This window comes from Leuciscus leuciscus (genome assembly GCF_965113295.1).
Source record: "Leuciscus leuciscus genome assembly, chromosome: 2".
Lineage (NCBI taxonomy): Eukaryota > Metazoa > Chordata > Actinopteri > Cypriniformes > Leuciscidae > Leuciscus > Leuciscus leuciscus.
In genome coordinates this window covers 27,082,413-27,194,825 of record NC_138726.1, presented here as the reverse complement: position 1 = coordinate 27,194,825, position 112,413 = coordinate 27,082,413, and the positions used below count along the sequence as shown (strand labels likewise).

At 38.5% G+C, this 112,413-nt stretch overlaps 5 protein-coding genes and 2 long non-coding RNA genes across 8 annotated transcripts; 3 read left to right on the top strand and 4 right to left on the bottom strand.

Annotated features, from left to right (window-relative positions):
• Positions 1-12,223: 12,223 nt before the first annotated feature.
• Positions 12,224-14,044, bottom strand: LOC309492682. Its single transcript, XR_014203653.1, has 3 exons — positions 13,972-14,044; positions 12,872-13,081; positions 12,224-12,738 (listed from the first exon to the last, which is right to left on the bottom strand). It is a non-coding gene; the product is annotated as an uncharacterized lncRNA (long non-coding RNA).
• A 1,141-nt stretch (positions 14,045-15,185) lies between these two features.
• LOC309493532 lies at positions 15,186-18,041 on the bottom strand. The gene is made up of 3 exons (XR_014203970.1): positions 17,082-18,041; positions 16,733-16,927; positions 15,186-16,611 (listed from the first exon to the last, which is right to left on the bottom strand). It is a non-coding gene; the product is annotated as an uncharacterized lncRNA (long non-coding RNA).
• A 15,777-nt stretch (positions 18,042-33,818) lies between these two features.
• kcnq1.1 (potassium voltage-gated channel, KQT-like subfamily, member 1.1) lies at positions 33,819-73,926 on the top strand. The gene is made up of 17 exons (XM_082158082.1): positions 33,819-34,334; positions 39,901-39,991; positions 48,473-48,599; positions 48,727-48,805; positions 48,919-49,015; positions 49,409-49,549; positions 49,674-49,784; positions 49,871-49,966; positions 50,074-50,175; positions 50,368-50,503; positions 50,897-50,950; positions 51,054-51,180; positions 60,946-61,021; positions 68,251-68,345; positions 68,594-68,640; positions 68,830-68,891; positions 72,881-73,926. The coding sequence occupies exons 1-17, from the start codon at positions 34,060-34,062 to the stop codon at positions 73,094-73,096; spliced, it is 1,932 nt and encodes a 643-aa protein (XP_082014208.1). The 5' UTR covers positions 33,819-34,059; the 3' UTR covers positions 73,097-73,926.
• Positions 73,927-79,403: 5,477 nt separating this feature from the next.
• Positions 79,404-80,558, bottom strand: cdkn1ca (cyclin dependent kinase inhibitor 1Ca). Its single transcript, XM_082161674.1, has 3 exons — positions 79,952-80,558; positions 79,743-79,830; positions 79,404-79,535 (listed from the first exon to the last, which is right to left on the bottom strand). Coding segments are annotated over exons 1-3 (624 nt in total). The 5' UTR covers positions 80,487-80,558; the 3' UTR covers positions 79,404-79,534.
• A 2,426-nt stretch (positions 80,559-82,984) lies between these two features.
• Positions 82,985-96,267, top strand: trpm5 (transient receptor potential cation channel, subfamily M, member 5). Of its 2 annotated transcripts, XM_082160329.1 has the most exons (26): positions 82,985-83,080; positions 84,539-84,606; positions 84,688-84,838; positions 84,951-85,131; positions 85,211-85,377; positions 86,121-86,298; positions 86,388-86,452; positions 86,576-86,761; positions 86,850-86,946; positions 87,057-87,175; positions 87,264-87,602; positions 87,680-87,823; positions 88,209-88,332; positions 89,192-89,337; positions 89,418-89,530; positions 89,622-89,720; positions 89,814-90,075; positions 91,816-91,934; positions 92,015-92,147; positions 92,238-92,412; positions 93,372-93,540; positions 94,055-94,233; positions 94,428-94,560; positions 95,369-95,441; positions 95,778-95,868; positions 96,032-96,267. In XM_082160329.1, exons 1-26 carry the CDS (start codon positions 83,054-83,056, stop codon positions 96,142-96,144), a joined length of 3,651 nt encoding a protein of 1,216 aa, XP_082016455.1. In that variant the 5' UTR covers positions 82,985-83,053; the 3' UTR covers positions 96,145-96,267. The 2 variants fall into 2 exon arrangements, with proteins under 2 accessions (XP_082016455.1, XP_082016456.1); XM_082160330.1 differs by lacking the exons at positions 82,985-83,080; positions 84,539-84,606 and having other exon boundaries at positions 84,704-84,838; positions 84,946-85,131.
• A 512-nt stretch (positions 96,268-96,779) lies between these two features.
• On the top strand, positions 96,780-102,150 carry LOC309490995 (proline-rich protein 5-like). The gene is made up of 8 exons (XM_082160362.1): positions 96,780-97,541; positions 98,899-98,979; positions 99,057-99,105; positions 99,220-99,277; positions 99,360-99,451; positions 100,455-100,595; positions 100,679-100,778; positions 101,662-102,150. Exons 1-8 carry the CDS (start codon positions 97,504-97,506, stop codon positions 101,907-101,909), a joined length of 807 nt encoding a protein of 268 aa, XP_082016488.1. The 5' UTR covers positions 96,780-97,503; the 3' UTR covers positions 101,910-102,150.
• traf6 (TNF receptor-associated factor 6) lies at positions 101,987-112,178 on the bottom strand. Its single transcript, XM_082160354.1, has 7 exons — positions 112,026-112,178; positions 111,048-111,349; positions 109,943-110,093; positions 106,758-106,916; positions 106,294-106,365; positions 106,094-106,171; positions 101,987-104,522 (listed from the first exon to the last, which is right to left on the bottom strand). The coding sequence occupies exons 2-7, from the start codon at positions 111,347-111,349 to the stop codon at positions 103,653-103,655; spliced, it is 1,632 nt and encodes a 543-aa protein (XP_082016480.1). The 5' UTR covers positions 112,026-112,178; the 3' UTR covers positions 101,987-103,652.
• Positions 112,179-112,413: the final 235 nt, after the last annotated feature.

Here is a 112,413-nt window from a genome sequence, read left to right as displayed (position 1 = left end):
ACTGTTAATACTTCAAGATGTTTAAAGTAAAAGCTATAAAGCTATATACAGTATATATATATATATATATATATATATATATATATATATATTTATTTTTTTTACGTTAAAAGTTCACCAGCAATAACAACGGTGCATATCACAATATTGGTTTAAATTGTACTATTTCTGAACACATGATATTGCAACATATAGTGCAATCTGCAAGTTATGATTGGCTGTCTGACAATTAAGTCTAGCTTATTTTCCATGTACCCAGTGCAACCAATTATGTTGTATTGTAACACTATTACACCAGCCAGGAGAAAATAAATTAAAAGGAAAAGCGTCAGAGCCAAAGAGAACACTAATCACCATAGTGGTGATTTCACATGAATAACTTTTACACAATCATTTTACAAATTCATGATATGTTGTTGTTGATTGTGTTGTTGCAGATGCTGGATTGGTTTATTGAGTCAGCCAGAATTGTTGGAGATGCTCTAAAGATTTACGGCTGAAGCATTAAGATTTCTGCTGACATAAAACAAAGAACATTCCATCAGATTTCTTGAGGAACTGCCATGGAATTACTGGTGTGAGGATTTAAACCACAAATAAGATCCTCTCAATTGACGTTATTGCTTTTGAATAGCTGAAGCAGGTATTCTTTTAACTCTTTTTTGGATATCCATATCCTCAACACTATGGCATCTTTAAAGCAGTTGTTTAAATATAGATTTACTGTCATCTATCCTCATGATTAAAACATTCTTCTGTAGAAGAAATCAGAACAGATCAAATACACTGAAAATCTTGTACTGACAGCTGAATGAAACACAGACAGTCCACTGAGATTGTTCAACACAATGGTATTGTATGTCCAGGACTGTCTGGATTCCGATAATTTGTTGTGGACCCAATTTCATTTGTATAATAATGAAACTGTTTAACAGTCAATTGTGTTTTAATGCAAATGCGGCGTAGAGGTGAGTGCAAGAGATGAGTATACTCCCGCACATACACTCCCCTTAAAATGGACAATGTAAGAAAATTGAATACATTAACCTTTCCTGCCTTTGTTTTTATTCTGCTGCTTGATACTTTAACAGTGACAGTGGTCAGCAATACTAGCAGCCCTGGAACCAAGGCAAACCACCTGATTACCTGACTGCAATCAGTCTTTAAGCAAGAAAATATACTGGTACAAAAGAATGCATTAGGAAAATGGGATTCTTTTTCAGCAAAGGTAAATCCCCTCTTTAAAAAAAGAAAGAAGTAGTCAGTCATCATGCTGTATGAATAAAAGGTCACCAGTGCTTTTCAAGTGGTAGGAGGCAACAGAAAGTTCCATCAGCCATTTCAGATAGCCTCACAAAATCACACAAAGAAGTGTTAGAAGCGACTTATCCAGAGGGAAAACGTTTTTGTTGAGCAGCCCTTTTTTGAGCAGCTACGCTTGTGACAGTTCCTGTCTTTTGACTGCATCCCTCATTATGAAGCATCTTGCATCAAAAGTCCTGTCTGTCACATGATAACCTCCTGAAAAAGCTAGATATCCATAAAACAAATGAAGCTGCAGACAACGCTTAAACGCTTAAATTCTCATATTAAAAAAGGAGAATCAGAAGTGACTGCATTTTCAGTGTCCATTCGCCAACACAGAATCATTAAAGGGGACATATTATGCTAAATTAATTTTTATAAGGGATTTGAACACCAATGCGTGTCCGCAGTGTGTGAGAACAACCAGCCTATAATGGTAAAAATCCACTCGCTTTTGCTTTTATAATTCCCATAAATCAAAAGCAGAGCTGATTCAGAATTGAAAAGGCCATGTTTTTATATCCGGTTTTTTTTTTTTTTTTTAAATGTTCTGTGGGCTGTAATTAAGTAGAGTTAACATTTGTTGTCTAGCTGTCTAGTCAGTTGACAAATGCAATGAGTAACACATTATAGAATGTATAAAGCAAAGTGTCAGTAAGCAACCATGATTAGGGCCATTTGACTGCTTTAATTGGGATAAAATTCTCCAAAACGACAATCATACAAAAGAATAAATGCATGAGATTACAATTCATAAAAAGAAAACAATGTATTTCCTTGCAGCGAGAGTGACAGACAACGCAATATACTCACAGTTCAGCCGTGGCTGGCTGGATTGAGCGTCCAGCAAAGTGTCAGCAAGCAACCAGTCGTGATCACGGCTATTTGACTGCTTTAATTGGGATAACTGGCCCCAAAAGATCAATCATACAAAAGAACATAATCATATCAACAGATGCATAGTAAATGAGCTAGAGATGGAGGAACACAAAACACAAAAACTGCCAAAAATAAATGGTTTCTGAAACTTGCCAAGGCAGACTGCCAGCCAGCCACTGACAGGTCAAGTGACATGCCAGTGGCGGCTCCTGCCAGCCAGTTGAAGATTGAACCCCTACTGGAGTTTTTACTGATTATGCCCTCACATGCTTTCACAATTAGCGTAAATACAAGTTTCCTGGTTAAAAAGGACAGCTAGCCAAGTTTGTTTACTATTAACTATTAAGACTGTGTGTGTGTTTTTTTTAAGCTTCACATGCACATTCTGGGGACATCAGAGACTTATTTTACATCTTGTAAAAAGGGGTATGATAGGTCCCCTTTATATACGTTTACAGTACATATACTAAACATAGGCTTTATTCCTGAATTTTCAGCATAACTACTCCAGTCTTCAGTGTCACATGATTCTTGGGAAATCATTCTAATATGTTGATTGTTGCTCCAGAAATTTTGTTGTTGTTGTTGTTGCTATTACCAAAGATGAAAAAATGCTGATTATTGAACTTTATATTTATCAGAGTTTCCACAAAATAGTTTTAACACTGATAATAATAAGAACCATTATTAATAATGAGCACCTATAATAAATAAGAATAAGTAATGACTGCTGAAAATTTAACTTTGCCATCACAGGAATAAATTACCATTTAAAATATTTTCAAAACAGTTCTTTTAAATGGTAATATATCAAATTATTTCTGTTTTACTCTATTGTTGATCAAATACATGCAGCATTGGTAAGATAAGATACTTTTTTCAACAAAAAAAAAAATGTATACCAAACTTTTGAATATATATACATTCTTGATACCATTTTTGATGATAGATATGCTAAGATAAGCTATATGGGCCATTCTACAGAATTGGTTCAAAGACAGAGTTGGAAACATCTTGAAAAAAAGGTGTCTTTTTCCACAAATTTTGTATGTATGCAAATTGTATAATATCCAAGGTACACATTTCTATTAATTGTGAAGTTAATTATCATATTGTATTTTCAGAAAGTTTTAGAATATTTTTCCTCTCCCCAAATTGTCACTACCTAAACACAATAATAATTAATTTGATAAGAAGGCTTATATTGACCTATTAATATTTAGTTTACATCTACCTTGCAAATATATGTTTTGCTATTTTAAAAAAGAAAAGTTTTCACAGGTAAATCAATAACAATTACAAATTTAACAATATTTCAAGTGTAATTTATAAGATTTGTTCTATTTTGAACCCAATCTTTCTTTGTAAAAGGCATTAATTAATCATACTGATTTCAAAGTTAAGAATTCGTTAGTTTGAATATACATTGAACCATACACTATAATAGCATCTTAGTTGATTATTCAATATACTTTATTTTAGACCAAACATCCATGTTTCGGCCGTGACGGCACATTTTCTGTAGTGACAGTAATGTATTGGTTGTCCTGCATCCTCAATAAACAAGCTACAGTTAGTCCAAAATGCCGCCGCTAGAGTTCTTACGAGATCAAGAAAATATGATCATATAACACCGATTTTATCATCACTGCATTGGTTACCTATAAAGTTCCGTATTAATTACAAGGTATTGCTACTGACTTATAAAGCCCTAAACGGCTTAGCTCCAGTCTATTTAACGGATCTTCTATCGCCCTATAATCCATCGCGCTCTTTAAGATCACTAAATTCAAGGCTTTTGGTCATACCTAGGATATTCAGAACCACCAAAGGAGGGAGAGCATTTTCACATTTGGCTCCAAAACTCTGGAATAGTCTTCCTGATACTGTTCGTTGCTCAGACTCGCTCTCCCAGTTTAAAACTAGATTAAAGTCGCATCTCTTCAGCCAGGCATTCATATAATCCCACAGTTCAAACTACAATCCGGCCTCTAGCTCATAAATGCCAGAGGAGAACTGGCCCCCGACTGAGCCTGGGTTCTCCCAAGGTTTTTTTTCTCCATTAGGTCACCTGATGGAGTTTTAGGACACCATTAGGTCACTTGATGGAGTTTTTCGGTTCCTTGCCACTGTTGCCTTTGGCTTGCTCAGTTGGGGATATTTTGGGGATATTTAATTTAATTTTATCAATCAATAAATTCCTCTTGAAACAAACTTTGTTGTATTATTTAAATGTAATACTGTGAAGCTGCTTTGATACAATCTGTATTGTGAAAAGCGCTATACAAATAAACTTGACTTGACTTGACTACTAAAACATACTAAGATACTAATGATTTGCATAACTGTACTAAAGTTGTGTTTATTTCCCTCAAATAAATGATTATGTGTTCCCTTTTGTCCGGTCATGACTGTTTCAGTAGTGACAATTTGAGATACTTTTGAGCCAAGTTCAACGATGCTTATCAGCACATGGTTAACTAGCACAGTTCTGAACAGTTGTACACACATAAAAAATAAATTTTATCGAATAACACACAAAAAAAACATGATGTCACAACCGAAACATCACTACATGTTTCGGTCATGGTTGTTTCGGTAGTGACAATTTGAGATACTTTTGAGCCTAGTTCAAAGATGATAACCCGCACATGGTTAGCACAGCTCTGAACAGTTGTACACAATTTTATGGAATAACAGCCAAAAAAGTTTGCTTAATTGCAGAGAAAAAGGTGTTTGGTAGTGACGTTCCTTAAAATTACACACAGATTTTCAGACTTTTGAACACATTTCCCTCGAAATTATGGTACCTATCAATAATGAAAGAGAGGTTGAGAGAAAGGCACACAGGAATATTTCCTGATCAGAAATGTAGGGGTGTTGTTAAAATCTGTCTCAGCCAATGGACTAAAACACACACTGTTTCAGTAGTGACATGAAAATGCGCGACACATTTTTTTATATAAAATTTCATGATTTAAAAATAAAATATAATTATTTTTTTTTTATTTTTTTTTTTTTACTTTATAAAAGAAATCAAAAAGATATTTTTAAAAACAAAAATGGAATTTTTTTTTTTTTTTTTTTACATTTCAATATCATTTTCACAAGTTGAAATTTAGGGGTTAGGGTTCGGGACAGCCACCTCCCAATGGAAAGTACCCAATAAATGATGATTTTACATATATTATGCTTACTTATATTTTAAATATTATTGTGGGATTCAAAAGATAATAGAAGGATCTTAGCAAACATCTAACATTTTTATACTTAAATGCTTTTTAAATGTGTTTTTTGTTTTTTGTAAATGTGTCACCAATTCTGTAGAATGGCCCATATAATATAATTACTCATTTCATGATATAAAATTTGGGTCATACTGCCTACCCCTAAAATGTGTGTTGGCTTTCAAACGCAGTAATACTTATGGACTAATATTAGTTTCAATATTAAAATGGAATGTATCTCAACAATATGGTGGTCGAAGTTGCACTCCTTCAGCCACTGTGTTAGAAAGATCTCAAGGATAGTGGAGGACTCTAAAGGTCCTTTCAGAACATGCTGGAGGCATGGGCTGGAGACATGGTTGCCGAGAGCAAATATTGATTTTCCTCTCTTCCCACTGTGGGTTGCTCCTGCAGTGACAAGTTCAGTCCTCACCCACGCTGTGTAAAAACCAGTGTGTGGGATTTAAGTGAATCAGCCATATGTCCCCTTCAAAAAATGTCCTCCCAGGCTTTCTTTTTCACACACTCATCCACACAACTCTATCAACACATCCTTCAGGGATGTCAATCTCCTCTAATTTAGATTTCAATCCAGCCTCCCTCGCCCCCCTGTGATTCGCACATGCTGTGAGCACTGGGTTGTTTCCATGCATGTTGTCCTATTTTCATTAGACCTGTCATTCCCATTGCCATTTACATGGGCACATTTTTGTGAAAGCTCCCAGATGTAGACATCGCAAGCACCACGAAGCAATGACAGCCACATCAGCCCACTTCTCCTAATACCTAGCTCCCTTCTGCTTTCCTCAAACAAAGCTTTCTCCTGCTAATAATATGCTGGCAAGAAGGAACCCTCTCCTCTTCGAGAGAGATTACATGCTTCAGAGTGGGGTGCATGGCTTGGTAAGTGGTGTCTTCCAGGGATTATGCTATTACATCTTTGTGTGTCAGTTGATAAATGAAGTAGCTCAACTGTGCATGTCGTATAAAATATCCAATTAAAATGAACCACGGGGCAAAAACTGAACTCACTGGTGCTACAATACAGTGGCATAAGGGCATGTAGGAGCAACCTGTGGCAAGTTGCTCAGAATTCTATTGTGCCTTTAAGCAAGGCACTTTAAAACAGATTGCAATGAGCTTAAATGGTTTCGTATGAAAAAAAGTATCTGTGAAACTATCATACTTAACTGAAGATTCTTATATGGTTTAGATGTTTTGTTGTGTTGTTGAAAAGATACTTTCTAAAATGGCACCTTTATTTGCTTTGAGTGTGCATATGCTGCAGATTTGTGAACTGTTGCCAATGATTCCCAATAATGTTAAGTGTAATGGATTATAGAGTTATTAGTTAATGTAATTAAATTCCTTTTTTTTTATTAAAAAGCAGTATAACTGACTTAAATTAATAATGCAATTACTTTTTCCATTAAATAATGAGCAACATTATCTGATTACAATTTTAGGGAAGCAATTAATAATCTGTGTTTGTTTTATTTATTTATTTATTTATCTTTTTTTGTGTGAAATTTCCTAACACTTCTCTCCTAACACACACAATAATTTTCCTGGAAAGATAACTTATTACTGACATGTTTTCAGATTGATCCATTCACTTCTGCATAGTAAACAGAATTAATTTTATCTGGAGCATCAGGTTCCTTGCAATTGGGCTATTGATTTAAATTCTGTTCTTGGTAGTAAGTTTTACAGGTCCTTTATTCTATTTTTTTTTCTTTTTTTCTTGCACTTGCGGGATAAGGATTTCTTTTTTTATATCTAAGAGGTACAGACATTAATCATAATGCCTACTTAAATACCAAAGAAAAAGAGAAGATGTTCATGTCATCTTGTCCTTGGTGAATAATCTATAAACCCGCGTTGGCCAAACCACAAGTGTTTTACACAAGATTATTTGTGTCTGACAGTATGTCAAATTCGAGTTGCCTGCCATTTTAAAGACATGTTGTGCTGCATATTCAGGGCAAATTGTTCATTATCAAGTAGTTAGTGTTTTAATACTGATGCTTTCCTCCAACAATTTAGCAATGTTTTTGAACACCCCGCTGAGAAAGGAAGTGCTGGCGAACAACTGCTACATCTCTCACAGGGAAGAAAGACAGCGGCCGAATATGCACTAAGCTTTCGAACACTTGCCGCTCAAACCAACTGGGTGGAAGATACATTAAAAACCCTCTTCAGAAAGGGATTGACTGTTGAACTTCAATCTGAGTTAGCCTGCCGAGATGAAGGTAAAAGCCTGAACGAATACATTGATCTTGCCATTCAAGTTGACAATCTCATCCGCTCTCGACGATTCTCTCGAACACAACCTCACAGTTTCCAAGAACCAACCACTACACATGAACCGATGCAAATAGGATTTACTCACCTCACGCCTGAAGAACGCAACCGCAGAATACAAAACCATCTATGTCTATATTGCGGTCAACCTGGACACATGAAGTCTTCCTGCCCAATTCAACCTTCATCCAATGCTCAATCGGTGAATTCAGACACCAGAACTCACACAACAGTATCCAGTTTTACTTTGCCTGTTCATTTACATGTTCAGGGTAATGATATCTCTACCACTGCTTTAATAGATTCTGGAGGGGCTGGAAATTTAATATCTCACAAATTTGCCGTGCAACATAAACTGAAACTGAATCCGTGTAATTCTCCACATCCCCAGCAGCTGCTGGTTTCTTCTTCGTGAAAAAGAAAGCCAGGGGATTACGACCCTGCATTGACTACCGGGGATTAAATGAAAACACCATCAAGTTCAGATATCCACTACCTCTTGTCCCAGCCGCACTAGAACAACTCCGTCAAGCCAAGTATTACACCAAACTGGGTCTACGCAACGCTTACAATTTGATTCGTATCCGCGAGGATGACGAGTGGAAAACTGCATTTTCAACCACTAGTGGGCACTATGAATACTTGTTTATGCCCTTCTGCCTTGCTAACAGTCCTTCAGTCTTCCAGTCATTCGTGAACGACATCTTCCGAGACATGCTGGATAAATGGGTAATTGTGTACATTGAAAACATTCTGATCTACTCAAACTCTATGGAGGAGCACATCCGTCAGGTCAGGTTGGTCTTACAACGCCTTATGCAGTATCAACTGTATGCCAAAGTGGAAAAATGTGAGTTCCATCGAACAAGCATGTCCTTCCTGGGATACATCATTAGTCAAGAGGGGGTAGCCATGGACGAAAAGAAGGTAAAGGGAGTTTTGGAGTGGCCACTACCCCAAACCATCAAAGAACTCCAACGGTTCCTAGGGTTCGCGAACTTCTACAGGCGATTCATAAGAAACTTCAGCCTCATAGCCTCACAGCCTCACCCTTTAACTGCCATGACCAAACGTCACACTGCTCGTTTGAACTGGTCCACAGAAGCACATCAAGCATTCCATGAACTAAAAACCCGATTCACAACAGCTCCCATTCTACGATATCCAGATCCTGATCATCAATTCATTGTTGAGGTGGATGCTTCCAACACATGAGTTGGAGCCATATTATCACAACGACAAGGTAATCCAGCCAAGATGTACCCCTGTGCATACTTTTCCCGCAAACTCTTTCCAGCTGAACGCAACTACGACGTGGGCAATAGAGAACTTTTAGCCATGAAGTTAGCACTAGACAAGTGGCGCCACTGGTCGGAGGGAGCGAGTCAACCATTTGTCATTCTCACTGACCACAAGAATCTCGAGTACCTACGATCAGCCAAACGGCTGAATCCCCGTCAAGCCAGATGGGCACTGTTCTTTACAAGATTTAACTTCACAGTAACATATCGACCAGCTACCAAGAACATCAAAGCCGACGCTCTCTCGCGTCAAACCGAAGAAACCGTCCAAGTTTCACCTCAAGAGAACATCTTTCATGAGAACCTGCTAGTAGCTCCAGTACAATGGGATATCATCACTGAGATTCAACAAGCCAAGCAACAAGTTCCAACCCCTGCCGAATGCCCAGCAAACCTCCTCTTTGTCCCAGATCACTTATGCCCTCGACTCCTTGATCAAGTACACTCCACTCCTAGTTCCGGTCACCATGGGATCACTGCCACCACTCATCTGCTCCAAAATCGTTTCTGGTGGCCATCTCTACTCTCCGACACCATCAAGTATGTTCAGAACTACTCTAACTGCAACACCTCCAAATCTCTCAGACAACTTCCAGCTGGTTTCCTAAATCCACTTCCAACACCTAAACCCCCTGGTCTCATATTGCTATCGACTTCATCACAGATCTACCCAACTCCCAAGGACATACCACCATACTTACCATCGTTGATCGTTTCTCCAAGGCCTGCCGTTTAGTACCACTAATCAAATTACCTACAGCACTCGAAACAGCAGAACTTCTCTGTAATCAAGTATTCCGATTTTATGGTTTACCGGAAGATATAGTTTCCGACCGGGGACCTCAATTTACCTCCAGGGTCTGGGCTGCATTCTTCAAACATCTCAATGTGAATATTAGTCTTACCGCCGGTTATCACCCTCAGTCCAATGGCCAAACCGAACGCTTAAACTAAGATGTCATCCGCTTCCTCCGGTCATACTGTCAACAGCAACAATCAGAGTGGAGCAGATACCTATTTTGGGCCGAATACGCCCAAAACTCGCTGATCAAACCTGCTACGGGTATTACTCCCTTTAAATGCATTCTGGGCTTCCAACCTCCTCTGTTCCCCTGGTCCGGCGAACCCACTGAACTTCCTTCTGTCACTGAATGGTTACAGAAGAGCGAAGAGGTTTGGGATCAAGCTCACACCCACTTACTACATGCAGTCTGACGACAAGCTCAACAGGCCAACCGCCGTCGCCGTCCAGCTCCAGAATACCACACTGGCCAATGGGTTTGGCTCTCCACCAGAGACCTGAGACTCCGACTTCCATGCCGCAAACTCAGTCCCAGGTATGTTGGTCCGTTTCAAATTATTAGACAAATATCTCCTTTATCATTTCGATTAGATCTACCCGCTAATTATCGCATCTCTCCCACTTTTCATGTTTCTCTACTGAAACCTGCCGGTGGTCCGAGAGGAGAGCCGGAGGAGGGAGCCGCCTCTCAGACTCCCCCACCTATCTTGGTCGACGGCTAGGAGGCGTATCGTGTGCACAAGTTGCTTGACTCCAGACGTCTGGGTAATATTCTCCAGTATCTGGTTGACTGGGAGGGGTTCGGTCCAGAGGAGCGATCCTGGGTCAATTCAGGGGATATCCTGGATCCCACACTCTCTGAGGAGTTTCACCGGATGCACCCGGAGAAACCGGCCCCTCGACTTCGTGGAAGACCCCGGCGTCGTTTGCCTCCTCGCGTCAGGAGCCGCTCGCAGGGGGAGGGCTCTGTTACAGAGGCGGTTCCCGTACCGCCTCCTCCGCACCACCGGAGGGATCCGTCTCCAGAATATTAACCACTCTCTCACGAACTCAAATTCCCATCATGCATCTTACCTGGGACTGATTGCACCTCATTTACACACACACATATAAACCACTTCCACACACAGCTCTCTGCGAAGTCTTGATTTGCCTCGGCCATCACTACTGAGCGTTATTCCCAGTGTATTGCTTTCTGGATTCTTACCTTGGACTGTTTACCCGTTTCCTGATTGTATCTCTGCCTGGCCTGACTCGGATTGTGTATTGGACTCTGATTATTGCTGCCTGCCCTGACCTCTGCCTGTTTCCTGGTTATTCTCTGTTTTCTCTCATTTGCCCTGTTTGCTGTTATTGACCCTGCCTGTACGACTATTCTTAATAAAAGCTGCAAATGGATCCCACTGAGTCCGGTGCTTCGTTACAGCTACGTCAACAGAGGCAACAAGCGTTTACATAAACAAACGAAGATGCCGTCGTCTCAGGTTGTGATATCGATTGCCTGGGCTCTCTTTATCTTTGCACGCTTGTGTGCCATCAGTCGAAGACATCGTAGAAGAAGATTGTTTCTCAGATGCATACGACTGCTTACGGATCAAGTCATGGTACGTATGTTTCATTGTATTTAACGGCGGCGACACCATAGCTAAGCAAAACATTAGCAACCGGCTAACGTTAGCCTACTATTCGTATGTTGTTGTTGTAGCTACGATCTGAGGAAAACACATGCATTTTTATCCATGTATGCGTTCATTTTGTGATGTAGTTTCAATATCATAGTCAATATCATGTACCCAATTGTTATGATATTGACTTTGCTTCATAGTTGAGGGTCACTGTAAAAACTGTTACTTAGATTCAACTCAAAAAAATTAAGGCAACATTTTCCAACTACTTTTTGCAAGTTTAGTGAACTAACTGATATTTTGAGTAAGGACAACTTAATAATGTGCATTTCAATGTATGCAAAAATATTAAGTAGCATTTTCAGAAAAAGCCAATAAATTGAGTACAATCAATGTAAAACATATCAGCATATTATACACATTAGACTTAATTAAAATAGGTAACATTTAAATGAAAAAATACTAGTTAATGTCTTCTGATTTATTAATTTTGACCAATTTGCCCTTTGTTTTGGAACGGCTTCAAATAATTAGGTGCTACTATGTCAATTTCCAACATTTATTAAATCATTGCAGCTTATAAACTGCTGGTTAGTAAAACACATTTACAGTACAGTGTGTACATAATATTGAAACATTTTAACACTTACATTACAGTTTACAAGCATGATCATCTCCTCAACTTAAAAAGTACAGCTTAGTATAATACCTTTACAGCGTGTGTAAATATTTTTAAACATCTTTAGTTAAACATCTCACTGATCCCACTAACTGACCAGTTTTTAAAGTGCAGCTTCACAGCTGGGCTATTTTGTGTGTATAAAATATAAACTTTTTTCACACCAGAAAGTATGACCTGCAGCATAGTATAAAACATGACAAGGACAAACCATTATAACATCCTGAAAAATTCAATGTTATGTCCAATGTATAATGATGTTGAACAGACAAAGAAAACAGATGTTCACAAGTGCAGAGTGACAGTCTGTCATGTCTGAGTGCCTAGGCAAGGAGCTTGTTTTTCAGAGTCATGAACTTGGGGCTTGGTTTTGGGCACAGTGTGTCAAGTCCCATGAAAAGTCTTTGAAACACCTCAAATGTTTTTGAAACCTTGGATGGATACTCGAGATTAAGTGCATATGTCAACCCAAGCAGCATGCTTTGGCCAGATTTCCAAGATTGGTAAGGACTGGTATTCCCTCAATGATGATTCCTACTGCATCTGGCTCACGGCAGACATAGATGCTCATATCCTTCTTTTTCAGGTCCTCATGAACAGTGGTCTCTGCAGCCCCCTTTGAGATAAAAATGAAGTATTTAAGACAAACAATCTCATTTGTTGATGGAAAACAAATATGTGTTCAAAAAAATCTCTTCATTGTAAAATCCAGGGTTTTGACACAAAATGCAGGTAAATGAAAGACTTACTTGTGGTGAATTAAGGGATTTAGCTTCTGGGTGGTATCTTGAGAGGCGAGAGTGGAAGGTACTCCAGGATTTAAAAGAACATGGGCAATCTATATGAATACAAGGCAAGGCATGGCCGTGTCCAAAGGTCCCCTGATGCAGTATACAATGCTTTAAAATGTCACTCTTTCCTTGTACCACAGTGCTGCACAATTTACAGGGCCATCCCATCTGGGGAGAGAAAAAAAAAGTTAGTTAGCCTTTTGAATACAAGTGTGATGAAAGCCCTTTAAAAAATACACTTAAAATACAAGTGAAGATTATCCTGCTGAACAAAACAAGAATGATTAACTTTAGTTCATTGCAGAACTTATCTTAGAAAATAATCTGAAACCTCATGTAAAAACCCCACTGAATTTTTGTAATGATATCATCATACAGCGCCTACAGGCATAACTAATTACAATATTGGGAGGAGGGATGTTAATACAAATAAATTAGTCAAAAAAAATATTTTCACTTAAACAAATTGTTTTTAAATGCATTAACAAAATATAAATATATCAAGAGGCAGGAGTTAGACATCTGCCAATAATTACAGAGCAATAGAAATATGAAATTTGGGTTATGAGTTAGGCCTATGCATAGAGTACATTGTGAGCGTACACATTTGTGAAAGATGAACTGCCGTATATTTGCCTTAACTATGCTTTACCATAATTAAACAGCTTTGGACTAATTGATAATCACTCAGCTAACGTTAAGTTAGCTGTGGCTTCGTGTGTGTCTGTAACTTACGTCCACTCCTAAACTATGTCGAAGCAACGACAATGTTTTTGAAGTTAGAAACACCTCTGAAACATTAAACTATCACACAAAGACAACATAACTTATACATTGCACACACATGTAGATTTATACAGTATGTGGCTCAAGTTAACGAGCTGTTTGAGATAGAGCCTATTTTTTACAGTCTATGGATAGAGCACATTCAAATTTGGCGGGTCGCAAAAGTTTGTAGGAAACAGAGCTAACGTAACATTATGCTTTTGCAGATTGCACAACACAAACACGTTAATTAGGGTAAAATCAAACTTTTAACAATACAAAGAGTTACTTACATGGGGTACGTGAAGTATAAATTATCCGGCTCCGTGGAAAACCCTGGTCGAATAAACTCCTGGAACAGACGAGTGAACAATTGTTCTTCCGTTGCTGCGGGTGGGCGGGTCGTGTCTTTTTACGTCTGGTATAAACTTTTAAAATGAGTTTTGTAAAATCAATTTATGGTGAAGTCCAATGAAATTAATTTTATTATAGAAAATATTAAGTTACGAAAATATTCACACTTTTTACTTATTGATAACTCAAAAAAACAAAGAAAGAAAAATAAATTAATTTATTGGAATAAATATAGTTTTTAAAATGAAGTCATATGGACGATAGCACTGAACGACTTTTTACAGTTATGTGCGGTTTACTGGGGAGGGTAGATGTAACCTTTTTGACTCGGCCTATTAAAGGGATAGTTCACCCAAAAATTAAAATGCTGTCGACATTGTTCAAAATATCTTCTTTTGTGTTCAGCAGAAAAAAGAAATTCATACAGGTTTGAAACAACTTGAGGGTGAGTAAATGATGACAGAATTTTCATTTTTGGGTGAACTATCCCTTTAAAGGTTTGAACATGTTTTTTTTTTTGTTCCTCCAGGCCGATCGTCCACCTATGTACTGCAGAGTGGATGCGACTGTGCCCATCTTGCGCTTATGGTTTGACGAAGAGGCTGAAATAAAGCAGGACCTACGCCTGACCAGGAGAGCCATGATCAGCCTGCAGAGGCTTCTAGACAGGAATCAAGATCATGGCTGGGGAAATCAACTAGAGGTCCTCATATATACCTATTGGTTGGCACACGGACTCTCCTACCGGGTGGTGGCAAAAGTTTTCAATGTCCCCAAGGCAACAGTATATCGAGTAATACACAAGGTGGCACAGAATATTTGGAACAATTTAACAACATGAGCTGAGAGCTGTGGGTCACGGATTTGTGGCTCTATCAGGGACCCCTGCATTCCACAACGTTGTAGGGGCGATAGATGGCACACACATTCGGATTAAACCACCAGAACTACATCGTCTAGACTACCTTAACTACAAAGGCTTTTACTCCATCAATATGCAGGCCGTATGTGATGCAGATGGAAGGTTCCTGGACATCTTCGTGGGTTACCCAGGGTCAGTCCATGACACCTGCGTGATGAAAAACAGCTCCTTTTACACATCTGGACGTTACCCCCCGCCAGGATACATTATTCTGGGTGATGGTGGGTACCCCTGCCTCCAGACCCCTATATGCCTGCTCACACCATACAAAGAGCCAGTACGTGGACGATTGCAGCAACGCTTCAATCACCGACATTCAAAGGCATGCAGCATAATTGAGCGGGCCTTTGGAGTAATGAAAACAAGGTGGAGGTCAACTCTCTTCCGGGCACTGGAAGTCAAACCTACCTTTGCACCTCAGGTAATTGTTACATGTGCATTCTTACACAATGTGTGCTTGGACAATGGGGACACACTGGATCCTGACGAGGATATTGCCAAGGACGATCTTGACCCCCATCCTCCCCATGAACCAATGGCACTTAACGAAGCCTCAGGGAATGTTGCACGAGACGCACTGGCTGCCCAAGTTTCCAGGGATGTGCTGGCCACATGAAGAGACATGTTGCACTGTTGATTTTCCTTCATGAGAATTATATATATGTAATATATTTAATAATTTCATAGTATTTTAATATTGTTCTTCTACTGTCTTGCCCCAATTTCTAAACCATTGGCATTCATGTGTTTGTATTGTTATATAAATGTTATTGTTTAACATATTTTCTCATTGCATTTTTTTTAAAACAATAGTCTGAGAACTAAGTTTTTAATGATGAGTAGGCATGTTCTTACCTTGGTGTTATTTTTTGTTTCAGGAGTGGAATGGGGTGGGGTGTAGTGGGATTTCTACAATTGTTTGCAATAAATATTTTAAAACACACTACATATGGTGACTATGCTTCGTATTACTGTAGAATTTATCCACATCTAGAAAAGCCTTTTTATAAGAACAACATTTATTGATCAACAGCAGTAAATATTACAACACATGTAAATATAACAATAATACATATTCAAATATAAATGAAACTCTTAAAACATTAATATATTAAATTAATATGTAAACAGTTGTGCAATTGAACAGGTAATTTTTAGAACAATAATATATATTCAAATGTAAATGATATAAACTCTTAAAACATAAATATATTTCATTAATATGTAAACAGTTGTGCAATTGAACAGGTAATTTTTGTAAATTATATAAATTCTTAAAATAAATATTTTCATTAATATGTAAACAGTTGTGCAATTGAACAGGTAATTTTTGTAAATTATATAAATTCTTAAAATAAATATTTTCATTAATATGTAAACAGTTGTGCAATTGAACAGGTAATTATTTTCACATCTTTTCAATCATTCTTTCAAAGAGGTCTAAAAACCTCTGTGACTTCGCCTCACTCTCTTCATGGCGCCTTTGCTCCTGAAGGGCCTCCTCGATCAGGTACTCCATAATAGGATTGGACCTCCTCCTAGATGTCATGGCACTTGTTGCTGCTGGGGTACTGGTTGGCATTCTACTGGGTCCTGTGTCAGGGGTCCAGGATGCTGCTGTGGTGGAGAGCTCTGAGGTGGAGGGCTCCACAATATCCTAAAGAAACAAGGCAAATCGTGTTACTTTTTAGAAGTTTTCAGCAAATATCTCCTCATGAAATTTAAAGAGAATGTTTGTGAATCTGATGTTAGTGGAATTCATGAAAGTACTGAATTACACGGTAAATGATTAGCGTCACCATGAGGATTGTCATGGGATCCTCTGCTCCTGGTTGGAATGATGCCACCACCACAGGGGGGTCCATCGCAGGCCGGGCACCCAAAACCTTGTGCATGTCTCCATAGTACTGCCATGTAGCAACAGTGACTTCACCCTGGTCTGTCCCTGAGCCGGTTTTTGGAGTCCTCAATTCCTGACACACACACACACACACACACACACACACACACACACACACACACACACACACACACACACACACACACACACACACACACAATAAACAAGCAGCTAGTTGATACATTCATTAGGCAATTGGAAATTATTTTAAACTGGACATCATATACCTTGTATTTTTGTTTTAAATTCTCCCATTTTTTGGAAGCCTGCTGTCCAGTCACCTTGCCCTCTAAGCCAATCTCTTTCACAAATTTCCTGCATCACATCCGACAGGTCAAACATTCAGTATTTTAAGCACAACACAGAAATAAAAATTCAGAAAACAGACGCAAGAATATGATTGAACAATTAATTACTTACTCCCATTGTTGTTTGGCCGTTGTTTTGGACTAGGGTAAGGGGTAAGACAAAGAAATGAGATGCAGCCTCAGAGTCAAGCATGCTTCAGTGTGTGTGTGTGGTAAAGGAAACTGCACATCTACGCAATTCATTCACAATTCAAGCTGTTCAAGCTGAACATGCTTACTCTCGTGCCCAGATGTGTTCTCAGATACCGAAATTTGGCACAGATTGACTTAATGTGAATCGGTACTCTGTAGTACCGAAGTAATTCGGTCGATGCCCTTAAAAGTACAGAGTTCGTTACCCAACCCTAATATTCAGCATTTTATCTTCGAGGAGGGCGCCCATGCTCACGTTCCTTGTGGTTCTGGCCTTGCTTTCACCTCATTATACGGTGCCCTTTTCTCCTCGGTGCCCTCACAGGATCGTTCTGCCAACCCCACCACCCTTTCCAGCGGGTTCAGGTCTGAATCTCCACCCGAGGACATTGCGACACTGGTTTGCATCCTCTGAGGAGGTTAGGAGCCAACTCAGTTGTTCCCTTCCGGTCATCCGTGTCAGGGCGCCGAGTTGACTACTCGCAATACACCAGAGGCCAGTCTCGAGAGACTGGTTCCCTTAGTAGACCATCTGGCAGCGTGGGAACTTCTGCCGAATGTACTCAATGAGTCCTGCAGACTGTATTGAGAGGCTAAAGAATTCAGTTCAGTTCTCATCCGCCTCAATTCAATGGGGTCCTTCCCACAGTGTTTGGCCCCACTTTCAATAATTCAATGCAACTTTGACAATCACTTACTGAATCAAAGCACTTTCGCTATGTTCATTATTCTTTCTAATGTAATGTCAGGGTGCTGTACAGAGAGTCCACTGATACCAAAGTCTCCTCAGCTGGCATAAAGGTGAGGACAGGTAGGAAGTGGAGGGCTCAGGAGGCAGTTGACCAGGCTGAAGTTGTCTAAGTTATGGAAAGCGGAGCCACACCGGATCCAGTTCCTTATCCAATCAGTCTATGAGGTTCTCCCCAGTTCAAACAACCTCTTCTCCTGGGGCCTGATAGACACCCTTGCATGCCCCCTATATGACAAAAAAAAGAGGATCCCTGGATATTAAGCTGCTGCCCTAAAGCCCTGGGAGAGGGACTTGTCGGTGGTGCCACATCCAGGTGCTAAGGGTCATCACAGAAGCCATCAGCACAGGGATCTCTCTCAGCAGGCACCAGCAGCCAGCACAGCACTCAATCACATTTGTCAAGGCTGGAGAGAAACCACCACGGTGCAGGAACCCAGCAGTGGGACTTCTGGCAACAGCTTGGTGCTGGCAGCTAAAGATAGACCTGGGATAGCAGCTCAAATTCCCAGAAACCATCACCATGACCATGCTTAGGCCTGACATAGTCCTCATCTCAGAATCATCAAGGCAGGTGGTCCTACTGGAATTGACTGTGCCCTGGGAAGACCGAATGGAAGAGGCGTGGAACGGAAGAAAGCCAAGTACGAGGAGTTGGCAGGTGAATGCCATCGTAGGAGATGGAATACCCGCTGCCTCCGCTTTGAGATTGGCTGCCGAGGGTTTACCGGCCAGTCGCTCTGCAGGGCCATCAAGGTCCTGGGTATCAGTGGACTGCACAAGAAGAAAGCCATCAGGAACATTACGGATGCTGCCTAGAAGGCATCTAGATGGCTCTGGATCAAAAGGGGTGATCCTGGCGCATTGTTGGCGCGATGCTATTTTGAGGCAACAGAAATAGACTCCACCATTGACCGACTGGCGCAATATATATATTTTGCTTGGAGCGCGTTAGTAATGTGCACCTATGGGGGGGTCCACAATGTGCATACACTCTGCTTATTAAACACACAGGGATGCACAGCAGCACCCAAACTTGCCAAATATTTAAAATAAAAGGATTACAATGTAAAATATTATTATTGTGTACATAAAGATATGGTGGAATCCGGCTTGTCCCGTAGATGGTCTGCTTGCGCACTTTTACCTTGCGCACGAGCAGTTCCGTTTGCGCTCTGGAGACGGCTTCGGTCTTTCCACTATCAAATTCCGTCATGTAAATAGCGAATCTGCCATGGCGTGAGCGCAACTGGCATTTAAAGGGAATGGGAGATGAGACTCTGATTGGTTTAATGCACGTAAATCCCAAAACACATTACTCATTAAGAGAATAGGGACAACCCTTTTAGACCATGCGCCTGGCGCGCCTACCATTTTTCCCATTGTTAAACTAGCAAAAGTGGTTTCGGACACGTCCTAAGTGAACCTGCGCTTTAGACCATGCGCTTAGATCGTTAAAATAGGGGCCAATGTGTCTAGATTGCAGCTGTAAGGTGTGTGTTAAAATCAGCGGAATGTCCTTAAACACTTAAACACTGGAACCGTTCTCTTGGACATTTTAAACAGTGCGAAAAATGATGAAATCTTGTTGGAACAGTGGATTACGGAGGGGGTTCTTTTTGTAATTTTTTTTTACAAAAAATACCATCCCCCTCAAATCGAGCTGATATTCATGTCAACAGCATGAATGTGAGTGTGATATTGTTTTATTGCTTTTACACAACAGTTGGCGACAGTCCATAAATAAGAATTAAACAGTGAGTAACTCTCACTGTTTTTGGCAACATAATATTGCCAATTGCTTTGTCTTTTTTCAGCTCAGCTAACAAAAATAGTTTCAAACGAAGGCACAGCAGAATAGACAGTTCTGAGTGGGGTTTTGTACCTGAATGAACCAGTGGTTTTCCCTCAACAAATCAGTTGAGTGAATGATTCACTGACTTAAAAGACCACCACATTTGTTGCTCCTGAATGAATCCATTTTTGAACAAATTCCCTTTTAAATAATAGAACTTTCTAGAATGAGTTTTATTTTATAGCAGACTAAGGGTTCTGAGAAGAGTTTTTTACCTGAATAAACCAGTGTTTTGAACCGGTTTAATAATTTAATTCACTCAAACGATTAAACCGGTTCAAAACACTGACTTCAATGACTTAAAATATCATCATGTTTGTCATTCCTGAATAAATCAGTTGTTGAATGAATTGGTTGAATATTTCAACTCACTCATAACATATAGTATTTTTTTTTACCACCTGCATGCATAATGATGTGATCTACAGAAATAGGACTGATACAAATGGTGAAAAGTCCCAGTGCTGTTGGACTGTTATAACAGCACTCCTGAAAAAAGTACATTAAAATTACATAGCAGTGCAGCTTGCGCCAAAATTCTGTTAATGGATGTTTTAAATAATATGACTTTGAAGAATGAGTTTTATTTGGGCTGAAGTCCAATGTAGCAGTGTCCTAGATGTGTTTCATAAGTCATGTAATAGATAATGATTGACCTACAGTGTGGGAGTTCCAACAGTTCAAGGAAACAGCCAAGAACTGACTAGAGTTGTTTGTCATGGTAGATCAGTTTCTTCCCATGTTTTCACAAGGGGTTTGGCAGAACCGGGCTGATTTGCATGAGTCTCATCACTCACATTCTCAGGTATACGGATATAAAGAACTCTGACTCTGCAGGTATCATTAATAAAAACTAGAAGGAATGATAAAGATGGCCATAACCTAGAACTAAACCTAGATCTGGACTGCCAGTTGTAAACAGATCTCCCCTGCTGGGTAATGGGAGTGAGCCAGCAACTGGAGGGTTACTGACATCACAATCCATCTCTGCCGTCAATATGTCCTTGAGAAAAGCACTTATAGCCAAGTTGCTTCATGGTGACTGTCCATGCAATTAATCTAGTGTAAGTTCAATTGAAAACGTGGCTTCTAAGTCAAAATGTTCAATTTTAAAGGTGACATCCTGCATTAGAGATGGCTTGGCAAGAGAGAAAGCTCAGATTTGACAAGGTGAAACATCTGGTACTTAGTGGGTGGTAAGAATACAAGTAGCCACTGGCAGGTCTGCAAATATACTGTACATGTGCTTTCAGAAGCAGGGAAAAAGGAGAAAAGAGACGTGACTCTAATCAAAGAGTGAAAAAGTCTAAAGTCATACAGGGCCAAATAATACAATGTGTGGCTAGCATAATAATGGATCAACTACTGTCCTCTTGGGCACACCATTTAATACTTTTAATAATTCAAGTATGGCCAGTTGGGCAAGTGCATTACATTAGAAAAGCAATGTGTAAAAATATATGTTTTAATATTGTTGTTGTTGTTGTTGTTGCTCTTGTTTATTTACACATAATAGTTCTTAAAATCCATCATAATAAGGAATAGATATTTAGTATAGATATTTCACATTGTCAAAATAAACTAAATATATCATGCATGTCTTTGGAGGGTTGATATTATTATATTAATCAATACAGAATTTAATTTAATATAAATACACTACCGTTCAAATGTTTGCGGTCAGTACGATAAAAAAAAAAAAGAAATTAATACTTTTATTCAGCAAAGATGCATTAAATTGATAAAAAGTGACAACAAAGACTTTTACATTGATACAGATTTCTATTTCAAATAAATGCTGTTCTTAAGAAAAAAATATTCATCAAGGAATAAAAAAGAAAAAGAAAAAAACATGGTTTCCACAAAAATATTGAGAAATAGTTTTTTTAACATTGATAATAATAAGAAATGTTTTTCGAGTGAGTTTTTTGGCTGGTCAAACTTACGCTTTGCCATCAAATAAATGTCAAATATTGTATTTTTACTGTTTTTTTATTTATTTTTTTATAATTGACCCCCAATTTTTTTTTTTACTAGTGTAAATGTCATTAATTCATATTAATACTCAAATTAATTGTGGATCTAAGTAGATGAAAATCTACACAGCTAATTTTGACAAACAATTAAAAGAGTTAATAATCAAAAGAATTGTGGCATCACTCCAGATGCCCTGCCAAAGCAATACAGTGGCAAAATAATTTCTGGCCCAGTTGAAGTCAATTAATATTAAATGGCTTATCTATAATTCAGCCATTTATCTGAGATACATGTTTGTTTATCTGGGTTCTGCATCTGCAACCGCACTAAATAGTTTAAATTCAACTTCAAGCTAATTCACTTCATGTATTGTGAGTACCCTGTCGGTGGGCATCACTCTGCAGGAAAAGCATAAACCCTGGAATGGAGGAAACACCTGTCTGGGAGCATTACTCTCTACTGGTGCCAAACTATATTTGTCAGAGGTCAGCCTGGGGGAGCAGCTCACTGGTTAAGGTTTTAAACAGTGCACAGGAAGATGACACATAATTACCGCAGCTAAGTTTTGAGGGTCCCTTGTTTACTCTCGCAAACCAACAGCAATAGCGGGGTCTTTGGCTTGATTGTCAGGCTTTGCCATTGTTTTCCGGCTCTGCCCTGAAGCAACGGAGCTTAATGGTGCATCACAGATGACACAGCCTTCTCTGAGTGGAAGGGGGTGCAAGGGGGGAGAAGAACAGAGGGGAAAGAGAGTGCAGGGGCCTCCATAGCTCGCACAGCCTCCAGGCATAGTGGCAGTATGGTGTTAGTAATGAGAGTCCTCCAGCAGAGCGGGGACCAGACACTCTGCCTTTTCCACTGCAGCAGATGTCACCGCAGGGACAGCTGAATAGTAAAGAGGCACGGGCCAACCTTCTTCTCCTGCGCTATGATACAGATGCTGAAAGAAGAGCTTGGTTCTCAGCTGTGCTTAATTACAGTGCGACTGCATGAGTGTTGTTTGCAGGCCTGTGAAAAGTAACAGGCTAAAAACGAGGACAATAATTCTACCCCGTGGTGCTGGAAAGAGACTATTCATCACTCACACTGCTGTATGGATGGCAAAAACAAATGGATCACCGTCCAGAGTCCAGACTGAAAGTCACAAGAGTAGAAAAAGTGGTGTTGTAAATGGTCTTTATTAAATCCCCTTTCACTGATTTGTTTGTCATTCAAATGGATTATCAGAATAACTTGAGTTGCACTTTTTAAGTAAAATGCAGATATTAAAAATCACATATTCGTCATGAACTGTACACATCATAGCCTGTCTTAATGGCTGTAAATGTTGTGTAGTGGGAAAATCTCAAGGTTTGTAATCGGAAGGTTGTTGGTTTGATTCATGCCATGCATGAAGAGCACAACCTTATAGCTAAACTTGGATTCAACAAACACAATATGGCTGAAGCTGCTTTGTCTGGAACCACTTGATGTGGTATCCAACTTTTTTTTATTCAACCAAATTATTATATGCAAATTTAAATAATAAAGTATAATACAATAGTGTTCAATTTGGTTGTGAAGCACCATGGTAGAATGAATGATTATCCACACACATACACAAAGAAAATCCAAACAAAGATGTTTGAAAGAAAAACATAGTAGGTGTTCAAGGGCTGATCCATGTACGGATCACCGCGCCGTACTAGATCTATTTTAAATAAATGACTTCCAGTCTGACATTTTTGAGAAATAAAGAAAGGGTGTCTTTAGAATCACTAAACAGATATGAAAGCTTTAGCGTAAGTTCTGTTAGGAAGACTCAATCGTTGCGTCACTTATTACCTCCACATCTAACCAATCACGTGCTAATACTTGCAGTATAAAAGATTGGTACTTACACATGTCTGAGTTCGCAGATGCTGACGCTGCCAATTACCTCCATCCTTCCCACCTCCACCAAGATGGTCCCTTCCCATACCTCCCGGGGGTCGGCTGCGCCCCTGCTTTCTTCTTCAGGCAGGAAATGCAGTTTCCGCTACCCTCGGATTGCACGCTATGGACAATGCGAGGGTCAAAGAACTTTATAAATATTTGCTTGCTGGGCTGTTAATAAATATATGCTTTGTTATATCATTCTTACGGACTCCCGAGTCTTTCTGGTAGAACTGCAAATATCATCAGCTTCCTCCAACACTTCACTGTCTGCCATTGGTCAGTCAAACAGATTGATCCGCCCCAAACTCAAGGTATACAGCATGTTTTATGATAGAGTTCAGGGCATTTTTCAGGGCAACTCAACCTACAAATGGATTATTTATAGTCGTCTTTGCATTTTAAGCTGGACATTTATTTTAACATCGGAAAAATTCCACATTAAAACTTGCCCCCTTAAGTGGCGTACATAAAACAGGCATATTTTCATTCTTGTATGTGCTTATTACTTTCTTTTCCAGTTTGGAACAATCTTTTGGTCTAGTTTCACAGGCATACAGGTGAAGGTTTTCTGTTTCCTTCTAAAAGTAGACTTTAAATTTCAAGCCACATTAATCCTCTTTTGTGCCTCTTAGCAAAGATACTTGTCTTTTGTAAATCTTTGTCTCCCTCAGACTCTCTAAACAGAGAGACCCTATATCATTTCATGCCTCTCAATAGTTAAGCCTTCTAAGCAATGATTGTGGTCCTAAGCAGAGTGCCATGAATATCTTCTTCTCATTATCTGTGACATGACATAGCTTTGTCAGTGGGAAGTTGCTATACTGGCTGACAGAACTCAGGGTCTGTCCACCGAAATTTGCACCATTCTGCTTTGGTTTTCTCCGGGTTGTTGACAGGTTCCTCTGCTCCTCTTTGGCATATTTCACAATGAATCTTTCAGATTGAGCCCCACAACTCACTAGAAACTGTTCACTGCCACATATCAGGGTTTCAACAAACAGTGCAGCCCTTGTTGTGTATACTCTGGGGTTTCCTTTCCCCATTGATCTGTCATTTCCTCCATTTAGGGCTTTAGCAACATAAATTATGCTCTCTAATAAACAGAACAATATGAAAACACAGAGTTTATGATGCAACTATTTTGCCAAAAATAATTGCATTTACCACTAGAGAGCATTTTATGCATTAATTAAAGCGGTGTGTATGCTGAAAGATGCCAAAGCTCATCTGGTATTCATCAGAACATGCTCACTTTGATTTAGAATGCAAAAGGGCATCACAGAGCACACTGTGTCTATTCACTCATTACCATCATTGGGCCACTCTGGGGTTTTTTATAATAAAAAATTTAAACCAGACTTTACAGGACAGCAGGATAACACAGAAACCTATTGTGTATATGGTGACAAAGATGTTTCACAGATCTTCTCTTATGATAAACTATGCAGCTTAATACTGTATAGGCTTAGGCTGAGGAAGAACAAAGGTATGCTTTCAATCTAAATGTGTCTAGTTACTTTCAGAGGCACGTTCAGATGAGGTCTCCAGAAGGGCAACGAGCATGACAAACTCTGTCATGTGCTAAATGTCACTTCTTGGCCTTATCACAAGATTACTTTGATGGCAAGTTATCTAGACATCAAACTCATGGGCTTAGCTCTCACACTTTAAACAGGATCACATCTTTTACCCCTCTCAGAAGTTGCAAAATGGTTTTAATAAAAAATAAATACAGTTAGAAATCACTGCAAATGGTTGATCAAGTGTCTTATTCAATTTAAATGTCTATTTAAAGTTAATCAGGTTTTTTTTAATTTTTTTTTATTACATAATTGTAATTATGACTGCGAAAACACAGAGGGACTGGGATTTTCTTTAGTGACTCTTCCTACATCATTAGGTGGTGTCAAGTGGCTGATTTGAGTAATTCTGTTTTAATAAGTGATTCATTCAAAACACTGATTCTTTCAGGTCTTTAAAGTTATTGAACCATTCACTTAGCCAATTTGTTTAGAAAAACTGGTTCATTCAGGATTCAGGCATAAAGAAATTGATTTATGCATGAGTCATTGAATCATCCACTCTTCTGGTTCGTTGACAATACTGATTCATTCAGACGGTTAATTCTGCCATGGCTTTATTTGGACCTGTTTTTATTGGAAGACCAAAAATTCACTAAGTAACTGCCAATATTGTGGATATAATGTAAGTTTCTCAGTATTAATCTCATGTTTTTTGAACTGTCATTGAATCCTCCATTCTTTGAACCATTTATTCAATCGCTTAACTCAAAACACAGATGTATTCAGGAATGAAAAACATGATGGTATTTAATTTAAATCATTTAATTATTTAAAAAACTGGTTCATTCAGGTAATAAACAAGTTACTTATTAGTGGGTCATTGAATCATCAACTCTTCTCATTCATTCACAACACCAAATAATTTAGATGGTCAATTCTGCCTGTATTTGGAACTGTTTTCGTTGGTGGAGCAAAAACAGACAAAGCCGCTGGTAATATTGTATTTAGAATGTAAGTTCACACGCATTCGTTAAAATTTAAGGCTTACAACATATGGGTAAACGTGTTTTATTGATCCCTGCGGGAAACTTAGGTGCAGGGTAAAGCGCACAAGATATATATCCTCTAATGGTAATTAAACAAGGCGGACCATGCAGTGCTGTAGAATTACATACATTACAGTCAGAGATATGAATGTGTTATCCATTAATGGGTTCTTGCATGGGAAAGAGTGACCTTGTTCAATGTCATTACTTCTGACAAGGGAAACTGCAGGAGTAATGTGTGGGGCAGCACGTGAGAAGGAAACAGCGTTGTACAGCCTAATGGAAGCAGGCAGGAAGGATTCCCAGTAGTGTTTCTTAGAGTAGAGTGCTGGAACAAGCCGACGGCTAAAGGTGCTTCAAGATAGCGGACTGTGGAGAGGGTATGAAGAATTCTTTATTATGAGCTCCAATTTTGTCATCATCCTCTTCTTTACCACTTCTCTACCACAGTCTGGGGTAAAGTATCTAAACTTCCTCACAGTTTGTTTTGTGCAAATCCATGTTTCTTCCTGTGCAGATTAGTTTACATGTTGTAATATCAGACAGGATACAAAGAAGCTCTTAATTGTTATGCATTACATGTTGTTTATTTTTGAATTTCCCGAGGCATAAACAAAACAAAGGCTACATTTGCATGGATCTGGTGATTGATCACCACTCTGCAAGAATTCCGTCCCCATCCACATGAGACGTGATGTTTCATTCGCGACCCATAAGTCACTTCGTGGCATTGCACGACGGCGCCTGTGACAGTAGCGTGAGTTGAGAGCCGTACCCCTGATCTGTCTGAGACTGGCATGTTCAGCAGAGTCGCTGTTGTTCTGTGCTGATCCCATTAGTTTAACAGCATGGAATAAAAAGTGTCTTGGTGGGAAAGACTGACTCACCACCCTATCCTTGTCTCTCGTCAAAGGTTACTGTGTGATGTCACAAAATGGTGAACTCTTCCATTTCTTGGCTCTTGGGAGGTGTAGAGTCCCAGTCATTCTGTCAACACAAATGTGTTCTGGTACATATGCTTGTGTGAAACACCAGCAAAGGAGCAATTACTCAACAGAAGATACCTTTTCAGTGGGTCTAAACATAGTATCTATGAGATAGAAAAATCAATGGAACCAAATACTGGAAACCATTTAGGCGAAGCCTAAAAATGGACCGAAGCATTATAGCAACACAAATAATATGCTGTAATATCTCACACCAAAAGTGTAGCAGGTTTAGAGCAATATAAATGCAATTAGATATTATTCATTTATAATAACATTTAAATGTAACACTTTAAAAAATAAATAAATTTGTTGCTATTATGGGTTTCATAAAACTAACAATAAACAACCTAATTTATGAATATACTATTGTTCATTGTTCATATTAGTTAGTTAGTAGTACTTTACTTTATTGTTCAGCCTTAGCTGAAAATTGGTCTTTGGTCTCACCATCCAATCACAAAAACTATTTACACAACATCCACCCGATACATCTAACGATACACAACATCCACAATATCAAAGATTAAAATATTCACATTTCCTACCTCTTATTCAAAAGACTTATTGCATTTGGTACAAAAGTTTGTTTATATATTGCTTTAATCGCTTTTGGTGTTCTGTAACGACGTGATGGTAATAATTCAAAAACATGATTCAAGTGGTGTGTTGTGTCTCTTGTTATAGTCAACGTTTTTTTTCTGAACAGCAATTTGATATAACTGAGTGACTGACTTTTGCTTAGATCCTATCATTTTAACTGTTACTCTTGTAATTCTGTCTAATTTTACTTCATTCACATGTAACTCGTCCGAACAACACAGTTATATTATCCCCTAAAACACTCTCAAATAAACGTATTCATATAAATTATATTTATATAATTATTCATATCAATTCATAATACACACACTTAATTTATACAACGTGAAATATTAATTATGCATTATTATAGAAATGAGTATTAACAAAGACTGTATATAGAGGAATTTGTATACATATTAATATACAGTAAAATGTTATGTAAAACTATTGTTCATCATTTCATATTAGCTATTGCATTAATTAATGTTAATGAAATGTTACTCAGTTTTGTTTTGTTTGTTTGTAAATGTTAAAATGTTCATAATTCCTGCATGTGTTCTGAAAAGATATTGAGCTTTTACTACTAGTACTTTAGGTACTAATCACTGTCTGTAATGGATTCACAGGAAAAGTAATCATTTGCATTATATTTGATTATTTATGTATTTTATTTATTCGCAATGGTCTGAGAAACCGTGCAACTTCTTTCCATGCACTAACTTGTCACCATCTTTTGTGCCTTTTTTTCCGGAGTGCACTTCGAACACGGTGACTTGTCGATAAAAGAGCGTTTATAAGCCATTAGTCTGGATGTATATTGCTTCGACAACATTTGAGAGGTGAGTGGAGGTGGAAGCACTTACAGTCCATGAGAAGACAGACAAGCAAGGGCGCATTGAAGATCTATTGTGTTTCAATTCATTGCAGGTGTAAAAAAACTTTAAAAAAACTAAACTAAAACTACATTAGTATTCCTGATGTCAGCAGTGAATCCTCTCTTTTCGATCAGTACCTATTCAAGGTTTTGTACAGCTTCACGGACCGCCCCAGGGACTTTATCCCGGCCAATCATTGACATAGCTGACATAAAATGCATTGAAGATCAATGATTCCAGGCATAAAAGTTGAATTCCCAAGCAAATATACTTGTTCTTCCCAGGATAGAAGATCTGTTAGTAACCCACCAACTTGATCAAAGATACTCTTGGGCATTCATCAGTTATAACAGAATCTCTTTATCTCATGAAGATGTGTTCAACATTCACTTCCAGCCCATTCCAGTTGTTTCAATCCAGCACTGTGGATAAAAATATCCAGTGATTTTTTTCCTCTGACTTCACTGAGCAGGAGCTCAACATGGCTTGCTTTACCTTAGACTCCCTCAGAACTCAGCCATCCACACACACCCACGCTTACAAATTCGTGCAAAGTGAGGGGTTTAATCCCTCAGGGTGTGATGGAGTGAAGAGAGGTAATGCGCTTGAGGGTTGACAATGGTTAATTTCATAAAGTTGCAGAGAATCGACAGAGTCTACGCAGTAAGAGAGAAGCACTTTTCTAGGCAATACATAAAAACAAGTTATCAAAAGCCACTTCAGCTGTAATGAATTTGAGCTCTGCAGGGCTCAATCAATAGGCACCCCAATAGGTGCTTTATGATACAGTTCATTGTATGGTCGGTGCTCAAAAACATTGCATTAAATCCACCATATAAAGAAAGTGTTCATGACATTTCACCAGCCAGCTCTTTTCTTCAGCAGGGAGTCATAGGTAGCACTAGCATCTGCTCCAAACATCAAAACAAACCACATAAAAGACAAAAATAGTCATTCTTCCCTGTCTCTCAAGCAAAATGGATCATTACAGATCCATATTCTGCCATTTAGATCCAATACCTCCGTTTACCTCCATTAGAGGGCTCTGTGGAGGATCCAAGAAGCAGATGGGCCCAATTAAAGCTTACAGCCTGTGTTGAAGTCATGCTTGCAGGCAAAGAGAATCGCATCGCCATTCTAGCTAAGAGTACTGATGTTCGGTCTTTGGGGACAAAAAGTAGGTCAGGAAAAGTACCATTAAAAAGTTCAGTATTAAAAAAATTGGTGAAAAATCTAGCAATGTAGAAATTAATATTAACAAAGACAAGCTTTATATATAGAGAAATGAATATCAATATTCATATAAAAAGGTATGTAAAACTATTGTTCATCATTTCATGATATTAGCTATTGCATTAAATAATGCACATTTTTAATTTATTTTTTATTTCATTTTTTAAATGTTAACAGATTACACTAGAAGTCCTGTTATTCCAACACATTCTGGGAAGGCATGAGGTGAATTAATTTTTTCCTTACAGAAATAAAATAATCTGGAGCCTGTATGTATAGAGAGCAGTATGTGAGTAGGCCTATTATGTATGTTAATTTCTTACTATTCCATACGAGAAATTTCCAGGATGTATCTAGGCTGTGGAAAAAGGGCTGCATTTCACTTGAAGGAGATAGCATTTAGGATCTACTTTGTTGCTAGATTTTTAGTAACCTATGAAGGTATATTCTGTTTTCAGTGATGCCACTCTAATAATTTATTCACTTTATGTAAAGGTGTCAAAGCCAGTGGGTGATCAGAATTGTAAAATTTGATAATGTTCTGCTGTTTTGACAAGGGAGAGAGGAAAGGTCAGTGAAAATGCTGCTCCCTACTGTACATTGCAAAATACTGCAGCCGAGTTTAAAAACAGTTTATGCCACATTCAGAAATATCTTTATTTAATAACACTAGGGGGATTGCAAACTTGAATGTGCTTAAATCAAATGGCATTTCCTGCATCACTTTATAAAGCATGCAGGTAAACCTTAAAAACAATGTCTCTAAAGAAAATCCTACACAACTTTTTTTCCTAAAATCAGAGCCTATATGATGCAAGACTTAAGCTTTGGTGACTATGCGTTGTGGCCGTTTATTTACACAACAACGGAGTTTTGGGGGCCTGAAAACGCAAACTTTTGAAGAAGTGTAAGTTTTTTGAAAACGATACCTTTATCGTCTCCGTGTAAACCACAAAAATGTGAATTTGTGAAAACAGTGACGCCATGTGCATGCATATTACGTGTTCAGTCTATAGGCGTGTATAGTCTTTCTTTACATAGTGGCTCAACCTTAAGTTTATCAAGCGACGAGAATACTTTTTGTGTGCAAAAAAAGAAAAGAAAAAAAGAACAACTTTATTCAACTATTCATTTTCTTCTGTGTGGGCTTCATGAGAGCGCAACAACGCATGCGCGAGAACTGAGAAGATGACACTCACGATAATTTGATGGGAAAGTGTGACAGGTAAGCCAATAATTTTGCGGCATTGGTAAGACACTTTTACGTTTTCTTGTTGGTTTCTCATTATTCGGATATCCAGGAAATGCACACTTTAGAACCATTTTAAACAATACATCAAGACTCATCTGCGTCATCTTCTCAGTTCTCGCGCATGCGTCGTGGCGCTCTCGTGAACTCACGTCAGAAGAAAATGAAAGAAAGTCTGGGTTTTTTTCGTTTTTTTTCGCACACAAAGAGTATTCTCGTCGCTTGATAAACTTAAGGTTGAGCCACTATGTAAAGAAAGACTATAGATTTAAAGACTCCTAGCTCCATACATATCCTTTTTTTAGGAGTTTGTCCTTATGGGTGATCTAAACAGAAAGCGATGCATTAGGACGTAGTGTATATTTTGTTGGTAGTACCAGTTTGCAACAATTATTAGTTAACACTAAGTTGTTGTTTGGCTCTGGGTCATGGTGCAAAGGACCCTAGGTTGATTTTACTCCGAACCATCCCTTTAACACCAGTAAGACAAAATGTATCCTTTTTAGCCAAAAACCTGTTACCAAGACTCCACGTACAATCACCTGCATGAACGGTATGGCTCTGGAGTATGTCAAAACATATAAATACTTATAATACATCTGGTTGGATTCATCCCTATCATTCATTACACACATCAATAACCTTCAAACAAAAGTCAAAGCTAGACTAGCTTTTCTTTTCCGCAATAAAGCTTCCTTTACTCATGCTACCAAATGCACCCTCGTTAAGATGACAGTACTGCCAATTTTGGACTATGGCGATATTATCTACAGAATGGCACGAAACACAGCCCTGAAAAAAACTTGACACACTCTATAATTCAGCCATCCGTTTTGCCACAAATGCACCCTTTCACACTCATCACTGTGGCCTGTATAAACAGGTGGGCTGGCCCTCCCTTCATACCCGGCGGCTCCATATTGGTTTATCTTCATATACAAGACAGTCCTGGCCAAGACACCTCTCTATCTGTCATCTCTTCTTCATGCCACTCATAACACCTATCACACAAGTAAACCTTTTTTTAAAATTATTTAATTGCTTGTTCTATGTGTCATGTGAATGACTACGTATAGTTGTACAGTATGTTTCTATTTATTCCTAGCCTCTTGGCCAGGTCATGTTTGTAAATGAGAAGTGGTTCTCAAACAGTTTACCTGGATAAATAAAGGTAAAATAAAATAAAGAAATAAAAATTACGGGGTTGGAACAACATGGGTGAGTAATTGGGTGACATAATTTTCATGTTTGGGTGAACTAACGCTAAGTGCGAAAGTACAGATACCTTACAGCAAAAATGACTCCACTACGAGTTACAAGTAACCAATTCCTATTCAACTTGAGTAAAAGTCTTAGATTATCTGATTTTAACAGTTTTACTCGTATTGAATGTAGGCTCAAAGATCTACTAGTCCTCAACACTTAAGAGACATGCCAGTAAAAAAATTAAAAAATAATAATAATAAAAAGTTGATTTGTGAGGTTGACACAACAGCCTTTTAAACAAAAACCTTATAGCAAGTCTGGTCATTTTCTGCACTACTGCAGTACTGAAAGTATTTGAGGATAAGCTATATTCAGATGATCTCTGCCTTCATCTCTCTCTGGCCTATCTTAATATCTACTTGACAACAGTATCTGTCATCACTTCACTTGCATGTGACAGTATTTGAAACCTGCGTCTCAGTAAATCAATACCTTCCTGACATCTCAAGGGTGAGGTAGCAATTCAAGGTCATGCTGAATGAAACTGCACCTTCACCTTTGTCTAAACATACATGCCTCCTAACTTTTTTTTTTTTTTTTACTCACTAAAGTTTTTTAAATGTTCATCTGGCTCTCAATCATTCCAATAATTCCAAGAGTTTTGACTTTACTGACATCTGTATGAATGTATAATATTTGCGACTATCTGCTGTCATTTCACACCAAAGCGGTCTATCTTTTTTCTACTTTTTGTCCATGTCTTTCTCCATCTCGTAGTACACATCCACAAAACAAATTGTTAGATTCATGTAAAAAATGTTGATGTGTTGTGCTTTTATTAGTTAAAGATGGTATGTGGGTTTATCTGTAGAGTGTGAGAGATGAGAGGGAAAAAGTTTTATAAGTGAACACATTTTTATTATTAACTTATTATTTAATTGCATGACACAGCTGATCATGTGATGTCAACATGGCGCTGCCCATGAGGGGGCAACCCACACCATCTATAATCTAGATTACAACCCTTCATTATAGACGACTTATTAATATTCGTATTGTAATATTATATTTTCATATTATAGCCTAATATTAATATTTAAGATTAATATTAGAATAATATTTTTATTGCACTGAATTCAGTCTACAGAAACGTACTAGAATACTTCACACGATATTGATATTGAGCGTAATCCCTAATTTACCTTTGTTGGCGATGGCATGGACTTCCTGGCACGTCACTCACTGTTGAGTTATGAGTATTTATGTGGTAGACACAGTCAAGTGCTGCTGCTGATGGGCTGCTTCAGTCGTTATGCTGCTGTTCACCATGAAACACGAATGAAGCGATGCAAAAAGTGCTTTCTACATTTTTTGAGCGCAAGAGAAGCAAGGAATAAAGACAACCTGGACCAAGTCTTCTGTCACTGTTGCCGTCACACCAAAAGTTGATATAGTTTTAAATTGGGTGCAGAGATCAGGCGTGAAAGTCTCTACTCAGTAGCAGCATGACCTCTCCACCTCACAGTACAGCGTCAGAGCGTTCATGGACTATTGGACCTGCAGAACTGGAGATGAACGAAAGTCCGCACATGCGAAATGACAGTGTGCGGTTCGGCAAGACCTCAGTGATCACTCAGCGCCAGGCATCTCACCTCCATCCCCGCATGTCCGTGTACAGCGCGACCCGTCCCACACTCTCTAGGTCCTTCTTTCAAGGACGTGTATATAATTTCTTGGAGAGACCATCGGGTTGGAAATGCTTTGTGTATCATTTTACAGTGTGAGTATTTTATTGTTTTGAGTATTTTATTGTATTTTATTGTGAGTATCTGATTGTTACAGAGAATGAGAAATAGTCTACAACGTCATGCCATATTTTTAGATGAAGAAATACGCCTATTTATGTTTAAAATTATTTTACTGTTGCAAGAGGCACTTCTTCAAGTAAATGTTACAGTTTTTCCCCCCACTTTTTGCATGAAACAATCCCTTTAGTGCAGCACTTCAGTATACGAATACTACATTTTATTAATATATTCCAAAATGAATTCATTGCACTGCAGTTTATTGCATTTATTTTCAACATAAAACTCAATGATATATGTTTTTTTTCTATTAAAGGGGTGGTAGGCTATAATGCCCTTTTCACAAGATGTAAAAAATAAGTCTCTGATGTCCCTAGAGTGAAGTTTTAGCTCAAAATAACCCACAGATATTTTTATGTTAAAATTGACACTTTTTGAGGGTGAGCAGGGTTAGGGTTAGTTAGGGTTTTAGGGTTAGTGATGCCACTAACCCGGGAGAAACAATTTCTTTAAAAGAAAATATCTCCCTTTGCTTTGAACTTTGAGCATCATAACTTTGCAGATGTTGTTTATGCTCAAACAGCAACATTACACACTAACTAAAGTTAGAAAAGTGAAATCATAATCAACCACCCCTTTAAGGTTTTAAATATTAATCTCCTGGTGTATTAAGTCAAAACTAAAGAAAGAGAATGATACCCTGTATTTAAAAAAAGGTGTTCGTAATACCAAAAAAACTGCCAACGCTTTTTTGACTTTGGGATGAATCTACTTAATTGTCTACATTATTGTTAGTAAATGTAAAATTGCTTGAATTAATATCAAATTCATAAATATTAAAGTAGATGATAAGTTATTGATGGGTCTATGTAAATATTTCCCTTTATTTACATGGTTTTACATTTGTTTCAGGATTATGTGCTACATCTATGAGGAATGTCCATAAATGAGTGCATGCCTTAAGCCGGGTACACACTGTACGATTTATTATAGTGCTTTAAGACTGTTGCTTGTCAGACTGTACAAACGTTATCCCCGCTGTAAGCCATGTCACACAATAGGATCTCAGTTGTCATTCATGTCAGACTGTACAGCAGTCAAGACACATACAAAATGGAAGAAGACATAAGAAGACTCGTCCGGAGTTTTACAACATCAATCCGTGACGCGTTCGTTGACTGTGAGCTGCTTTTACATGCGGGATAGAAATGGTGGCTAGCAAACAAAAACAATCACTAGCTTTAATTTGGATCATGGCTTGTATTGAGAAAACAACAAAAAAACAAAGACGAAGTGTGTGGAGCAAGTGGTGGTTTGTTGTTGTCTCAGTTATTGCGCCATCAGGTTCTGCACTCATTTTGGTTTTTGATTTGACGGTGTCGTAGGAGAAGCCACTCTGCAGGACTGTGCGTCAAATCTTCTTACACTGCCATCATTTTACAGAAGAATATTTTAGGATTTTCAACATTTGTCTCAGAGAGCAATGTGCTTGTTCTGAACTAAAGAGATGACATCACATGAGTAGCCTACTCATTATACATGAATACTGGTGAGGTGATAAACACTCACACGATGACCTCCACCACTTGGTACATGAAACACAGCAAGTTCCTGTACTTCAAACAGTAGAGCGTGATCCTTGGAACGCACACATTATTGACACAAAAGGTGTGCTTTAAATTCAATGTAAGTTGCTTTGAATAAGAAGACAACAAATGGCAAGTGGTCAAACAATGCAACCATATTAATTAATCATGCCCTATAGTGCATGTTATTGTCACAGTTATGCTTAGTTTTGGTTTTGTTTTCTATCAGTCGGTTTAATCACCTATGAGTATTCCAATGGATATTCATTTAACCATCACAGCTGTTCATTATTTAGTTCATCACCATGAGTATTAAAGTTCCTCACCTTCACTCATTCTTGGTCCGGTATTGTTTGTGCATGGCACACTGTTTCTATAGTTGTTGGCTTATGTTTAATAAAGTCAGTCGTTATTTGTAACTTCCTCTTCATTATTGGACTTAAACTGTGACAGAGTGAAGAGGGCAAATGGAACTAAACCATTTTATTTAAACTTTAAAAAAAATGCATTAATCTACCTAACTTACAATTCTTGTTGGTTTGGTTTATTCGAGACAAGTCTGAGATTCGAGACAATTCTCTCTCCAAGCTTTGCTTTATGTACTACACTTAAAAAATAAAATAAAATAAAAAGTACAAGCTAAAAGTCCATAAAATAAAAAACAATCAAATTATGTTGTATTATAAAAGCAGCTTTGAGATGCATTAGTTGAGCTTCTGTAAACTGCTATAATTGTGTTATAGTAGCCTAGTTAATCATATAAAAAACTCAAAATCAAGTAAATAAATCTTTGGCTGTAAGGCTTTGTCTAGTATTAACTGATCTAAGAATCCTTATTACAGTGTAATGAAGAAAAAGGATGCTTTGCAGCAGAATGTGGCTGTTTTGTAATTGTCAAAATGACTCAACTCATTGGGACCTTTCATGGACTATATCTCTAGCAGGAGAGGAGGTGATAGCGGGCAGCTAAACTTGGCTGTAGAGGTGACTGTGTTCAGCAGGGGCCCTGTGGGTTTGGTAACCCTGTGACTCAGTGGTGTTGGGCAGAGATGCCAAGAGAACATGGGAATCTGAGTGAGAGGGTGTCAGATGCTGCATCACTGTACAAAAACTGTAAAAGATCAGGGAGCATTTAAATTATACTTTGGTTTAATGTGTTTGTAAGAATGATGAGCATGAGGCTGAGGGTTGGAGGTTAGTATGTAATTAACTGGTGGCTTGTCATGTAGCATATGCGCTTTATTCAAAGTGATTTACGGTGTACTAATATTGTGATGGTCCCTATGGAGCAAATTGAGGTTAATTGCCTCGCTTAAGGGCACAACTGGACTCTCTGGGCTCCTCAGTGCATAATTCATCCTCACCTGTTGCCTTGCTAGCGTATGGTCTTGAGCACTAGTCGACCACTTGACCACACTGTCATCTGCAGCAGGAAATTGAGGAGTCTCGCCTGAATACAGAAGCGTTATGGAAGCGTGTGTGTAGGAGGCAGGGTATGTTAGCCAAGAATGTGCACATGCTTATCACTGCTTCAAAGACTGCAAAGCCATGGGGGAATGAAAGGCACTTATCGTCAAAGTGTGAACCTTGTTTGTGAACGTGTGCACATGCTGTTGGAAAAACTAGTATTTGTTCTCCATACATTTTTATTGTTTTCTGCCCAGCATTGTATGTGAATGAAATGTCTATCTATCTATCTATCTATCTATCTATCTATCTATCTATCTATCTATCTATCTATCTATCTATCTATCTATCTATCTATCTATCTATCTATCTATCTATCTATCTATCTATCTATCTATTTGTTTCAAACTGGCAAACTTCAAGGCTTGAACAATTCAAAACTTTAAAACAAGGCTTTATCAAGCCAAAAATGACTTGACAAACGTACATTTTCTGGTTCAAAATGACGGTTATTTCTTTGAATTTCACTTCAAGAATTCCTGTAGCTGAAACAGCAGAGCACGGTCACGGGTTTAAAAGATGGGTTTGATATCCCTTGAATGCATTATAAGTCACTTATCTATCTGCCCAATATATACGTGTTCAATTTAACTCAACTTCCTTACACTCTAATTTGGATTGCAATTCTGCATCCTGTTTGCTACTTCAAATGATATTGGAACTGAATTGGAATTTAAAAGGCATTCTGAATTTGATTCTGAATGCTGCACAATGCTGATAAATACTAGTTTGCAAAACACTACTACAGCTACATACCAGAGACACCAGTGAACAGGCAAATATTTATAGGGATTCCAAATATAATTTATCAAAACTACTTAAATATGATTAATTTCAGTGGTATCTGCAGGTATGAATATTAAAATTGCCTCATGCAAATTTGATTCTGTTTAGCTCCAGTTCTCAAAATACGATTTCTCATTGCCCTGATTATTTTCTGTTTATTTTATCTCTAATTGCTGTGAGCTGTGCTGTGTTTATTATCCGCTGCGGATTGGCAGATCAATTTCTTGTTGCATTGTACGGTAGCCTGTGGCATGTTTATTGACATGTAACTTCTCTCACAGACTGCTTGTGGCAGGTTCAAGGTCATTCAGCAGTAATAATTACATAATAAGATAGATATTTGTCAGGCAGCCATCGGTTATGTGTGTATGTTTACTCACATCTCTGGTCCCTCCCTCTGAATTTGTGATGACAGGCAACAGCTGGGCACTGTTTGTCTGGCAGCTGGGTTTCATACCTCTTGGTGTTTCATTTTTATTGTTAATGCAGTCAGACTGATGAATTATTGAGCTGATAGAGCAGTTGTAATGGGTTAAGCATCACTGCCAAAAACAAACATGGAGAAATAGCTGTTGCTGAATATTAGCGATGTGCATTTCAGAGAAGATTAAAACACATTTTTAATTACAAGATTAAATGTATTCCTAATTAAATCAATAGATGACTTTCACACCTGATGTTCCAAAAAACTGTTTTTGTCTTCTCCTTCATATGCTGTTGGAAATTATGATTACTTTATGTTGGCAATTATGATTATTACTAAATTAATAACTAAAGCACATGAGAATATATTTGCATAGTTGTCTGTGAACAAACTCTTTTCTCTCCAAAATAACTTTTCTTTTTGTCTCAGAAGTTACAACTTTGTTTGTTTAGACTGAGAGTACACATGATGACCGTGCTGTGATGTGTTTAATCTACAGTATTACTGTATAACTGTAGATTCGGCAAGGGGTTAGAAACTGAACCCTTTATAGAAAATATTTTTGGCATGTTCTGATTTCTTTGAACAAACTATTATAGGCTGTGAATACGGGTAAAGATACATTTCCTAAACTGAGTTGCTTATTAAAAAGCAAATTACTAGGATATTGGCTGTTTATTACTTATAGAGCACATATTTATGCCTTATTCTGCATGACCATATTCTACAACCCTTAATCTACACCCCATTCATGAACTTAACAACTTACTAACTACCAAAGCAGTAATTAGAAGTTTATTTAGGCAAAAGTTGTTAATTAGTTAAGAATTTAGTTGCGCTTTGCACCCTAAACTAAAGATGGATGAAGAAAGTATCTATTTAAACACACACACACACTCTCTCTCTCTCTCTCACACACACACACACACACACACACACACGTTTCCAGGTTTCAATGTTTTATTGGGACTTAGATACAATTATGTCTATACTGTACATACTGTATATTCAATCCCCTAACCATAAACCTACCCATCACAGATTTTTTTTTTTACATTTAAAAAAAAAAATCTCACTATCATCAGTATGATTTATAAGCTGATTTCCTCATGGGGACCAAAAATATCCCCATGAAGACAAAGATTTTGGATATTGACATCTTTGTGGGGGCATTTTGTCCCCATAACATAGGGTTTACCAGGACCACACACACACACACACATTTTAGTATTTAAATGTTACAATGCCATATTGACATTTTTTCCTTTCCCCCTACAGATTCCTCATTGTGCTTTCTTGCCTGATCCTCAGTGTGCTGTCCACCATTGATGAGTATCAAACACTGGCTAACAAAACACTATTCTGGGTGGTGAGTCTCACTGCTTTAGACTTACAGTGTGTTAAATATTTTATTTATATGAAACTAAATTATTGTGCTGCTTTTTAAGGTTTATAATACATGGCCTTGGACAATTGATTCAAATGTCTGTTTTCTGACCTGTAAACACGCAGCATAAGTAGCAAACAGGCATATTGCATGGGGACATATTGCCAACTTTGACCGGACATATGTCATTGAGGCTCTGGACCTTTGACACAAACGATAGCTATTGTTTTTGAAGATGATATAGATTTTATTTTCAAATTTAACACAGCCTCTTGGTGTAGCTCATTGTTTAGCTTGTTCTCCATAGTTCTCTGCCCTTGGTTTTATCCAGCAGAGGGCAGCAGTTCATCATTTTGCATGTTCCATTTGATGCTGTGGCTTTACATTTTTTGCCCCCATCTAATGTAGAAAAAAAGAAACACTCACATTATTGATGTTTATTTATTTAGCTGGTTCTTTTTTCAACGTGACTCAGAGACAAAAAAAAAAAAAAAATGTATGCAATGGAGCCAATAATTTTAGCTGTGGTTAATGCCTTTATTGCTATATATATATATATATATATATATATATATATATATATATATATATATATAAGAACTCTCTTTAAGAAATTTTAACTGTCATAATTTACTCACCTTTTTCATCTGTGGAACACAAGAATGAGGGATGAAAAGATTGTCAAGCTCCAAAAAGCACAGTAAACTATCCGTGTGCCCTATTCCAGGTCTTCTGAAGTCATATGTTTTACGGATGAGTTGCTATTCACTGATAATCTTGCTCTTTGCCATTCAAAACTGGCCAATCCAACAAGAAAAGGGAGGTGAAATGCGTAGCAGATTTAAATGTGCAAAAGTGAGTGAGATTTTCTTGGGCAGCCCTCCTCCTTGCTTTAAGAACTAACACTGCCTTAAGGCTTAATGAATTCAAGGCCTGATAACCCTCTCAGAAAACAGACACTGCAAAGTCTATATCACACAGGCAGCTCAATTCACAGAAAATGAAGGTGTTCTGTTGTCTAGAATGGCAGCTTGAGCTGGCATTCATAAATCATTCTGTTTACTTTGTTCAATAATCCATAGCAGTGTTTCTGCTAAGCATTAATTGCTTCAGGCCTTGTTAGCGCATCTGAGACTTTGTTTTGATCAATATTCAGATCACAGTCTGTCGAGTAATTAATGTGCTTACCGAAGCATTTTCTCCTGACAGAGGCTATGCTAAATATAGTAGTTACTAGAACAGACCATCAATACCATCAATACCATCCTCAAAAACAATAGCTAGCATTTGTGTCCAGAGCCTCAATGCCATATGTGCATATTAGCCAATGTTCCATGCAATATGCCTGTTTGCAAGCTTAGGCTGCCTATTTACAGGTCGAGGAACAGAGACAAAAGAGAATCAATTGTCTGAGGACGGCAGAAAAAGGAGAAAGGGAGGGACAGAGATTATAACCCAGTGACTGCATGTCAGAGGTCAATCCGACCACCGGCTAATGGGATTAAATCTATGCTTCATGTTCATTAGCTGATGCCTCGCATCACAAGTTAATTCTGCAGAGTCTAGGGTTTGATGCAGAAAAGGCCCTTTCGGATTAGCTATCCGGCTACTGCAGCCCTGAGTTTAACTAAGCTTACAACAGGTGTTGTCTGTTGTGTGTTAAAAAGCAATCATCCAAAATCAAATAGCATACTTTTAGCATGGGTAGATACAGTCACTTGAGGGAGCAGGATGTTCTCACAGGAAGTAGAACACTTGTTTTAAGGGCTGAAACCTTCATTTAGACTCAATCACCATGTCATCCCTACCCCCCTCGTTCACACTCTATTTTAATGAGGCACGGCCCTCTACATTGCGTCTCACAGCTGTTGAGGCAAACAAAAGCAGACTTGCCCCTTTCTACGGCTTTTCAAGACAGTCAAACTGCTCGCTAAGCCATGATCAAAATGTATGATTCTTTACAGCACATAAGATGTTCACAAACATATAAGAGAGTGTCCATGATAAAAAAAAAAAATTAAAAAAAATTGTTTAAAACTTATGTGCCAAGTCTTTGTGATATGTGACCCTGGATCACAAAACCAGTCTTATGTAGCACGGATACACTGAATTAGTTAATTTGTGGCAATTCATGGGTTTCATCCGGTCCCTTTCCACAGGTGTATAAAATCAAGCACCTAAATTATGAATGCAGACTGCATTGTGCTTGATTAATACACCTGTGGAAAGGGACCTGATGAAATCCATGAATAGCCAACAAAACATTGTATGGGTCAAAATTATAGATTTTTCTTTTATGCCAAAAATCATTAGGATATTAAGTAAAGATCATGTTCCATGAAGATATTTTGTAAATTTCCCACCTTAAATATACAAAACATTTATTTTTGTGAATGGATGCAGCACTATCGCCAATAGAAATGGACAACTTTAAAGGCGATTTTCTCAATATTTAGATTTTTCTGTACCCTCAGATTCCAGATTTTCAAATAGTTGTATCTCGGTCAAATATTGTCCTATCCTAACAAACCATACATCAATGGAAATATTATGTATTCAGCATTCAGATGATGTATAAATCTCAATAAAAAAAAAATTACCCATAAGACTGGTTTTGTGATCCAGGGTCACATATAGTCTTTGTATTCATGTGGTGAATTTCATATGGTGTTACCATATAATTATTGGTCATCATTAATTAATAACTACACAGGGACAAATGAATAATGCAATATTAACATTCTAGTAACTACTATACAAGAAACACTGATAAATAGTTAGTAAGTAGCGCTCAGTTGAATGAGGTAGTTCACTATTAGCTAATCAATAACTACTTTTTTTTCATACCTCCCAGAGGACTAAGAATACAGATTCATAATTAATGTGAATTATGCATAATGTATAATTAATTCTGAAGTAAAAACTTTAGAAGCAGTTACTATCCAAAACGTTACAAAAACCTCAAATGCTTACAATGACTTCCGTCAGTATATTAGTATTAGTATTAGTAATTTGTAATTCCTTCTGAAGGATTTGGTAATACTTGAGTCATAACTAGTGGGTTACCATGATCTTCACTTTAGAATTAATTATACATTATGCATTATTCACATTAATTATGAACCTGTATAGTTATCTTTGAGATATGAAATAATAGTAGTTATTATTGATTAGTTAATAGTGAACTACTGCATTCAACTGAGCAATATTATTATTATTAATCATAGTTTATTGTTACTATTAGAATGTTAATATTGCGTTCCTCATTTGTTCCTGTGTAGTTATTCATTAAAGACGGAACAGTGTTCTAACGTGTTATCTAATTATTATTTATTCTTTTAAATATATTTTTTCATTGTAAATTTCATCTGATATTTTAACCGATTTATTGATTAGGTCCTCTCTTTGATATAATTTTCTGTTGGTTGAACCATGACTTTGATTTAGCAGACAAAGAGGTTTTGTATATTAATTAGCAGTGGAGCATTTTGTTGGGAAAAAAATCTATAAAATAATAATTAAAGAATATACCAAAATATGGTTTTCTTTTCAATTATTATTTTTTTTTCCTTTATTATGACATCAGAACAGTCCATGCCCCAAAATAAACATTAAAATCAATTTGAATTCAGAAATAAATAAATAAATACACATTTCATTTTTAATGTATTTTTGAACAAATCAATAGATAAAACCCATAATTTACCTCCTTTCTACTGTTATAGCAGAGGTAGGATATCATGGTTAAGATCCCCAAATTATCTTCTTCTTTTTTTTTTTTACTTTGAGTAAGTGCTTATGTAAATGAAACAAAAGCTTATCAGGCAAATCTTACTAAGTGTAAATTAATCATTAACTTAGATCATTGTTCAACACTTTTTCCAGTGTCAGCCACTAAAAGTCTTGATAGGCCCTGTTAATCTATATTAGCATGACATTGTTTGACTGTGAGCAAGGAGAGCTACTGCACATTAGCACCACTTACAGCCACACACATGCTGCTGACACTTATTAACTGATCCTATTCTGTGAGGGAAAAAAAACTATTGTGTGTGTCACACTTCTGAAGCCTCAGAGGTTGATCATTACATGCTCAACAGTGGTAGGCGACAGAAGTCACACAGGACGTTACGCCACACACGGGTGCTGGAAGTCACACAGGACACTAGACTGACCCGACACCACACGCACTGAGAAATCCCTCACCCGAGGATTGTGATCTCACATGCTTCCCTGTCCCCCAAAAAGTGTCATAGCTGTCACCAAACTTCCTCCATATGCTAAGTGTGCTAACACATCCTCAAGCTCAGTCTCTAGGTGTTGCGAGGACAGTAGTCCTGCCACGGGGTGCTAACTCCTTCTCCAGGCAATTATCAGTTACAGATATTACCCTCCCCTAATTAGACAGAACACAGATGTCTCTCTCTTTGTCAGTGTTAACCAAGGCCCACCATGAATGGCTAATAAAACTGAAAACGAACAAAAGCCTCTATAATGATGAATTTTTTTCTATTTGAAAGCACCATGAATGTGTAATGAGCATTTATTGCTGTATTTTAACAATTTGCTGTAATGTTTTAACCCTGGGTCAAAACCGCTTTTAGGCTTTTTGTGATTCGAGCATCTAATAGAAAAAATATCCAGTGCATTTTAGCTGTCTAAAAGCAAATTTTTGTGATTATTTGCGTGAAGGGATATTCACTGTTATGAGGTGAACCCACAAAGTATTAAATGTTCATTTCTAACGTTGTGGTGCTCAGAGTGTTTGGACAAATCACCTTTATCTCATTTGCACTGATAAGACACTGCATCTAGTCAGTTACCCTCCCCCAGAACAGTAGCTAATGCCTTTCTGTTGTGTGTGATAGGATGTAAAGGCCTGAGATAACAGATAAAACTGCGTACCTTTTCAAACAAATGTTTTAATGCGTAACGTTTCGGTCAGAAGAGTTAAATAGTTCACCCAAAAATGAAAATTCCGTCATCATTTACTCACCCTCATGTCATTCCAAACGAGTTTCTTTCTTCTGTTAAACACAAAAGAAGGCATTTTAAAGAATGTTGGTAACCAGACGGTCGACGGGGCCCATTGACTTCCATAGTATTTTTTTCATACAGGTTTGAAACAATATGAGGGTGAGTTATTAATGAAATAATTAAAACATTTTGGTGAAATAGCCCTTTAACTTCTTTTTTAAGAAGATTTTTTTTAATCTGGCCCCTGGTCTTTAATAATGTTCCCAAAATGTTAGCACAAAAACTATCCCTTTAAGAACACATTAGTTCCTTTCAAATTCCCTCTGTCACACCAATAATATATTTGCTTTGTGTCTTTCTTTTCAAGAGGGGTTAGTTAATACTATTATTTATTATCAGACTTCAAGTGTTTGCTTTGGCTAGAGCACAAAAGGCTGGAGTAGAAAAAGTCACTCAATGCCAAATCACGTGCTTCATAGTAAGTCCATTTTTAATATTTAATGTAATCTTATAAGATTGAGGACAAGGGTCAGCTGGCCCTTGCTGTTATTACAGTGAACCCTTCCTCTGCTCACCCATGGCGACCGCATTCCAGCTGCGTTTTGGATGGGATATCTGATTGCCATGGTAACTGAGAGAGGCCCTTGCATCTGGGGTCCTGTTTCCTCTCACCCTATACCACCCCTCCCCTAAACTGATCCCATGGCCTCTGTCGCCCACTGGCCGTCCACCCAGACCTTTCATATGCCAGCTGGTCAGTGTGATAGCAAGCCTAGATTTAATTAGATAGCACAGAGAAACCCAGAGCATGGAGACAACAAAATGGGCCTTGCTAATCTGACATATAGTTAGAGTAATACAAAAACATTTTATTTTTACTATTTTTAAAACATTCTAAATAGTATAAGGGTAGGGTTAAGATTAGGGGTTAGTATATTGCATCAAATTATTAACCATTTGATACAATATGCTAATATTGTATCAAATTGTTAAAGGACAAGTTCGGTATTTTACACTTAAAGCCCTGTTTTCAGATCGTTTCTGATGAAATACAATGGTTAAGATTGAAATTTGGACAAATGCTGCTGGCCCGAGAATTTTCGGTTTCTGTGGTAGCACCCCCCCCACCTCCACAATGGTTGCATAGGTGCACTGGAATAATCCTTCCTAAAACGCATTCAACTTTCGTTTACAAAGACGTGAAACTCACCGAGTGGTCAGGGGTGTTCACTGATATGCTCACACAAAAATCGCTGCAAAAGATGCTTTCCAACAGGTTTTATCGTAGTTTTTGTCCAACTCCATTGACTTGTATTGGATGAAAAACTACGATAAAACCTGTTGGAAAGCATCTTTTGCAGTGAACACATCAGTGAGCATATCAGTGAACACCCCTGACCACTCGGTGAGTTTCACGTCTTTGTAAACGAAAGTTTAATGCGTTTTAGGAAGGATTATTCTAGTGCATCTATGCAACCATTGTGGAGGTGGGGGGGGTGCTCCCACAGAAACCGAAAATTCTCGGGCCAGCAGCATTTGTCTAAATTTCAATCTTAACCATTGTATTTCATCAGAAACGATCTGAAAACAGGTCTTTAAGTGTAAAATACCGAACTTGTCCTTTAAGTACATAGCGTCAGCAATGGGTTGAAATAAATACAAAAAATAAAGGCAGGATCTAATCGCATGCGGTTCTTTAATCAAACAAACTCAAACTAACACATCTCCAAGAATACATGAAACAAAACACAGGAAACAACCACTTTAACATGGATGAGATCTGACAAAGACTAAGGGGCTGTGTGTTTACGTGACACCGCTTTCAACTAAAACGTAAAAGTATTTATGTGTTTTGGGCGTTCATTTACTCAACAACGTCGTTTTGGGTGCTTGAAAAGGCAAACTTTTGAAAACGGGTTTCAAAGTGCACGTTTTTGAAAACGGTCTCTGTTTTGAAAAAAACATGAATCTCTGAAAACTATGATGTCATGCACATGCGTGTTCAATCTATAATGTTTCATCGTCATCTAATGGCTTGGCAGCAGAATACAGCAATTTAGTCGTTTTCGCGGATCCGTGGTAATGGGGATCGTTTTGACAATGGTGTCGTCTGTACGCGGAAAACTCAAAGGAAAAACGTATCCGTTTTAATTATCGTTGTTGTGTAAAAATACCCTAAAACAAAAACAGAGCTATATATACACTGGGAAAACTATAGGACTCAACAAGATAATTAACAAGACACAGGTGAGACACATGAGGGCAAATCAAAAGCCATGGCAACAGAAAAGCATGAACAAAGAAAACAGGATTTTCTAAGGCCATGTATTATAGCTGATTATTGTTTCTAAAAAATTCCCCCCCCCAAAAAAATGTTCAATTGCATTTGACATTGTAGACACTGAGTTGGCCTACTTTCAGTCTAGTTGCTTGCAGCCTCTTTCCTGTTCTGTGACCTCTGCTGGTTCGACTCACTTTTTCCACCTCTCATGTTCTGTCTGTTCCCACAGGATAGGGCAGTGCCTGTAATTTCATTTCATTTTGGAGGCGCTTTAGACAGGCTAGGCAAGCGAACTGGCCGGCTCTGTGCCAGGATCCGTCCCCAGGCAGCTGACCAAGCTCCTTCTTAGCCTCTTCTCAGACCTTGATCCAGCTCTCCAGACTGCTTATGTGACAGAGGGCTTCACGGCCAGCCTCATAACTCATACATGTCTGGTTCCTCACAGCTCTCAAAGAGCCTGCGCTCAGCGGACTCTCAGCCTTCTTTTGTTTTCTCTTCTTTAAGAAGGAGACAAGGGCAACTGCTGTTGTTGGCCATGACCATGAACCACCCGTGTGTGTTTTCACACAACCCTGTGTCAGGGCTGTGAATTCTTAATATGCATCTGTTGCATGCATCCCATGTATATTATTACTGTGCTTTATGCATTGCAAACTACATTCCAAATGATGCATGACCAAATATTTATAATATTTTGTCCCATGCATATTACAAATATGGTGAATTCAATGGATTCTTTGTCCATAGAGCTGTCATTGTATATCTCGGTCATGGGATTGCAGCATCAAGTTGCAATAGGTGCACAGAGAACAGTGGAGGATTTTGTTCAAGACATACCTCATAAATATTTTAAAAGGCAATATATTGCTCATGAGGAATATCTAGCCAAGGAGCTCCACAATGACAGCCATTCTCATTTTCCACACAATAAAGCTTTATTGTTAAACCCATTCTCAAAGCAGACATCTCATTGCTCAAATAAATTACTTCTCTATACTTACAGAGTTGTATTATAGCACAGAATTTTACGGTATGTCTCAGTCGAATCAATTAGCTCTTTATACTTACATTGTTATGTTCTAGTAAATCTCACATTATGTTTCAGCTAAATCATTTCTCATTGTCATGAGCACATAATATCACTATGATATGCTTTTAGTGCTCTTTTGTGTAAGCACAGTGTGTCTGTCTCTTTCATTCGCCAGGAATTTGTGCTGGTAGTGTTCTTTGGTGTGGAGTATGTGGTACGTCTTTGGTCAGCAGGATGCCGGAGTAAATATGTGGGAATTCTGGGCAGGCTTCGCTTTGCCCGAAAGCCCATCTCTGTTATTGGTGAGTGTGTGAATGAATTTTCAAAACGCCCTATTTTGTATTTTCTGGTGCATTCATAAAAGCAGTGTTGTTTTAAACTTGATTCTGTTGTTGCTATTGACATGTTTGCATGTTTTTCTCGTTCTAGACCTGATTGTGGTGGTGGCCTCCATTATTGTATTGGTAGTTGGTTCTAAAGGTCAGGTTTTTGCCACCTCTGCTGTAAGGTAAGGTTAATGTTTTAATATATAAGTCACTGAAGTCTCTTTGTCCCTTGTGGTACAGGATTAAGTGGGCTTAGATGTACTGTATTGAAGTCATGACATGATGTTGTTTACAGAGGAGTCCGCTTCCTTCAAATCTTGCGAATGCTGCATGTGGATCGACAGGGAGGAACGTGGCGGCTGCTTGGATCAGTGGTCTTCCTACATCGACAGGTGAACCATATGACTTTTCATATTGAACGTTTTGTACTGGGGAAGTAAAAATTACTGCATGAAATTTCTATAGAGGTACTCTATAGGTACTCTATAGAGGCAAATATTATTTTTGCATTTCCATTTACTCCAACAGAAAAAAAAAAAAAAAAAAAAAAAAAATGTCAATGATGTTCCAAAGAAGAAGAATTATAGGGACATGCAGAGCCATTTTTAGTGAATCAAAAGTATACCAGTGAAGCACGATTCTGAAAATAAATGGCTCTTTTGAGCCATTATTATTTTAATAAATATTTCAGAATGAAAACACTGCAGCATTAGCAGAGATAGCACTTCATAATGAGATGTGAATGTGTATGCAAAATAGTTTTATTGAGTGTTTTCTCTTTCTAGGAACTGATCACAACTCTATATATCGGATTCCTTGGTCTCATCTTCTCTTCTTACTTCGTGTATCTGGCAGAGAAGGATGCAGTGGATGACAGAGGTTTCACAGAGTTTAGCAGCTATGCTGATGCTCTGTGGTGGGGTGTGGTAGGTAGCTCCCCACCCATACCTTTCACTGACACAATGGATAATTGAAAGCATACATCAAAGAACTGGATCAAGTTGAGTAATGGGTGTTGCATGTCAATGTCTTTTCTGTACATATGCTCAGGTGACAGTAACCACTATTGGCTACGGAGACAAGGTCCCTCAGACCTGGATAGGAAAGACCATTGCATCATGTTTCTCGGTCTTTGCTATCTCCTTCTTTGCCCTCCCTGCTGTAAGTTACAGAGATTTAATAGCCATAGCAATTGTTCCTCGCACAGCAGGCAAGTGTATGAGAAGAATGGTTGTATTTCCCCACAGGGAATCCTAGGCTCCGGTTTTGCTCTGAAGGTACAGCAGAAACAGAGGCAAAAACACTTCAACAGGCAAATTCCTGCAGCTGCATGTCTGATACAGGTGTGCCTTACTGTTGCCTATAAATGTAATATTGCTTATCAGTTGTCAGTCACGAGGATAGTCAGACCTTCCAGAGTTATCCTGTTTCTTTTATTCTCATGATAAAGGCATCCTGGAGGTGTTTTGCCTTAGAGAACCCTGACTCTGCCACCTACAAGTTATTTGTGAAGAAGAACCTCAACAACTCATGGTCTAGCCCTAAATTAAAGGTAGGCCTACAGTACCTACTTAAAGATGCTTGCACAGATGGACTGGATAACAATTTGCAAACAAATGTAGAAATCTTAACTTTTATTTTATATTTTAAACAAGAAAAAACCAACATAATTTTAATGTGGTTTCAAACTGTAGTAGGCTACCAGAAAAGATGAAAAGTTTTTGTCGATTTTTACTTCGGACAGATGAAGAGGAGGAAAATTAAGAGTAGTGACAGGGATGATGCGCTGAGTTCTCCCACCGTACCATCCATAACCTATGATTCCTTAGATGATGGAAGGGATGGCGGACAAGATTCAGTGAGCAGTATTCAACAGTCAGGTATTACCAACAATAAACTAAGATACTGTTGACCTTTTCTACCTCTTTTCTGTTTTTTCACCTTTCACATCTCTCCTCTGATATCTTTTATTTCACCTCTCCATTCTCACAAAAGGGGCGAACACACTCAGAAGATGTCGTGAGCTTCAGTTAGTGTCTGTCCTGTCTGAACTCACTTGCTATCTACTATTCCCTCTACCTGCCTTTTTTAATTGTTCCTTTTTTTACAGACAAATGTCTAATATTGACTCTTTAAATGAACCATATGGTATTTTGTTTCTTTAAATATGCATGTCTATCACAGCATCATTTGCTGTGAAATAAAATGTACACACATGGTTCGATTTGAAATATGCTGTGTGAAAGCATCAAGCTTGATCTCTCTCCTCACAGAACGGGTGCCATCCTGGAACTCTCTGTCCTCTTTCCAGTTTTCTACACCTCCAGGTGGGTAACAAAACAAGTTGAAATTGGAATTAGATGTAACGCGTTTTCCATTAAAGACAGGACTCTCTTAGTCTGAATTGATGTGTGTGTTTTCTGTCTTTAGTGAAAAAGCCTGGGATTTTTGAGGTGCCGTCTCGGCCCACACTCCAGAGGTGCAGCAGCATCGTAGATGATATGGAGACTGAGCTGGAGAGAGAGATTTCGCTCGTTCCAGTCACTCATGTGTCTCAGTGAGTAAGAACGTATTATTTTTGGTGCAATTTAAACCAAGTCTACCTGCCATTTCAGTAAGTTTCCACTACTTATAATCTTTCAGAACTCTTCCAGATGGCATGCAATGTCGAATGGATGGGCAGTTAAAAAAAGTGTTAGCTTGATGGCGTCAGAGTTAGCTCACTCCTGCAGTTCACACTCACAATATCGCTTCTGTAAATACACTGGATTCCCAGTTCAAATCTTTAAAACACTTTTAACACATATTCGCCATCTCTGCTGAAACAGATCTCAGCTTTCTGAGCCCACCCACCTAAAGTGAAAACATGGCTAAAAGAAGTGCACAGTGTATATTTCTGAGCCCCAAAGCATTCCCATGAAGAGTGGTTATGTTGCAGGCTGTGTTTTGCCTGAGAGGGGGTCATTATCAGAATCTCTTTGCCCCATTAGCTGGTCAGCATGTGGAACAGCGCAGAGCCTGTGTATACTGCAAACCATTTACTTACGTGGGCAATGGAGCGATCCCATCTCTGAATAGTCTAATGAACCATGTCTCTGTTGGGGGCTTACAGTCCATTAGATTATCCAGATTGTCCCTTTCTATTTGTGATGGGATCCACCACTCTACAGCATCTAACCTTAGGCCTCTATTACACTCTGAATTATGTGGAATACAAAAGCGTTCAGATTTTATTAATTTTTTTCTAGTACAAACTTTTATTTATTTTGAGAAACCACAAGAGGGCAGTGGAGGTGTTTTTGTAGACCAAACCCTTCTCCTGTCAGATTAAAGCATATGTTTCTCTTGGCTTACACGGGCAAAATCATACTAATGCTGCTTTAATGTGTATTATACAGGTGATGTAGAAAGACAAATGCGGAAAAAAGTCTGGTCCCACTTTACATTAGGTGTGTTACACTATGTACTTGCATTAAAAAGAGTAGCCTAATTGTACAATGTACTTATTGTGTTCATATTGTATTGCAAAACACTTGCTGCAATTGAGGTGGGACACGATAAGATAAGATTAGGGTCAAATTTGGTGGTATGGTTAGGCTTAAGGGTGGGTTACTGTGTAAAGTGAGGTTCAACAGTGTCATACAGAAATTAATTACAGCTGCAATTTCATGCAGGTATTTTTTAAATATAAGTACAATGTAAAACATGTACACAATAAGCACACTATATCAAATGATTAATTCAAATGTTAGTACACAGTAGTTAAAGACACATATGGAGTGGGATCAAAATTATATTTTTAAACACAATCTGAGTGATATCTTAGACTAGGTTTAGTTTTCTTCTCACTTGCACTATTCATGTGTATTTATATTGACTTTGATAGGGCTGAAGTGATAATAATAATCTCAGAATTGATACAATTACCAAGTTGCACTGTACACTGAGATTAATGTAATCATTTGGAAAAATGTAGGTGTTTTCCACCAAAGTAACTTAAAGGAGATTTTAAATTCTAATTAGCTAGATCTAATATTTTTAGAGTCTTAAGTATGATTCCTCTCTAAATCCTCATTCTTAGGAGACATATTGCATCTCCTTTACAAAGGAGCCTTGTCACTACAAGCTTTCATTTGATCTTTGAAGTTTAATGAGCTTTCATTCGCCTCACACTGAGATGCAATGGCAACAGCTGGCTTTTCTCTCTCTCTCCCTCCCTCTCTCTCTTTCTTGTCTTGCTCAGTGTGGGTGTGAGTGCATGTTTATTTGTTTATGTCCAGCAGAGCAGGGTGGGGACTCAAAAAGTCCAGAACCATAACGCCGCCTTGCATCTCTTCTCCTCTCCTCTTGGCTCATCTCTTCTCCTCTTACTCCTTCTCATCTCATCTCCTCTCCTCTCCCTTAGGACGTTTGTCCTGCTCTGACCTTTGACCCAGGCTGTTAACTCAAGAGGTAGGAGAGGCACAAAAGCCTCCTCGTGCCTGCAGCTGAAACAGTTCGGCTGCATTGGGGGTGGGGGAAGAACAATGCCACAGAAACATATCTCTGACCGCTGCGCTCTCAACACACACACACACACACACACACACTAGAGGATATCGACACTACCTACACACTTTTATCTATTAAACCTTGATAAAGAACAGGACTGTTTCTGCCACAGTGATATGTTATAAAATGTTGTCATTTCAAACCTCTTGAAGTGTCTTGAATCAAGCCATTTGGTAGAAAGAGTCACAGTTGTCATTTCATATCAAATACAAAGGCGTCTTTGGCAGCTGCCTGGATCAAAGAAAATAAACTCCCGTCCAGAGCGACACAGGTATAATGATGAAATCAAAGCAAACGCAGGTGCGTCTGAAAGTGCCCCATTTGTACTCGCACGTATCTGCTGTTGCAGTCTTGTTGGGCTGTGGTGTGAGGTTTACCAAAGGAGACCCGGGCTGAAAAGATTGATTTATTCTCAGTAAACAGAGAAGGACTTCTAGTGGCGGAGGCCAAGCCAGGCCGTCTACACTGGTGCAGAGACAAAGAGCCATTGTCTGCAGCTCTACACACGCCGACAATAGCCTGATTGACAAGCGGCCCTAGTCGTAATGGGCTTCTGGGCTAAAGAACGCAAAAGTGACTTTTGTTAAAAACACTCTTGTCTTCCAGAGTAATAATCTCCATGCTGGCAATTTCACAGAAATTGTATGCATGTATGCGTTATATACATATTTTTCTAAGAGCTAAACATATATACTATTTATTTTTGAGTGTCACTTTTACTCAAATGGTATTTTTGATTCAGCATGTAAATATATGGAAATATTTCACCAGTCCAAAACGCATACAGCCTCACGTTTGCCTGTTAGAAGTGAGTAAATGTGTGTGATTTGGAGTGTGTGGCGGAGTGTAAGGCGTGCTGAATGGGACAGAAACATTGGCTCACTAATGCCTCTTCAGCGCGGCTTGCCAGCACAAGTTTCTTTATCTTGCCCGTCACGGCCCCTTTTCTTCCCCCCTTAACAGTAATTGTGTTTCGTTACAGTGTGTTAGAGCTAACGAGGGACATGGAGCGAGAGTCAGTGAAGCAGTGAAAGACAGACAGAGAGAGAGGGAGAGTTGCTCAGCAAGAAAGAACACATCCCAGATGATTCTCTCATTTGCTGTCAGACCAAGAGCCCAGCAAGACTCTCTGTAGAAGTTTGTAACAGAACACTGCACACGGTGAATTGACAACTATTCAGACAAATTCCTGTGAGCAGCGGATGCCAGCCACAGTGCTTTAAAAAAAAATATATATCTGCCTAACATTATGGATAGTTCACCACCAAAAGAAAAAATGTGACTTACACTTTTGGATAAAAAAGTGGAGGTTTTTTACAGTGATTCCATAGAAGAACCATTTTTGGTTCCCCAAAGAACCTTTCTGTGAAAGGTTTAATTTTTTCTTCTTTGTTCTTTGTTCTTCTGTGAAGAACATTTTAAGAATCTGAAAACCTTTCCGCCTTTTGTGCAAGGTTCAGTGGATGTTAAACGTTCTTCAGATAACCATAGATGCCAATACCTTTACTTTTAAGAGTGTACTTTCTTTTGCTTACACACACACACAAATATTTTTTTATTTCTACATACAGTATAATGAAATTCAATGGGGTCATATTCAACGGCAAGTGTTGTTTTGGACCCAACTGACTTCGATTGTATGAGCAAAAAACAGTTGAAACATTCTTTAAAATATCTACTATAATGTTCCACAGAAGACAGAAAGACGTAAAGTTTTGGAACGACACAAGGTGTCAGTGATGACAGAATTTTTATTTTTGCATCAACAGTCCCTTCAAAATTGCAGTTTTATCTACCGCTTAAAGCAGCGTTTTCAAATTCAAAAATCACAAATAATAAATTTGTTGTCTATGAGCACCAATATTTCCGTTTCACTTCGTGAAATTAATATCAATGTGCCATATCAGGTTTCTTTCAGAGGGCCCGGCTAAGTTAGTGACTTTGTTAGCTGGCAACATGATATGACAAAAGGCACTGAGGCCCCTGGTGATGTATAAGGACTTGCACTGAAATGAACGCTGTCAGTTTCTTTGCTGCTGTAATGTTTAGGATCATATGAGGCCACAAGTTTGGGACATAAGCCATTTAGTCATGGTGTACGGCAGTCATGGCAGCGGAGGACTCAATGTCAGAGTGAAAGCTACATCCCTGTGTGTCACTCCTCATAAGGACATTTAATACTCTCCGTATTTGCCTGGTGCTTTGATGCTCGGGATGAAAGAGATCTTTGCTTGGCTGAAGCCAGAGGAACCCCTGCTGTGTGTGTATGAGCATCTTGTGCACGCACGTCTTTGTGTGCACATGTGTGTGTGATGGCTTCTGGCCAGCGGCCCAGACTCCACCCCGGGTCTTTACCCCAGTGTACAATGTCCAGCCGCTGGTCAGCGATTATCGGTCATTACTGCCTCAGTGGCCTTTATCTCAGCTGACCACTTATTAAAATGTCATTTAGGTATTTGAGCTCAAAGGGGAAGATGGAGCTGATATTTGGGATAATGTCCTGTACGGCGCAGCAGAACCCTCTAAAGCTTGTGATTCTCAGATCGTGGCTAATCAGAACGCTCTTCCCCTCCTCTTCCACAGAGCTATTCTTAGACACACAGGGCCCCCATGAGCCTTTTAGTGCCATAGTGCCACAATCCTGCAGCCTGTGGCGCAACACCGCCACACAAAGGTCTTCATCCTTTGACTCGCTGAGACGAGTCACAAGAGTGCACATGGCCTCAGTGGGGGACTTTGTGGTAATTGACATGTGTTTGTGATTTATCATATGATGTAACAAAACATTGGGGAGGTTTTGAGTATGCAGGCCGTTTCTTTCGGATAATTGAGTTGTAAGTTATATCATGCAGTTAAAGTCTCTGAACTTTAAATAGCTGGTCCCACTAGAATTAATTGCTGCTTTTTAAAATAGCAGTATATGTTTTTTAAAATATGTCTCTAATCCTCAGAAACACAGCGTTTATTTGGTCAAAGTTTTAATTAATTCCTGTGCTGACAAAGCTGAATTTTCAGCATCATTACTCAAGTCTTCAGTGTCACATGATCCTTCAGAAATCATTCTAATATGCTGATTTAGCACTCAAGAAACTTTCTTATTATCTTATTTCTTATGTTGAAAATGGTTGTTCTGCTTAATATTTTTGAGAAAATCACAATTGGCCTATATATTTTTCAGGATTCTTTTATAAATAGAAAGTTCAAAGTATTTTGTTGCAATGTAAAAATCTTTACTGTCACTTTTAATTTCATTTAATGCATCCTCCTTGATGAATAAAAGTATTAATTTCTTTATAAAAATCATACTGACCCCAAACTACCCCAAACAGTAGCATATATATAGGCTAATGTAAGAAACTTTGGGTAAACGCCTCTAAAAAACAAAACAAAAAACAAAACCTAAATTAAATCAAATTTACAACCTGTAGTTTTTGACCCCTTTGTATTTAATGCCTGAAGTTAAAACGCTGAAACATACAAAGAATGGAAAAATAGATTATACAATGGATTACTGTATGGATAATATCTCTTAATTGTCATCCTTCTGTAATTGTGCATGCTCTCATTTTATAGTCACACAACTGTCTGATTGAGTTTGTCTTTTTGCAGTACCACGGAGTTGGTGTGAGAGAGAGAGAGAGAGAGAGAGAGAGAGAGAGAGAGAGAGAGAGAGAGAGAGAGAGAGAGTATGGATGCTTTTTAGTGATAAGATTAGAGTAAAGCCCGGTGATTGTTATGTTTCCTGTTTATCTACATTTGATTACACTCAGATTAGCTGAGGCCCTTTAGAGGGAGGTCAAATAACAGGCACTTTTTCCCACCTAAAACACAATAACACCCTAGATAAAATGCCATTAAATTTCATATCACCCTTGCAGGTTCAGTTATTTTTTGCTGCTTTATATAAGACCTAATTTAGTCAATAATATATCCTCTCTGAAGCTTCTCCTTCCCCTCTGAGTTCTTGGTTTCCATCCCCAGAATCAAATCAGTATAGCTCTAATCAATACAAAAGATGCTGCCCATGTTGCCCTAAGGAGCGGTTGCTGACCTCGGATCAGGTGTTCTCTCGTCTAGCCTCCACTAATGAGTGTTAGTAGATGCACAGAAGGATTGATGTCATTTTCCAGACCAAATGTTGTTGAACACACCCTGTTAGAGTTAATTGGAGGTGGGGAGTTAGACCCTTTGACCTGAAGTGTTGATGGTACTAATGGCATGTTTATTTCCTGTCCCATGATGTACTTCTTTGATCTTTATTTGGGGCGGTTATGATGGCTTTTGTCACAAATTTGACATCACTTGCTATTTACATGGACAAAGCACGCAAACTCAGACCTTGGCTTGTCTTTTGATCATTAAAAACATCACAAAATGGGTTGATTTTGGGGTTAAAGTAGATTTAATTTATGGTATGTAGGTAAAATCCCTTGAAGGGATAGTTCAGCCAGAAATGAAAATTGTTACCCTCAACCTCATTTCATTCCAAACTTTCCAAAAATTTCTCAGTTTTTGTCCAAGCAATGAAAGTCAGTGGGGTCCAATGTTGTTTAGAACCTCATTAACTTTTACTGTCTGGATGGAAAAAATAGTAAAAAATAAAACATTCTTCAAAAATATGCTGTGTTCCACAGAAGAAAGAAAGTCATGCAGGTTTTGAACGGCATGAGCAATTTTTTCAGTGAACTATACATTTAATACTTTTCTCACAGGTTGATTGTTGCGTTGATTGTGATATTCTTCTTGTGGGATTATGTTAACGCATTGTTTTGTAATAATCACTGTGTCAGTACATTAAGGTACAAAATGCAGCGTTGATGCACAATGCTGATTAGACAAACTACTCTTGTCACTGGTGGCCCTGGTGGCCCAACTGCAGTGGATATGCAGTTACTTTCACATCTGGCTGCTTTTATTTAGCAGACTCAACAACAAAAAAAGATTGGGAACGGAAGGGAGATTTGCAGTCTGCCTTCGGCAGAAAGAAGACCTCATATGATCGCCTCCTTTTCTCTTTCTCTCTCTATCTGTCGGTTTGTCTGTCTCTCCATCTTTTTCTTTCTTTCTTTCTCTCTCTGTCCCAGTGGGAGTCTTTCTCCCTTTGCGTACGTCTCCACCAGTGTTCGCCATTAGCCAGGCTTTGTGCCAGCACTAGAGGCAGATGGTGACCCTACTGAGGTCATGAGACCAGCGTTGCTATGCTGGTAACCATGACTGGAGAGAGGAAGTGGCACTGCCTCAGGGACAGATGGGGTGGTTCCCATGTTCTATCTCTTGTGTCCCCCACCTCTCTCTCTTTCTGTCGTCTTTCCCTGCTCCATTGGAATGACAAACAGCCAGGGAGGTATGATTCCTGAACTCTGTGCATATTGCTGGCAAGATTCCAACTTGAGTTTATCAGTTTGGATTCTGTAGTTTCAAATGAGTAATGTTCCACCAAAATGGAACCACCCTACCATATTAAGCTCTGAGATGCATGTGAACATCAAACTGATCATTATACCATAAACATTTATAGCTCAAGAGAGTCGTTCAGCACTTCACAAATGCTTTCAACATCGATAAGAATAAGAAATGTTTCTTGAGCACCAAATCATCATCATTTCTGAAGGATCATGTGACACTGAAGACTGGAGGAATGATGCTGAAAATTCAGCTTTGCCATCACAGGAATAAATTATGATTTAAAATACATTAAAATAGAAAACAGTTATTTGAAAGTGTCGTAATATTTCACCGAATCACTGTTTTTTCGGTATTTTTCATCAAATAAATGCTGCCTTGGTAGGCAGAAGAGACTTCGTTCAAGTATGTCTAAAGGTTTGGACACACCTGGGTGAATGTTTCTCATGGTCTAAAGGTTTTTTGAGGTTGCTATAAATGTAAGATTTAAATATGTACATACTCAAAATTAGTTCAAACTGTGGCAATATTAATTCTTTGCAAAACTGATGTTTTTTTGTTTTGTTTTAAATAGATAAGTTGGACTGGAGAGTGAAGAAAAAGCTATTTTGATTTAAACATGGTTGAACATTGTTGGTTACAGCATAACTCCTAAACTTCCATCTGTGTTATAGGCCTATTATGATTAGTTAAATTAATGATAGCTAAGAGTTTAGCTGTGTCCAAATGTTTGGACCCTATGCATGGAAATAGATCATAAACTATGTTTGACTTTATGCATGGAAATAGATCATAAACTAAGCCATACTAAGAATGCAAAATAACTTCAGTTTTTGTTATCTGGAATTTCCATTACCACCTCTCCTCCTCTTTTAATACTAACTTAACAGACATTTGCATTGCTGTGGGTATGATAATGTTCAAAGCTATTTAACTACTGGCAATATTACCCAAAGGGATGCTGGTTGAAATCTAGAGTATGGCACCAAAGAGCAGTAAATTGGCAGTTGCCTGGAGCACGGCATATGCCTTATCCCTCATTTCCCTGTAGCCCGCAGCCAGGGAGAAACCAGAAACTGTCAGCCAGCCATGTCCATTAAGTCAATGAGGCTTGATAGCCTGCAGCCAGTCTACAGCTAATGCATTTTAAAAGAACTTGTGTGAGTGTGCTCCGTCTTTTGTCAGAGTGACATGCAACAGACACGAGCCTTAGCATGCTAACATGATACAGGCATGGATCACATCGAGACTGGCACGCGGGAGCCGACATGCAAGGGAAAGTGTACTTCTCATACTTTGTCTTTCTTGGAGACAATGTTCCATTCTCCTATAACCTTGGGTCTCCTGGGAGTCAATACCCTCCACCCCCCCCCCCCCCCCCCCCCCCCCCATCCACCCCCCCCCCCCCCCCCCCCCCCCCCCCCCCCCCCCCCCCCCCCCCCCCCCCCCCCCCCCCCCCCCCCCAAATCTCAGTGCTGTGGTTTCTGAAAGCTTTGAAAAGCTGTATATTCTCTTAGACACTGTGTCCTGGTCGTGACCCTTGTGCTCAATGACCACTTGCAAAAGTCCTATACATAAACAGCATCTGGAGTGGCTCAGGGCTGCACCTGAAGGCGTAGCAGAGACTGATAGGATTGTTTTGCAAATGATATTGAAAATGTGAAAGGTCAGTGATTGTGCTACGTTAGTTTGCGGTGACATACAACCAACATGTCAGAGACCACATTTATGACCATTTATGACTAATTCGACGGTTTCGTGATAGGTACTTTTTGGAATTGAGTTAGGGGTGGACCTTACACTACTCTAACCCTAACATAACCTTAACCTTCTTACTTTTTTTCTAATATTAATACATTTTTAAATGATTCACATCGTACAAATCCATAGGAAATCGCCACCTTGTAACATACTCACGTTTTCCTGTGAGATTAGGTTGACTAACAATAATATATAATAATAATAATAATAATAAATATTTATTTGATAATCTTATAATAGTTAATCCAAAAATGAAATTTGTATTCACCCTCATGTCATTCCAAACCTGTATGACATCATTCCTTTTGTAGAACCAAAAAAAGAGGATATTTTAATGGAAATTTTGAAGGATATTGACTTTGATTGTATGGGGGCAAAACAATAATTTTCCTAATTATTTTTCTGTTGCAAAGAAGAAAAAGAATGTCATACAGGTTTGAAATGTCATGAGGGTGAGTCAATGATGATAACATTTTCATTTTTATGTGAATTAACTGCTGCTAGGTGATACAATTTCATTTCGATTTTCATTTAAAATCGAAATGTAAAGTAAATGTAAAATGTTAAGTATCTTTCTTAATACTAATCACAACACATAAACACACAGGTTGCGGGATTCCCATCGAGCGGCCATTCGTGTGATCCAGATAATGTACTACTTTGTGGCCCAAAAAAAGTTCCAGGTAAGATTTTTTGTTTTCTATTTGCTACAACCCAAATTTTTATCAAGTTAGCATGTTACATCGCTAAAATGAGCAGAAATGCAGATTGTTCTTCTCTTGATTGTATTGCAAGAGCTATTTTGCTTATTTATATTTGATTACAAAGAAACTTTACAAAGAAAGGTTTCCAATCATGAGCATTCCTTGATCAATTTCAGTGTAGTGAATAAGGTGTCTTTTAACACATATTGAAGAGAAGACCTTCATTCAGTCACAGCAGATGCTCTGCCTGAGTCCTCAAAAATACAGGCTAATGTCAGAGGATTACCTTAATAGCTGTCCTACACACTTTCTCCTCCTTTGTGCGATTGTGCGACACTTGATACTCGTTACTGCACTTTGTTTGTCTTCTCTCTTTACCCTCCCATCCTCTCGCCATCCATTCATTTGACCCGCTTGCCTCAGTCATCTCTCAATCCCCTTATTTTCTCCAAGTCCTTCTCCCCTCCTCTCACACACTCTTGCGACACAGAACACACACTTTGGAGTGTTTGTCAGATGCTGCTGGCTAGATTTGCTGTGTCTGATGTCATGACAATGTTTACCCTTCTTTGAATGGCTCTAGCTTCTCCTGAATTGGGTCATTTGTGCCGGAGATGTGTGAATGTTTGGTTATTTCACCAACGCTGATCAAACTGAGCTTAAGTTCTTTAGAAAACTGGAGCTTCACACATCTTCCCCATGTTAGTCAGGAAGTTCAAATTAATTAAAATAGCTTTAAGCATTATCACCTGCTCAATCTGCCCCGAAGGCAAAAATTAAGCTTTTGATCAGGGTGTTCGTTTGGTTTCAGCAGATGTGAATCATTTTTCCTCAAAGGTGAGAATCAAGAGGAAATATTTCCCCTCTGGGCTCGTTTGATTTGGGGCTGGTTGTATCAAGTCAACCGAGTTCACCCTTATGATGAACTGATTCTTTCAGACTTTATTCATAAAGCTTCACTCTCATGAGGGCCAACCAGTGGGTTTGTGGGGCCCTAGGCAAGATCTTATCAAGATTTGATCATAAAAATGTATGAGTCTATGAGGGAAAGTCAAAGTGTATTTAAATGAATTCTTTAAATTTAGAATCACTTTTAAAAAAATATTTTGCAGTTCATTGAATAAGTCCTGGACTGTGGAAATTTAAGTATGAAAAGTACAAACAATGCATTCTCTCAATTAATATAATTTCATAGAAACAGAATGTCTAGGAATGATGCAATAAGAAAAATCTTAAAACCTTTTTTTTTTTTTTTTTTAATATAAAAACTGTATTATAAAAAGTAATTAAATATAGGTCATATACACATAAACAAAACATATATACACAATATATACACAATATATATATATATATATATATACACGTCCATGTACTATATTTATATTTATTTTTGTTTTATTTTAATATAGATACACTATCATTAAAAAGTTAGGTGTAATTATTTGTAATTTTTTTTAATTCTTTTATTCAGCAAGGATGCATTAATTTGATCAAAAATGACAGTAAGGACTTCTATAAATATTTCTATCTCACAAAATACTGTTCTTTTGAACTTTTTATTCAATATTTCATCTAATCCTGACAAAGAAATGCATCACGGTTTCCACATAAATATTAAGCAGCAACGGTACAATTATAATAAATAACTATAATAATAAGAAATGTTTCTTGAGCATCATGTGACTGAAGTTGTCAGGGATCCACCAGATCTGCACACTCCGCCCACTCGTTCACTCTCCCCGGGATCATCCCGGAGCAGAAGGCCATGGAGGAGTACATTGAGGAAGCACTGCAACAACAGTTTATCCGGCCATCTACATCCCCTGCCGCTTCAAGCTTCTTTGTTTCTAAGAAGGACGGAGGCTTGAGGCCGTGCATCGACTACCGTCATCTCAATTCACAAACTGTCAAGTTCAGCTATCCCCATCCTCTGGTCCCGGCCACTCTGGAGCAACTAAGAGGAGCTCGCATCTTCTCGAAGTTGGACCTGCGTAGTGCCTATAATCTTATCCGCATCCATCGAGGTGATGAATGGAAGACGGCTTTCATCACACCCTCTGGGCACTACGAATACTGGGTGATGGCCTGTCCAACTCACCAGCAGTCTTCCAAGGCTATTTGAATGAGGTTTTCCAAGAATTCCTCAATAGATTCGTAGTGGTCTACATCAATGACATCCTCATCTATTCCCGAAACCTCACTGAACGCACCACATCACGCAGGTCCTAGAGAAACTTTGTGCGCATCAACTGTACCAAGCTGGAGAAGTGCGAGTTCCACACCACCTCAGTCCAATTCCATTGATATGTCATCGACCAACATGGGATCCAGATGGACCAGAGGAAGGTGGACACCATCCGGAACTGGCTTCAACCCACTACCGTCAAAGAGCTACAACGTTTCCTAGGATTTGCCAACTTCTACAGGAAATTCATCAACAATTACAGCCTCTTATGTTCACCTATGACATCCACCCTCAAAGGCCGGCCCAAGTCTCTGTCCTTCACCCCAGAAGCCTCCAACTCATTCCAACAGCTAAAAGAAGCTTTTCAGACTGCTCCGATCCTGGCTCATCCGAATCCAGATATCCCCTTCATCGTCGAGGTTGACGCCTTTTCTACTGGGGTCGGAGCGGTCCTATCCCAGCAGCAGGGTGATCCTCCTAAACTCCATCCATGTGCCTTCTATTCTAAGAAGCTGTCCCCAGCGGAGCAGAATTACGACATTGGTCACCGAGATCTGCTCGCAATTAAGCTTGCCTTAGAAGAGTGGAGACACTGGCTGGAGGGAGAAAATCATCAGTTTGAAGTCATCACCGATCACCGCAATTTAGAATACCTCAGGGAGGCTAAAAGGCTCAATCCTCGCCAGGCTCGATGGGCACTATTCTTCACCCGCTTCAATTTCATCGTCACCTATCGTCCTGGTACCAATAATCTCATATTCATCAACCATCTCCTGAAGAAACCCATCCGGATTCTATTCTCCCTCCAGCCATTGTTGTCAGTCCCATCACCTGGAGCATCGACGAGCAAATCTCCCAAGAAAACCTTACCAATCCTGCTCCGCCGGGAGGTCCAGAATGGCTCCTCTACGTACCACCTCTCCGTCTGGCCCTTCTTGACTCAGCTCACACTTCTCCGGGCTCTGGACACCCAGGTAGCAGGCGTACCCTCTCGCTCCTACGTCAACACTTCTGGTGGCCCTCCATGCCTCAGGATGTCTCCCGATTCGTCAAAGGTTGCTCAGTCTGTGCCGTTACCAACACCCCGAGGAAACTCCCTGAAGGCAAGCTCGTTCCACTACCTATTCCACGTCGACCATGGTCTCACATTGGCATTGACTTCATGACGGATCTACCTAAATCATGAAATCATAACTGCATCTTCGTCGTTGTTGACCGGTTCTCCAAAGCCTGCAAGCTGATACCTCTTCCATGACTACCCACTGCCTTCGAAGCTGCAGAGGCTCTCTTTCAGAACATGTTTCGCAACTTCGGCATCCCTGAAGACATAGTGTCTGACCGTGGACCCCAGTTTATATCCAGAGTATGGCATGCTTTCTTTAAACTCCTAGGAGTGTCCATAAGCCTTTCCTCCAGTTATCACCCACAAACTAACGGCCAGACTGAGTGGAAGATCCAAGAGATCGGGAGGGCATATTGCCACCAGAACCAGGACAGCTGGAGCCAATTCCTTCCCTGGGCCGAATATGCACATAATTCACTCCGCCAATCCACCACAGGGCTCACCCCTTTCCAGTGCATCCTGGGATATCAACCACCTCTGTTTCCCTGGTCGGGTGAGCCCTCGGAGGTTACAGCTGTCAACCACTGGTTCGAGCTGAGCGAGAGGGTATGGGACTCGGCTCACGTGCGTCTCCAGCAGGCAGTGCGGAGCCACAAGATCCAAGCCGACCGTCGTCGCACCTCAACCCCTCAATACCAACCTGGACAGAAGGTTTGGCTATCGACACGGGACATCCGCCTCCACCTGCCTTGCCGTAAGCTGAGTCCTCAGTACATGGGTCCATTCACCGTGCAGAGGCAGCTCAACGAGGTCACTAATACCCCTTTTCCACCAAGGCAGAACTGGTGCTGGTTCGGAGCCAGAGCCTAGTTTCAAATCGGTTCTTTGTTTTTCCACCGCCAAAGCACCAGCTCCGAACCAGAAAAACTGGTTCTTAAGTAGCACCAAATCATTGCAGGGTCTAGAACGGAGCCAAGAAAGAACCGCTTGCGTCAGAGGCTGGGGGCGGGGTTACCGTGGCCAACAAGACTGAAGAGAAACTTGTGACCGCCATTTTTAAATAGCAGCTAGTCGAGCTAATAGCAGCTCGATTATAATATCCGTCTATGTAAGTTACGGCGAGCTGCACGAACGCGTTGGATTCGCCGTGTTTGGATGCCGATTTATTTTCGCAAACCCATGAGCATCCATAGTAACGCAACGTCTATTATTGTTGATGCCTTGTTCGAGATGCATCGGAGCAGCGTGGACCGATCAGAGCTGCGGGAGTGTTTGGAGATCATACGACTCCTTGTGCTTTTTGATCGCTTTCGCAGTGCTTTGATTTCATGTGCTGATCGTTCTGCGAGAAGCCGATGCATCTCGAACAAGTCTGGTGTGTTTGTGTTTGGCGTTGCTGGGCAACATGATACGTATGCAGTGACGTAAGATATAGCTCTGTTGTGGCTCTCTGGCCGGTGGAAACGCAAACCGGTTCTTAGTAAGCTCGTCAGTCGAACCAACTCCGAACTGGCAATAGCTCTAGCTCTGAACCAGCACCCGGTTCTTGTTGGTGGAAAAGGGGTACTATTGACTCAACTTACCACCACATTACCGTATCTCACCTTCCTTCCACGTATCTCCTTAAACCTCACACTGAACCTGTCACTCCTCCCAACCTAGCCGAAGAAGAGCCTATCTACAGGGTTCGTACCATCCTGGATTCACGGAGATGAGGTTCCCAAATTGAATACCTCATCTTCTGGGAGGACTACGGCACAGAGGAACGTTCATAGGTCCTACGGGACGATATCCTTGATCCAGGACTCCTCACCCAGTTTCACACCGGGGGGTCAGGGATCCACCAGATCTGTACACTCCGCCCACTCGTTCACTCTCCCCAGGATACTGATTCACCACACCTGCACCTCATCATCACCTCATCATTCACTCCCTTTATATACAACCCTTCACCTTCTGTTCAGTGTCTGGTCTTGTCTTTACATGGACGCACAAGACTCACTACCTGTTACTTACCTGATCTACCAACCTGAGATACTCATCTTCAGTCTTCACTTTCACTTTTGCTCTCAACGAAGGCGGTCGCATTTTCTTACCCTCCTCTCCCTTATCTCCCCTGCTTTGCTCCTCTCGTCTCGTCTAGTCTACTTGTACTTTGAGAGACTCTCTCCGCACTGCTCTCCAAACTAAGAAATTATGGAATTGATCAACTGGTCTCTCAGCGCAATTGACACCATCTTCTCGACGAGAAGCTTGGGTTCGGGGGAACCTGACTGCCCTGCCGGAACGTTTGCAGCTGGCTACACGATGGACGCGTGGGGGAAGTGGCGGGTCGTGTGTCTGGCGGCTCTTTCCGTGGAGGACATTGAAGACATCTACCTATTCGGAACTATGATAACAGGTTTTCTGCTGTTTGGATTAGGCATTGCCCTGGTTTATCGAGGAATTAAGAAGACGGTGACAGCTGTCCAAAACCCCATAAGGCTGCCCGTCATGATTGAAGCAGTGGGCAGAGCTGTCAGCACTCAGACTGTGACTTTGGTGACTTTGAACCAAAATATGGATAACATCTTGGAGAAGCTTACAGCTTTGCAAAGGCAAATGGATCGTTTCGGAGACCAAAATGGACCAGGGGCTGCGTAAATTGGAATGCAGCTACTCGTCCCAAGACCAAACAACCCCAATCTTATCTGCTTTCGGCCCCCCTCAACCAGCACTGGCCTTGGCCGAGGCTGCTGCTGGAACTACAACTCCCCCCGTGGAGCACTGCAGCGTGACGCTCTTGCGTTCCTTCCCCCATCCCCCACAGACACCTGCTGATTGTTGACTCTGTCTGGGACCTGATCAAGGCTGTCTCCATAGCAATTGCTGTGTTTCGCAATGAAATCCTGCGGACTGAGGCTAGATTAGGATACCAGACGCAGCGGCTCTCCAGGCCTACACATACACGCACTACATATATACAGATATGCAATCACCACCCCATACCCTCATCCCTCGCCTTCGACGCTACATACCACCAGTCTGGCAGGCGGGTCCGACCAGCGCCGAAGAATGGCTGCAGGAACCGGATGGCTGCTTGTCTGTGCTGGGTTACCTCCATCCCCAACTATCCTCCCCTTTTGCAAGTCTTGTGTGTTCATGTTGTGTACTGATTATGTGCCAATGTTGCTGAGGTGTTTTTTACTGTTCCCAAACTGGACTCCTTACAGGAGCGTAGTCTGGGGGTGGCCTTTTTTTTCTCCTCACCTCTCCTCATGTTATGCTGTATTCTTTCCTAAAATGCTCTGTCTTCCTGTCCTGTCTACCCCCTTGTCATATTGTATGTATGTTTGTATGGACAGGTTGATGGCGGAATTTCGCTGGTACTTGTGACTAGTGACCAATAAAGCTATTCATTCAATTCAATTCAATTCAATTCAATTCAATTCAATTCATTCCGATCTGCCATCTGCCTCCTCCGTTAATCATCTTCATCCGTTCTCCACTCTGGTTTCCACTCCACCTGCAAAGACATTCATATTACTATTCAGCTAAGTTCTATCTTCATCTCAAGGTTGCATGACCTACTCACCATTACATCTGCTGGTTCCGTGCTTCTGTTCTCAATAAACATTGTTTATATTTACTCACCTGTTTGAGTCTTCTCTAAACCTGACAGGAGTAATGACGCTAAAAATTCAGCTTTGCCATCACAATATTACTGTTTTTACTGTACTTTCTTGATCAAATAAATGCAGCCTTGGCGAGCATAAAATACTTCTTTCAAAAATGTAAATGTTTTTGACTGGAAACTTTCGAACGGCAGTGTATATATATATTAGTATTTTATTATAATCATTATATTTATTAAAAACAGATCTAATTAATAACTATATGCACAGACAAAAAAGCAAATAAAAGCAAAAAAAGTGAGTGCAGATGTTATATCTTGTTTTTGTATGTGTGTTTTTGCAGCAAGCGCGTAAGCCGTACGATGTGAGGGATGTCATTGAGCAGTATTCTCAGGGTCATCTCAACCTCATGGTGCGCATCAAGGAGCTACAAAGAAGGTGAGATGAGGACTCACTTTATCACCTAGCAGCAGTTAAGCACATTGGGAAAAGTGTTTACTTTAACATGGCTATACATGGATGACATTTTATAGAAATATTAGCAATATAAATGACTGTTTCATGACCTTTGGGTAAATAAAGCTGGGGAGTTAAGAGTACATCCATCTCTGTCACTATTCCTCTCACTTTTCATCTGCCATTTCTGTACGTGAACATTTCAAATGCTGCATGCTTGGTCCTAACAGGCTGGATCAGTCCTTAGGGAAGCTGTCTTTCTTCCAGACAAGTTCAGGTAAAGCTAGGTCATTCATTACACTTTCTGCTCTTACATTCCTCAACCCCACACCATGATTTGCTACAGTTTGACCTCTTCGTTGTTCTTTATGTTGCTGTTTATTGTTTTGTTGTAGTCGTCGTGCACATTCGTGTTTATGGAGGGCTTTTATTATGTTTTTCTTGGCTCTATTTTTGTCTTCTGTAGAACGCTTGAAAGACAAAGGCACAAACACTATTGGCTTCAGACTCAACAGGATGGAAGACAAGGTAAGCACTTGAATATTTGTCCTACAGCCAGAGCAGGGTTTAGCTAAAGTTAGTAAGAAAGACATTTATACAATTTTTGTGTTGGAAAACATGCTTTTACTTTATAACTGTCGAGGGTTCCCGTATCTGAAGAAAACACCAAAAACTTACAATGCTTAAGAGGTCCAAAAAGTCTTTGTTCGTAAACCACAATAGGCCAAAAGTTGTAAAAATTAAATAAATAAAAATGGGTCCACAGAATATAGAGATGAATAAAAAAGCCAACAAAAAAAAGCCACAGATTTATTGAGGAAAATCTGTGCTTTTTCTCACATTTGCTTGTTTGGATTCCAGTATCTGAAATATCTCTTCAGACAATATTACATGCTCTTGAACTTTAGCAATAAGTGTAGAAACCAAGCGCCTCCAACAAGTTAATCATTAGTAAAATAATAACAAGTTCTAGGTCTTAAGTTTACGTGCAAATGCACACAACACCGTTGGTTCAGCAAGGATTCTATAGATAAAGATCTGTAAGCTTCATTCATCAAGCCTTATCCTGGAGGCAAAAGAAATCTTTCTCTGCTTTCAATCAAATATCACTTTTTGAAGACTTCTCAAACATTCTCCATGAGTGATGTGTGCTGATAAGGGTGTTAAGACTAAAAAGAACAGCTTTCTGGCTTCTGTGTGTGTGTGTGTGTGTGTGTGTGTGTGTGTGTGTGTGTGTGTGTGTGTGTGTGTGTGTGTGTGTGTGTGTGTGTGTGTGTGTGTGTGTGTGTGTGTGTGTGTGTGTGTGTGTGTGGCCTCCCCATGGCCAACAGAATGACGGGGATTCAGGAGCTCTACAAACACTCTGTCTACTGTTCATTTGCCACTCCAGCCATAAATCCTTTTACAAACAGCTCTCATCCTAGACACGAACTCGAAACCGCATACACACTTGTTCACGTGATCTCTCTCTCTCTCTCACTCACTCACTCACTCACTCACTCACTCACTCACTCACTCACTCACTCACTCAGACTTGCTTGCTCTCTTTCTCCATCTCATAACTAGCAAATTGACTCATTTTATGAAATGCCAGAAAAAAAGCCTGTTCAACCTGTTAATTCTTTACTGAGAAAGAATAGAAAAAACATTTAAGAAGAATTGGATCTTTTTTTTTCAGTTTTCATAGCTGACATATCTTTAGGGAGCGGTAAAAAATGTTTTTCGATCTTAATATTAGGTGACTTGAGGATTGTTTTCGATCTCATTGACTCACTTTTATTGTCTTCATCATGCTAGCCATATCTCTATGACAATGCTAGTGACTGATGCATTGAGTTGTCAAATTACAAGTATTTCCCAGAAGGACATGTCGTAAAAAACTGCTTAAATGTTTCATTAGCTGTAGAGGCTGTGGACAGGATACCCTGCCCCTTACAGTGTCATTCTTCTTCCCATAATTCTGTGGTAAACAGGAAGCAGGCAGTGTCTGGCATAAACAGGAACAAATAGCCTTAACTTTTATGCAAACACCCATCTGTAGAAACTCATTACTGCATCACTAACACAGTCTTCTGCCTCCACTCTGACTGGATTCTCTTCACATATAGGGCATCCCTTTTAAAAAAAAAATATTACCTTAAGATTTTTATTTATTTATTAAATCATATATACTGCTGTTCAAACGTTTGGATTTTATAAGATATTTTAAAGGGTTAGTTCACCCAAAAATGAAAATTCTGTCAGTAATTACTCACCCTCATGTTGTTCCAACCCTGTAAGACCTTCGTTCATGTTCGGAACACAAATTAAGATATTTTTTTATTAAATCTGAGAGCTGTCTCACTCCTCCATAGGCTTCTAAGGGACTGAAACTTGCTGACCCAGAAAAGTTATTAAAGACATCGTTAATATAGTCCAAGTGACTACAGTTTTTTGCGCGCAAAAAGTATTTCCGTCGCTTGATAAACTTAAGATTGAGCCACTGTAGTCACTTGGACTATATTAACGATGTCTTTAATAACTTTTCTGGGCCAGCAAGTTTCAGTCCCTTAGAAGCCTATGGAGGAGTGTGACAGCTCTCAGATTTAATCAAAAATATCTTAATTTGTGTTCCGAACATGAACGAAGGTCTTACAGGGTTGGAACAACATGAGGGTGAGTAATTACTGACAGAATTTTCATTTTTGGGTGAACTAACCCTTTAATGTTTTGTAAAGAATCCTCTTATGCTTAAAACAGTATTATTGTGAAATATCATTAGAATTTTAAATAGCTCTTATATTTTAATACATTTTAAAATGTCATTTTACATTTTCAGCATCATTACTCAGTCTTCAGTGTCACATGATTCTTCAGAAATCATTTGTTGCTAAAGAAATATTTCTTATTATTATCGGTGTTGAAAACATTTGTGCTGCTTAATACTTTGTAATAGATATGTTTCCATATATTTGAAATAGAAATCTTTTGTAGCAACTTATTTCTTTAAAAAAAATCGTATTGACCCCAAACTTTTGAACAGTGCTGTAAATGTTTTTATGGAACAAATATTTAAAATACATTGAATCTGTTTAGACTATGAGGAGCAATGTACTATATGACTTTATAATGTTTCCCCACAATATTTCCCCATCAAATTTATTTGAATGGCTTTCTAGTATTTAATAGTAAATTACACTTTTTACAGTGTCCCTATGTGACATGTTGTTACTATAGTAATTACTATAAATTTTGCATAATTAACATGCAACTAACCCTAAACCTCTAACGCTAAAGTAAGTACATGTAGTTAATTAATTACTCAGTACTTAAATGTGTAATTACACTGTAACACGGACAGCTTAAAATAAAGTGTAACCGAAAATAGTTATACGGTTTGTTAGTAAAAACCAGTAAATGTCAACTTTTATAGTATTATGACAAACTCGTAAGTGTGAGTAAATGTTGAAAGAATTTTTATTTTGCGTGAACTATCCCTTTAAGTTTCGACTCAAGATCTTGTTTTTTTCTCTGTGGTTAGTAGTGTGCATGTTTGCATTCATGTCTATATGGGGAGCGACTGCATATGTTTACATGCCCGAGTCTCCTGCCGTACGCTATATGTTTGTGCATGTGTCCATGTGTTTGTATGTGACTGTGGTGCCACTATCATTGTGTAAACTGTGGTCCAGCATGGAGACACTCGTCTGGTTATTTCTAATGGGGTGTAGACAGCCCTGGCTCCACACTTCACTTAGCTTTAACCCAGCGGAATGACATTTGGCTCCCCAACTGTATTTGAAGAAATGAAGAATTACAAGTATTTCTCTGACAGTTTTCTTCCTCTCAAACATGAATCCCTTTAAACATTTAACAACAATTCCCACTGGTTTTAAAATATGTTTAGCTAGGCTCATAGACAGTTACATAAACAGTACTGAAAAAAAAAATGCTTTGAAGTTAGAATATTGAACTACGTTTTACTAAAAAATACTATTTTAGTCTTTCTGCTTTAAAAGTTCACTTTTACTTCAATGTGTTACTTGGCATTTCTTTGTAATTTATTGTGAAATGTACTATCTGTTTCTGAGTGAACATTTTTCAGTGTGCTCTGACATGTTTAAAAATTGATTATTATAGTTATTATATGAAAATATGGCATAAGGTGTCACAATTTTTTTTCTTAAGTGTAGTTCTGACTGTATTATAGTGTGCACTCATTTCAACCATGTGATTCAGTTATAACAAAACAGCATGGCCTAATCTTTTCATTAAACCGACCTTTTTTCGACTATTCATTATCACCTCTTTGATCAAAGTTTAATCTCATTTACAGTATACTGTATATAAGGATAGATTTTTTTTTTTTTGCTAGACTGTTTATACAGATGGGCCCTTTTATCAGTTGCTGGTGTTTTACGGCTTGTATGGACACATCGTCTCTTGTTTGTGACGTTATTTACCCAGACACCATGATGACGTTATTTTAGACAGTGTTTTAAAAGATGTGCTGAGACCACACACTCGTTTCCCCGCAGATCACACACATGGACAGGACACTTAACAGCATTGCAGAATCTCTCAACCTGATGTTGGCGAGGGAGAGACGGGGGGATCTGGCCAAAGGGAAGGAACAGCGTGGCAGCCTCTACCGACAACCAGCCACCCACAGCCTGTCAGTGCCGGACAGACAGGACAGCCTGCCCGGCTTCGAGCAACTGTCCACACCAACTGTTATTCATGAGGACAGCTGAGTCTAAAGCTAAAGGACCACTAAATCACAAAGTGCCTGATATTCGATCAGTTTTGGCTAAAGTTAATGTAAGATATTGGGTCTGGCTCAGGTTTAGCATCAGCTGATTTTAAGATATCTTCTTGTCTGAATGATTCTGTTCATCTTTATATTTTGTCAGACAGTCGACTTTCTTATAAAGCATCACGTAAAGCAATATGTATACATCTTTTTAGCATACGATTGTGTAGACTTTGAGTTTTTGATATTGATTATCCAGTTGTTCTCTTTGAAAAGAAGAGAGTGCCATACTTTTTGTGAGCGGTTTGCTCTCTTAAAAATAAAGGTTCCAAAAGGGGGTTTTCGCAGCAATGCCATAGTTGTTTTACCCAAAGAATCTGTCAATGAACAGTTCTTAAGAACATTTTAATTTAGAGCCTTTTTCCTCTTTAAAGAAATTGAAAGTTTCCATAAATGTTAAAGGTTCTTCGTGGAACCGAGCCGAACCGAGCCGTACCATGCAGTGGAAAAGCGCCAATAAATGCCAATAAAGAACCTTTATTTTTAGGAGTGCAGATGTGAATAATTCTGATGTTATTTTGGAGTGTTATTGACAAATGTCTTTAAATGATTACTGTTGACAGGAACAAAATGTGTGTTGCTTGTGTTTATGAATCACTAATAAGCTTTTTAGAGGCACACAGATTTGTGAATACTGTTTAAATTCAGCTGGATAAAGACTTTTCACTATTGTCTTCATAGTCAGGTTTTTTATTTATGTTCATTCACTAATATGAATGTTTTTTTTTTTTGTTTTTTTTTGTGAAATAAATACTGTATCCTAAAACACAACTATTAATTCAGTTCTCCAGTAAAATCCATTACAGCAAAAACAGCCCTAAAACGTCTGCACCAAATACAGAAGGAATTTAGTCAAGCAAATGACTTTGGTTCTTAAGCTCAAAAACTTAGCAATGACACTGATGACGATACAAATCGAAAACTTTTTGCCTTTGTATTTGGCCTCCAAATAAGGTTGTTTGTAGGCCTACTAGTAAAATCCATTTTCAAGAAGTGCTGTTTTTTTCTCACTGTCTCAAAAAACTGTAAACATCTTGCTGCTTCTTTCTCATGTTTGCAGTTCTTTCATTTCCACTATGTTTTTGTGGGGTCAAACGCCTTGGCTATTCAAACACAAGTGTGTGGGCAGTTCGGCTTCCCGCTCTTTTCCTTCTCCGTCAGGCCAGAATGGTGCTATTTATGCCCGTGTGGAGGCATTTATGGCCTTCAGGAGCAGTTGTTGTCTTTTTTTCTAAAAGTCTTTCGGTGACACTTTCAGAATTCCTTTAGAGCATCCCGACAGATCAATGACTTATGCAGCACACGACCATATGGGGAGCACCGTGACCTCTGATCTTATTGTCATACATTTGCTTTCAGGGGTGAGGGGCATTGTTGCTATGGGGATGACTACATGCACACCCTTTGACCTTATCCTGGGCAGTAACACGGCTGTCCACTCCACCTTTGTTCGTGCACAGCTTCTCGCATGGGCCATTGTCACCTGTAATATGTGCAACAAATCAGACATTCCGTCACATACGTATTCATGAAAGGCATGACAATTTTGTCTTTATTATCTCTCTACCGCAATCGAGGGCGTAGGATTATATCTCAGAAAAGCTGATGTAGCAAACCAGGATGTCAGCTTCCTCTTAACCATTTGTGCCGACTTCATCCTAATTGAATAAAACCATACGCCATGTGTATATGCTATATATGCCATATTCCACAAAAAATTTCCCAAAAGGGCAGAGGAATTAGACACTTTAGAGTATACCTCTTCATGGCAGGACAACTATGTCAACAATGGAATGGACAGGACAACAGTATTGGCAGACACCACAGAGAGCGGGCCTGCTACAGAGGGGGTCTGGCCCATATGCCGCCAGATAAATGATAAGCCTTTGTTATTCGTTTAAAAGGACGTACTGCTGTCACAACGCTATCTCACGACCAATTCGTACGAATTCGTACGAATGATAAAAAGTTGGCTAATTCGTACTAATTCGTACGACCTCACTCGTACGAATTTGTACGATTTGTCTAAACCCACGTGATGGGTAGGTTTAGGGGCGGGGTCAGGGGTAGGTCATTCGTATGAATTCATACGAATTGGCCAATTCGTCAAATATGTACGATTTTGCAAAAATCGTACTAATTCGTACGAGTCAGGTCGTATGAATTCGTACGAATAAGCCACTTTGTAGAATTTGTACGTTTTCCCGTGAGATCGGGCTGGCTGTCACTGTCTCTGGGACCGCTGAGCAAACTTTGGGACCAAATGCCATTAATCCAAGCTAGTGAACCCATAGAGGTGTATCCAGCCTTGAAGACACAGCTTGCCAGTGCCTCCGCTAGTTTTATGGGTTTTATTAGTGAAAGAGAAACAGCTCTGAAATGGAGGGCTACAACACAGAGATGAATGGTTTGATGGTTTTGCTGCAAATTGCAGGTGCTTGTGTCAAAAAGGGTAGCAATGTTGAGAAAGTGATGTTCCTGTTTATACAATTCATACAATTCCAATTCATGTTCCCCACTTAATTGCAGTTTGTTTGTTTATTTATACAATAAACGAACTGCAATTAAGTGGGGAACATGAATTGTTAAGTATGACTTTCTTTTTTTATTATTTTGTTTTTATTTCATCAACTAAAATTGAAGAGAAAAAAAAATCAGTGTACACTGTAAAAAATATTTGTTGGTTTAACTTGAAAAAGTAAGCCAACCTAACCCGGTTGCCTTACAATTTTGAGTTCATTGAAATTTTAAATTTGAGTTAATACAATGAAGGAGATTGGTTTAATCACCAGAAACTCAAAATATAATTTTATCTGGTACCACATGAATTATCTAAGTTGATTTGACAACAAACAAAAAAAAAACAAAAAAAATGTTGTGATAACAAATCATGAAAATAATGTTTTACTGCAGTTTTTGGGTAAAAAACATCATCATTGTCATAGTATTTATACTAGGCTATTTTAATTATTTATTTTAATTACTTGATTATATTTAGTAGTTTACTCTTAAAACTAAGTTCTAAAAGGGGGTTTTCGCATTGATGACACATTTTGGGTTCCCCAAAGAACCTGTGAACAGTTCTTAAAAGAACCACTTTTTGTTTGTTCGCAGAACATTTTAATAATCTAAATAACCGTTTCCACTATTAAAGAGCCTTTTGTGGAATGGAAAGGTTCCATGGATGTTAAAGGTTCTTCATGGAACCATGTCAACCTTTATTTTAAAGAGTGGGGCTACTAATGCCGTGTATTTTGTATTCAGACGCACAGTATTTCCTGTTCTGTTCTGTTTTTTTTTGTTTGTTTTTTTTGGTCAAATAAACGAGCATGATTTAACTCATGTTTTAATCAGAATAAAAGGATTCGAATTGAACTCTTAACTTCATTTAATGATGTACAGACTGCATGGGCTGAATGAATGCGTCTCTGTGGGATTTGCTGATAAAAGTCGAGGTCCCATGAGCCTGAGGAGGTAATCCATCTGGTCAGGAAACCCAGCTGAGCTATAACGGAACATATTGGAAACCCTGTCAATCTGGACATAATGATTTTAGTGTAAAAGCTCAAATAATGAGGTTCAGTTAAACCCTGGGGGATTCCTCACATTACAAGTCACATCATTTCGTTTATTAAAATCCACGTTTTTCATTAATAATTATGAAGGTTATGTAATATTAAGCCAATTTCATATATGTTTTAGAGGTAGCCATGCCGTGCAGCTTTCTCAAAGGTATATCATATTATTTTAACACGCGAAAGATAAAAATTCGTTCAGGTAATCAGAAGAATTTGATCGCAATTGCTTATTATTTTTATACTATGCTTATACTTTTATGCAAAATCTATGTGTTGCTATTACATCGCCGGTAGCTTCTGAGTTAGGGACTACAAATGTATCAGGCTACCTTATGTAGGCCTATTTTGGCCTGCTTGTAATAGTAAAGGCTAATTGTTAATTATTATTATTAGCCTATTATTGTTGTTAATTAAGTTTACATGCACATTACATGTTTACATATTTATTTAAAGTGTTGCCGAACAATCTTTATGCAATTGTCTCCAAACGTTGTTCGTTTCTTCGTTTGAATGATGGTCTGTCGCTGTCATTACGCACTGGAGTAGGCTATCTCTGTTTTCTTGCACACGACTAGATACGGACTAGAAACAAAAGCAAACAGGATTTGTGAGCACCGAGCGCTTCTGTGAGAGCACAAAGCCTCATTTGCAGGTGAATGCGATGGCACTCGCTTCGCCTTACGCCTTTAGCTGCCTTTGTTCCATTTCGCCTTTTTTGGTGCCAGATGGTCATGGAAAAGGGAAACTTCTTTAGAGAAAGGCTATATCTAGCGAAACACTGGCACTCTTCACCTAGCCCAAACGTGAACGACAGAAATGAAAGGGGGGAAATCTGAGTAGCCTATCTGTAAAAAAATATCGTTGATAAGCATTTTATTTTTATTTTTCTGACAAAATGTGAGTTGTTAAAGGCCCAAAGTTGTAAAAGTGTAAAATCCAAATATAATCCAAATAAACTCATTCATTAACTCGAATACTTTCTTCCAGCTTTATCCAATTATCTGTCCCTTTCCAGTCTATGATCAACGTTTCAAAGATTTTTAAATAGGCTACAAACGTAGCTGTTCATACTATTTTTTTGTAACTCTTTTTGGTAACACTTTATTTTACAGTGTCCTTGTTACATGTACTTACCGTAGTAATAACAGTAAATTACATGCAATAATTACATGCAATGATGCAACTAACCCTCAACCAAATCCTAATTCTACCCTAACCCTAGAGTAAGTACATGTAGTTGCTTAATATTACTCAGTAGCATACTTAAATTTATAATTACACTGCAACAATGACACCTTAAAATAAAGTATAAGCCACTTTTTTAAGGTGTCCTTGTTACAGTGTAATTATACATTTAAGTACTAAGTAATAATATTTAACTGCATGTCTATTTATAGGTTAGGGTTTGCCTACACCATTTATAGGCTAATTACTAACTAGGCTACATGTTACGTGAAACAAGGACACAAAAATAAAGTGTTAGCTAATATTTTATTTGACATTTGATATTGCTGTTATTCGTCATTTAAAATATAGACATGTAGCCAACTTAAAAAGCTATTCGTTTAAGTAGAAATGATAAGCTGGTAAAATTGAACGAAAGTTAAATTTTCAACAAAAAAGATATCCAAAAATCCAACTGGATACAGCCTATTCCAGTTTTAACTATAATAAAGTTTTAGCCTACCTATTTTGCTCACAATTACATTTCGTTTTGGACACGAATATATTTTATCTATACAGTTTTTGTTCTCGTTTTTTTCCATTAGCTTTTCCCCTAACTCGATGACATTATAAAGATCTGGCGTGTGGTGGTATCTATAGTAAATGCTATTCACGGATAGTGTGTAGGTGGGGGGAGGGGAGGGGAGGCAGGTGGTTGGCGTGTAAATAGAAGGAGCCCATTTTGTTCGAGTCTTGGTAAGTGTTTCATTAGCGGGATAGCTGAGAGGGTGCTGAAAATGAAGGTCTTATGTGGACAAAGCGGGGTTCCAAGGGCACCTGCCTCCTTCATTATGGAAAGAAAATGGCATTTAAATCCTCCCTATAGCACGCAGCTGCCCGCATATCCCTCCCCACAAACACTGAGGGCGGAACAGCTGAGTCCCTCCTGTTTAGAGGCCAAACTCTACTCTTTTTGTCACAGGCAAAATGTTGACGCCTCAAAAGTGTAGGGCAAATTATTTATTTTTTTTCTGCCGTTTACCCACATCCCATGATCCACACAATAATGAAATTACCTATATGTGACTTTGACAAGAACACACGTGAATACGACCAGGTTAGCAAAAATATAATTTAATTTACACTTTGATTCAAAGGTACAACGTGAGCTACAGAATATATTTTAACAAACACGGCTCAGAAACATTCTTTGCATGATGCTGCATACAAAACTTAAATAAAACAACTTAAAATATGGCCGAAATAATTAAAAACAATAACAATAACTGTAAATAATAGAATAACCGACTATTGTGAACATAAATAAAATAAGTTAGTATATTTAAAAAATAAAAATAAATCAAAAACAAAGTATTGCTCTAGTCTATTTAGAGCAGTGTGGCCTAGCCCGCTACACATGTGGAAACAAAAGAAACATAAAATTGCACCGTTTAGACATTGTAACACTGCAACAAAGTCTCTGTATTGCTACATATGTTCAGAGAGAGAGAGAGAGAGAGAGAGAGAGAGAGAGACACAGAGAGATAGAGAGAGAGAGAGAATGTCTCTCGTCCCCTTGTTTTCTTTCATCCGCTCTGCAGATAAACACAGGTGGACTGATGCATGGAGTGCAAACATCTGTAAAGCAAAGAAAACGACAAAATTAACATTTGTTCCACAGCAAACAGCAGCTTTGGCGACAGACATTTAAATGGAGGTGAATTAAACCGAATAAGTCGCCAATCACTTACACGTTTAATGTAAGCTAATAATAATTGCTATAGCCTAATAATAATACTAATGCAATGATATAAACAGTTATATATGCACAGAGTGGATACGTACCATCTTATTGTTTTGCGTGGCGTGACTTCAATGCTGGTGGGTTCATCCTGCTTGGACTCCAGGGTCCTTTTTCTTTTCGGGAAGAAGTCTGGTGGAAATCAATGTTAAGTGTCGTTAGACATGTTTCGCTGAAGATCACATTTAAAAAAATAAAAAAAAGAGACACTTTTGACCGTTATTTTTTATTTATATCGTTTCAATGCATTTACCTGTAATTTGCGGCGTGCTGTTTCTGGGGGCCTCTGGGATGAGTGACCTCTTTCGCCTGTTTCTGAGGACTGAAGCGCGAGCTGGTTTTGAGTTGAGTGCACCAGAGAGGTTCTCCTGGTTAAGCTCGCTGGGTCGACTTGGGACGTCCGCGGATTCTTGAACTACCGGACTCCTGGAAATCCCGTGTAACCCACAGTCAGCAGTGCTGGACGCGTCTCCTGTTGCGTTAACAGACGCCGCGGCGCGAGCTCTCTTATTTTGCACTTTATCCTTGTAGAAAAATGGCATAGCGTCCTCTGAAATCGCCTCCCACTCGTAATCTCCAGGCAAAGGCGAGTTGGTCTCAAAGTTAAAATTCCACCGGGTCTGGTCTCGCTCGGAGATCTCCTGGAGTTTGCGTTTCATTTCACAGTGCAGCTCCTCGTGATCTACGGGTCCGAAAAGGTTACGGCAGACCTTTGTGCGGGCGAGAAGAGGAAAGGTTCTCCGTGCAACATGACGCTCCAGATTGCTTGATACGTCCACGTTTGCCATGATGCCTGAAAGTCAATGCCGCGAGCTGACGCTTGTTTAGCTCGTGTTGTTTGTAGTCTGTTTATATCTGTGCCGGTGGTTAAAGGCCAGCGTTTGTACGAGCAAAGGCCTCCGATTGGCTAGACGGACACCACGCCCTGTGTAATAAACCCCCCACCAGTATCAGCAATGTTTAGAAAACCACAGTCCGAAAATTATGGCCCATGCATAAAGGCCATGAAATAAATTATTGTTTCAGAAAAAGAAGGAGAAAAAAAAAAACGGAGTAATTTCTACCAATGTGTAATTTAGAATTATGTAGACCTCCTAATAGGCCTAAATAAATGTAAAACAAAATAAATAAAAATCGTAGTCTCTCTATATTATTTATAATAGGCCTATACAATAACAATAAAAATAACAATAAAAAAACTTTATGCAACATAAATATTACAACAATATAAATTGTATTATGATATGAAATTAATATTTATTATTATAAACATTTGAATATTCTGAATAATTGGTCCCCCTGGGTTTAGTTTGAGGTAGCCATTATTATCTTCATTAAAAATGTCTGGCTCAGTATAAACACATTAATTAGTCTACTTTCAATGCAAATGATAGTTTTGCTTCAATGGAATCATATTTAAATGATCCGGGGCGCCGAATGTTGCTGCATAGGATTATAAATGCTCCATTTATAGTTCGACCTCGACAAATATTTAAAACGGTGTTTTCTAATGCCAATTTTTCAAGTCATAATTTGTTAAATGAGTGTTAATGTCGGAATGTAATATTTCGAAATCGAAATGACGCACTCAAATGTAAACATTGAATCTAAATCCAGTCAAAAATATTTCTGACGCCTCTGGGAGGGGTCCATCAATGGCGCGAAAAACTCAACAACCAACCAACCAGGTGTGAGCGATGATGACGTCAGGGGCGTCCGCAAGATGGCTGCTGCTGCAAACGGACAACGAGAGCCGCCCCAAATTCCCCCAATATAATATACTAGTATAAATGTATGTGATATGTTGAATGATTATTTACGGTTATGCTACTGCACACTCCTGTTCTGATCTGAACGAAATTCAAGAAATAACCCCCTCGGCGAAAAGGCCTAACGTTAACTCGCAACGCCAACAACAACCACCCAAACCAAAACATGCTAATTAAGTGTTACATAAATTATACGTTATCCAGAATGTATGTAAAGTTTCCAAAGATAATGTCAACATAAAAACTATCGCTGCGCATCCAACTCGTTCGCTCTGGGTGAATGTTGTCTTCTCTCATCGCAACCCAAGCATTGCATATTCGTTAGGTCTATTTACTTACATATTTATACCACATCTGATACTTTAGCCTAATATGTAAATTATAACATTCCACATATGATACTTTACATATATGATTTTCCAGACAAAAAAAAAATCTTCAATAATTTGATCAAACCTAATGTATAACATCGCGTTTTTAAGTGCAGTTAAGATAATGCTGCCTACTAGTCAGATGGCTATTTTTTATGGCGATATACCTCTGAAGGAAACTGATTTCAGACCAGCTTCATGAAACAACAGCCCGTTGTAAATTTGAACCGATTTGAACACATTCATTTATAAGGACGACCTCGACAGTCTGCTTGATCTTCGTGCTCAATTTTCCTTGGAGTTGCTGACACCTAGCGGTTGATTCTAGTAACTGCAACTGTTATAAAACTGGAGCCTAACGTCAGATACACTGGACCATAGATATCAATGCACTGGACCTTCAGTTGGTGACAAAATACGTTTTCACAAGCAATGTAATACATTACCAGGCAAACCCATTTTTTGGTTCACAGGATTTTTTTGTTATTTCACCTTCATAACACGACTTCTATCAGACTAGGCCTATTAGAAAGAAAACATCCAAAAATAGACATTTAGGCAAAGTATTTGCACTTTATGCATTTGCACCTGTACCGGTAGATTTAAATTACAATAGCCTACACATCTAATAAAATGCCGCTTTCTCTATACGTTTTTTTCTCATACTGAGTCAGAAATCTCCACTTCTGTAGCATTCCCATTTAGGCTAACGTTACTGTATATTCTGAGGATTTTTACAGAGGGGTTAGTTAATAGTCTAGCATATATATTCGCCTAATTTATGCCATCTACCGTTTTATTCTTAAAACATGGCTTTTTTTTTTTCTGAATTCTGAAAAGTATTAAGAATCTTTTATAACAACATCGTTTTAATCACCACGTTTAATTTTAGCCAGACCTCCAGGGCATTGTAAGCTGTCAAACTGTTAAAAATGTCAAAAGTCCAAAGCAAACGAGTAAATATAGGAGAAAAAAAATAAAAATAACATGAATCACTTATTTTGAAGATATGTTCCTGTTGGAATGTTTATGGTGGAGATCGGAGGAAGGCAGGTAGCCTAAGTGGTTGAGCATAATGTAGCGGTTGGTTAGGGAGTGGTTTTGTCAGAATAAACCTCCTGATTCACTTCCTGATGGCACTCCAGAGCTGCCCAAGCCTGTAGTGGCCTAAAATAAGCTCAGAGGATCCAAGAGAGAAACCAACATCCAGATATCATGCTGGGGCAAAAGGATACTCCTCTGGTAAGTGAATTCTTTCAGCGCAAAACCTGGCGTCAGATTGCTGGTCATTTCTGTGAAGTTTATACATTGGTAAACAGTTTCTCGAAAATACTTTTATAGAAAAAGATGTAAAGATGCAATCAAATAAATAGCAAATATTTTATTTAAGGCAATACTTTTGATTGTTAAGTTTAGCATGTCAAATTATTATTCATAAACCTACTCAGCCATAGATGTTTCTGAAATTTCAAGGTAATGGTTTCATTGGTTACATTTGATGAATTTACTTTTTTCAAGTACAAGAATTGGACTCTAAATAAAATATATTTTCTTATAGATCTAAGAGATAAAGCGACAATTTAGAAGAAACCATTAAATAATGATAACAAATAATTGACAAAGTGTCCCATTCATTGTACTGTGAGTTTTTAGAAGATTTGTTTCCTGATGGATATAATGTAATTTCTGTGTGTCACCTTTAATGCAAATAATTGTGTTTTTGTGTGCTGTGTTTCCTATGGTTTTTTTCCTCTCTCATACACTCCATCCCTTTCCCTAGTCAAATCATGGGCAGCTCCTGCAGCTCGCCACACAACCACACACATCAATCATGTTTGCATAAAAGTCATTGGTACTTTTCAATAATCAACACCTGGCGACCTACTCCAAGAATCAATTTAACATAATCCTTTTATTTATAGTTAAAATTACTTTTCAATGACTACTGGCTGACTGAGTAATTGAATGTTTACTGATCAAACCAGATGGAAATGTCTCTTGTTTGAAAACAATGAAATGAATGGCAACCATTAGGAAATTTGAGGGTTCTCTATAAAAAGGGCTGGCATTAAGCAGGCAAGGTGGCAGTTATACCTGAACCTGATGGCATTTGGATAAAAACGAATTGATAAAAAAACAAAAAAAAAACATCAATCAGATCTGATTACATCAATCACATGCTGATAACCTCCTGAAATGTTTTTATAGCATTGCATTTCAGTTCCTGACTGCTTTTACTATGACTCTTTCGGTCTGTGCCTCTTCAACCACATGAGGAGAACTGACCTCGAATCACTGTTGACTTGGATGCAAATAAGTCCAAGAGGACAAATGCATAGAGAACCTCTGTGGATGATACATTTTCCCTGCTATCAGTAAACAATTATACAAGGGTGTTTTATTATGCATATTTCCATATTCAAATCCCATACAGTCTGTCCAGTAAAGTCTTAATTTTCTGTTTTGTCTTTCACCTTTCTTTCTTGCTGACTCTTAACCTCGGGTTGGTAAAAATCAGGTCAGTTTCCCAATTCATGTGTTGCTCTGCCTTTACCTGGAGGCAGGGAAAGTTTGCATGTGTGTAAAGAAAGAAAATGAAAATTGCTTCTGCTTTGCATAAAGTTCCTCACTGAGCAGAGCAGCGCTGCTATAGCTGCACCTGAATGGTCTGTAATACAGATGCATTTTAATTCTTTCTAGGGTGTGTTAAGGCAGGGCAGAAGGTGTCTGCAATGTGGGGAACTGTTGAGTGAGTCCAAAGAACACAGGTGAGACTGGTGGCACGACTTATCACCAATAAATACTTAACACAGTTCAAAATGCTTGACCTTTTCTGTCACTATTTGCAGTTCTCCAGTGGGATGTCGGTGTTACAACCCACTTACAGAGTCCGTTGTTCGTGCTGGAGAGAAGAGCAATGAGAGATCCGATAAAACCCACTGGACGGCCGGACGTTTGGGAGATATTGATTTTGTCGGTGTCAGTCGGACCAAGGGCAAGGTATACAAGGACAGACTTTTACAAAATCATTTAGTTTTTACTCAAAATCATCACTGTTCTTGATGGGTTTAAGCTTGTGCACATTATTCACAGACTTCATTTGTCAGTCCAGTTTGTCAGGGTCACCAGCTCCACAGATCCAGCCGAAATCTATGAGATTTTGACTAAGCAGTGGGGTCTGGCCCCTCCTCATCTGGTGGTGGCACTAATGGGAGGTGATGAAGTGGCTCAGCTGAAGCCCTGGCTGAGGGACACACTTAGGAAAGGCCTTGTGAAGGCGGCACAAAGCACAGGTGGATTTATTGTTCATTAAAAACAAAAATCATAATCTCTTTTTGATTGTCACAGATCTCTGACCCTTGACCTACATAGGGGCGTGGATCCTCACCAGTGGTTTGCGTTTTGGCATCACCAAGAACCTGGGTCAGGCCGTAAGAGATCACTCTCTAGCGAGCACTTCCTCTAAGGTGCGAGTGGTGGCCATTGGAATTGCTCCCTGGAACATGATTCAGAACAGAGATCTGTTGCTGTCGGCAAAGGTGGGGACTTCTAAAGAGATTGGGGTGAATGCAGGTTTCTACCCCAACGTTTCGATGTTTTCATTTATCTCATATAATTTAGTTGCATGGAAAAGGCATGTGGACTTTTTATTATGCAATAGAGAGCTGCAGAAATGAGTCCTATAAAACCTGGAAATCACTTAGCATTTTTGCACTTAGTTCCATTGTCCCGAAGTCAATAGGTTTTGTATATGAGTAGTAGTGAGTAGTGAACAAACACAAACTGAAAACCGTAAACACACACACCCAGAGCAGTGGGCAGACATTTTTACTGTGGCGCCCCGGGAGCGATTGGGGGGTTAGTTGTTGTTTCCTGCCCGTATTGAGAATTAAACCCGCAACCTTCAGGTTACCAGTCTGACTCCCTAACCATTAGATCATGTCAGATCCTTTGTGGCGGTGATGTTGAAGTCACTCTAGTGTTTATTGCTTAAATTTAGCTTTTTAATTATGTAGCCTTCAAAATTCACAAAAGTTGTGAGAATTATCTTGATGAACAAAATGTGGAAAAATCATAAACGTTTGTTGTTCACAGGGCTTATTTTCTGCATAAAATTCCTATTGGCTTTTTGTTGAGGGAATCAGGGTGATGCTAACTTCCGGGTTGGCCTACAACTCCAACTATATAACTTCATCAATGATTTTAATGTTTACTTTATGAAAACTTTTTATAAGACTAAAACATTGTTAATTAAAAAAAAAAAATTCTTACATTTATTTAGCCTGATCACCCAGCAACATACCCGTATGAGGATCTTCCCCACGGTGCAGTTTATTCCCTGGACTGCAATCATTCCCATTTGATCCTGGTGGATGAGGACCCTCAGAGACCTGGAGCCACTGGTGAGATGAGAGTCAGGATGCTCAAACACATCTCTCTGCAGCGCACAGGATATGGGGGTGAGTTAAGACTCAGTTTGTTTTCAACCGTCTCTCCGATTTCTATCTTCTCTTGCTCTGAGATTCAAATGAATCCATTGTTCTAACAGGAACAGGCAGTATAGAAATCCCAGTTTTGTGTCTTCTGGTCCATGGAGAGCCAAGGATATTACAGGTCACTCTTAACATTTTATTAATAAAACATATCTAATGAATTTATACTGTATATTATAAGTGTTTTATTGTGGCGTGTTGTTCTCCCAGGTTGGTAATATCCACTTTTATTCCCATCTTACAGAAAATGTACAAGAATATTCAGAATTCAATACCCTGGCTGATTTTAGCTGGCTCAGGAGGAGTCGCTGATATTTTAGTGACCCTGATGGATAGAGGATGCTGGGATGCTGAAATGGTCCAAGAGCTGTTGACAAACACCTTCTCTAAGGGCCTACACAGCACTGAAATCACTTCCTGGGTCAAACTGGTAATGGACAACTTTTGTTTTATGATAGTTAGATAGGTTTTTTGTTTTAGATTATATATAGTGTGAAGTCTCAGATTTTGTCTATTAGATCCAGAGAATATTGGACTACGGTCACCTGCTGACAGTGCATGACCCAGAACAGGACTCCGAACTGGACACAGTAATTCTCAAAGCCCTGGTTAAGGGTGAGGAACCATTATATTATACTAACTAAAGCAAACAACTAAGAGCCATTATATTTCTGTATATTGATGTTGGTGAGTCTGTAATTGTTCTTGTCTTTGCCTGGGCTCAGCGTGTAAGAGTCAGAGTCAGGAAGCGCAGGACTTCCTGGATGAGTTGAAACTGGCTGTGGCCTGGAACAGGGTGGACATTGCTAAGAGTGAGATCTTCAGTGGAGATGTGGCATGGAGTGTAAGAATTAAACTATTGTTTTGTGCATTTTAAATGATCAATACTTGTTATGGATTCTTATACACAATATCTTTTTATTCTCTTTTAGGCGCAGGACCTGGAGGAGGTGATGATGGAGGCAATGATAAATGACAAACCTGACTTTGTGCGTCTGTTTGTTGATAACGGTGTGAACATAAACGAGTTCCTAACTTATGGCCGTCTTCAGGAGCTCTACTGCTCTGTGTCCGAGAAAAACCTCCTTCACACTCTGCTCCTGAAAAAGCATCAGGAGAAACAGGCTCATTTGGCCAGCAAACGGATGTCAGGACACCCCTACACTGAACCAGGTGACCGCAGGCCTCGTTTCACCTTCCATGAGGTCTCCAAAGTCCTTAAAGACTTTCTTGATGACACCTGTAAGGGTTTCTACCAAAAACTTCCAGCGGTGAGTGGGCCTTTAACATGCACTTACACATAACACACCATGCTACCATTCTGCTATATTATGTGTATCTTCTGCAGGAGAGGATGGGGAAAGGCCGTCTTTTCCACAGCCAGAAAAACCTCCCAGACATGGACCGACGTTGTGAGCACCCTTGGAGAGACCTCTTCATTTGGGCTATTCTGCAGAATAGGCAGGAAATGGCTAACTATTTCTGGGCCATGGTGGGTCAATAAACCAATATGAGCGATAAGCTCATTTTCATGAACTAAGTCCATTTGTGAATAAATGTGAATTGAACTGAATTTGCATGTTCACAATTTGTTCTTTAGACCTTATCAGAAGCTATAACCTAAGTCCCATTGATTACTAGTCGAGTATCACACTTGACCTCAGTTGGGTTTACAGATCAAACTTTACAAGGGTCAATAAACGAAGAGCAATTTGCATGAAAAAAAGTCCTAATAAGCTGAGAATCAACACTGAATGAATTCACTGCTTGTCTTTGCATTCTTGCAGTTAATAATTGTGCTTATTTCTACTTTATGTACAGTACTTATTCAATGCATTATTTTACGTTCGTCTTTAATAGGCATTTGTGTGTTTTAGGGCCCGGAGGCCGTGGCAGCTGCTCTGGTGGGCTGTAAGATCATGAAGGAAATGGCCCATCGGGCTACTGAAGCAGAGTCGGCTCGCAGTATGAAGAATGCCAAGTATGAGCAGTTTGCTATGGGTGAGAATCACACAAATACCAACCACAGACTCACTGCAAGTGGGGAACCCAAACAGTCAAACATTTCAAGGGTCAGTTCACCCAATAAAGATAATTCTGTCTTCATGTCATTCCAAACCTGCGTGGCTTATTGTCTTCTGCAGAACATAAGAGAAGATATTTTGAGAAATGTCTCGGAAATGTACCATTCGTCCATACAATGGTAACAAAAATGTTTGGTTACCAACATTCTTCAAAACACCTTATTTTATGTTCTGCAGAAGAAAGAAGGTCATTAAGGTTTGGAATGACACGAGGGTGAATAAATGATGAAAGACTTCATTTTTGGGTCATTTACTCACCATCATGGTGTTCTAAGCCTGTATTACTTACTTTTATCTCCATAATACAAAAGATGATATATTGAAGAATGTTGAGATATTTCTCAAAATGTCTAGTCATAGAAAGTCATAGTTTGGAATGGCATATGGGTGAATAAAGGAAATGATAACAAAATTGTCATTTTTGGGTGAACCTTCCCTGCTGAAAAATCCAGTATTGCTGGTCACCAGCATAAGTGTTTTTGACATGCTGGGACAAGCTTCACCAGCTCAGTTGTGCTAGAGAATAGCATGACAATTCTGGTCCACTAGTTAGACCAGCAATAGACCAGCATAAACCAGCCTGGACCAACATGGAATTCATGCTGGTTTATGCTGAATTTTTCAGCAGGTTTAATTGCACATTAAGAACAGCGTTAGATTGAGTAAATTACACAATTTTATTTTCTGGGTAACTTATTTCTTTAAGCTGTGTGAAGAGCCTATATCAAGTGTAACTACCAGAATGCTTAGTTCTGATACCTGCACTATTCTGACAGATCTTTTCAGTGAGTGTTATTCAAACAGTGAAGACAGAGCCTATTCCCTCCTGGTGAGAAAAACACGCTGTTGGAGCAAAGCAACCGTCCTGAATCTCGCCACTGTTGCAGATGCCAAATGCTTTTTTGCTCATGATGGTGTCCAGGTAACAGCTTATGCCTAATTCTTGCATTTTCATGCCAGCCTTATCCCTATGATCAACTTTACGTGGATTGTCTTGCACAGGCCCTGTTGACCAAAGTCTGGTGGGGAGCCATGAGGACTGACACTGCCATCTCTAGACTTGTGCTCACGTTCTTCATCCCTCCCCTCATTTGGACCAGTCTCGTCAAGTTCAAGTGGGGATATTTGTTGTTATTAATTCCATGTATGGCGTTTAAACCTATTTTTTGATTCATTAAGCGTTATGAGCATATGAATGTGTCACAGTGCAACGGAACAAGCGAGCAAAGGTGATGGGGAGCCGTTTGACGAGCTGGACAGTTTGGAAACAGAGCGAGCCTTGTTGCTCACAGACGAGGACCCAGTGTAAGTCTCTATTTCATACTGGAATAGATACAAACTACAGTAAAGTTTAAGTATCCTTTTAAAGAACTCTGTTTTTATCTTTTTTTCCCTCAGTGCCGTTGAAGGTGGCGGTGACCCTGCAGTGCAGACCTGCAGTGCAACCTTCATTCATGTTGTGCTGCGACGGTGGAATCGTTTCTGGAGTGCTCCGGTCACTGTGTTTATGGGGAATGTCATCATGTACTTTGCCTTCCTCATTCTGTTCAGTTACGTGCTCCTCCTGGACTTCCGGCCCCCACCACCGAACGGCCCATCTGCAGCTGAGATCATCCTCTACTTCTGGGTCTTCACCCTGGTGTTGGAAGAAATTCGACAAGTAGGACTAAATGTTTATGGTCTATGATTTAACGTGTGTGTGTGGTTGTTTTTATATTGTGCTTGTGTGTATGTTTACGCAGTCTTGTATGGTTCTCTTTTGATACGGCTTATAGAAGAGGTTGATTTATCCAAAACGACCAGAAACATAATTCTAGTATTCTAATATAATGATTCCTCAGAATATGTAAAGCAGTGTTGTTATTGTTAACTAAAACGATTCAAATTGTTTTCATTCATTTAAAACTAAACTAAAATATTAATATTTTATGAAAACATAAACTAAATTAAGAAAATTTACCTTGGCAACTAACTGAAATAAATAAGTTTATGTACTAAAATTAGTTAAACTAAAACTGAAATAAAAAAGTAAATCCAAATAGAAATATATATATATATATATATATATATATATATATATATATATATAAAATAAATAAATTACATAACAGAATATTCTAAAACTACTACTAAATAACAAAATTAATAAAACTTCAACTAAAATCAAGATGAAATATAAAAGCTCATTTAAAATATTGATAAATATAATAGTAATAGAACAGCACAAGGTTTAGCAGATTTTCACATATTTACTCTTACAGGGTTGTGCACCATTAAGATTTGAATAAGGAATGATTTCTAAATTCAAAATTGATTTGAACTGAAGTAGCGAACAAGGTGCAGAACTGTAATTTCTGTACTTTAAATGTAGATTTTTTATAATAATACAATTCATTGTCCAGTATAAATTAGCAACTGGCATGTTATGATTACAGTCACAGACAACATGCTTGTTAATAATATGTATTTTAAATCCTCATATAGAAATGTATTAAATGTATTTATGAAGTGCCTTTCAGAAGTCTAATAGTCTGAGTTTAGGATTAAAACATACAGTATAAAATGCGATGCAACAGAGCACAACACATTCATCACATTCACTCAACATTCACTCAACAGTACAATACAACATGCCATTTATAATATAGTACAATACAGTACAGAAAAATGCACACAATATATACAATACACAATACAATACTAACTATGAACACATACAGGGTGGAGTGTATGGGTTTATCTGAAATAACAGGTACAAATGCAGTTTGGCAGTAAAGTGGCCAGTGTGCCCAAGCAGCTGAACAAACAGTGCCAACAAAAATGGGAGAAGGGTTAAGGAGAATATCCAATTCTGGGAAGTTCTTTATAAGAGCTGCGGCTCAGGGGAATATACTGTTTTTGTTCTTGTTTTGATGGATCTGAAATGATCATTTGAGGGTAGAGATTTGAAAAGATGTGGTGACCAGGATGTAATCACTCATTGGTAATCTCACCTACCCATTTTCCAGACTCTTACTCATTGTCTGAGTCCTGGAGGAAAGGTAAATGACTGCCAAAATGATGGGTTCTTTCTGCTGGGTGCCTAATGTGCAAAGGTGTGGCCTCTTCATGTGTGATGATACTAAATAAAATATGGATTATGGATGAGGACAGATTCAGTGACAGGGGTGCATAACTGGTTCATCAGGACTAAACACTTTGCATTTCAATCAGTAAATTATTTGCCGAGACCTTTTCTTGATGTTATATTGGTCTAAAAGGAGGATTTTAAGGGGAGAAATGAGTTGATGGACCTCCTGAAGTCCACAACCTTTTTTTCTGTTTTGAGTACAACACAGTACAGTTGTATTGTGCAAAGCTGCTATTCAATGTATGATTTTTGACACTCTCTGATGCACAGAGTTTCTTCACGGATGAGGACATGAGTATTCTGAAGAAGATGAAGCTATATGTGGAGGATAACTGGAACAAATGTGACATGGTGGCCATCTGTCTCTTTGTGGTGGGATTGTCATGCAGGTATTTTGATCAAATAGTGCTGTTGTGTGAGCAGCATTAAGAGTAGCATTGTGCTCATTTTGAATTATTTTTGTCTTAAGGATGGCCTCAAGCACCTATGATGCTGGACGAACGGTTCTTGCTTTGGACTTCATGGTTTTCACCTTAAGACTCATTCACATTTTTGCTATTCATAAGCAACTTGGGCCCAAAATCATCATTGTGGAGAGAATGGTAAAAATAATTAAAAATGAAAAACTATAGACAGAACAAACATCTGTTTAACCCCATGTGTGTGTTTTGTTTTTTTAAATGAATTTACAGATCAAGGACGTGTTTTTCTTCCTCTTCTTCCTGACCGTGTGGCTGATAGCGTATGGAGTGACGACACAGGCGCTTCTGCACCCCAACGACCCGCGCATCGATTGGGTCTTCCGCAGGGCACTGTACCGCCCGTATCTCCATATATTTGGACAGATTCCTCTAGAGGAAATAGATGGTACACTATATATTCTTTATAATTATGTTCTTGCTTTGAGCACATTGTAGCTCATTGTTGGGGCTGTATTAATAAATACTTTTTTTTGTTATTTTAGTATTAATTATATACTATTATAGTATTTATCAATATTTTTAATAGGCTTTTATTTGTTTATTTTCAGTTTTCATTTCAATTTCAGTTTAAATTGAAGTAATTGTTTGTGTATATGATTTTGACATTTTTGTTATTTAAAAAAATATATTTCTTATAAGTTTTAGTCATTTTAGTACTTCAACGTTTAGACTTATTGCAGTTATTTGCAAGTGCAATATTTCAAAAAATATTTTTTCATTTAATATTTATATAATTTTTTAATAATGTAATTTTTCATATATTTAGTAGTTTTAGTTAAAGGGATAGTTACCCCAAAATTAAAATTCTGTCATAATTTACTCACCCTCAAGTTGTTCCAAACCTGTATGAGTTTCTTTCTTCTGCTGAACCCAAAAGAAGATATTTTTATATTGTATATATAATATTATTATTATTATTATTATTATTATAATTATTATATATTTTATTATTATTATTTTTATTTTATTTTATTTTTTCTCCATACATTGAAAGTCAACGGGGTCCATCAACTGTTTGGTTACCCATATTCTTCAAAATATATTCATTTGTGTTGAGCAGAAGAATGAAATTCATACAGGTTTGGAACAACTTGAGGGTGAGTAAATGATGTGTGAGTGAACTATCCCTTTAACAATAACAACACTGGTTTGAAGTAAATACCAGTAACAAAGTTTACTAGATATCAATTTAATAGTGTTTAATACTTAATCAGTGGTTAATTTCATGCTCAGTGGTAGTCACACACTTTCTGTCAACATTTGTTCATCTAAATGAATTTGACTTGACCTCTAGGTGGAGCTATTGCTTTTTATTTTTTACTATATTTCTCCATAATTTCACAGCGGCAAAGATGTCAGACGATAACTGCACTACTGATGTGCAGGAGATCATCTTGGGGACTCTGCCACCCTGTCCAAACTTATACGCCAACTGGCTGGTCATTCTGCTGCTCGTCATCTATTTGCTGGTCACAAATGTGTTGCTGCTCAACCTTCTTATTGCCATGTTCAGGTCAGAGTTCAGCTAATACAAAACTGGGAGATTCTATTTGGAGATTCTTCACTGTGAAAAAGTAAAATACAATTTAAAAAACAATATTTGCACTTTTCGGTAACATTTCGGTGTACCACTTTATACATTTTGATAACTATAAATAACTTTGCACCTACATGTCAACTAACTCTCATTAGAGTATACGTAGACTGTCTGCTTAATATCTGCTAACACTTTATACTTTTATAAGTAACTTTGCAACCCGAACCCTAACACCTAACCCTAACCTAACAGTCTACTAATACTCCAATGAGAGTTAGTTGACATGTAGGTGAAAAATTACTTATAATCAATAGAATGTCTGAAGGGGACCATCAAAATAAAGTGTAACCCACTTTTACAGTAAAGGTGTGTGCGTGCGTGCGTGTGTGTGTGTGTGTGTGTGTGTGTGTGTGTAAAAATAAAATTCTTCTCATAAACAATGTCACAAAATGCTATTTGAAATGCAACCAAACATGTCACCTCTCCGCAGCTACACCTTCCAGGTGGTGCAGGAGAATGCAGACATCTTCTGGAAGTTTCAGCGCTATAACCTGATTGTTGAATACCACAGCCGCCCGGCACTAGCCCCACCTTTCATCATCATCAGCCACATCTCTCAAGTTCTCCTCAGCCTCGTCAAAACGACAGAAAACAAGCAGGATCTGCTGGGTAAGGAAGTCGTCACACTGACTGTGTACTTCCTGTACAGATTATTTAGATAATTTATAATACTTTTGATGATCAATCAAACTCCAGTCTAAATAAGAGCACAGTGAACAATTAAAGCAGTGGAAAAGGAAAAGCAAAGATAATTTAAAGAATCTGTGGTCGAATGTTTGTTCCTCTATTCTTGTTGTGGTCAGAGAGGGAACTACCAGCTGGCCTGGACCAGAAGCTGATGACATGGGAGACGGTGCAGAAGGAGAACTACTTGGCTAAACTGGAACGAGAGCATAGGGAGAGCAGTGGAGAGAGACTCAGATACACTTCCTCTAAGTGAGTCACATTTAAACGCTATACACATATGAGATGGATTTGGATTTGTATAGCACTTTCCACAATACTTTTTGTTTCAAAGCAGAGAATTCTTGTTTCAGTGTTACAATTTAGGAAGTATTCTGTTACCAGCCAGAGATAAGTGTATCAAAGTAATGTTCATATGGCAGTAATATGGAGCTATAATATAGTAATTAGAAATATAGTAGTTAAGCTAACAAAATGAACATGTTAGGCAGCGATTACTACTTGCGCTTGTAATGATTATGAAGGATAGTATATAGTATAATATTTAAAAGTTTTGCGTGTCGTTCCAAAGTTGCCATAATCTGATGTAATTGTCGGCGTCGCCTGAAAACATTGCGAAGGTTGGATCCAAACTGGAGCTGGCGCAATTTGTGGTAGAAACCTAATGTAAAAACAAGGAAGCAAAAGGAGAGGAATTAGCATAGCTGCAGTTCATAGCATTTTAGGCAAAGTACAGTCATGTGTATTTGGCACTATTTCAATTTCAAGTTTATGAGAAGCATTAGGTGAATGCTTGGCTAAAGATATGTATATGATCTAGATTTAAACACAACATCATCAGGAAGGCTATTCCAGAGTTTACGAGCCAAATGCGAAAAGGCTCTACCTGCTTTAGTAGACAAAAGTCCAGAGTTTTGTGTCCTTAAAAAGATCGTGATAGGCTGTATTTTATAGTCATAAAATGTGAGATGTGTGTAGATTTCTGCTACAGGTAAGTCTATGCTGAAAGGAGTGTATGAATAACTATTATTATCTACTTTTTGCATGTATCATTTTATAGGGTACAGAGTTTGCTAAGGTTGGTTGGGGGTTTCAAGGATCAAGAAAAGCGAATGGCAACAGTGGAGACTGAGGTGAAGTGAAGGAGTAGCTGCTGACTTAAAGTCACCATGAAATCAAAATTGACAAATCTTGTTTTATTTGAATGGAATGCTGCAGTATTTATTATGAAATGTTTTATCAGTGTACTTTTTTTTTTTTTGTACCTTCGTAATCTTTACCACAAAGATCCAATGATTCAATGGATGATGCCAATGGATCTTTTATTTTTCGAGAAGCTGTTTCACTCTGATATACATCACAATAGGGAAGAAAAGACTATCGCAACTTCTGTTGCATGTCAACTTTAATATCTGTTGAGATTCCTCATTTAAATTCATGTTGCCAAATGACTTGACATTTATCTGTAGGTGAGGTATTGTGGAGAGGTGTTGTCTTGGATTGCGGAGTGTTTCCACAAAAGTACTCTGAAGTGTGACAGAGACGTGCCTATAGCCCCACGTGAGGCTTCCTTTATTATTATGTTGCCCTTCCTCATATTGTGTCTTCTTCCTTATCTTTGGATCTTATTTGTTCTCTCTCTTACTCTGTCTGAGTGTCTTCTTTTCATTGTCTGACAGTATTTGTCCTCTCAAGGTAACACTACACTACCTGTGTTTCACAGGGTCCATTGCCATCAGCTCCAGAAACCTGCAACCACAGGAAGCCGAGAGACAGCAGCCATCAGGACCTTCAGGATATGGTGCCGGAAAGAAACTGCCTTACATTGATCAGTGATCTGGCTATATTATTATGCTTTTTTAAATGATTTAACTAGAAATAGGATATCAGTTGTTATAGTATGTCATTGTAATTGAGACTCCAGACAACAAAATTAAAGACAGAATCTGTGCAGATTAATACTTTGATTTTACCGTGATTTCCTTGTACATTAAACCTACACCTCTTTTGTAACTATACATCACTATAATAATTATCATTATAACTTTTACTATACAAATATAACAATATTTTTTATTCAATGTATAATTTGGTAATGCACTTGAAGTAATTGAAACTGTGTAATTGTCTTTCTAGTTAGAAGAATATTCGATTTTTCTTTGTCTTCTATCAACACCTAGCACAATTATTTCAGTAAAATTAACATTTTCAATTGAATGACCATAATGAGGAATTGTATGAATGCTACACAGTGTGAGCTCTTGACATCCTCATTTCAATAGACTAGATGTATTGTACATGTATACACTACCATTCAGAAATTTGTGGTTGTACGTTTTATTATGTTTTTTTAAAGAAGTCTCTTATGCTCACCAATGCTGCATTTATTTGATCAAAAAATACAGTAAAAAAAACAGTAATATATGAAATATTATCACAATTTAAAATAACAGTTTTCTATTTGAATATATTAATAATAATGTAATATATTTGTAATAATAAAATATATTAATATATAATATATATTATAATAATGTAATATTTTTATTTTATTTTAATATATAATGTAATTTTTCTGTGTTGGCAAAGCTGTATTTTCAGCATCATTACTCCAGTCTTTAGAGTCACATGATCCTTCAGAAATCATTATAATTTGCTGCTCAAGAAACACTTTCTTATTATTATCAATTTTGAAAACAGTTGGGCTGCCTAATCTTTTTTGGAAACCATTTTTTGTTCAGGATTCTTTGATGAATAGAAAGTAAAAAAAACTAAAAAAAAACTTGAAAAAGACTTCACTTTTATCAACTTAATGCAACCTTTGCTGAATAAAAGTATTATTATTATTATTTTAATTCATGCTTACCCCAAACTTTTGAACAGTAGTGTATAGATATTCTTATCATCCTTGAGAGTGTAAACATCACACTGTTTCACACAGGAAAACACTGATTATTCATTATCAAGAATGACCAATACCGTTCTCATAGCTAATGAATCAGTAACCAGTTGACTAGGCAAATTTACCCAGTGTGCGCAAGGGAAGTCAGAGCTAGCCTCAAGGGAAAACAAGGATTTTGTCTTGTTTTCAGTCATACCAGAACTAAGAGCACACATTCACTCTGTGTGAACCCACAGTGTTTTTTAAGAAGACTTGCTCTAGATTTTGTAGTGAAGCCAAAAGATACTCTTCTAATGTCATACTCGTTTTTGCATTGTGATGGACAGGCTCGGTATGTATTATATTTCTTTTGTTCCTTTATCATATAACTTTACCATATGTGGAACAAAGTTTTCTGTTCCAAATATTTGACTAATTCTATAATACCATAAATTATTTCTTACTGTTTTTGTAATACTTTATAGTTTGATGTAACATTGGTTGAGAATAAAGGGGGAAAAAAACGTTCACTGGGAAACTGTATATATCTCACAACAATATAATTATATATTAATGTGAGACAAAAGATCTGCTCAATGTTGCCTTTATTTCATACAGTGTCGCACGTCCTGATTTTGCTGAGTTATACGCATTCCTGGGTCAACATATTTTGTCCGAAAATTTTGTCTTATCCAGTAATCCCTAAAATCAGAGGGAAATTGTATAGATGAATGACACTGATGTAGTAGCACCAAACCCTGGTTGTAAGCCTAAACTTGACAAAAACTGTAAACTTGTCCCTCAAATCTGATTGGTATGTTGTTCCAGTATCAACAAAGATGTTGATCCATGTTGCACTTGGTGAAATCAGGTTCTGCGTAGAGTGTCAACAGGAAAATGGGAGGGGGGGAGAAGGAGAACATGACCAGGACATGACCCAGATCAGACTCAAGTCTGGGTATCATTGATCCTCACACATCCTCAGCATGTACACAGTCCACTGCACCACAACTCTAGCTTATTTTATTCTTATTGTATTGTAGTTCTTATTGTTTTCTAATATTATTTTGCTGTATCATTGCTTTTGTGCCAGATCCTAAAATGAGATAAGATACAAAGTGTTGAGTTGATTTGAGGTTAATGAGTGAACTGATGTAAACAGAACAGGACAGTTAGTAACAGGAAGTTGGTGCACCACATGAAGTTCTCGAACAGTGATGTGTCAGATCCACCTGTCTACTTTCACACCGCTCTAAAAACCTGGAAATGGCCTGGTGTGAACTGACATAGCAGTCTGTATGTTGCATGGCTGAGCTATGAAAAAGAAAGTTCCTTCTTTGCACACTTTTGCTTTAACAGACCTCCATTCAGCAGCTCCATCCACTTACACCCTCCAGCAGGGTCCCAACATTGCTCTTACAAATAAGTATAGACATTTTTTACTTGTTATTTTCCTTCTCAAAGGCCAAAATCACACTGCACATGCTGCCGACAGTCACCAGATTACGGCACGTCACTTTTTTTAGACATTCTAAGTCCGATTTAGCGAAAACAAGCTCAGACAGACTCCGACAGGGATAACACACTAATCCGTCAAAACATAACCAAGCCTTGCCTTTTGTCAGCGCAGTGTGAATTGGCCTTAAAGGTTCTTGTATTTCTTTTGGTTTATTCAAATTTTCAAATACATAATGCTGTTTGTTCTTTAGTATCTCTGCTGCTGTTATTAAGGTGTTCAAGGGAGAGGAACTACAGCCGAATGAGCTGTACTCCTTGAGTCAAAATACCAGGTATAAACACTTGATGAAGTCACATTTAAAAATGCATAATAACTACATTAAGCAGCTGTTTGCTTTCATCCATGCAGGTGGCTTCTAAGGGCGGACATGGGCTTCTTTATCAAAGAGTATTTCCAGGTGTCAGTTCCCAAAACCATGATGTTTTTGTGTTTTTTTCTGGTTAAAAATAAAATAAATGGATTACTGGTTGAAGAAAAACATCCTGATATTGCTTCACTTGATTGATTGCAGAATCAGATTTTGACCAAAGGTCTATCAATCGTTTTGGATGAGATACAAAAGCATGAAGGTGAGACTCTAGTGGATCTACTGTGTGTGCATGAGTGTTTATCATGAAACAGACCTTTAATGTGATCCTTTTTTTCCCCTAGGAGAGAGACAGCTTTTTGTTTTGGCCCAGGTGTGGGACAGATTTTTCTCTGAGATTCTGCCTACTTTACAGGCTATTTTATATCCTCTGCAGGTAAATCTGTTTGTGAGCTTGGCCTTCCCTGTCTAGAAAATAGGTTCCAACACTTAGGCGAGGTCGGAATTGGAAACATCAAATGTGTCCCACAAGGCCAGAGGTTGCACATATCAGTCACAGATTAACCTGAAATGAGTTTCACCTTTTAAACTTTAAATCCAGATTCATGAGAAGCTGTAAGGGTATTATATACAATACCGTTCAAAAGTTTGGGGGCTGTAAGATTTTGTTGAAATGTTTTTGAAACATTAGTACAACGGTAGTATAGTGTATTGCTGTAATGAACATGCAAGGTGTTGTTATCCAAAGTCGTAACTGTCTTTGATTGACCATCAGTTATTTTGACATTTATTTTGAGCACAGTTAGATAACCGAGGGAGAGCAGTAATATGGCCTTTTTATACATGTCGATACATGTCTTAGTTGTGCATCTGTGAAGTTTGAAGCTAGAAATGGAAAGTGTTTTACAGTCCTCGATCTCGCGGGCTGACGACGACTACTGGATGTTGTGGGACAAAGTGATTGACTGGGGAGATTCCACGCCTGATGAAATTTGGGAGAAGGATGTTGACTTGGGATGATGGATGAATTTTGTTTTTGTTTTTTTGGAAGGTTGTTATGCTGCTGCTATGAATGTGTGTCCTGTGCGGACATTCACAGATCAGGTAGAGAGCCTTTCAGTTGCTGCAGTTGATCCCGTGTGATAATGATATCTGTGATAGGATAAACTCATGCTGCAGGTAAAACAATCAGCCGCCAGATCATCTTCTCTGCACCTGAAGACCTGCTGATCCCCAATATTGTACTTTTAGAATAAATAATTTAGAATGTAAAAAGAAAACAATAACTGTCTCAGCCAGAAGCAAATAAACGGGAAGTATTACATCTATACTTTAAAGAAGGATTCTAAATAGTGTTTAGGCAAACTTCCTGTTTAGTTATATGTGGTATATTTAGATTTTGCATGAAATGTATTCAGTGTCTTTCTCTTTGTATTCAGGGGCAGGAGTTGACAGTGAGACAGATGACTCTCCTCGGCTTTAGGGATCTGGTCCTAATGAAGCTTTCTCTGGGTGACCTGCTGTGCAAGAATCGGTCTCTCATCCCAGCATCCATCACACAGATGCTCCTTGTGCTACAGGTGAATGTTAACTGCAAACCCATGCTGAAAAGCCATCTGTATAACCATCTCTATTATTCATGTCTGTTCTTATGTATGTGTAGGGAATTCAGGAATCAAGAGGCCCTTCAAAGGAATATTGCCAGCTTGAAAGTCTGGTGGCGCTAGTGGTCACACCCTATCTACGGAACTGCAGGCACACAAGTAGGAAAACCAACATTGATTCATTGTAGTTTAATCTATTTTGTTGCCATCTCAAAATGCACTTCTAGGTCTATCACCCCGAATTCAATGTATTTGAAATCAATGTGAAAATGTGTAAAAGAAATGTGTCAAGAACTTGATATCAAATTCTCCAATAAATTTTTTTAAAAAGTCACATGACAATGACAAACGAACATGGCGAATGTAGTACGTCTGTATTTTATTCATACTACGTCTGTATTTTATTCATACAACATAGAAATTTTTGCAATTGCAGTGTAATTACTTAAAAATAAAAATACCTATTCAAGAGAGTGAGATTTCAGATGAAGCCATTGTATTCATTCAGATTTGTAAAGCTGCATCAACGATTCACAGAAAAGATTTAACTCGGAAAATGAATTAATTCAGTGACATTTCAGTATTATATATATATAGCTTATATTATAAAAAATATTATATATATTTTATAGTTTTATGTTTTCAGTTTTTTATGTAGCTTTATTTTTATTTCAGTTTTAAACATTTTTAGTACTTTAACATAACTTTTTCAATTGTTGCTATGGCAACATTTCTGAAAATCTTTCTTTTTTGGGGGGATTTTCAATGTTCTCACACAAAACTATCATATGACTTCTGAAGTCCATGTTTTACTCATTTTGCATTCACTTTCATTATGTGTTAAAAAGTGTCCCATGGTATTTTTATTTTTATTTATTTTTTTATTACATTTTGTGTTCCATGTAATGAAGTCTTACAGGTTTGGGATCATGAGATATGAAGATGAGTAAATAAATAATTTTCATTCTGGGTGAACTATCCCTTTAAAGCAAACAGACTTTACCTTTGGCTACAAATCTGTGACTTTCTCACATTCCTCTAGGCTGCACTGAAGTTGAACAAAGCACTACAAGAGCACACCCGAGTCATCCTGAGATAAGGATAACTCATTACATCTCCGAAGGCTCTTTGCTGTCCCCTGTATTAGAACAGGAAGGGGAGGTGTACCTAGAGCGAGTGGGAAACCTACGCCGCCACAGCGTGACAAATGCTCATTCTGACATTCAGCTGCTCACTGTTACTAGCAGAATGTATTCTGGGCTGGACGACAGCTGTGAGACCATAAATTGACTAGAAGAACACATCTCTGAAATCTGCCATGTTATGAAAGCATCTGTGGGGACTAAAAATGCACAGGAAAGACAGAAAACAGGACATTAACAATAATTTATAAAGACACATTTGAGGACTGAATATTTGGATGAAAAAAAAGAACATTATGAAAAATGATTTTTGTCAGATTTCCAGTGTCAATACAATTATCAGATTAACTTGCATACATTAGTCCATCTGAATAAAGAAAATATACTTATTTTGTCAATGATGTTCAATGAAGCAAGTAGAACATTCACACATGTAAGCAATATTGGACACAAATTAAGTAAAGTAACTGGTGTCATCTGCATTAAAGGTGCGGTCACATTTACTGTTGTTTTGCAAATTTTCCAGTTATTTCAATACAAATCCACGCAATTGAAAATTTCGCGCGAGGCCAGAATAATCCCCAGGCAGTTCAAATTTGTCACGTGGATTTGCGGCCTTGGCCATCAACTTGTGCTTAATCCATTGCTACACTTATTGACAAGTCCATTTTTGTCAAAACTTCACTAACGTGATCGCACCTTAAAGGAGTAGTTCACTTTAAAATGAAAATCACCCCATGATTTACTCACCCTCAAGTCATCCTAGGTGTATATGACTTTCTTCTTTCAGACGAATACAATCAGAGTTATATTAATAAACACCCTGATGCTTCCGAGCTTTATAATGGCAGTGGATTGCAACCATTAGATTGAATCACAAAAAAGTGCATCCATCCATTATGTAAGAACTCCACACGGCTCTGGCAGGTTAATAAAGGTCTTCTGAAGCAAAGCGATGAGTTTGTGTAAGAAAAATATTCATATTTAAAACTTGATAAAGTATTTAGACGCAAGTAGACTGCGTATGGCCGTTTGCCAGAATTTTACTTTGTAACGTGTTAAATATGAATATTTTTCTTACACAAACTCATCGCTTTGCTTCAGAAGACCTTTATTAACTCCCCAGAGCCATGTGGAGTTCTTATATAATAGATGGATGCACTTTTTTGGGCTTTAATCTGATGGTTGCAATCCACTGCCATTATAAAGCTCGGAAGCGTCAGGGTGTTTATTAATATAACTTCGATTGTATTCGTCTGAAAGAAGAAAGTCATATACACCTAAGATGACTTGAGGGTGAGTAAATCATGGGGTAATTTTCATTTTAAAGTGAACTACTCTAAGTATATGCACATTTTGAAGTTGTTAAATGAAGTTGATGCACCAGATTCAGTAGAGCCACAGTAAACAGTGCTGCTCTGTACTATTGATGCTTTGAATCGTCAGATCTTGTCAAATCAATGAAAATTATGTATTTTATGAAAAAAAGAGCAAAAACATTTTATTTAAACTCAAATCACTTACTGTTGCGTTGGTCGGTAAGGCAGCAAAAATGAGCAGTTGAATGTAGTTTTGTGAAATTAATTTGTGGAAACTAACACTTAGCATAAGCAGCACCATTACACAATGTTTAACACCCTTTAGCTTGGTTGACAGGACATTCAGTGAAATTGCTAATCATAGAGAAGTTTGTCGATTGATTGCACTGCACTATAATGTTTTGCGAAACATTTGTATATAAAACATTTTTCACCACAGACAGGCATTGCGAGTTATGCAACATTCATTACTTAGCCTGGTAATAAAAGTAAAAAAAAAAAGGTTTAGCTGATATTTTCTTCGTTTCAGCAGAGTGTCTATGAGAACTTGAATGCAGGAGCGATGTAGGAACTCAAAGTGAAGGTTCTGGGCCCCGGGGTTGGACCCCCTCCCTCCTGAGGCTAGCATCGAATCGAGGTGTGACCTCGCAGCGCACCAACAGCACATCCTCTTTCACAAACCCACGCTGCCGCAACGCCTGTAGGTGCAGGAAAGTAACATAGCCGAAACCCTTGGGGTTGCGTTGCACGGTGGGCCTCTGGAACGCCTGTAGGTCTGGCTTGGTCTCCATCACTTCCACATGGTGCTGCCCCTCGACCTGGTCCAACACTGCCAGTCGGATCGTACCCTGGAAGGGCCAGGAGAGCTGGCTGTCAAACTCACCCTGCATAGTGTGCACGAAAAGCGAGATGTAGTTGGAACAGCGAGGGGCGCTGGGGGTTTGCAGATGCAGTCGGAGACAGAGTTTGTACCCCGGCCGGCCCGTGTAAAAAGGTGGGCTGTGGAGGACTATGGGCTGACCAGCCTCCTGGTTGCGCAGGTGGAGTGAGAAGTTCTCCAAGCGCCACACATAGATGCCTTGGTACTGCTGGGCTTCCAGCTCTCGGGTGGCCTCTTCCAGTGAGCTCAGCTTTCGGCGTAGTTCGGTGACCTGGTTTTTCTGTGTATCATTGTGGATGCACAGCTCCCGGATCTGTTGGTCTTGACGCACCAGCCGACCCTCCAGCTCCAAGACAGTCTCCCGCAGGTTTATCAGCTCCTGTTTACACTGGCAAGAATCTGCCGCCCGGGAAGAGGCACCACGTTCGTCTGGCGAAGAGTGGGCGGAAACCGACGGCATTAGGCAGCCATTGAGAGTTTGGCTACGCAGAAACTCAGCCATGTAGCGCATGTGCATCTGTGTAAATTCCTGCATGTGCTGGGCAAGTTCATTTCTCGGCATCTGCAACACATTTCCAAAGAATTAAAAAGGTTTTTAAAGTTTGACGTCGGAACGATTTTTTAAAATGTTTTTAAAAGAAATCTCTTCTGCTCAACAAGGCTGCAATTATTTGAACAAAAATACAGTACAAAAAAGTAACATGAAATATTATTACAATCTAAAATAACTGATTTCCATTTTAATATAAAAGCAATGCTGAATTTTCAGCAGACATTACTCTTCATAAAGAATTATAATATGTTGATCTGGTTCTCAAGAAACATTTATTATGATCAATGTTGTAAACCGTTGTGCTGCTTACTATTTTTGTGGAAAGTAAACTGATATACACTCACCTAAAGGATTATTAGGAACACCATACTAATACTGTGTTTGACCCCCTTTCGCCTTCAGAACTGCCTTAATTCTACGTGGCATTGATTCAACAAGAAGCTGAAAGCATTCTTTAGAAATGTTGGCCCATATTGATAGGATAGCATCTTGCAGTTGATGGAGATTTGTGGGATGCACATCCAGGGCACGAAGCTCCCGTTCAACCACATCCCAAAGATGCTCTATTGGGTTGAGATCTGGTGACTGTGGGGGCCATTTTAGTACAGTGAACTCATTGTCATGTTCAAGAAACCAATTTGAAATGATGCGAGCTTTGTGACATGGTGCATTATCCTGCTGGAAGTAGCCATCAGAGGATGGGTACATGGTGGTCATAAAGGGATGGACATGGTCAGAAACAATGCTCAGGTAGGCCGTAGCATTTAAACGATGCCCAATTGGCACTAAGGGGCCTAAAGTGTGCCAAGAAAACATCCCCCACACCATTACACCACCACCACCAGCCTGCACAGTGGTAACAAGGCATGATGGATCCATGTTCTCATTTCCAGTCTTCAACTGTCCAATTTTGGTGAGCTTGTGCAAATTGTAGCCTCTTTTTCCAATTTGTAGTGGAGATGAGTGGTACCCGGTGGGGTCTTCTGCTGTTGTAGCCCATCCGCCTCAAGGTTGTGCGTGTTGTGGCTTCACAAATGCTTTGCTGCTTACCTCGGTTGTAACGAGTGGTTATTTCAGTCAAAGTTGCTCTTCTATCAGCTTGAATCAGTCGGCCCATTCTCCTCTAAACTCTAGCATCAACAAGGCATTTTTGCCCACAGGACTGCCGCATACTGGATGTTTTTCCCTTTTCACACCATTCTTTGTAAACCCTAGAAATGGTTGTGCGTGAAAATCCCAGTAACTGAGCAGATTGTGAAATACTCAGACCGGCCCGTCTGGCACCAACAACCATGCCACGCTCAAAATAGCTTAAATCACCTTTCTTTCCCATTCTGACATTCAGTTTGGAGTTCAGGAGATTGTCTTGACCAGGACCACACCCTTAAATGCATTGAAGCAACTGCCATGTGATTGGTTGATTAGATAATTGCATTAATGAGAAATTGAACAGGTGTTCCTAATAATCCTTTAGGTGAGTGTACATTTTTTCAGGCATCTTTGATAAATAGACCAGTGAGCTCAGCTCAGTATCTATTTGAAATAGAAATGTGTTATACAACAGTAATCTCATTGCCCACCTTTTCACGACAACCAAAAGTGCTGAAAGTACAGGCTACAGGAGCTTTCAGACAGTCTGTGTCACAGTGCAATGCCAACTGAAAACAATAAGAAAAGATTCATTCAGCTTTATAGTTCCAATATGTATAATTCTAGGTATCAAACAATTACTGTTGTGCCTCAGGTAAAGTGCATATTAGTGACAAATCCTCTGACACACCTGATCCCGAATAAGCTCCATTTCGCAATATTCACACACTGTATTGGCGAAGGGACAAATCTGTTCATGAATCTACACAAAAGGAAAAAAAGATTTAGACAACTAATGTTACACAGTGTTGTTATTGTTAACTTAAATTAATAAAACTAAAACTGGCATAACAATTAATTACAGCTAAATATACATTTTACAAAACAAAAACTATTAAATGTCAAAAAGCATATAAAATTACTAAAACTAAAATTAAAATGAACTGAAAAATATACAAATAAAAGCTAATTCAAAGTATTAATACTTCAATAGTAAATAAATAATACTAACACAACAATGATGTTAGATGAGAAAAAAATAAAAATAATAGAATACCAACATTTTTATAATCCCTGCTTATGGATCTACTTTCAAAACAATTTTACGCCAGTCTAAAAATATCCAGTATGTGAAGAGGAATTAAAGGTTTTCACCTGTTTGTTAGCATACACAAAACTCCCTGCGCAGGCAGGGCAGGTCATGAGCCGCTGTAAGCACTGCTGGCTCTTGTGTTCATCCAGATGGCTCTTACGAACAGACTCCAGACACTGAGGGCATGGCGCTGTGGCAAACTTGCACTGAGACAAGTGTCTCTGAGGGAGAAAGAATGTAACAATTAAACAAGTTTCCACCATGACGACCGTTCATGACTGGTCACTAATGAGTTTGAAATGGCATTTATGAAAGGTCTTTCTCGAGTCGTCGATGCATAACATATCCATGAACTTTTTTAATAAATACGATTTTAAGTCAGAATGTTAGGTTCTATAACAGATTTTTTTTCTTGTATTTTTGTATGTATTCTTAATAAAGCTATTAAAGTTATTCAATCAAGAGCAGTGAGTGATTTTCTGTTTCTCTTTTGTTGTTTAATTCATATTAACAGTATACAGCAGTAGGTAGTGTATATTACGCTGCTGTCACTTTAATACACAGATCTTACACATGCAATTCTTACTTGATGTTTACGTTTTCTGACATAACCGACTGTGTTTGTGAACTTTGTGTGTTTTTAACATAACCTTGTGTGTATTTGACAGTTAAAGCTTAATAAGATGTGAAAGAGAACTTAGTTTAATACTCACGGATGTGTGCACTCAGAAAACCATATCAGAAATGTTGACTAATATGGCTTTAAAACGCATGCAGATATTAAACTTTTATGACGATGAAGAACTGCAATGACATGTAAGCATGTTCGCGATAGAGATTATAATCAAAACCAAACAAATATTTTAGATGGCAGAGTATTCGAGGCACAAGCTGTAAAGGCTCCGCCCTCTCCTGGAAAGCAGGATGGGGAGCAGCAGCTCATTTGCATTTAAAGATACATGCACGAAAACAGCATGTTTTTCCTTCCACTAAAAAAATTACAACATGGTATAATACATGATCTGTGGGGTATTTTGAGCTGAAACTTCACAGATAAATTCTGGGGACACCTGAGACTTATATTACATCTTGTAAAAAGGGGTATAATCGGTCCCTTTTATGAAATGTATTAATAAAAAGATAACTTCTAATTAGTTCATAACAATGTTCCTAAGTGCAATTCTTGAAAAATTCACATTCTTGAAAGAGTCACGTTTTCCAATGTCCTGTGTACTTTAAATAGTCATTTTTTAAGAGCCTGTCCCAAGATGGATTGGTCTGTTCCATTCATTCTGTTTGATTTTACTAGTTAATTTTAAATGGTCCTGTGGTGTGACAAATGTATTTTAAATATTTGCACTTGCAACTAAAAATGAATTAATGCATTTAATATACTTTTAACACCGAGTAGGGTATTCCTGCAATACTGAAGACTAGTTTTTAGGACCGCTTTTTAGAACTCTACTTTTTTTTGTATGTACTATTTTATATCACTTACTATTCAATTCTGTATTTATATTATTAATTTTCAGGAATTATTTTAAGACCCACTGTAGTGAAAATATTTTTTTTTATGTTGTTTATATGTCTATGTGGTGTTTTTAATATACTTTAAGACAAACCATGTACAAATTCATAAGTCAACACCATTGCTGAGTATTTTCTCCTTAAAACTGCGGTGAAAAAACGCAGTTTGAAATCGCCGGTATTTTTTACGTCACAAACTACCTTGTAACCAACCCCGTCAATGTGCCGGTTAGCATATCATTAACTATGACTAGTCTGAAGGGGAGTCTCAAGAGAAGCTTGAGTATCCTGGTATATTTTTCTGTTGATATGAAAAATCGGGTACATTTAGCAATATAGACGGTGAATAATGTATATGATCTATATAACACATTCTAAGTTGTTCAAAACGTTTCTAAGGAAGATTTTTAGAAGGCAACTGTCTGACTCTGAGATGGTGAACAGGAACATGGTTTATGTAACATTAACAGCACATTATTAGCTGTTTGATAACATGGTCAAGCAAAAGGCTAATCTTATTAATTCCTGTTTTGTGTCCGACATTGTAGAGAGCGATACATAAAACACATTACCATTCTGATACTTCGATGAGTTGACCGAGTGGATCTCTGAGATGGTGTGATTGAGAGGAGACAGGGCGTATTTTCATTTAAATGATCTGCGTATACTAAGAGTTTTAAGTGATAAAAATATTAACTACAGGGAGACTTTAAATTTAATTGATATATTGTCCTAACCAACCCCTAACCACAACCGTTGGTAACCCTCTTGATATATTTAACCTAATTTCAGTTTATGAGCCCCTATATTCAGTTTTCTTGAAAAGACTATTTTCAGTGTTTGTGTGAGACCTCAATTCATTAGCCATAGCGCAAGCGCGGCGCTTTGCATCTGATGTGTGACCCACTTACAGTTCAGTGCTACAAACTAGTGTGTTTATTAGTACGTTAATACATTTAAGTTTAAATTCAAGTTTAAAATGGCTGCTCCTGCTCTTATATTCAGGGTTTCTGCAGGTATCTTCAGATTAAATGTAATGCTTTTAATGCCTTTTTTAATGCATTTTTTTTATTTCTAATGACATACATGACCCATGACTAACCACAGATATATATAAGTCCATATGTTTGTTAAATAAAAAAATTACTCGATTAATCAAAACAATTTCTGTGATTAACCGTGATTAATGAATCACAATTAAAAACACTTACATTTTTGAAGGTTTATATTTAGTTTATATATTTCAATAATGTATTAATTTCACATTTAATCTCCAAATTAATGTAGAACCAACATAAATACAGTATATTTCAAATACTTGTTTAATGGCATCTTTTTATGAATGAAGGTCAGTATCACTGATACTAATACAGTTATTGATGTCTGGATAAAAATATTGATGTTTGAAAGATTAAAATGTAATGCTTTTTAATGCCATTTAAGGCCTTAATTTTCGCAAAATCCAATGCTTTTTAATGCCCCGCGGAAACCCTGCATGTTATAAATAAAGTGGAAAGATAATAAAAAAAAGAATAATTTCCAGTGGTCGTCTTAGCGTCTGTGTTAGAAGTTGGAATCAGGTCTCTGTTCGAGTAGAATTGGCTAGGTGGCACTGTCACAAAACACTAGGGTCCTAGAAATGCAGTCCAAGAACTGCAGTCCTTAAACTACATCCTCCGGTACTGCAGGAGTACAGTATTGGTCAAACCAGCAGATTTACCTCCAGTTGGCGCAACTCCATTTTATCACTGCATCCTACATTAGGACATCTGATAGTGAGCGAGAGGATCTCTCGTTTGGCAAAGTTATCAGGGAAGAGCTGTTCCTCGAGCAGCACCTCATTGTCAACTGGACATTTTTGCCCCGTGTCCCTGTCAGGCAGAAGAAAGTATTTTTAATACTGTAAAGCCTGGCATATGGTCAGAAAAATCTGTTTTAAATAAATGGAGCAGTTTATTAAATCTCTAGACAAAAAAAAGTTTTGCGTATTTGTTTTTTGTTGAGTATCATATTTGATACATCAGGCTTTATGGCTCATATAGTATATGGGAGAATATGGAGCTCAAATCTGAGGAGGAATAAACACCTCAATTTTACACAGAGGCACAAAATGAGCAAAAATACATTGCTTAGGGATATTTCACCCAAAAATTTTAATTCTGTCATTAATTACTCACCCTCATGTCGAACCAAACCCATAAGTATGCATGTTCACTGATCAATGCATATGTAAAAGCAGCCTGTTCATCATATTAAGTGATCGTTTCTCTTCAGAAAATTTTGACTCCATATGGATTAGGTTTACAATCTTTATGAACTTTTTGAAGCATCAAAGTGGTAGTTGCGTAGCTGTCTATGGAGGGACAGAAAGCGCTCAGATTTCATTAAAAAAATCTTCATTTGTGTTCCAAAGAGTCTTATGGGTTTGGAACGATGTGAGGGTGAGTAATTAATGACAATTTTAATTTTTGGGTAAATTATCCCTTTAAATAAGTTGCTTCAGTCAAGTAGGTGTTCATCTTGAAACACTACTAACAATATAAAAATTGTTTTGTTCTCTTAAAAATCATTAAAGGATTCACAGCAAAAAGACATGTGAACCATGACCTAATGCTGTACGTTTTTTAGAATCAAACTAAAATTACTTTTACTTACTAAAAAAGTATAAAATATCAATCAGTCAAAAGAATGTAGTAGATTGTGTGCAACAGGTTTTGCAGCAAAGTTTTGGTCCGTTGATAATGTAGAGGCCGTAGCAATTTGCCTATCAAATATGATACAGTAGGATTCACAGGGGCAATTTTGAAAGTGACAAATACACTGACCTGATGGACTTCCTGATGCACGAGTTGCAGAATCGATGTCCACATGGTGTCTGTACTGCCGAGCGGAGACCCATTAGACAGATGGGGCACTCATACTTGCTCTCTAGTGGAGGGTCAAACTCTACATCATAGCCTTGCTGGTCTTCTGGGGGGATACTAGAAGAGACACTGATGGTGGAGGGGTTCTCTGTCGGGCTCAGATATGAATCTCTCTCTTTCTCCATGGCTAATGCACAACTGGAGTATTCGCCCTCACAGCAGCCATCATCGAGGCTGGACTTCTCCATGTCGTTGCAAGCCATCTGTAATCACATCAAGAGAGTGTTATATGTTGATGTGTGAAAATAATAGATAATCGTCCATACAACACATAACTGCAAAACACAAATCTGGCCCCCAAAATACATGGTGCTTTTCATATGATCTGGAAGTTACACTGAAATTGACTCTAGGTTTTCAAAACATCGACATATGCATGCTTTCTTAATTGCACAGAGGATGTGGTCACAGAACAGATATTAGGTGGATTTCCGCTATACTAATGCATAGAGGGAAGGCATGGGATGAGAAACTACAGGCCCTGATGTATTCATCTTTAAACTACTGTTTCCTCACGAGCATGCTGGGCGGGGCTGATTTGTGGGAGAAACTTTTCTCTCTTAACAAGTGGAAAGGTACTTTTTTAGTCCAAAATACCCACATTGCACATCGTAAAAGTAAAATGTACATCTGTAAAAGGTTAAACTTATCTTCCATCTAAATACTGAACTAAATTCAAAGTCAATACGAGTAAAAAGGCGAAATCAGCTAACCAGTCACAACCGACGGTTAACGTTATATCAGCAACTTTCCTGCCGTCGCCTGTGAAACACACAATCTAACCTGACATTATTGTTGTTATAATACCACAAACTTCTTGGTATAACATATGATTCGATTGTAGATGACAATCTTCCGTAATAGTTTTAAGTTACATACCCTGGCTCGGTCCGGCCTCGCTGTCTACTACAGCTTCCTGTATTGACTCCAAACATTCAGCGCATAAGCGAAACGTCACTGGCACAAAACTCCCCTCGTGACTCTGATCCCAGACCTGCGCTCCTAACCGTATCCTCGCGAGAATCACCGCGATGTCGACGTCTCTGTTGGCCTCAGATCTGCGCTCACTAGCTCATCCGATCAGAGCAGAAGGCGACTTTTTGTGACGGGATTTTACTGCTGTACTAAACTGAATATTGAAATCCACGAGATGGCGCGGTTACCTCTGATTCTAAAGCAGAGAAGTTATTCCCCAATCCCCAAGATGACAGCAGTGTCAGTAAATAACTTGCTTGAGATCATTTACATCACTCTGCTATTTTGGTCA

Excerpts from the sequence above, each read along its gene's own strand:
- kcnq1.1 (XM_082158082.1), top strand. The coding sequence starts at position 34,060 with ATGACCTCTCCACCTCACAGTACAGCGTCAGAGCGTTCATGGACTATT. Across the intron at positions 48,600-48,726 it reads AAAGCCCATCTCTGTTATTG|ACCTGATTGTGGTGGTGGCC; the intron begins GTGAGTGTGTGA and ends TTCTCGTTCTAG. Across the intron at positions 51,181-60,945 it reads CCAGTCACTCATGTGTCTCA|GTTGCGGGATTCCCATCGAG; the intron begins GTGAGTAAGAAC and ends ATAAACACACAG.
- cdkn1ca (XM_082161674.1), bottom strand. The coding sequence starts at position 80,486 with ATGGCAAACGTGGACGTATCAAGCAATCTGGAGCGTCATGTTGCACGG. Across the intron at positions 79,831-79,951 it reads CAGCACGCCGCAAATTACAG|ACTTCTTCCCGAAAAGAAAA; the intron begins GTAAATGCATTG and ends GATTTCCACCAG.
- trpm5 (XM_082160329.1), top strand. The coding sequence starts at position 83,054 with ATGCTGGGGCAAAAGGATACTCCTCTG. Across the intron at positions 89,721-89,813 it reads CTCACAGACGAGGACCCAGT|TGCCGTTGAAGGTGGCGGTG; the intron begins GTAAGTCTCTAT and ends TTTTTCCCTCAG. Across the intron at positions 94,561-95,368 it reads CTCAGATACACTTCCTCTAA|GGTACAGAGTTTGCTAAGGT; the intron begins GTGAGTCACATT and ends ATCATTTTATAG.
- LOC309490995 (XM_082160362.1), top strand. The coding sequence starts at position 97,504 with ATGTCATACTCGTTTTTGCATTGTGATGGACAGGCTCG. Across the intron at positions 99,106-99,219 it reads TTATCAAAGAGTATTTCCAG|AATCAGATTTTGACCAAAGG; the intron begins GTGTCAGTTCCC and ends GATTGATTGCAG. Across the intron at positions 100,779-101,661 it reads ACGGAACTGCAGGCACACAA|GCTGCACTGAAGTTGAACAA; the intron begins GTAGGAAAACCA and ends ACATTCCTCTAG.
- traf6 (XM_082160354.1), bottom strand. The coding sequence starts at position 111,349 with ATGGCTTGCAACGACATGGAGAAGTCCAGCCTCGATGATGGCTGCTGT. Across the intron at positions 106,917-109,942 it reads TGGAGTTGCGCCAACTGGAG|AGACACTTGTCTCAGTGCAA; the intron begins GTAAATCTGCTG and ends TTTCTCCCTCAG. Across the intron at positions 104,523-106,093 it reads CTTTTGGTTGTCGTGAAAAG|ATGCCGAGAAATGAACTTGC; the intron begins GTGGGCAATGAG and ends AATGTGTTGCAG.